The sequence below is a fragment of the Coregonus clupeaformis genome, unplaced genomic scaffold (genome assembly GCF_020615455.1).
Source record: "Coregonus clupeaformis isolate EN_2021a unplaced genomic scaffold, ASM2061545v1 scaf1125, whole genome shotgun sequence".
In the NCBI taxonomy this organism is placed as follows: Eukaryota; Metazoa; Chordata; class Actinopteri; order Salmoniformes; family Salmonidae; genus Coregonus; species Coregonus clupeaformis.
This window is the reverse complement of record NW_025534579.1, coordinates 2,582-146,760: the sequence shown is the minus strand read 5'-3', so window position 1 is coordinate 146,760 and position 144,179 is coordinate 2,582. Positions and strand designations below refer to the sequence as shown.

General features: G+C 44.9%; 1 protein-coding gene across 1 annotated transcript; it reads left to right on the top strand.

Moving 5' to 3' along the window:
• The first annotated feature begins 75,725 nt into the window (after positions 1–75,725).
• On the top strand, positions 75,726–127,096 carry LOC121561613 (plexin-B2-like). The gene is made up of 34 exons (XM_045217570.1): positions 75,726–75,898; positions 78,797–78,938; positions 79,256–79,407; positions 80,278–80,405; positions 80,533–80,607; positions 82,890–83,017; positions 83,561–83,621; positions 84,005–84,162; positions 84,902–85,012; positions 85,298–85,399; positions 88,343–88,430; positions 89,439–89,602; positions 91,458–91,606; positions 94,847–94,979; positions 99,181–99,317; positions 99,549–99,731; positions 100,631–100,742; positions 102,152–102,361; positions 102,650–102,829; positions 103,292–103,428; positions 107,256–107,356; positions 110,209–110,438; positions 110,684–110,865; positions 111,068–111,134; positions 112,286–112,432; positions 113,420–113,576; positions 113,726–113,826; positions 117,887–117,971; positions 118,252–118,403; positions 119,623–119,783; positions 125,395–125,607; positions 125,842–125,917; positions 126,038–126,112; positions 127,001–127,096. Exons 1-34 carry the CDS (start codon positions 75,726–75,728, stop codon positions 127,094–127,096), a joined length of 4,566 nt encoding a protein of 1,521 aa, XP_045073505.1.
• Positions 127,097–144,179: the final 17,083 nt, after the last annotated feature.

Below are 144,179 nucleotides of genomic sequence, written 5' to 3'. Positions count from 1 at the left end.
TCTTTTTTTCCCCCTGTTTAGGGAATTTTGCCATTGAATAAGTCACTCACTTCTTTACCATAATTAGTGTGACGGTACCAGTTTTGCCCACTATCCTGTTCCTTATGCCCCACCCCTTTTTCCATGTTGCTGGTCTCTTGTGTTTATTAAATGGATCTCACATTTTCTTTTGCAACTTTGGTAAAAAACTCTTTTGCTCATGATAAAAATACATTACATTGCCAAAGCTAGTAACTGATACTATATACTTGTTGTCGGGGGTGGGATTGGCGTGGGGTGTGGGGGTCTGTGGTTGGCTATTGATCATTTTATTGGATTCCTCATGTCTTACTCATTGTTAGAATAATTATGGTCACAATCAGATGTTAGTACTATGTTTATTGAAATAATACAAATCATATAAATTAAAATCCAATTTGGATGCAATCAATTAGCTTAATTTCTCAGAGATCAAATTATATTTCAACAAAATTATCTGTTTCTAACTACAGAAGCGATTTCAGAACAATCTGAGATGGTGGGTGACATGGATTGCTGAAATGACATGATCCCAGGGCTAGTGCTACAGATCTTCAGTAGCAGTATGTGGGTGCTTGCACATGTTACCCTACTTTGCAGCGAGTGCTTGCTAGCTGCACATCCTACCTTAACCAGATGTTCTGACATCAACAGACTACAATAATCCACCGTCACTGTCTGTTCATCCCCTCTGAGCAGGAATAATAACACATTTATCTGACACACACACACACACACACACACACACACACACCCCCTTTTCCTGTCGTACCCAATCGAGTGTCATTCTCTGTTTATTTGAGGAGAGTCTTTTCATCTGACTGAGTCATGTTGTCCATGTCCTCTTCCTCAACAAATACTGATTGTCCCTTGTGTGTGTGTGTGTGTGTGTGTGTGTGTGTGTGTGTGTGTGTGTGTGTGTGTGTGTGTGTGTGTACGTCTGTATGTGTCTGTCTGACTGACTGATCTCTCATCTTCCCCGAACCCACTCAAACCCCCATAAGTGAGGGGTGCGTCAGTTAGAAATATGATGGTTAACTTCTCTGTGTGGGCTAGGGCTTTTCTGTCTATGTAAACACATTTCTGTATGGCTGATCACAGTCTGTCTAAAATAAGCTTTTCCCCTGAGTACACAGTGCATCAACTGGAACAATGACTAATGTGTGATAAAATAGAAAATGTCCTTTTCAGTTGTGGTCCTCCACTCATTTCCTCATCATATGAATGTTCTTTCAAATAATGTTTGACAAATTAAGGTCATGTGTGTGTGTGTGCAGCTACAGCTGTGAGTTTTAATGTCCATTTGACCTGGATTAAACATGCCCCACCTGACACCCAGACACAGGGCATGATGCCAGGGATTTTGAGTCTATGGCCAGGAGCACAGCCAACCCATGCCAGCAGAGAGAGAACACACACACACACACACACACACACACACACACACACACACACACACACACACACACACACAGCATTTGTGCCCCTGTATAGGTGATGACTGGACCTGAAGCCTTGCCACTCTCATTAACTGGTATCAGGGATCAATTCCATGTCAATTCAGGAGACACAGGGCAGGATGCCGATAGCATTACAGGTCTATGGGCAGGGCCAATGCCAACCCCATGCCCTCTGGCTGGCTGGAGCCTGGCTACTGTCACTAACTAGAGGATCCAGGGTTCATTCCATGTCAGTGCAATTCATTTAGGAGATTATTTGGAAAGTGGGATTTAAATGAATTTGAATTAACTGAATTGATTGAACTGAAATAGAATTGAAACATGTAGACTCTAGAGTAGTGTTTCTCCATCTCAGGTCCGTGGACCGACGCCGGGCCATGGGATGTTGCTGGACCTGAGATGGTTAACTAATACATTTCATCAGGTTCAATTCCACGGTAACAGAGTGATGTTAAAACTCAGATTTGTCACTTTAAAATGTATGTCAAACAGAAACCAATGATTTGTAAAGTTAAACAAACCATTCAACTCTATGCACAAGGATTACTTTTTTTGGTACTTTTACCACTTTTTCGTGAATCCAATTGGTAGTTACAGTCTTGTCCCATCGCTTTGCAACTCCCCTACGGACTCGGGAGAGGCGAGGTCGAGAGCCATGCGTCCTCCGAAACACCACCCTGCCAAGCTGCACTGCTTCTTGACACTGCTCGCTTAACCCGGAAGCCAGGCGCACCAATGTGTCGGAGGAAACACCGTCCAGCTGGCGACCGTAGTCAGCTTGCAGGCGCCCAGCCTGCCACAAGGAGTCGCTAGAGCGCGATGGGACAAGGAAATCACGGCCGGCCAAACCCTCCCCTAACCCGGAAGACGCTGGGCCAATTGTGCGGCGCCTCATGGGTCTCCCGGTCACGGCCGGCTGTGACACAGCCTGGGATCAAAACCGGGTCTGTAGTGACGTCTCAAGCACTGCGATGCAGTGCCTTAGACCGCTGCGCCACTCGGGAGGCCCACAAAGACTACTTTTAACAATTTCCACAGACAATTTTACAAAAACACAGTACAGATGCAAAGTTTGGTAACAGAATGACCCCACCAATTGCACAAATCATCATGTTACAAAACTTTGCATCTGCACTGTTCTTCAAGGTAATGTGTTTTTGTATAATGTTCTGTGGAAATTGTTAAACGTAGTCCTTGTGCATAGGGTTTTCTGGATTGTTTGTAACTTTGCAATTATTGGTCTTTGTTTGGCATAGATTTTAACGTGAAAAATCTGAGTTTTAGCATCACTGTTACCATGGAACTGCCCTCAGTTCTACAGTGCTATACAGTTTCCCATTCCACAACAGGGAGACAGTGACAGCTCACCCAACTGAATGTTATGGTTCTACAGTAACCTCTTCAAGCTACATGACTAACTCTTCTACTCTCAGCAACTCATGACATTATACATGCTGGTGCTCTCTCCTTAATGATGTGTGTGAGGAAGGATTATGTTACACACTGCCACCCGGTTTACTGTGTGTGTGTGTGTGTCCAAGCATGTGACTTATTTTTTCATGCTCAGTGGTTTGTGTCCACCCGTGTGTGTTTTCTTTAGTGTGTGTGTGTGTGTGTGTGTGTGTGTGTGTAAGTATGCTGTCAGGCTCAGCTGAGGGCCTTTATAGGGGCCGGCCGGTCAGCTCTGGGGTCTGTGAGCACGAGGATGGAAACGAGGGAGTTCATCTAAACAAACCAGTGTCTGAACGAGGGAACGACAGAAAAGAGGAGGGAGAATAAAAAAGAGAAGGGAACAGTAGTTAGCTGTTAATCACCAGCGTGTGTGTGTGTGTGTTTTTCTCTGTCAGGTCCCAACAGAGCTGCTGTGTCCTAGTCCTGTTGGCCAGTCCTGTCTGTCTCTGAGCTCTGTACTGTAACAGGTTGTAACTCAGTAATTAGTTTTTAGCCAGCCAGCCAGCCAGCGAGTGAGCGAGCGGACCCGAGCAGGAATGTGAAGCTTTTAATAAGTTCACCAACAATGAGAGGGAGTGTCTCTGCCACCTGAACTTGATTATGGAAATGAGGTGTGTTTCTGACCCCCTCACACACAGCCACGGCTAAAGTCTAAGACTTGGCTATTGTGTCTAGGTCTGTGAGACGAGCTGACGGCTAACAGAGTGATTACAGTGTGTCTCTCCAGACTAGTGTAGTGTCTCTCCAGACTAGTGTAGTGTCTCTCCAGACTAGTGTAGTGTCTCTCCAGACTAGGGGAGTGTCTCTCCAGACTAGGGGAGTGTCTCTCCAGACTAGGGGAGTGTCTCTCCAGACTAGTGTAGTGTCCCTCCAGACTAGGGGAGTGTCCCTCCAGACTAGGGGAGTGTCTCTCCAGACTAGGGAGTGTCTCTCCAGACTAGGGAGTGTCTCTCCAGACTAGGGAGTGTCCCTCCAGACTAGGGAGTGTCTCTCCAGACTAGTGTAGTGTCTCTCCAGACTAGGGGAGTGTCTCTCCAGACTAGGGGAGTGTCTCTCCAGACTAGGGTAGTGTCTCTCCAGACTAGGGGAGTGTCTCTCCAGACTAGTGTAGTGTCTCTCCAGACTAGGGGAGTGTCTCTCCAGACTAGTGGAGTGTCTCTCCAGACTAGGGGAGTGTCTCTCCAGACTAGGGGAGTGTCTCTCCAGACTAGGGGAGTGTCTCTCCAGACTAGGGGAGTGTCTCTCCAGACTAGGGGAGTGTCTCTCCAGACTAGTGTAGTGTCTCTCCAGACTAGGGGAGTGTCTCTCCAGACTAGGGGAGTGTCTCTCCAGACTAGGGTAGTGTCTCTCCAGACTAGGGGAGTGTCTCTCCAGACTAGGGGAGTGTCCCTCCAGACTAGGGGAGTGTCTCTCCAGACTAGGGGAGTGTCTCTCCAGACTAGGGGAGTGTCTCTCCAGACTAGGGGAGTGTCCCTCCAGACTAGGGGAGTGTCCCTCCAGACTAGGGGAGTGTCCCTCCAGACTAGGGGAGTGTCCCTCCAGACTAGGGGAGTGTCTCTCCAGACTAGGGGAGTGTCTCTCCAGACTAGGGGAGTGTGTTGGGTGTGGGTGAGTGTGTCCAGACTGGTTGGGTGTTAGCTGTGTGTTGCCTCCTTCTCAAAACCCAATGGAGGAGAAGGTCAGAGGGAAGGGAGCTCTGGCTTTCTCATCCAATGGGTTTTGAGAAGGAAATAAGGAGAGGGGACTGGAGGAGTATGCAACTGACATCTTCCCTGTTTCACATAGTAGCTGTTACACTGTCTGACTGGACAGAGCCATCGTATCACTTTCAACATGGTGTCTTCTCACAATACAAGTCAGACTCTTCAGTCACTTAACCTTGGGACCTGGAGCAGATCTCAGTCACACAGCAGGAGCTGGGTTCACAACCCCTATCAATGTCTTACCTTGTCACCAGATAAAGCTTAGACCAGGTCAAACACTGTACTAACACAGACTCGCATACATGCACCAGTCTGAGCAGGTCATCGATGGGCTATCTAACAAGAGAGGGCTTATTGACTCCAGACACTGCACCTTCTGTTGTCAGTACTAAGACTCTGGTTATAACTAGGACCTTCTGTTGTCAGTACTAAGACTCTGGTTATAACTAGGACCTTCTGTTGTCAGTACTAAGACTCTGGTTATGACTAGGGGGCTTCTGTTGTCGTACTAAGACTGGTTATAACTAGGACCTTCTGTTGTCAGTACTAAGACTGGTTATGACTAGGACCTTCTGTTGTCAGTACTAAGACTGGTTATGACTAGGACCTTCTGTTGTCAGTACTAAGACTCTGGTTATAACTAGGACCTTCTGTTGTCAGTACTAAGACTGGTTATAACTAGGACCTTCTGTTGTCAGTACTAAGACTCTGGTTATAACTAGGACCTTCTGTTGTCAGTACTAAGACTCTGGTTATAACTAGGACCTTCTGTTGTCAGTACTAAGACTGGTTATGACTAGGGGCTTCTGTTGTCAGTACTAAGACTGGTTATAACTAGGACCTTCTGTTGTCAGTACTAAGACTGGTTATAACTAGGGGCTTCTGTTGTCAGTACTAAGACTCTGGTTATAACTAGGACCTTCTGTTGTCAGTACTAAGACTGGTTATAACTAGGACCTTCTGTTGTCAGTACTAAGACTCTGGTTATAACTAGGCCTTCTGTTGTCAGTACTAATGTACCTTCTGTTGTCAGTACTAAGACTGGTTATGACTAGGGGCTTCTGTTGTCAGTACTAAGACTGGTTATAACTAGGACCTTCTGTTGTCAGTACTAAGACTGGTTATAACTAGGGACTTCTGTTGTCAGTACTAAGACTCTGGTTATAACTAGGACCTTCTGTTGTCAGTACTAAGACTGGTTATAACTAGGACCTTCTGTTGTCAGTACTAAGATTCTGGTTATAACTAGGACCTTCTGTTGTCAGTACTAAGACTGTTATAACTAGGACCTTCTGTTGTCAGTACTAAGACTGGTTATAACTAGGACCTTCTGTTGTCAGTACTAAGACTGGTTATGACTAGGACCTTCTGTTGTCAGTACTAAGACTCTGGTTATAACTAGGACATTCTGTTGTCAGTACTAAGACTGGTTATGACTAGAACCTTCTGTTGTCAGTACTAAGACTCTGGTTATAACTAGGACCTTCTGTTGTCAGTACTAAGACTGGTTATGACTAGGGGCTTCTGTTGTCAGTACTAAGACTCTGGTTATGACTAGGGGCTTCTGTTGTCAGTACTAAGACTGGTTATAACTAGGACCTTCTGTTGTCAGTACTAAGACTCTGGTTATAACTAGGACATTCTGTTGTCAGTACTAAGACTGGTTATGACTAGGGGCTTCTGTTGTCAGTACTAAGACTGGTTATGACTAGGGGCTTCTGTTGTCAGTACTAAGACTCTGGTTATAACTAGGACCTTCTGTTGTCAGTACTAAGACTCTGGTTATAACTAGGACCTTCTGTTGTCAGTACTAAGACTCTGGTTATAACTAGGACCTTCTGTTGTCAGTACTAAGACTGGTTATAACTAGGACCTTCTGTTGTCAGTACTAAGACTCTGGTTATAACTAGGACCTTCTGTTGTCAGTACTAAGACTCTGGTTATAACTAGGACCTTCTGTTGTCAGTACTAAGACTCTGGTTATAACTAGGACCTTCTGTTGTCAGTACTAAGACTGGTTATAACTAGGACCTTCTGTTGTCAGTACTAAGACTGGTTATGACTAGGACCTTCTGTTGTCAGTACTAAGACTGGTTATGACTAATGTCTTCTGTTGTCAGTACTAAGACTCTGGTTATGACTAGGACCTTCTGTTGTCAGTACTAATACTCTGGTTATAACTAGGACCTTCTGTTGTCAGTACTAAGACTGGTTATGACTAGGACCTTCTGTTGTCAGTACTAAGACTCTGGTTATGACTAGGGGCTTCTGTTGTCAGTACTAAGACTGGTTATAACTAGGGGCTTCTGTTGTCAGTACTAAGACTGGTTATGACTAGGGGCTTCTGTTGTCAGTACTAAGACTGGTTATAACTAGGGGCTTCTGTTGTCAGTACTAAGACTGGTTATAACTAGGGGCTTCTGTTGTCAGTACTAAGACTGGTTATAACTAGGGGCTTCTGTTGTCAGTACTAAGACTCTGGTTATGACTAGGGGCTTCTGTTGTCAGTACTAAGACTGGTTATAACTAGGACCTTCTGTTGTCAGTACTAAGACTCTGGTTATAACTAGGGGCTTCTGTTGTCAGTACTAAGACTGGTTATAACTAGGACCTTCTGTTGTCAGTACTAAGACTCTGGTTATAACTAGGACCTTCTTTTGTCAGTACTAAGACTCTGGTTATAACTAGGACCTTCTGTTGTCAGTACTAAGACTCTGGTTATAACTAGGACCTTCTGTTGTCAGTACTAAGACTCTGGTTATGACTAGGGGCTTCTGTTGTCAGTACTAAGACTCTGGTTATAACTAGGGGCTTCTGTTGTCAGTACTAAGACTGGTTATGACTAGGGGCTTCTGTTGTCAGTACTAAGACTCTGGTTATAACTAGGACCTTCTGTTGTCAGTACTAAGACTGGTTATGACTAGGGGCTTCTGTTGTCAGTACTAAGACTGGTTATGACTAGGGCCTTCTGTTGTCAGTACTAAGACTGGTTATAACTAGGACCTTCTGTTGTCAGTACTAAGACTGGTTATGACTAGGGGCTTCTGTTGTCAGTACTAAGACTCTGGTTATAACTAGGACCTTCTGTTGTCAGTACTAAGACTCTGGTTATAACTAGGGCCTTCTGTTGTCAGTACTAAGACTCTGGTTATAACTAGGGCCTTCTGTTGTCAGTACTAAGACTGGTTATAACTAGGACCTTCTGTTGTCAGTACTAAGACTCTGGTTATAACTAGGACCTTCTGTTGTCAGTACTAAGACTCTGGTTATAACTAGGGGCTTCTGTTGTCAGTACTAAGACTGGTTATAACTAGGACCTTCTGTTGTCAGTACTAAGACTCGGTTATAACTAGGGACTTCTGTTGTCAGTACTAAGACTCTGGTTATAACTAGGACCTTCTGTTGTCAGTACTAAGACTCTGGTTATAACTAGGACCTTCTGTTGTCAGTACTAAGACTCTGGTTATAACTAGGACCTTCTGTTGTCAGTACTAAGACTCTGGTTATAACTAGGGGCTTCTGTTGTCAGTACTAAGACTGGTTATAACTAGGACCTTCTGTTGTCAGTACTAAGACTCTGGTTATAACTAGGACCTTCTGTTGTCAGTACTAAGACTCTGGTTATAACTAGGACCTTCTGTTGTCAGTACTAAGACTCTGGTTATAACTAGGACCTTCTGTTGTCAGTACTAAGACTCTGGTTATGACTAGGACCTTCTGTTGTCAGTACTAAGACTGGTTATAACTAGGACCTTCTGTTGTCAGTACTGAGACTCTGGTTGTGCCTGAATAGCTCATATACCCAACATGGTCTGTTGTCAAGGTCATCAGACTGTCCCTGAATAGCTCATATACCCAACATGATCTGTTGTCAAGGTCGTCAGACTGCCAATCCTCTGTGTATCCAGTGTATGACACAACCCTTCCCCCATACCCCTGTATGAGCATATAACCTTACCCCCACATCATCACATGATGCCAGCGGTGGCCAAGCACATCTCTTATCTGGGTTTCTCCATGATAGTGTTTGTCTATTGTCAACAGGCCTCCTCCCAGGAGTGTGTGTGTGTGTGTGTGTGTGTGTGTGTGTGTGTGTGTGTGTGTGTGTGTGTCAATGCAACTCCACAATGCCCCTAAAAGTAAAAGATTAGCTAACTTGTTCGTTAGTTTCACTTTTAGTCTAGTGTCCTTTTGGTATTTGTGTTTGGAATCTGAATCAGAACTTTGCCATGCAACAAGTGTTACAGCCCTCCACACATATTCATTCCTTGTGTCATTGTCTAGTGGAGGGCTGTGTCATTGTCTAGTGGAGGGCTGTATCATTGTCTAGTGGAGGGCTGTATCATTGTCTAGTGGGGCTTCGTTGTCTAGTGGAGGGCTGTATCATTGTCTAGTGGAGGGCTGTATCATTGTCTAGTGGAGGGCTGTATCATTGTCTAGTGGAGGGCTGTATCATTGTCTAGTGGAGGGCTGTATCGTTGTCTAGTGGAGGGCTGTATCGTTGTCTAGTGGAGGGCTGTATCATTGTCTAGTGGAGGGCTGTGTCATTGTCTAGTGGAGGGCTGTATCATTGTCTAGTGGAGGGCTGTATCATTGTCTAGTGGAGGGCTGTATCATTGTCTAGTGGAGGGCTGTATCATTGTCTAGTGGAGGGCTGTATCATTGTCTAGTGGAGGGCTGTATCATTGTCTAGTGGAGGGCTGTATCTTGTCTAGTGGAGGGCTGTATCTTGTCTAGTGGAGGGCTGTATCGTTGTCTAGTGGAGGGCTGTATCGTTGTCTAGTGGAGGGCTGTATCGTTGTCTAGTGGGGCTGTATCGTTTCTAGTGGAGGGCTGTATCATTGTCTAGTGGAGGGCTGTATCATTGTCTAGTGGAGGGCTGTATCATTGTCTAGTGGAGGGCTGTATCATTGTCTAGTGGAGGGCTGTATCATTGTCTAGTGGAGGGCTGTATCGTTGTCTAGTGGAGGGCTGTATCGTTGTCTAGTGGAGGGCTGTATCGTTGTCTAGTGGAGGGCTGTATCGTTGTCTAGTGGAGGGCTGTATCGTTGTCTAGTGGAGGGCTGTATCATTGTCTAGTGGAGGGCTGTATCATTGTCTAGTGGAGGGCTGTATCGTTGTCTAGTGGAGGGCTGTATCGTTGTCTAGTGGAGGGCTGTATCATTGTCTAGTGGAGGGCTGTATCATTGTCTAGTGGAGGGCTGTATCATTGTCTAGTGGAGGGCTGTATCATTGTCTAGTGGAGGGCTGTATCATTATGTAAAACCCGTTACATTCACTACAGTCTCTCATTAGCTCCAGAATCACTACACAGTAGCATAGAAAAGCCCAGTGTTTAGACCTGTACCTCCAGACTGTATTCATCACCAGTCAGTGGCTGTCTGATGTTGCTAATGGGAAGGGTTGGTGTGTATTAATGTCTGAGAGGCAGGCCCAGACTGTCTGTGTTATAGCTTCCTGCATGACTGAGTTAGCATAGCTTCTTAATGAACAGAGGAGAGGAAAGAGGAGAGGAGGAGTGGAAAGGGATGGGATACAGAGAGAGAGAGAGGAGAGGTAGAGGAGAGACAGGAGGAGGAGTGGAAAGGGATGGGATACAGAGAGAGAGAGAGGAGAGGTAGAGGAGAGACAGGGGGACGAGATGAGAGACAGAGGAGAGACAGGAGGAGGAGTGGAAAGGGATGGGATACAGAGAGAGAGAGAGGAGAGGTAGAGGAGAGACAGGGGATGAGAGTGAGAGACAGAGGAGAGACAGGAGGAGAGCCTCAGTTCTATTAGTGCCTCAGAGATGCTGTGGTGTAGACTATGACTCACCTCTGAGCCCAGGGGAAACGCCCACCTGACTCAGCAAGTACAGGGAACTCCAGGGATATATACTCTCTGTCTGTCTCTCTCTGTCTGTCTGTCTGTCTGTGTAATGACTCATGAGGGATTTAATGTCTACTTTCCAGTATCACTACCCAACACCACCCTCCTCTAATGATGCAGGGGTGGAACTAGAACTAATGTAGTCTTTCAGTCAGAGCAACTACGCTATGGACACAGGGCTTACAAAGGTGCCTTGTATGGTTCAATGTGGGCCGATCAGATGGCTTGGCTTAAATTGTTGCTAGGCTTAAAGACACACCGGCTTACATGTTATTTACAGTATGACCAAAGTCCTATACTTTCCAGGAAGTGGAGGGAAAGGGGAAAGCCCCAGTGGCTCTTGGGAATTCTGCTACGCATCCATTCCTGTTCCCTGGTATGACGGAGTTCCATTTCCATTTTAGTCATTTAGCAGACGCGTTTATCCAGAGCGACTTACATTGCATCATAGTTCCCTGGAGTGGCTCTAATACAGAATAGATTCATATCACTTCACCCTGCCTTTTTACTCATGACCTCCAATAGCCCTCTGCCTGCATATCGCTCTCTCTCTCGCTTTCTTTCTGCCTCTCTCTCTCTGTCCCCCCGCTCTCTGTCCCCCGCTCTCTGTCCCCCGCTCTCTGTCCCCCGCTCTCTGTCCCCCTCTCTCTGTCCCCCTCTCTCCCCCGTCTCTGTCCCCCGCTCTCTGTCCCCCGCTCTCTGTCCCCCGCTCTCTGTCCCCCTCTCTGTCCCTCGCTCTCTGTCTCCCTCTCTCTGTCCCCCCGCTCTCTGTCCCCCGCTCTCTGTCCCCCGCTCTCTGTCCCCCGCTCTCTGTCCCCCCCTCTCTGTCCTCTTTCTTTTGATCTCCCTCTCTCTCACTGGCAGATGGATCTCTCTCTCTCTCTGTCCCCCGCTCTCTGTCCCCCGCTCTCTGCCCCCCGCTCTCTGTCCCCCGCTCTCTGTCCCCCGCTCTCTGCTCCCCCTCTCTCTGTCCCCCGCTCTCTCCCCCTCTCTCTGCCCCCCGCTCTCTGTCCCCGCTCTCTGTCCCGCTCTCTGTCCCCCGCTCTCTGCCCCGCTCTCTGTCCCCGCTCTCTGTCCCTCTGCTCTCTGCCCCCGCTCTCTGTCCCCCTCGCTCTCTGTCTCCCTCTCTCTGTCCCCTCTCTCTGTCCCCGCTCTCTGCCCCCTCTCTCTGCCCCTCTCTCTCTGTCTCCCGTCTCTGTCTCTCTCTCTCTGTCCCCCGCTCTCTGTCCCCCGCTCTCTGTCCTCTTTCTTTTGCTCTCCCTCTCTCTCACTGGCAGATGGATCTCTCTCTCTCTCTCTCTCTCCATAGCTGATTATTCATACTGTACTGTACGGTGGGAGAAGTTTTATCCTTCACAAAAAGAGTCCAGTCAGATGGTTATCATTGTCAGGAATCTGCTGAATGTCTCAGTTCTGGTGTTGTTTCATCAGGACGCCTGAGTTGAGTTTCTGGGGTTGCCAGATTTGCCTCATTACTTGCAGGAAAGCTACCTTAGTTTCCCAGAATGCTCCATTCTCTTTCTCTCAGTCTCTCACTATACTACTTCCGCACTCTTAACCCCCCGATATCCATATTATATTCTATCCAATGTCTACCTCCTTCTGTCAAGATAATCTCTCTCTTCTCTCTCTCTGTTAGAGGCATCTCAGTGTCTCTCCGTCGAATGGGCTGTGTTTTAAACTCATTAGAGGTTTCCAACAGCATTGGAAATCAATGGCTCCAACCAGCGCAGTGCCATGGAGAACGCTGTTTTGGCTTAATTTAATTCTGCTTTATCTGGTTCCATGTCTCTCTGTCTTTAGACAGACTAAAGGGAGAGAGAGGAGAGAAGAGAAAGAGAGAGAGAGAGAGATTTTTTTCCTTCCTCTCATCACTTTCCTCCTGCTCAGCTAGTGGGTTAATCAATAGCCAAAATCTCTGACTCACGGTCTGTCTGACGAGCCAACAGGGAGTTTACTAGTCTGAGGAGAGGGAGACATGAGTTTACTAGTCTGAGGAGAGCGATATGGAAAGAGACAAAGAGGAAGAGATGGGGAGAGAGAGAGAGGGACCAAGAGAGTGGTAGTAGAATGTTCCAGTCTGTGTTGGCCAGTGTGTTGTGTCCCTGGGTTTTCTCTTAGTCTGTTTTGTGTCTGAGACCTTTCTAGTTGCCTGCTGAGGACTGGACTGGCCTGGTGATGGATGGATGGCCTCGGCCTGTTTGTCCCTGTGCTCAAAGAGTTGTGTGTGTGCGGTTCATTAAATCATCCTAACCCAGTGAACACATGCATCTATCACAGTGTCCTGATTACTGCCTAATGGTGTGGATGTGCCATGGTGGAAGACACACAGTCCGGAAAGACGGACACATACACACACACACACACACACACACACACACACACACACACAGTAGGAGGCAACCGAGGGGAAAGACAAATTGTTGGTCGAGGAACAGCAGTCGTTGACACGCGCACACACACACACACACACACACACACACGCATACAAGTGATGAAGAGAAGCTGTTTGTTCTTATAGGAACACCACTCACAGAAATAAACACACACACACACACGGAAGTACATACAGAGTACACACACAACCACCCGACCCACCCACGCATGCACAAACAGACCAGCTGGGTGAGTTCATTGTGTGCAACCCTGCTTCAGAAATCTTCAAAAGAAACTATAAAAACCCCTGAATTCTAATCAGATGTTTATTCTCTGTATAATGCATGAATCCATTTGGAGCTCTACTGTAATTAAGTCTCCCTAACTTCCGTGAGGACTGTGTGTGTGTGTGTGTGTGTGTGTGTGTGTGTGTGTGTGTGTGTGTGTGTGTGTGTGTGTGTGTGTGTGTGTGTGTGTGTGTGTGTGTGTGTGTGTGTGTGTGTGTGTGTGTGTGTGTGTGTGTGTGTGTGTGTGTGTGTGTGTGTGTGTGTGTGTGTGTGTGTGTGTGTGTGTGTGTGTGTGTGTGTAGGAAGTATGTGGTTGCAGTGGTGTTTTGATCTTCCCACACACTCCACACCTCACTGCCGTGGGGAAATCTCATGTCTGGGCGGCTTCCACACACATTATACAAACCTGTGTGTGTGTGTGTCCTATTCTCCTGAGGAAAAGCCCTTTAACAATGAATGACCTGCTCAGTATGGAGTTAGAGCTGCAGAGGAGGGAGGGGGGAGTCAGACGAGGCCTTCTTTGCTCAATTTAATTGGTTGACCAAGGGCCCTTCGGGTTTAACTGTGTGTGTCAGGTGAATGAGTGCAAGAGATCCACTGCTCCAGTCCTGTATCCAGTTAGAACACCTGTGACTGACTGGGGTCACCTTTTCCCCCTGGTCCTCTCTCTCCTTCAGCCCCTCCATCTCCCTCCATCCCAAGCCTGTGTATTATGAAGCTTGGTATAGCAGTGTTGGGCTCTTCATTGGTCACGCCTCAGACTGTGACTCTCACTGGGTGCGCCCCAAATGGCACCCTATTCCCTATGGGCCCTGGTTAAAACAAAGAGTGCACTAAATAGGGAATAGGGTTCTATTTGGGACGCTGTCAAGCCGCAGCTGGGTCTAGCTGTCTCTGCAGCTGTGTAGTGGACTCCACAGCTGGTTCCTCCACGTAGATAAATAGCATCGCTCTAGTCGGCATCCTCCACAGTGGAAACCGGAATAAACGCTGTAGAAACTGTGTAGTTGTGTGGGCGTGTTTGCTCCAATGGCTCTGAATAATGTCTATTAGGGTGGGGTTAGGGTTAGGTGACATGTTAATGTGTCTCTTGGGGTGTGGTTAGGGTAAGGTGACATGTTAATGGGTCTCTTGGGGTGGGGTTAGGGTAAGGTGACATGTTAATGGGTCTCTTGGGGTGGGGTTAGGGTAAGGTGACATGTTAATGTATCTCTTGGGGTGGGGTTAGGGTAAGGTGACATACCTGGAGAAGGGTGGAACTTGTCCTACAAGGCCTACTGTAGTTTACCTGGTCCTTTTCCTTAGCGTATCTTTGAATTGTGTTCATTTCTTGGAATGTTCAAGTCTCTGCTAACTACTGTACTTGCTGAATACATCACTGGGGCCAAGCTTCCTGCCATCCAGGACCTCTATACCAGGCGGTGTCAGAGGAAGGCCCTCAAAATGGTCAAAGACTCCAACCACCCTAGTCATAGACTGTTCTCTCTGCTACCGCATGGCAAGCGGTACCGGAGTGCCAAGTCTAGGTCCAAAAGACTTCTCAACAGCTTCTACCCCCAAGCCATAAGACTCCTGAACAGCTAATCATGGCTACCCGAACTAGTTGCACTGCCCCCCACCCCATCCTTTTACGCTGCTGCTACTCTGTTAATTATTTATGCATAGTCACTTTAACTCTACCCACATGTACATATTACCTCAACTACCTCAACTATTCGGTGCCCCCTATTGACTCTGCACTGGTACCCCCTGTATATATAGCCTCCCTACTGTTATTTTATTTTACTTCTGCTCTTTTTTCTCAACACTTTTTTGTTGTTGTTTTATTTTACTTTCTTTTATAAAAAAACAATTGCATTGTTGGTTAAGGGCTGTAAGTAAGCATTTCACTGTAATGTCTACACCTGTTGTATTCGGCGCATGTGACCAATAAAATTTGATTTGATTTGAGAGTTTATATTCTTCTCTTAACTCTTTTTTTAAAGGGTTTCCTTACATAAACAAATCATCTGTGCATGGGGCTAGCCGTATCTTGTTCTCAATTGATATACTGTTTATCATCTTACTAAACAAACGACTCATTCTTTAATGATGATGGAGGGGGGAAAAGTGTGTGTGTTGGAGTTGGCGAGCCTCCTTTCCTGTGAGAACAGGAACATTACATCTCCTCCCATCTCACTCTCTCAATTCAATTTAAAGGGCTTTATTGGCATGGGAAACATATGTTAACATTACCCCCCTTCCTCCTCCCCCTCCTCCAGGGTGTAGTGTATCAGCTCAGGACTCCTCAGCTAGTGGGTGTAGTGTTAACTAACTGTGTTTACCTCACTCATTCCTGAGCACAAACACTCTCACAACCATCGATAGAAGGGGGTGGGGGAATTCTAAGGATACAGCTGTTAACACACACAGCCTACATATAACATATTTCATCTCAGAAACTCTAAACATAAACATATATCAATGTGTCCTGGGTTTCATCCAACACACATACACACCAAGAACATATGTTAGTCTTTAAATCATTACTCAATTAACCTTCTACAACAGTCTGGGGCCTGGAAGAAACGACATGGCTAGATGGATGGAGGGAATGGATGGGGGGATTGAATGAGGAGGGGTGGTTTGCGAGCGTGTGTGTGTGTGTGTGTGTGTGTGTGATTGCTCCTGGCCTGTGGTCTTCACCGTGACATGAATATGGCAGCGTCTTGTTTTCACCTGAGGAGGAATACCAGTTTTAGTTTAACAAGACTACAGCTCACTTCACAGTGGAACACAGTTCTAGACAAGACTACAGCTCACTTCACAGTAGAACACAGTTCTAGACAAGACTACAGCTCACTTCACAGTAGAACACAGTTCTAGACAAGACTACAGCTCACTTCACAGTGGAACACAGTTCTAGACAAGACTACAGCTCACTTCACAGTGGAACACAGTTCTAGACAAGACTACAGCTCACTTCACAGTGGAACACCGTTCTAGACAAGACTACAGCTCACTTCACAGTGGAACACAGTTCTAGACAAGACTACAGCTCACTTCACAGTGGAACACCGTTCTAGACAAGACTACAGCTCACTTCACAGTCAAACACAGTTCTAGACAAGACTACAGCTCACTTCACAGTAGAACACAGTTCTAGACAAGACTACAGCTCACTTCACAGTAGAACACAGTTCTAGACAAGACTACAGCTCACTTCACAGTGGAACACAGTTCTAGACAAGACTACAGCTCACTTCACAGTGGAACACAGTTCTAGACAAGACTACAGCTCACTTCACAGTGGAACACAGTTCTGGACAAGACTACAGCTCACTTCACAGTGGAACATAGTTCTAGACAAGACTACAGCTCACTTCACAGTGGAACACAGTTCTAGACAAGACTACAGCTCACTTCACAGTAGAACACAGTTCTAGACAAGACTACAGCTCACTTCACAGTGGAACACAGTTCTAGACAAGACTACAGCTCACTTCACAGTGGAACACAGTTCTAGACAAGACTACAGCTCACTTCACAGTCGAACACAGTTCTAGAGCAAGACTACAGCTCACTTCACAGTGGAACACAGTTCTAGACAAGACTACAGCTCACTTCACAGTGGAACACAGTTCTAGACAAGACTACAGCTCACTTCACAGTAGAACACAGTTCTAGACAAGACTACAGCTCACTTCACAGTGGAACACAGTTCTAGACAAGACTACAGCTCACTTCACAGTGGAACACAGTTCTAGACAAGACTACAGCTCACTTCACAGTGGAACACAGTTCTAGACAAGACTACAGCTCACTTCACAGTAGAACACCGTTCTTCAGTCCTGACGTTAATGTTTACCAGTTGTTCTTCAGGGGTCAAGTCAACAACCAAAGCTGCGTGCCATGAGCGCTAGGGGCACTGTGTTATACTAAAAGGCAGCGTCTCAATCTTTTATATTTCAAGTACTATTTGCTAGATAACAAGGCTGAACAGTTGAATTGTTATGAACATATCCTTCTGTCTGTCTCCTACTGTTTGAAAAGCATGTTAGCCTGTCCACTTTGTTCAGATGTTGAAATCAACTGGCCTAACTTATTTCTCAGAATGAGAACGAGTTGCCAATTCCTTGTATAATTGTTTTTATGCTTATTGCACCTTTTATAAAACACAGACTAGACAGCTAGTATAACAGTCTTTTGCTAAAAATGCTGCTAGAGGTACCACAATGCCGCACGCGACAAACTGAGCATTCATTTTCCAGAATCTATGTTTGTTGATACTCTCGTTTTAGTAGTGTCTGCTCTGCACGCAATTGGAGTAGTTGAGACACAAAAAGGGTATCGTTAGAAAAGTAAACTTCTCCTCTATTACAGTAAAATAATGTCTCAATGTGTTTTGGTGTCCTTATGACCGATTCTGTTCGACCAAACCTCAAATGCAAATAGCGAGTTGAAACCGCTTGTCAGAGAGGAAGATGTGATCTCTCAACTTTGTTGGCGTGAGAGGCAGGGGGAGGGGCTTGGTGTGTGTAAACCATAGAGGAAGAGGCGAAGAGAGAGGTTTCACTCTTGCTAAAATCTGTCCAAAATAAGCCCAATGCGTTTCTATGGCCTAATTTTGGACCTAAGCTTGTCGCCTGCCTTCCCACCTTTTGGGACAACGGCTCCCATTGTTAGGGCGGAGACGTGCATCTCTTCATCATATACAGATCTCTGGTGTAAATGGGGAGGTGCACAGAATGACGAGCCATACAAACCTCTACAAACAAAATAATACCTTTTCTCGGCATTTGGAATATCGCACAAAAACATACATTCAAATGAATGTAATATATCGCCCACGTCCTGTTTCAGTGAACTGGAGCAGCTCTAGTTTTCTCAGTGTCCTTGGTTGAGTTGTCAGTTATGTAAATAAACACTGTTGTTTTGTGATTTTAAAATGCTTAACTGGAGAGTTGTTCTCTAAAAAGGGTTTTAGTCTGTTAAAGAATGTTGGAGAATGTTCTTACTGTTGGTTTACAGTCCAGTCACTCACTCATAGTACTGACTGTGGTTCAGAGGAGCTGGTTGGCCTCTCAGCGACTCAGTGTGAATTACATTTTACTATAACTACACTATAGACCTAGAGCTGGACCAGAACCCTAAGGTCATCACACGATGAAGAGGGAAATGTGTTCAGCGTCGTTTCTCTAAAGTGTTCTCTGTGCCGTTTCCTTAGGAACACGATGACGAAACGAAGTGATCGTCCTCCTCAAACAGCTGACACCAATCAGAGCCCAATCACTCTGCGTCTAGATGAAGTGGTGTGTGTGATGAAGTGGTATGACCTACTGAAGGTCGTTACCGTAGTAACCTCTTCAGACGTTTACCTGTGTTCCCTGTCCCCCTGTTCCCCCCTCTCCTGGAGTCCTGACAGATTCATCTGAGGGAGAGATTAGGGTTGAGGCTGTGGGTTGATTGGAGGGGTAATGGGGTGAGGGCGGTGGTTATGATTAGCCCAACGTAGCCAGTGAGTGATCACACGCACTCTTGAGCCCTGATTGCTCTGAGTCACAGTCTGATTGGTGCACTTTTCATTAATTTCATTACATCAATGTTCTCGCTCGCTCACTCTCTCCATCCCTCCCTCCCTCTCCACACCGATAAGTTTGGAAGTTAAGAGCTGAAAATTACCGGCCACTGTGATTAATCATGTAAGAATAACCAGCCTGGTGCTTGGTGGCTGCAAAGGGCCACTAATTGCCTGCCAGGTGTGGGGGAGGGTGATACGGCGGACCATAATGGGACGCACTGACATGTCTGTTCTCTCCTCTGTGTTTAACCATGGATCTCTTATCTCCCCTGCCTCCATCCCCGGGCCCTCAAGACACGGCCCCTCATCACCCCTCTGATCAGCAATCAACACACACTCCCACCCCGGCACCTCCTCCGTTTACAATAAAACAATATACACACCATCCCTGCTCCATTTAAGAGCTATTGTTGTCCTAAAATGATTTTCTAGGAGCGGAGAGAGACTGTGTTTGTGATGGACTCACAGGGCTAGCTCTGTTTAGTTCTGTTATTCCTGCAGGAGTCCTTGGAGTATGACTGTCAGCTCCAGACACCCATTCTAAACTTCTCCTCACTCCTCTCTCTCTTCTGCTCATGTCCTTCTCTCATTCCCTCCTTTCCCTCTCTTTTCCTCCCCTCTCTTCCACTCCTCTCATTCTTTCTTGGCAGGAGAGGGATGTGGTAAATATCTAGTGAGTGACTTAAAAAAAAAAAATTGAGCAGATGTATAGATTTTAGAGAGATCCTCTCTGGTTAATGGGTCTGGAGGAATGGGCTTGCATCCCAAATTACACCTTATCGCCTATATAGTGGACTACATTTGACTGGGGCCCTTAGGGCTCTGGCTAAAAGTAGTGCACTATATAGGCTATAGGGTGCCATTTGGGATGCAGCCATGGAGTCTCTGGCCCACTTGTGTGACTCCTAAACCCAGCTCATGACCGCTACGTGCTGCACGGCCATAAGGTATCCACAATCCTCCACTCACACTACCTGGTGGCCCGGCTTCGTTTAGTTTTGTGTGTTTCTGCCGTTCAAAAGAGGGAATTCCGTCATTACTGCTTGCTTACAAACGTTTCACTTTACTTACTCTGTTTGATTTCAAGGTCCCAGTTTACAGACAGTCATCAAAGCTCTTTTCATGCTCTGTCATCACAAAACTGAAGATCTAAGCTCTGACTTGACTGTGATTTGTTTGTGTGCGTGTGTACTGTGTGTGTGTGTGTGTGTGTGTTGACTGTGACACTTAGCAACAGCAGCGATGAGCAATGAGGGACGAGACCAGAAAGAGGAAGTGATTCCCAGGCTCCTGAAGGCTGCTAGAGGAAGTTGTTGAGCTGTAACAGGAAGTCAGCACCTGACCTCTGTTGATACGACCCAATAATTTCTGTCGTGGGCTGTTGGCCGTCCTCCAATGATAGGCCTTGTGAGGAGACCTCCGCTGTGGTGATGGGTTGGTCCGCTGTGAGTGGAGAGTCGAGACCGACGGCCTGCTCCAGAACTCAATCTGTGTGTCTCTGGGGATCTAAAACACCCAGCGAAGATGTTGTAACTCCCAACAGGAGTGAGATCATCCACTCCCTCCCTCAGGGAGCCCAGCTGCTACTGATGTCAGTATAAACCACTTCCCTTTTCTCTGTCCTCAGAAGACACAAATTAATATTTTAAACTCTAGCCTGTAATTGTTCTCTCTCTCTCTGGTTGGTGATTGCTCCTGCTACGTCTGTCTGATCTCCAGTCAGTCTGACGGTAGTCTCTTCAACAGCCTTGTGGTGTACAACAGAGCCCAGAACCCCTGTACACAAGACCAGTCTGATGGAAACTCATCGCCTTTGCATCGACTCTAATGACTAAATCTGTGCTGTTTACTGACGCATCTCTAAAGCTTGACGTTTGTCAACACATTAAGTGTTTATAAATGCGGAGGGGGCTGATGGCGTTACAATGATTGAAAGAGGTAGAATTATGGCGAGGTATCCTGTGTTTGTCTAACTACGGTTGGTTGGTACACAAGGCTGATTTTCCGCTCGGTGACTGTGGTAGTGGTGTTTATTAGTGTGTGATTGATTAGGATCCCCATTAGCCGACGCCAAAGGGTACAGCTAGTCTTACTGTGGACCGACATATAACGAAACAGACAAAATACTTTACAATATACGTACATTTAAAAACATTAACATGTAGTGTGTGTGTGTGTGTGTGTGTGTGTGTGTGTGTGTGTGTGTGTGTGTGTGTGCGCATCAGTTCCACATACATGTCAGTACATACACACAACAAGTAGGTCACATGGGGGAGAGGCGTTGTGCCATGAGGTGTTGCTTTATTTGTTTTTTGAAACCAGGTTTGCTGTTCACTTGGGCTTTATAAGATGGAAGGGAGTTCCATTCACTCATGGCTCTGTATAATACTGTACGTTTCCCTGTGTGTGTGTGGAGCTGCGGACACGGAGCAGAGCTGTTAACCGTGTGAACATGAACCTTAAATGTCCCCTTGGTCCATCTCTACAGACCAGGGCTAATTCCTCAGTTATTCCCCTGTGGAGGCCTTTACGGATCAGAGGGATTCTACCTCTTTCTCTTACCCCAGCCTTACTCATTCACCCTGTGCATCTCTCTCCTCTCACTCTATCCTCTCATTCTAGTATAAAAGTAATCCTTCTACCCCCCACCCCACACCCACAAAATATATAAAATAATAATAATAATAATGGTAAAGTGGTTGTCCCACTGGCTATCATAAGGTGAATGCACCAATTTGTAAGTGGCTCTGGATAAGAGCGTCTGCTAAATGACGTAAATATAAATATATAAATATTATCTCCTCTCTCCTCTCCTCTCTCCTCTCCCTCTCTCCTCTCACTCTCTCCTCTCCTCTCATTCTCTCTCTCTCTCCTCTCCCTCTCCCTCTCACTCTCCTCTCATTCTCTCCTCTCTCTCTGCTCTTCTGTCTTGAGAACATGGTGTAACCACAGGAAAGCGTTGGTCGGTCTGGTCTGTGGAGGGAAGGTGTGGGTCTGGATGTTGTCTTGTTCTGTTCCTCTGTGGAGGGAGGACTTCACATAGTTCAGCCAAACCTCACACACAGCTGCAGCACACACACACCACACCTCACACATTCACGCACACAGTGGGACACGATGGACCGTAGTGAGGCCGGAAACATATTCAACCAGTATCTTCCTGCTAGCTGAACAAGAAGAAACTCCTAGGATCTACAGTTGGTCCCTACAGAGTTAGCTAAGCTTGTAGCATTACTGGCCTTGGTGTTTGGATTCAGACATTTTAAAACATCACTGTTAAAGACACGGCTGGAACGATAATGGATTACATAGACAATCAGAATATGACTTCTTATGACTTCTGCCTGCGCCCCAAATGGCACCCTATTCCCTATATAGTGCACAGCATTTGACCAGGGCCCTTACGACTCCGGTCTAAAGTAGTGCACTATATAGGAAATAGGGTGCCATTTGGGACACTACCATTATGGCTTCTGGTGGCAGGTCTGCAGAAAATATATTAATTTAGAGAATAATGACAGGTCCATTCTAGTTTTATTGAATAGAACTAGCAGGTGCCTGCCTGTCAGACAACATGCTACTGTTATAATGACTGACTGACTCCTGGGCTGAGTCCCAAATGGCCCCTATTCCCTATATAGTGCACTACTTTTTGACCAGGGCCCATAGGGCTCCCATAGAGCTCTGGTCAAAAGTAGTGCACTATGTAGGGAATAGGGTGCCATTTGGGATGCAGACATAGTCTGACTCCATCTCTGACTCACACAAAGAACAGGTTTTATTGTGGTCCATTCCACTAGCTATTCCCTTAATTGATTTCGGGCGATATGGCCAGCTTGATAAAGATTCATCTACCACTTGTTTTTCTTCCTCCATTGTACTGGGTGATGGAATGGTGAGGAACTAGACATGAGATCAGATTTGTATTGTATTTCTTTTGCAGAATGTGATTCTTGGGATAAAAGGCAGGTTTTGATAATGGAATTCATTAACGTCTGATTTAGGACCGTCTGAATGGGCAGAATGGGAAAGCTGTGTGTGTGTGTGTGTGTGTCCTCTCCTTCAAACACCCACACGAGGAATCTCATACATTCTGACCAGCCTGGACCAGATGTGTAACCTCCACCCCTGCCCCCTCTCACCCAGCCTGGGTAAATCAGAGGAGCAGGAAGCCCTGGTCCAGGCTCATACCAGACAACTGGAGCTGAGATAAGATCCAGAGAGCAAAACAGAAAATGAGAACAATAAAAACCGGGAGAGAGGACTATGACATCACAACTCCTGCAGCTCTGTCACACTCTGGGTCCGTCACATAGTCAATGGTAGGCTTCGAGGAGACTCCTATGGTAGGTACACCTACAGCTCATCCCTTGGCAGTAGTACTGTAGACTACTTTATCACTGACCTCAACCCAGAGTCTCTCAGAGCATTCACAGTCAACCCACTGACACCCCTATCAGATCAAAGCAAAATCACAGTCTACTTAAACAGAGCAATACTCAATCATGAGGCATCAAAGCCAAAGGAACTGAATAATATTAAGATGTGCTATAGATGGAAGGAAAGTAGTGTGGAAACCTACCAAAAAACAATTAGGCAACAACAAATTCAATCCCTTTTAGACAACTTCCTGGACAAAACGTTTCACTGTAATAGTGAAGGTGTAAACTTGGCAGTAGAAAACCTAAACAGTATATTTGACCTCTCAGCTTCCCTATCAAATCTAAAAATGTCAAACTAAAAACCAAAGAAAATTAACAACAATGACAAATGGTTTGATGAAGAATGCAAAAACCTAAGAAAGAAATTCAGAAACCTATCCAATCAAAAACATAGAGACCCAGAAAACCTGAGCCTACGCCTTCAATATGGTGAATCACTAAAACAATACAGAAATACACTACGGAAAAACACTAAACAAACAACAAAGTGTGACCAACTCTCACTTTTTGCCCCATAACAAAAAACAAACAGCAAAAACATATACATGTCAAATAAGTTTAAACACTTTTTAAAGCTTACGAAATCACTATTATCCAATTTCATTGAATGAACCACAGGCAAAATACAAACCCTCCAACCCAATAGGCCTGTGGTGTTGATGGTATCCTCAATGAAATGATAAAATATACAGACCACAAATTCCAATTGGCTATACTTAAACTCTTTAACATCATCTTTAGCTCTGGCATCTTCCCCAATATTTGGAACCAAGGACTGATCACCCCCAATCCACAAAAGTGGAGACAAATTTGACCACAATAACTACCGTGGGATATGCGTCAACAGCAACCTTGGGAAAATCCTCTGCATTATCATTAACAGCAGACTCGTTACAATTCCTCAGTGAAAACAATGTATTGAGCAAATGTCAAATTGGCTTTTTACCAAATTGCCATACGACAGACCACGTATTCACCCTGCACACCCTAATTGACAAACAAACAAAACAAGGCAAAGTCTTCTCGTGCTTTGTTGATTTCCAAAAAGCTTTTGACTCAATTTGGCATGAGGGTCTGCTGTACAAAGTGATGGAAAGTGGTGTTGGGGGAAAAACATATGACATTATAAAATCCATGCACACAAACAAGTGTGCAGTTAAAATTGGCAAAAAACACAAATTTCTTTCCACAGGGCCGTGGGGTGAGACAGGGATGAAGTTCAAGCCCCACCCTCTTCAACATATATATCAACGAATTGGCGAGGGCACTAGAACAGACTGCAGCACTGGGCCTCACCCTACTAGAATCTGAAGTCAAATGTCTACTGTTTGCTGATGATCTGGTGCTTCTGTCCCCAACCAAGGAGGGCCTACAGCAGCACCTAGATCTTCTGCACAGATTCTGTCAGACCTGGGCCCTGACAGTAAATCTCAGTAAGACAAAAATAATGGTGTTCCAAAAAAGGTCCAGTTGCCAGGACCATAAATACAAATTCCATCTAGACACTGTTGACCTAGAGCACACAAAAAACGATACATACCTCGGCCTAAACATCGGTGCCACAGGTAACTTTCACAAAGCTATGAACGATCTGAGAGACAAGGCAAGAAGGCCTTCTATGCCATCAAAAGGAACATAAAATTCGACATACCAATTAGGATCTGGCTATAAATACTTGAATCAGTTATAGAACCCATTGCCCTTTATGGTTGTGAGGTCTGGGGTCCGCTCACCAACCAAGAATTCACAAAATGGAACAAACACCAAATTGAGACTCTGCATGCAGAATTCTGCAAATGTATCCTCAGTGTACAACGTAAAACACCAAATAATGCATGCAGAGCAGAATTAGGCCGATACCCGCTAATGATCAAAATCCAGAAAAGAGCTGTTAAATTCTACAACCACCTAAAAGGAAGCGATTCCCAAACCTTCCACAACAAAGCCATCACCTACAGAGAGATTAACCTGGAGATGAGTCCCCTAAGCAAGCTGGTCCTGGGTCTCTGTTCACAAACAAACAGAGCCCCAGGACAGCAACACAATTAGACCCAACCAAATCATGAGAAAACAAATATATAATTACTTGACACATTGGAAAGAATTAACAAAAAAACAGAGCAAACTAGAATGCTATTTTGCCCTAAACAGAGACTACACAGTGGCAGAATACCTGACCATTGTGACTGACCCAACCTTAAGGGAAAGCTTTGACTATGTACAGACTCAGTGAGCATAGCTTTGCTATTGAGAAAGGCCGCTGTAGGCAGACCTGGCTCTCAAGAGAAGACAGGCTATGTGCACACTGCCCACAAAATGAGGTGGAAACTGAGCTGCACTTCCTAACCTCCTGCCAAATGTATGACTATTTGAGACACATATTTCCCTCAGATTACACAGATCCACAAATAAATAAAAAACAACCCCAATTTTGATAAACTCCCTTATCTATTGGGTGAAATACCACAATGTGCAATCACAGCAGCAAGATGTGTGACATTTTACATTTTAGTTATTTAGCAGACGCTCTTATCCAGAGCGACTTACAGTTAGTGAGTGCATACATTTTCATACTGGCCCAAGAAAATGGCAACCAGTGAAGAACAAACACAATTGTAAATACAACCCATATTTCTGATTATTTGCACAACGTTACAACACTGTAGATAGACATAATGACATTTGAAATGTCTTTATTCTTTTGGAACTTTTTATTGTTTATTTCACTTTTGTTTATTATCCATTTCACTTGCTTTGGCGATGTAAACATATGTTTCCCATGCCAATAAAGCCCCTTGGAGGGAGAGCGGCGAGGAGCAGGAAGAGAGAGGGAGACAGAGCTCTCATATCAAGGCTGGTGGGAGGCTGTGTTTGTGTTATCTCAGCTCTGTCCTTCCTCTCATCTCTCTGTCCTCCCTTCCTCTGCAACTCCGCACGTGCCAGGCAGTTGGCTGACTCCAGGTCAGATCTTAGAACCACAGCACAAACACATTCCGTTACCACATAGGGCCTTACGACTGATCCGAGCACTGAGATTGGATCAGTAACATAAACACAATTCCTCACTTAGAAAGGATCTCACTGACCCAGGACTGCAGTGTTCAACCTAATTTATTCAACTTACTCTCTCCCCTTCATCAGCTCATTAAGTGTAGGTTGTTCCCCAGTCTTCCTGGCTGTGGCTAGCTGGAGACGTGACAAGCGCTTGGTTGCCTAACTGTTGCGTAAAGGTGGTCAGTGGCTCTGTTCCAAGTGTTTTGAGACTTGGTGTCCATGTTTCACCCTCTAGCTTCTTGGTCCAAAACAGCTAGTGATGTTCTATGGAAATTCATGACCAGGCTGCCCCAGAAAGGATTTTTTGAGAGAAAGCAGAAGTGGTGTGTTTGCGTTAGAGGGCGAAGGAGAGTGGGGGAGAGGGAGGGAGGGAGGGAGGGAGGCAGAGGGGGAAAGTGGAGGGAGTGGGGAGAATGTTGAGAGGCCTGGTTGGTGTGGGAGTATCTGGTAATCAGAACAGGAAGTTAGAGGTCTGTTGATTTGAGGTCCCAGTAGAGTTGTGCTATTCACTGTCAGCACAGAGACACAGACCACTGAGCCACTGTCACTGTCAGCACAGAGATCACTGACCTCCTAGAACCTTCCCGGAACCACACAGAACCACTCCAACCCATTACTGAACCATCTGGTCATTCAGGGAGAGGGAGAGAGAGAAGGGGGAGTGAGAGAGAAAGCAGCGAGAGCTGAGTGAGTAAAAGGGGGCGTTACATGGAAAAAGGAGAATGATTGATTGGGATAGAGGAGGGACAGAACAAGAGAGAAACTGTGATAGAAAATCCACTTCAATTCTCTGGTGGCTCTCCTCATGAAAAGGCAACAACCTGAGTGTCGTATCGGAGCGCTTCCTCACGTGCCATCTTTTGATTTGGAGAGTTAATCTAAAATATTCTCTCTCTCTCTCTCTGTCTGTCTCCTGGCGCTCTGCTTCTTTCATCTTCACCACATGAAAGCTGGAGCTGAAATTAATTGGGTTACAGTTTAAACTGCCGTGGCGACGACCATGGCGTCTCTCTCCCCTGTTAGACGTGCGCGCGTACACACATCTACAGTACAGTTGCATTCTGGGTAGTGGAGAAATGTCCTCGGAACCGCTGTGTGTGTGTGTGACAGTGTAGAGGGACTGTGGTTGCTCACTTTCACCGTTGCATCGTCACATAGCTTCCACAGCTCTACAGTATCTTGACAGGCTACTAACAAGAAGTGGGGGGTTGTTTTTCACAGTAATAAGATTTCTGTCCACATTCCTTCAGAGGACACGATATCCATTCCTGTCCACAAACGTATCATCAGCTGAAAGGAATGGTTTGGTGACTTTGGTAAAGTAGAGGCTGATGCCTCCTGTTCTGTCCTTGAATTGTGGTAGATCTTGGCCTGCTTCCCTTTCTGTGTCTGGGGGGGGGGGTGTGTGTGTGTGTGTGTGTGTGTGTGTGTGGGGGGGGTGTGTGTGTGTGTGTGTGTGATTTTTATGGTGGAGGTAGTGACACAAAGCAGGATTTGTGTCCGAGGCTCCCCTGGACAGAGCAGTGACGCCTCATTGGGTTTCCACACATTTGCCTTCGCCCTTTCTTCCCCCTATCATCCGTCCCTTCATCCCCCTATCATCCATCTCCCTATCATCCGTCCCTTCATCTCCGCTATCATCCGTCCCTTCATCCCCTATCATCCCCATCCCCCTATCATCTGTTCCTTCATCCCCCTATCATCCGTCCCTTCATCCCCCTATCATCCTATCCTCCCTATCATCCGTCCCTTCATCCCCTATCATCCGTCCCTTCATCCCCTATCATCCGTCCCTTCATCCCCCCATCATCCATCCCCTATCATCCATCCCTTCATCCCCCTATCATCCGTCCCTCCTATCATCCGTCCCTTCATCCCCCTATCATCCGTCCCTTCATCTCCCTATCATCCGTCCCTTCATCCCCCTCTCATCCATCTCCCCCTATCATCCGTCCCTTCATCCCCCTATCATCCGTCCCTTCATCCCCCTATCATCCATCCCCCATCATCCGTCCCTTCATCCCCCTATCATCCGTCCCTTCATCCCCCCTATCATCCGTCCCTTCATCCCCCTATCATTCATCTCCCTATCATCCGTCCCTTCATCCCCCTATCATCCGTCCCTTCATCCCCCTATCATCCATCCATCCCTATCATCCGTCCCTTCATCCCCCCTATCATCTCCCTTCATCTCCCTATCATCCGTCCCTTCATCCCCCTATCATCCATCTCCCTATCATCTGTCCCTTCATCCCCCTATCTTCCATCTCCCTATCATCCGTCCCTTCATCCCCCTATCATCGTCCCCCTATCATCCATCCTCTTCATCCCCTATCATCCATCCCCCTATCATCTTCGTCCCTATCATCCGTCCCTTCATCTCCCTATCATCCATCCCCCCTATCATCCACCCTTCATCCCCTATCATCCATCCCTTCATCCATCTAGACCAGACGAGCTCAGAACCAGGACCACCAGGCTGTGTCTTTCTCTCTGTCACGCTCGCTCGCTCTCTCTCTCTTTCCATCTCTTCCTCCACCCTCTATCCTTCTCTCTCTCTCCTCTGTGTTAGTAGGGGTTGTGGAGGATCTCTCTGCCAGATGTCTCAGGCCTCATGTGGCCTCCCGCCAGGTTCCTCTCCGCCTCCCCATCATTTATCCATCTCTGTTTGTTTACTCATTTTCTGCATGAGTCTGAATGCAGCCTTTTGTCTTTGAAGATCCCTGCATGTCTGACAGCCTCTCTGAGAGTTTACAAGAGCATTTACAAAAGTATTCTGGAGTCATCCAGAGTGTGTTTTTAACTGTGTGTTTGTGCTCTCTGTCGTCTCTGTGTCTGTTACCCTAGTTGTCTTTGTGTGGCTACTCCTAGCACCCCAGCATGTCTCTTGGCAGGCGTGCCGGTGTCCACAACACCCTGTGGTGGAGTGCCACAAAGGTCAGCCTGGTAGAGGATGCCCACGTCTGCAATCTGTGCCCGCAGTGCCCACTGCCTCGCTTCGGCTAGTCTGTTAACTACAGACAGTGTTGGGGAAGCTACTCTGAAAATATAGTTTACCAGCTACCAATTACTTCACACCAGATGAAGTTAAGCTACCCTAAAGAAAACTAGAGTTTACTGAACTAAAGTTACTTAGAAAAAGCAGTTCACTACATCCAGACTACTAAGGGATAAATGATCACATTTAAAATGTGAAATGTCATAGAACAGATCCCTCTGGAGTCAGATGTCAACAGAATGTGTGTAGTTTGGCCTATTAAATACAAAAACAATGTTTCAAGTGAGAATTAGGCGTCTGATGCTAAAAAGAAATTACATTCTTGACTTCTTGACCCATATTTTATTTTTTCTAAACAACTACTGTAGTTCCAGTAGTTAGCTACACCACTACATGGACAACAAGGAATTAACTACTAAAAACACTACCAAGATTTGAATTTAGTTAAACTACCACCAAGCGACTGAAACATTTTGAACTACATATAGTTCACTACTCCCAAACACGGACTACAGACCAGACTACATTTACATTTGACATTTTTAGTCATTTAGCAGACGCTCTTATCCAGAGCGACTTACATGAGCAATTAGGGTTAAGTGCCTTGCTTAAGGGCACATCGACAGATTTTTCACCTAGTTGGCTCTGGGATTAGAACCAGCGACCTTTCGGTTACTGGCACAACGCTCTTACCCACTAAGCTACCTGCCGACTACTGCCACTCCTCAGGGTGCCAACAACTGGCATCTACTGACTGCTCTGGGACGCACCACTGGCAGGGAGACAGATTGAAAGACACAAAAGATAGACGGACAGGAGGGAGATTGAGGGGAAGATGGAGAGTGAGAGACAGACTATGAGATGGACCTAGAGTGAGAGAGACTGGGGAAACTTGAATAAGAGGAAGGCTATCTAAAATGTCATTCTTGTCATCTGTGGCATTTCTTTCTATGGCATTTTATTTTTCTATCTAATCAGGGCTGAGATCTTACCGTGTTGCCACAGAAATGCGTTGCAGCTGAGAAATGGCCTCCCCTTGCTGGGTTTGTCACAGGATATGAAACATGGAGGCTTTAGAACACTTATCCAGCTGACCCCTGACCTCTCACACTGAGCTCATTCAGCCCAGGTCAGACAAGACCTCTTAGATTATTAGATCATAGAGTAGGTCCACACAGACGTCTTTATATGGCCACAGAGCACATGTAGTTGTTGCTTTTAAATACTGACCTAAGATCAGTTTTGTATTTCTCCACTAATGGTTAAGTTTAAGGTTGAGGGCAGGTAAGCTGATCCTAGATCCATTCCTATGGGAAACTTCTAAATGGATTCTATAGTCCCTGTGATGGAGCCTTACAGCTTGTGTGATGGTCTTGGAGAGAGGTGTCTCTGTGAAGTCCCCAGCCAGCCATAATCTAGCTGTACTCTCCCTGACCTCCCTGACCTCTCACAAACACTAAACACATGCCAGCCGTCGCCAAGTCTGAGGCTCCAATAAAGACATGAAATAGCATCCCTCTAGTGAACACACATGCTCTGCCGTTTGAACAGGCTGCACAGAGACACACGCTCCGCCGTTTGAACGGGCTGCACAGAGACACACGCTCCGCCGTTTGAACGGGCTGCACAGAGACACACGCTCTGCCGTTTGAACGGGCTGCACAGAGACACACGCTCTGCCGTTTGAACGGGCTGCACAGAGACACACGCTCTGCCGTTTGAACGGGCTGCACAGAGACACACGCTCTGCCGTTTGAACGGGCTGCACAGAGACACGCGCTCCGCCGTTTGAACGGGCTGCACAGAGACACACGCTCTGCCGTTTGAACGGGCTGCACAGAGACACACGCTCCGCGTTTGAACGGGCTGCACAGAGACACTCGCTCCGCCGTTTGAACGGGCTGCACAGAGAAGTCTGGTCAAACTAACTGAGATCAGATGGTGTACTGTGTTGCTCTATAGCTGAGCTGGAGGCTGCCAAAGGTTTGTCCTTCAGAGAGGCTGCTGATGGCCTTGGTTTGTACTAGTCATGGGTTCAGTGGTCTTCTGTTGGACTGACTCAGAGAGAACTATACTCTGTTATTGCTTGAAGTGGAACAAACGTCAGATCTCCCTTTCAGACAGCAGCAGACGGAGGGAGATTATGTCTTTCTTAGGGGGGATTTAATGGATGAGAGTTCTTGATGGACATATTGCACTTTGATAACTAGGCAGTGGACCAGTTGTCTGGGACCCATCTGGTGGACACTACAGTTGGAACCAAGTTTGACTGAATGAGGTGAGGTGGTGTATAGAGCTCTGTGGTCTTCTCTGGGGCTGACTGCAGACCACCTGCCTGCTGTAGCCCAACATATGGGCCTACACTGAAACACAGTGCTGCAGCACATATGGCTCATTGAGATAGAATGAGGAGACAATCTGGACTACTGTTGGGACACCAGCAGGGTAGAGACGGTGCCCGAGACGTGTTTCCGAACAAAGTTTACCTCACTCTGAGAACTAATTACAGCAGTGTACTGAGCAGAGGTTGAGGGTCAATTACATTTTAATGCCTCCAGGATATTAGTTGATGTTTTAATTTCTTAAATTGGAATTTTAATTCACTTCCTGAAATTCGTGAATCGACCAAATTGAAATGGAACGAACTTCAACCTCTGCTACTTCATAGCAACCAACAGACCAGCTGCAGGCTGCCACGCAACACAAAAGACCATCTCATCGCCAGGGTAACCTACAGGTCAAGAGGTCACTAGGGTCAAAGCTTCACTTCATTATCCTCTCTCTGGTCAGACCAAACACATAATCAGTTTGACTTTTACCGCCCTCTCTCCTCCCTCTCTCTTTTCTCAATCCCTCTTTCTCTCCACATGATTGAGGTTTGGGTAGTGCGCTCTATTCAGACTCAAGTCTGAATCTCGGGATTAAAATAGCTGTTTTTGATTGATTGCAGGAAATAAGAGCCATATTAAAACAAGGAGCATCTTTCTCACGGATGCCGTTAGTGTTTATTTATTTATCTTCTGGTTCTAGCTAGGCAGGCGGGATGAATGGAGGTTCTAGGGCTTAGCTGGAAGCTCCCAGCCCTTTTCTCCTCTCTCCTCTCTTTCTCTCTCTCCTATTTCGCCCTCCTCTCTCTTTCTCTCCCTCCTCTTTCGTTCTCTCTCTTTTTGTCTCTCCTCTGTCGTTCTCTTTCGTTAACTTCTCTCTCTCTCTCTCTCTCTCTCTCTCTCTCTCTCTCTCATTGTTTATTATTCCCTCTCTCAATGGAACAAACTCTGTACTAGCTTAACTAGGTTAACAGACAGTCAAAATACTCAAACCTGAAATCGCTGAAATGTGACACATGAAATGCTATTTTCCTTGATCCGACTGTTTATGCAAATAAACACATTTTTCATTCCTTTTATTCTTGGCTTATTTCTGGGGTGGCTTACTTTGGGCCAGCTTTAATCTTCCAATTGAAAATTCTGTGAGTCTGCACAGTTAAAAATGTGATCTTCAGATTGATGCCTAGAGAGCGTCTGAAAGGTAATCAGACAGTTCGCTGACTGACTACACCATACAGTTAATCAGGCCGCTGTGACAGCTTGTCTCTGTTGGCACAAGCCAGAGTTTCTTATACCCTCTCTCTCTCGCAGAGTCTCTCGCTCTGTCACTGTGAAATGGAAATGGCTGCTCATCGGTTAGCATTCTTCTTCCCTACCTCTGTCTCTCAGGCCTTAGTTTCTCTCTGCGCTCCTTTCCCTTTCACATACCTTAGCTGAAGCAACGTGTGTCTTTGCATTAAAGCGTGGTGCGGCACATCACGGCACGGCACTCAGAGAAGACGGTTAGGCCATGGGCTTGGGTTACCATGGGAGCACGGTTCATTTGGGTACAGAGCTGGGTTTGAGCTGCCAAAGCCTCTGCCCACGGGTTTCCGTGTGTGGTGTGTTTCTAAGGACCTAAGGGTAAGACAGCCATATTGGCAGTTTTAACTCTTGGCTTTTTATGGAGCTGCCCTCTTTCTCTCTCCCTCTTTCCCTCCCTCCCCCCTCCCCCTCCCTCTCTCCCTCCCTCCCTCCCCCCTCCCCCCTCCCTCCCTCCCTCCCTCCCTCATGGCATGTTTTGATTTGTGTTTGAAAAGTGCTCATTCCATATGTCACCCGTTTTCACATCCTTTCATGGGAGCTTGTTCTTGTCATTCTCTCGTTGGGCGAAAAGGAAAACATAATATTCATAAAGCCCAATGGCTTTACCTCCCAGCTCTGCTGGGTGTCTGGCTCTACAAACCACAGCTGATAAGGCCTGTTCTGTTTAGTTTTCCCCATTTTGCTGGACTTCTGCATTGTCAGGACTTTTTAATGGATTTCTCTCTGTTGTAGGACTATTGTAGGAGAATAATAATAATAATAATATGCCATTTGCAGACGCTTTTATCCAAAGCGACATACAGTCATGCGTGCATACATTATTTTTTTTTGTGTATGGGTGGTCCCGGGGATCGAACCCACTACCTTGGCGTTACAAGCGCTGTGCTCTACCAGCTGAGCTACAGAGAACACACACACACACACACACACACACACACCCAGTGAACCCACACACACGAATGCACACAGACCAACTCGTGTCCCACCTGGCCTCCTGAAGCGTACTTTGTCGTGTGTGTGGTGTGGTTTGGGTGTGTGTTTGTGTGTAATCAGTTTCAAGTTCAACCCACCTGTGACAACACACTCGTCCCCCTAGAGAGGGTGGATAGAATCCCAAATTATTCTGAACCGCCGACTGAGCTCCAAAGGCCCCGCTCGCCGCACAGGAAGCCCAGCAGCTGACTCCGGCAGGGGGCCGGAAGCTCGACGAGACCAGGGCTCCACTAGGGCCTCCAGGGGCCTCAAGGCTCTGTTTGTTTAAAGACAACATGTCTTTACTGTGACTAAGAGTTACATGACAGCTCTACAGACAGGTCTGCTGGGGGCCTGTGAACACGGTGTGTGTGTCGGAGGCCGCTGGGCCCCGGTGAACATGGTGTGTGTTATGGGGCCGCTGGGGGCGGTGAAGCCTTAATTAGTGCAATGTGGCCAGGGCCGCTGGGGCCAGTGAACATTTGTGTGGCGGGGCCGCTGGGAGCAGTGAACCCGGTGTGTGTGCCAGACGCAGCGTACCCCACAATTGTGGGCGTACATGTGTGTGTGCCTGGGGGCAGTGACTCTGATGTGTGTGCGGGGCCGCTAGGCCGGAGTGAACATGGTGTGTGGGCCTAGCTGGGGGCGTGAACACGGTAGGCTTTATGACCCTGTTACTGGAGTCAGCTGGGAGGTGTGTCGCTCTCTCTTATTAATCTGTGTCTCTTTTCATGTGGGAGGTACACACACACACACACACACACACACACACACACACACACACACACACACACACACACACACACACACACACACACACACACACTAATGGGGAAGTATGGGACTTTTTCATGCTACCCAGATGGGACTGTGTGTAGAATGTGTACATTAGTCAGATATTTGGAATGCACTCTATTGAATGCATGTTTTTAAAGGGACAGTAACAGACGCATTCCTGCTGGGACTGTGTGAAGGGTTGTATGTGTTAGTCATGAGTTAGTTTTCACCAGTAGCGCTCTCTCTCTCTGTCTCTCTCTCTCTCTCTCTGTCTCTCTCTCTCTCTGTCTCTCTCTCTCTCTGTCTCTCTCTCTGTCTCTCTCTCTCTCTCTGTCTCTCTCTCTGTCTCTCTCTGTCTCTCTCTCTGTCTCTCTCTCTCTGTCTCTCTGTCTCTCTCTCTGTCTCTCTCTCTCTCTCTCTCTCTTTCTCTGCTCTCTCTCTCTCTGTCTCTCTCTCTGTCTCTCTCTCCTGTCTCTCTCTCTCTGTCTCTCTCTCTCCTCTGTCTCTCTGTCTCTCTCTCTCTGTCTCTCTCTCTCTCTTCTCTCTGTCTCCCTCTCTGCTCTCTACTCTCTCTGTCTCTCTGTCTCTCTCTCTGTCTCTCTCTCTTGTCTCCCTCTCCTTCTCTCCCCTATCTCTCTCTGTCTCTCTGTCTCTCTCTCTGTCTCTCTCTCTCTCTCCCCTCTCTTTTTTTTCTCTCTGTCTCTCTCTCTGTCTCTCTCTCTCTGTCTCTCTGTCTCTCTCTCTCTGTCTCTCTGTCTCTCTCTCTGTCTCTCTTATTTTCATTTTGTATTTATTTTACTCTCCTTTCTTTCTCTCACTCACTCCCTCTCTCTCACACACACACACATCTGGACTGCTGCTGGATGTACGCACGGTAATGATTTGACTTAGCTGTGTGTGTAGGGTCTTCTCCCCAGCCAGCTCCACAGGAGAGAGGCTGAGCTCTTTGGGCTGTGTCCCAGGGATGTGTCACCCTCTGAGGCCTAGCTCTGTGGTTCTGACTGCTTCCATTCTACTCCCCCATCCTTCAACCTTCAACACCAGCCAAGACTCTGTGTGTGTCCACAATCCATCCATATGTGCTGTGTGTCCACGAGTGTGTATGACCGTTTCATCCATTCTTCTATCAGGTATGGAGAGAATGAATAGGCAGCTTGACCTCTACAAGTCTTTTATTTACAGCCTGTTGGCAGTGGTGAATGGTTAATATGAGGGAGACTGTAGTTGTCAGTGTGGATAGTTAATATGAGGGAGACTGTAGTTGTCAGTGTGGATAGTTAATATGAGGGGAGACTGTAGTTGTCAGTATGGATAGTTAATGAGGGAGACTGTAGTTGTCAGTGTGGATAGTTAATATGAGGGGAGACTGTAGTTGTCAGTGTGGATAGTTAATATGATGGAGACTGTAGTTGTCAGTGTGGATAGTTAATATGAGGGAGACTGTAGTTGTCAGTGTGGATAGTTAATATGATGGAGACTGTAGTTGTCAGTGTGGATAGTTAATATGGGAGACTGTAGTTGTCAGTGTGGATAGTTAATATGATGGAGACTGTAGTTGTCAGTGTGGATAGTTAATATGATGGAGACTGTAGTTGTCAGTGTGGATAGTTAATATGATGGAGACTGTAGTTGTCAGTGTGGATAGTTAATATGATGGAGACTGTAGTTGTCAGTGTGGATAGTTAATATGATGGAGACTGTAGTTGTCAGTGTGGATAGTTAATATGATGGAGACGGTAGTTGTCAGTGTGGATAGTTAATATGAGGAGACTGTAGTTGTCAGTGTGGATAGTTAATATGAGGGAGACTGTAGTTGTCAGTGTGGATAGTTAATATGAGTGGAGACTGTAGTTGTCAGTGTGGATAGTTAATATGATGGAGACTGTAGTTGTCAGTGTGGATAGTTAATATGATGGAGACTGTAGTTGTCAGTGTGGATAGTTAATATGATGGAGACTGTAGTTGTCAGTGTGGATAGTTAATATGATGGAGACTGTAGTTGTCAGTGTGGATAGTTAATATGATGGAGACTGTAGTTGTCAGTGTGGATAGTTAATATGATGGAGACTGTAGTTGTCAGTGTGGATAGTTAATATGATGGAGACTGTAGTTGTCAGTGTGGATAGTTAATATGATGGAGACTGTAGTTGTCAGTGTGGATAGTTAATATGATGGAGACTGTAGTTGTCAGTGTGGATAGTTAATATGATGGAGACTGTAGTTGTCAGTGTGGATAGTTAATATGATGGAGACTGTAGTTGTCAGTGTGGATAGTTAATATGAGGGAGACTGTAGTTGTCAGTGTGGATAGTTAATATGATGGAGACTGTAGTTGTCAGTGTGGATAGTTAATATGAGGGAGACTGTAGTTGTCAGTATGGATAGTTAATATGAGGGAGACTGTAGTTGTCAGTGTGGATAGTTAATATGATGGAGACTGTAGTTGTCCGTGTGGATAGTTAATATGAGGGAGACTGTAGTTGTCAGTGTGGATAGTTAATATGAGGGAGACTGTAGTTGTCAGTGTGGATAGTTAATATGATGGAGACTGTAGTTGTCAGTGTGGATAGTTAATATGATGGAGACTGTAGTTGTCAGTGTGGATAGTTAATATGATGGAGACTGTAGTTGTCAGTGTGGATAGTTAATATGAGGGAGACTGTAGTTGTCAGTGTGGATAGTTAATATGGAGGGAGACTGTAGTTGTCAGTGTGGATAGTTAATATGATGGAGACTGTAGTTGTCAGTGTGGATAGTTAATATGATGGAGACTGTAGTTGTCAGTGTGGATAGTTAATTGATGGAGACTGTAGTTGTCAGTGTGGATAGTTAATATGATGGAGACTGTAGTTGTCAGTGTGGATAGTTAATATGATGGAGACTGTAGTTGTCAGTGTGGATAGTTAATATGATGGAGACTGTAGTTGTCAGTGTGGATAGTTAATATGATGGAGACTGTAGTTGTCAGTGTGGATAGTTAATATGATGGAGACTGTAGTTGTCAGTGTGGATAAGTTAATATGATGGAGACTGTAGTTGTCAGTGTGGATAGTTAATATGATGGAGACTGTAGTTGTCAGTGTGGATAGTTAATATGATGGAGACTGTAGTTGTCAGTGTGGATAGTTAATATGATGGAGACTGTGGTTGTCAGTGTGGATAGTTAATATGATGGAGACTGTAGTTGTCAGTGTGGATAGTTAATATGATGGAGACTGTAGTTGTCAGTGTGGATAGTTAATATGAGGGAGACTGTAGTTGTCAGTGTGGATAGTTAATATGATGGAGACTGTAGTTGTCAGTGTGGATAGTTAATATGAGGGAGACTGTAGTTGTCTGTGTGGATAGTTAATATGAGGGAGACTGTAGTTGTCAGTGTGGATAGTTAATATGAGGGAGACTGTAGTTGTCGGTGTGGATAGTTAATATGAGGGAGACTGTAGTTGTCAGTGTGGATAGTTAATATGAGGGAGACTGTAGTTGTCAGTGTGGATAGTTAATATGAGGGAGACTGTAGTTGTCAGTGTGGATAGTTAATATGATGGAGACTGTAGTTGTCAGTGTGGATAGTTAATATGATGGAGACTGTAGTTGTCAGTGTGGATAGTTAATATGATGGAGACTGTAGTTGTCAGTGTGGATAGTTAATATGAGGGAGACTGTAGTTGTCAGTGTGGATAGTTAATATGAGGGAGACTGTAGTTGTCAGTGTGGATAGTTAATATGAGGGAGACTGTAGGTTGTCGGTGTGGATCAGTTAATATGAGGGAGACTGTAGTTGAGGTCAGTGTGGATAGTTAATATGATGGAGACTGTAGTTGTCAGTGTGATAGTTTATGATGGAGACTGTAGTTGTCAGTGTGGATAGTTAATATGAGGGAGACTGTAGTTGTCAGTGTGGATAGTTAATATGAGGGAGACTGTAGTTGTCAGTGTGGATAGTTAATATGATGGAGACTGTAGTTGTCAGTGTGGATAGTTAATATGATGGAGACTGTAGTTGTCAGTGTGGATAGTTAATATGATGGAGACTGTAGTTGTCAGTGTGGATAGTTAATATGAGGGAGACTGTAGTTGTCAGTGTGGATAGTTAATATGATGGAGACTGTAGTTGTCAGTGTGGATAGTTAATATGATGGAGACTGTAGTTGTCAGTGTGGATAGTTAATATGATGGAGACTGTAGTTGTCAGTGTGGATAGTTAATATGATGGAGACTGTAGTTGTCAGTGTGGATAGTTAATATGATGGAGACTGTAGTTGTCAGTGTGGATAGTTAATATGATGGAGACTGTAGTTGTCAGTGTGGATAGTTAATATGATGGAGACTGTAGTTGTCAGTGTGGATAGTTAATATGATTGGAGACTGTAGTTGTCAGTGTGGATAGTTAATATGATGGAGACTGTAGTTGTCAGTATGGATAGTTAATATGAGGAGACTGTAGTTGTCAGTGTGGATAGTTAATATGAGGGAGACTGTAGTTGTCAGTGTGGATAGTTAATATGATGGAGACTGTGGTTGTCAGTGTGGATAGTTAATATGAGGGAGACTGTAGTTGTCAAAGTGTGGAGTAGTTAATATGAGGGAGACTGTAGTTGTCAGTGTGGATAGTTAATATGATGGGAGACTGTAGTTGTCAGTGTGGGATAGTTAATATGAGGGAGACTGTAGTTGTCAGGCTGTGGATAGTTAATATGAGGGAGACTGTAAGGTTGTCAGTGTGGATGAGTTAATATGATGGAGACTTGTAGTTGTCAGTGTGGATAGTTAATATGAGGGAGACTGTAGTTGTCAGTGTGGATAGTTAATATGATGGAGACTGTAGTTGTCAGTGTGGATAGTTAATATGATGGAGACTGTAGTTGTCAGTGTGGATAGTTAATATGATGGAGACTGAAGTTGTCAGTGTGGATAGTTAATATGATGGAGACTGTAGTTGTGTCAGTGTGGATAGTTAATATGATGGAGACTGTAGTTGTCAGTGTGGATAGTTAATATGATGGAGACTGTAGTTGTCAGTGTGGATAGTTAATATGAGGGAGACTGCTAGTTGTCAGTGTGGATAGTTAATATGATGGAGACTGTAGTTGTCCGTGTGGATAGTTAATATGAGGGAGACTGTAGTTGTCAGTAGGATAGTTAATATGAGGGAGACTGTAGTTGTCAGTGTGGATAGTTAATATGAGGGAGACTGTAGTTGTCAGTGTGGATAGTTAATATGAGGGAGACTGTAGTTGTCAGTGTGGATAGTTAATATGATGGAGACTGTAGTTGTCAGTGTGGATAGTTAATATGATGGGAGACTGTAGTTGTCAGTGTGGATAGTTAATATGATGGAGACTGTAGTTGTCAGTGTGGATAGTTAATATGATGGAGACTGTAGTTGTCAGTGTGGATAGTTAATATGATGGAGACTGTAGTTGTCAGTGTGTGGATAGTTAATATGAGGGAGACTGTAGTTGTCCAGTGTGGATAGTTAATATGAGGGAGACTGTAGTTGTCAGTGTGGATAGTTAATATGATGGAGACTGTAGTTGTCAGTGTGGATAGTTAATATGAGGGAGACTGTAGTTGTCAGTGTGGATAGTTTATGAGGGAGACTGTAGTTGTCGCAGTGTGGATAGTTAATGATGATGGAGACTGTAGTTGTCAGTGTGGATAGTTAATATGATGGAGACTGTAGTTGTCAGTGTGGATAGTTAATATGATGGAGACTGTAGTTGTCAGTGTGGATAGTTAATATGATGGAGACTGTAGTTGTCAGTGTGGATAGTTAATATGATGGAGACTGTAGTTGTCAGTGTGGATAGTTAATATGAGGGAGACTGTAGTTGTCAGTATGGATAGTTAATATGATGGAGACTGTAGTTGTCATGTGGATAGTTAATATGAGGAGACTGTAGTTGTCAGTGTGGATAGTTAATATGATGGAGACTGTAGTTGTCAGTGTGTGATAGTTAATATGTAGGGGAGACTGTAGTTGTCAGTGTGGATAGTTATTTGGGAGACTGTAGTTGTCAGTGTGGATATTTAATATGAGAATGTAGTTGTCAGTGTGGATAGTTAATATGAGGGAGACTGTAATTTGTCAGTGTATGTTAATATATGAACTGTAGTTGTCAGTGTGGATAGTTAATATGAGACTGTAGTTGTCCAGTGTGATGTTAATTGAGACTGTAGTTGTCAGTGTGAATGATTAATATGAGGAGACTGTATTGTCCAGTGTGATATTAATTGGCTGTAATTGTCAGTGTGGATAATTAATATAGAACTGTTTGTCAGTGTATAGTTAATATAACTGTAGTTGTCAGTATGAATTTAATATGATGACTGTAGTTGTCCCAGTGTGGATAGTTAGCATATGAGAGACTGTAGTTGTCAGTGTGGATAGTTAATATGAGGAGACTGTAGTTGTCCAGTGTGGATATTAATTTACTGTAGTTGTCAGTGTATATTATTAATTAGTTGTCAGTGTGAATAAATTAATATGAGAAGCTGTAGTTGTCAGTGTGGATAGTTAATATGAGGGAACTGTAGTTGTCAGTGTGATAGTTAATTCTTAGTTGTCAGTGTGATGTTAATATGAGCTGTAGTTGTCCAGTGTGGATAGTTAATATGAGAACTGTAGTTGTCAATTATTGGATGATTAATATGAGGAGACATGTAGTTGTCCAGTGTGGATAGTTAATATGAGGGAGACTGTAGTTGTCAGTATGGATAGTTAATATGAGGGAGACTGTAGTTGTCAGTGTGGATAGTTAATAGAGGAGACTGTAGTTGTCAGTGTGGATAGTTGGTATGATGGAGACTGTAGTTGTCAGTGTGAATGTAGTTAATGATGATGGAGACTGTAGTTGTCAGTGTGGATAGTTAATATGATGGAGACTGTAGTTGTCGGTGTGGATAGTTAATATGAGGGAAACTGTAGGTTGTCAGTGTGATATTTTACTGTAGTTGTCAGTGTTGATAGTTTAATATGAGGGGTTAGTTGTCAGTGTATTTATTTGGAGACTGTAATTTGTCAGTGTGGATAGTTAATATATTAGTTGTCAGTGTATTTATTGTGTGAATTTGTCAGTGTGAATAATTAATATAGAGACTGTAGTTGTCCAGTGAGGATAGTTAATATGATAGAATGTAGTTGTCAGTGTGAATATTAATTGATAGACTGTAATTGTATCAGTGTAAATATTAATTTGAGACTTAATTGTCAGTGTAGATATTAATATAGAACTTAGTTGTCAGTGTGGATAGTTAATATGAGGGAGACTGTAGTTGTCAGTGTGATAGTTAATATGAGGAGACTGTAGTTGTCAGTATTTGATAGTTAATATGAGGGGACTGTAGTTGTCAGTGTGATAGTTAATATGAGAACTGTAGTTGTCCAGTGTATGATAGTTAATATTATAGACTGTGGTTGTCAGTGTGGATGTTAATATATGAACTGTAGTTGTCAGTGTGGATAGTTAATATAAGGAAGACTGTAGTTTGTCAGTGTGGATAATTAATATGATAGAACTGTAGTTGTCAGTGTGGATAGTTAATATGAGGAGACTGTAGTTGTCAGTGTAGATGAATTATATTAGAACACATGAATTTGTCGTTATTTATAGAGACTTGTAGTTGTCCAGTGTATGATTTAAATTGACTGTAGTTGTCAGTGTTTGATAGTTAATATGATGAACTGTAGTTGTCAGTGTGGATAACAGTTAATATGAGGGAGACTGTAGTTGTCAGTGTGGATAGTTAATATGAGGAAGACTGTAGTTGTCAGTGTGGATATTAATATGAGGACTGTAGTTGTCAGTTATTTAATATGAGAACTGTAGTTGTCAGTGTGATAGTTAACATATGAATTGTTGTCAGTGTGGATAGTTAATATGTACTGTAGTTGTCAGTGTATTTTGGGCTGTAGTTGTCCAGTGTGGATAGTTAATATGAGGGAACTGTAGTTGTCAGTGTGGATAGTTAATATGATGGAGACTGTAGTTGTCAGTGTGGATAATTAATATGAGGGAGACTGTAGTTGTCAGTTGGATATTAATAAGAGGGAGACTTAGTTGTCCAGTGTAGATATTAATATGAGAACTGTAGTTGTCAGTGTGAATATTAATATGAGGAGACTGTAGTTGTCAGTATGAATATTAATATGAGGGTCTGTAGTTGTCAGTGTGGATGTTTGAGGGAGACTGTAGTTGTCGGAGTGTGGATGTTAATTGAGACTGCAGTTGTCCAGTGTTAATAGTTAATATGAGAACTGTAGTTGTCAGTGTGGATTTTTTACACTTGAATTTGTCAGTGTGGATAGTTAATATATGATGTAATTTGTCAGTGTAATATTATATGAGTGACTGTAGTTGTCAGTGTGGATGAATTAATATGAGGAACTGTAGTTGTCAGTGTGAATATTAATATGATGGACTGTAGTTTGGCACCAGTGTGGATAGTTAATATGATGGAGACTGTAGTTGTCAGTGTGGATAGTTAATAGAGGAGACTGTAGTTGTCAGTGTGGATAGTTAATATGATGGAGACTGTAGTTGTCAGTGTGGATAGTTAATATGAGGGAGACTGTAGTTGTCAGTGTGGATAGTTAATATGAGGAGACTGTAGTTGTCAGTGTGGATAGTTAATATGAGGGAGACTGTAGTTGTCGTGTGGATAGTTAATATGATGGGAGACTGTAGTTGTCAGTGTGGATAGTTAATATGAGGGAGACTGTAGTTGTCAGTGTGGATAGTTAATATGAGGGAGACTGTAGTTGTCAGTGTGGATAGTTAATATGGAGGGAGACTGTAGTTGTCAGTGTGGATAGTTAATATGATGGAGACTGTAAGTTGTCAGTGTGGATAGTTAATATGATGGAGACTGTAGTTGTCAGTGTGGATAGTTCATATAGGGAATGACTGTTAGTTGTCAGTGTGGATAGTTAATATGATGGAGACTGTAGTTGTCAGTGTGGATAGTTAATATGATGGAGACTGTAGTTGTCAGTGTGGATAGTTAATATGAGGGAGACTGTAGTTGTCAGTGTGGATAGTTAATATGATGGAGACTGTAGTTGTCAGTGTGGATAGTTAATATGATGGAGACTGTAGTTGTCAGTGTGGATAGTTAATATGAGGAGACTGTAGTTGTGAAGTCTCTGCCAGTTCCCTGGGGGTTCTTCCTCTCTGGAATGTATTGGGATTCTTTATTTAGGAGCTGCAAGATCACTGCTGCTCCAACTAGAAAGAGAGGAGAAAAGTGAGTGAGAGAAGAGGAGGAGAGGAAACGAATAAAACAGTCCAGATATATATATCATTTATGAACAGTTTCAGTCCCTCCATGCTTCCTGATGTTTCTAACAGAAGAGAGGAGAAAATAAAGAATATATCTGTAAGCTCTCGACTCAGAAGGTTTCCTTTATGTCAAGGTTCAGTCTCTCTCTGGCGGGTTCTTTTCACTCCACACATGTCCAATAGTTAGCACAGTGTGTGTGTGTGTGTTATGCATCCGTATGCTGTGTATGGGTGGGAAACATCGGTATATCGTCCTTCTACTGATGTTGTTTGTATTGTCAAAGTGTGGCGTATTGGCAGTGTGATGTGAGACATCAACATCTGGTTCTCATCGCTGGGAGAATACGTGCTGGGGCCTGGTTCTGGGGAGCTGGCTACACACACTGTGCTAGTCTGGGAGCGTCCCGCTGGCCCAGCCCTGTGGCCCTCCTGACACTAGTGACTGTGTAATGATCACTCTGCTCAGTAAAGCTCTGGGCTGGGTGTCTCTACCATGTGTCAAACACAATACTCCTCTGTCCCAGGGTCACAGAGCAGGTACACACACACACACACGCACACAGGCACACAGGCACACAGGCACACACAGGCACATGTACCCAAAGGGAGTAGGATGACTGGTATTGAATAACAGCCTGAATACATGACTGACTCAGACAGAGAGATGATGAGTACCTGAATACCACAGAAATAATATTCCACAGGTACCAGAGGCTTATCCTTAGTGTAGGGAGTGTGTGTGTGTGTATAGTTGTGTGTGTGTATAGTTGTGTGTGGTGTGTGTGTGAGCATGCATTTGTATGTCCCATGCATATGAGTGTGTGGCACACATGAGAACCTCTCTCTCTGTCCCTGAGTGATGTGTTGGCTAATGAAATTTGACTCTGGCGTTTAAACACATCTGAGATCCAGTGTCATGAGTAGACCTCTTAGTATTCCTCCAGGTTAGAACCTCCAACGAGGCTGTGTGTGTGTGTGTGTTGTGTGTGTGTGTGTGTGGTGTGTGTGTGTGTGAGAAGTCTGTCTTTGTATTCCCTTAGGTAAGAACCCGTTACAAAGGGGCTCCAGGCTGAATAAGCAATCATTTCACACCACTAATTATTATCAGCATTCCTTTATTACTGTCTGAAGCCAGGCTCTTTTATCTGGAACTCTCCAAGCAGGCAGGGTAGAGATGGTTTCTGTCTCTCTCTTTCTGTCTCTCTTTTTTTCTGTTTCTCTCACTTTCTTTCTCTCTTTCGATTTCTTTCTCCTCCCCACAAATCAACATTCGCATTTTAAGCTGTGTTAAATGTGGCTGAGATAGCAGTGGAGCACAGAGACAGAGCAGCCTCTCTCTCTAGTGGGGCCCACTGCATTATGCGATTCTCCCCGATGATTATGGAAAGATTTGTGAAGAGAATATGCTCATCCCTAAGAGATTAGCAGACGCACCAGTTTGGCTTTTGTGATAGAGAAAATAGTTACTTCCTCTATCCCCACACACACACACAAGAGAGGAGGTTTTCTGACACCAGCTGAGAGATTGGGCAAGAGAGTGAGGGATCAGGCTTCAGAACATGTCAGAACACGTCTGCCTACTTGCTACTGGCCCAATGGTTGAATCATAATCCAATCTTCTCACCATTTTACTGCAGTCAATGGTAAGAAGAATTGTTGAAGTGCTCATGAAAAGTTACTGAAGTGATGGTGAGGTAATGTAGTGATCGTAATCATCAGTGTTTCCAAGGTAATTGCTTGGTGCCCACTTGACTGGGTTGAGTCTACAATGACTGCCTTCGTGCAAAAAGCTTTAGTGGGTCACGGTATTAAAATAGGCTGAAGTTTGAGAACCGCTGGTCTAGTTAGTGCCTGATAAAATGGTCTGTTTCTCTGCCCTGTCCTCAACTGACCTGTTGTTCTTTCGGCAAGCCTTTTACTGTCTCTATATGAACCTCCTCTCCAACTCTCTTCCCCTCTCTCTTTCCCTTCTCTCCCCTTCCCTCCCCCTGCTTTCCCCTTCTCTCTCTCCTCTGTCCCTCCCTCTCTCTGCTCTGTTCAAGCTGAGCCCAGCCTGGACCAACAGGATTACAGGGTTTTGTGTTGCAGCAGAAAGAGAGTGAGAGGAGAAGAGGGAGAAGAGATGGAGAGAAAAGGTGCTGAATATGAAATGAAGAGAGATTGTGTTCAGCCAGGGGAATGAGGAGTGGAAGGAAAGGAGAAGTAGTAGTGGTTGGTTGGGTGGGTGTGGTTGGTTGGTTGGTTGGTTTGGGTGGGGTTATTGGTTGGTTGGTTGGGGGGGGTTGTTGGTTGGTTGGGTGGGGTTGTGGTTGGGTGGGTGGGTGGGTGGGGTTGTGGTTGGGTGGGTGTTGTGGTTGGTGGGTTGTGGTTGGTTGGGGTATGAAAAAATAAAAAATAAAAATAAAACAATCATAATAATGTAAGCACTCACTAATTGTAAGTCTCTGGATAAGAGCGTCTGCTAAATGACTAAAATGTAAAATGTAAATGTTGGGTTGGTGGGGTTGTGGTTGTGGTTGAGTGGTTGGTTGGTTGGTTGGTGGGGTTGTGTGGTTAGTGGTTGGTTGGTTGGTTGGTTTCTCCAGGGGAAGCCTAGTCTTCGTTCTCTCTCCTTTCTGTAAGTCTGCTTTGCTTTCTCAGTCCAGGGATGGTCCCAAATGGCACCTTATTCGGCGTCAGACTGCTTTGACCAAAGCCCTGAGCCCTGGTCAAAAGAAGTACGCTATATAGGGGATCGGGTGCCATTTGGGACCCAGTCTGTCTCTCTTTCCGACCCCTCCCTCCCTTGTCATTAGTGTGATCGAAGTTGGCGTATTGGGCTCTTAGTCGTCTATTCAGCCTGAAGAATGTTTCTCAGACAAGGACCACAATGAAATACGAGACGACACACCTCCCGCTGAAACAACACACACATTCTTTCTCGCATGCACGCTCAGTCGCTCACATACAAGAGCTTGCAGGCATGCACTCACGGCACGTAGACACACACACACACACCCCGATACGCGCATTCTGACACACACACACACACACACACATCTCAATACTTTCCCCACATCACATTGCATCATCCCTCCCCCCACTGTGAAATTGCATTTATATTGGCATCAGTTAATGCCTATTGCTGGCTGGATCACTTTTCATAAACTAATAAACCTGATCCTTTAAATGAAATGATGATTGAAGGACAGATTAAAAATAGACTCCTTTAGAATGATGGAGAGGGGATGGAAGGAGCGGGTTGAGGGAGAGGGGGGTTGAGGAGAGGGAGAGGGGTTGAGAGAAATGGGGTGAGGAGAGGAGAGGGGTGAGGAAGGAGAGGAGAGGGGGTGGAGTAGAGGAGAGGGGGGGAGGGGGCGGGGGAGGAGGGTTGAGGAGGGGATGGGAGTAGAGGAGAGGGGGGGGAGGGAGGGATGGGAGAGAGAGAGGGGGATGAAAGAAGAGGAGGAGAGAAGGGAGACAGAGAGGAGAGGGGGATAGAGAGACAAGGGGAGAGGGATAGAAGAGAGGGGATGAGAAAGGAGAGGGGATGGAAGGAGCGAGGAGTGTTTATGCTCAGCTCCTGTTTCAGTGGGAGGCAGGCCTAGCAGTGGTGGAGGCAGGCCTAGCAGAGTGGTGGAGGCAGGCCTAGCAGGGTGGTGGAGGCAGGCCTAGCAAAGTGGTGGAGGCAGGCCTAGCATAGTGGTGGAGGCAGGCCTAGCATAGTGGTGGAGGCAGACCTAGCAGAGTGGTGGAGGCAGACCTAGCAGAGTGGTGGAGGCAGGCCTAGCAGAGTGGTGGAGGCAGGCCTAGCAGAGTGGTGGAGGCAGGCCTAGCAGAGTGGTGGAGGCAGACCTAGCAAAGTGGTGGAGGCAGGCCTAGCATAGTGGTGGAGGCAGGCCTAGCAGAGTGGTGGAGCAGACCTAGCAAGTGGGTGGTGGAGGCAGGCCTAGCATAGTGGTGTAGGCAGGCCTAGCAGGGGTGGTGTAGGCAGGCCTAGCAGAGTGGTGGAGGCAGGCCTAGCAGGGGTGGTGGAAGCAGGCCTAGAGGGTCGGTGGAGGCAGGCCTAGCAGGGTGGTGGAGGCAGGCCTGGCAGAGTGGTGGGAGGCAGGCCTAGCAGGGGTGGTGGAGGCAGGCCTAGCAGGGTGGTGAGGCAGGCCTAGCAGGGTGGTGGAGGCAGGCCTAGCAGAGTGGTGGAGGCAGGCCTAGCAGAGTGGTGGAGGCAGGCCTAGCAGGGTGGTGGAGGCAGGCCTAGCAGGGTGGTGGAGGCAGGCCTAGCAGGGTGGTGGAGGCAGGCCTAGCAGGGTGGTGGAGGCAGGCCCTAGCAGGGGTGGTGGAGGCAGGCCTAGCAGGGTGTTAGGCAGGCCTAGCACGGGTGGTGGAGGCAGGCCTAGCAGGGTGGTGGAGGCAGTCCTAGCAGAGTGGTGTTGGAGGCAGGCTGTCTCTTTCACAAACTATTTGTTTTCTCTTCTTAAAACAGCCGGCTGAGAAATACTTCTCTTTAAAATATTATCCATTCTTCAAACTTTCCCTATTTCCCAGCAGACCGGTGATGGATTCAGGTCCACTGCTTCAGGCTCTGGGATTGATTAATAGTCCTTGTCAATCATGTAAGCAGGTGTGATTTAGTAGCCTGGATTACGGTCATAAATCTATAGAGAGGAGTGTTAAATGATAAAGAATGTGTGTAAATGCAGTAACGTGGGTCTGCCAGGTATTGAAGACTGAGTAAATGGCATTTCCCCAGCTGAGCTGCTGGTCCTGTTTACACACTAATAACACAGAGACTTAACAAAGAGCAGGAGAGAGAGAGAAACGACTACGTATTGTGGGTTTATTAAATGTTCCACAACACACACTGTGTGTAGTCTCAGTGGCTAGGGGACAGATCTTTATTGAGACACACAGGCTCTTTCTAGGTCTCTCTCACTCACTCACACACATCTGATGTATAGAACCCTACTGTAAGCCATTTTTAACAGCCCAGTAGGGCTCTGAGGGGCTTCTCTGTCTGTGGCTGAGAGTTGTCTCACTGTGATGTGGTTTTGGTTTGCAGGGAGGCCAGGATAGAAAGACTCTCTACAATATGGTGGGGAATTCTCTCTCCATGCGCTGTGGAACCCGTAGTCATGTTTTAGAAGCGGGTTGGACATGATGACTTCCATTGTTGTGTATTTAAAGTCATTATCACATTTAAACAGCTACGCTAGCATGTCCCTGGCTGTCCCCTAGTCCCAGCACAGAGAGAGAGAGAGGGAGGATGGAAAGAAAGTGACACTTTTCTTTCCACCATTTTTCTCCCTCCATCTGTCTCCTGGTTGGGTTGAGGGGGACCTAAATTATGGTCACGTACACTACATGACCAAAAGTATGTGGACACCTGCTCGTCGAACATCTCATTCCAGAATCATGGTTAATATGGAGTTGGTCCCCCTTTTGCTGCTATAACAGCCTCCACTTTTCTGGGAAGGCTTTCCATTAGATGTTGGAACATTGCTCCGGGGATTTTCTTCCATTCAGCCACAAGCATTTAGTGAGGTCGGGCACTGATGTTGGACGATTGGCCTGTCTAGTAGTCGGCCAATTCATCCCAAAGGTGTTCGAGTAGGGTTGAGGGTAAGGGCTCTTGTGCACTTTCTTCCCCACCCAAAATCTGATCAAACCATTTCTGTGGGACCTCGCTTTGTGCACAGGGGCATTGTCATGCTGAAACAGGAAAGGGCCTTCCCCAAACTGTTGCCACAAAGTTAGACGACAATTTGTCTAGAATGTCATTGTATGCCCTTAGCATTAAGATTCCCTTCACTGGAACTAAGGGGGCTAGCCCCAACCACATGAAAACAGCTTAGACCATTTTCCTCCTCCCACCAAACTTTACAGTTGGCACTATGGATTGGGGCAGGTAGCATTCTCCTTGCATCCGCCAAACCCAGATTCATCCGTCGACTGCCGGATCAAGAGGGGGGTGAAATGTGATTCATCACTCCAGAGAAAGCGCTTTCCACTGCTCCAGAATCCAATGGCGAGCTTTACACCACTCAGCTGACGCTTGGCATTGCTCATAGTGATCTTAGGCTTGTGTGCGGCAGCTCGGCCGCGGAAACCCATGGAAACTCAGTAGTGAGTGTTGCAACCGAGGACAGACATTTTGGCCATACGCGCTTCAGCACTCGGCGGTCCCCTTCTGTGAGCTTGTGTGGCCTACCACTTCGTGGCTAGTCGTTGTTGCTCCTAGACGTTCCCCACTTCACAATAACAGCACTCACAGTTGACCGGGCAGCTCTAGCAGGGCAGAAATTTGACGAACTGAATTGTTGGGAAAGGTGGCATCCCTATGACGGTGCCACGTTAAGTCACTGAGCTCTTCTTGGTAAGGCCATTATAATGCCAATGTTTGTCTATGGAGATTGCATGGCGGTGTGCTCGATTATATACACCTGTCAGAAACGTGTGTGGCTTCGAAATAGCCAAATCCACTAATTTGAAGGGGTGTCCACATACTTTTGTTTATATATAGTGTATCTGTCTGGCCTGTCAGTGGACGGACCAAACACACACACCCAGTCCGTCACAGCGCTGTGGAGGAGGGACTGTTGTGTGTGTGGACAGTGAACTGCCACTGTGTCAGATCTCTCTGGGACATGGTGTCCTCTCTGTGTCAGATCTCTACCAGGACATGGTGTCTCTCTCGTGTCACCTGTCACACACACCCTCGCTGGCCTTCCTGTAGAGCCAGAAGAAACCACTGCACGTCAACATGTTTATCTGTCTGTGTGTGTGTGTGCGTGCATCTCTTTTTGTGTGTGTGTGTGTGCCCAAAGCAGAGCACCCAAAGTTATCGTCGTCGTGGTCCACTTTTGATTCATAATCCCCTGCAGAGGACAAAGCTGGGGGATATATCAGAGCTTAGGCTGCTTAGTGTAACTATAAACACTACAAGTAATAAATAACCCTATCTGAGAATATTGACCCTCTGCCGGGGAGAATAATGGGTCATTTCTCCAGGCACCATATCTGATCGTCCCACAAAGTTAGAGGGGGAGAGGGGGAGACTGAGGTGGTCAGAATTCAATTACAGAAAAGGTTACTATTGTTGGGGGAGATGCACTATACTCTCTTTCTCTCCACCCTCTCTGTCTCGCTCTCCCGCTCCACCCCCATCCCATCCATCTCTCCTGCTGGTCTAGGAATTAGTTACCTTTCCTCCTGGGAGAGCTGTTGTCATGATGGATGTGGTCTGACTCACTCACCTATAATGATGGCAGTCCAGTCCACACTAAGTCAGCTGTAATGGTACTGAATGGCAGCAGCAGTCCACTGCTCCATCTGTTATCCAGCTGAGAGGAAATGGTGCTTGTTGCCGTGGCAGTAGGTAGCGTGTAGGGTCGATGGTTGAGGGTGTTTTGGTAGCAGGAGTTGCTATGACAGCAGTAGGTAGTAGAGGGTTAGGGGTGTGTGTTGTTTTGGAGGAGGACTGTATCATTCCATCCAGGACTGATATCCCATCAGGGAATACCATCAGGAGAGAGGTGGAGAGTAATCTGATCAGTAGAGAGAAGAGATGGAGAGTGGAAGAGAGCTTATAAAAGGGGGGATGGAGAGAGAGAGAGAGAAGAGGGGGATGGAGAGAGAGAGAGAAGAGGGGGATGGAGAGAGAGAATAAGAGGGGTTGGAGAGAGAGAGATAAGAGAGGGGGATAGGAGAGAGAATAAGAGGGGGATGGAGAGAGAGATAAGAGGGGGATGGGGAGAGAGATATAAGAGGGGGATGGGGGAGAGAGATATAAGAGGGGGATGGGGAGAGAGATAGATAAGAGGGGGGATGGGAGAGAGAGAGTAAGAGGGGGATAGGGGAGAGAGAGATAAGAGGGGGATGGGGAGAGAGAGCCTAAGGAGGGGGATGGAGAGAGAGCTATAAGAGGGGGGGAGAGAGAGAGATAAGAGGGGGATGGAGAGGAGAGCCCTAAGAGGGGGTGGGAGAGAGTCAAGAGACGGAGAGAGCTATAAGAGGGGGACGGGAGAGAGACTATAAGAGGGGGATGGGGAGAGAGATAAGAGGGGGATGGGGAGAGAGCTATAAGAGGGGGATGGGGAGAGAGATATAAGAGGGGGATGGGGAGAGAGAGATAAGAGGGGGGATGGGGAGAGAGCAATAAGAGGGGGATGGGAGAGAGACAAGAGGGGGACGGAGAGAGAGAGATAAGGGGAGGGATGGAGAGAGAGATAGAGGAGGGGGGATGGAGAGAGAGATAGAGGAGGGGAGGGATGGAGAGAGAGATAGAGGAGGGGGATGGGAGAGAGAATAGGAGGGGGACGGGGAGAGAGTATAAGAGGGGGACGGGGAGAGCGTATTACAAGAGGGGGACGGGGAGAGAGCTATAAGAGGGGGACGGGGAGAGATATATAAGGGGAGGGAGAGAATAAGGGGATGGTATACAGGGGGATGTGAGAGAGAGATTAGATGAGGAGGAGCAGTGTATATATGAGGCGGAGGATGGACTACTTTACTCATATCCATATATCCCCATATATATATATATATATATATATAAGTGTAGGTGCAAGATAGGCAGATAAGGTGTCTTAGTAAGGCTGTTATCATAGGGGAGAAGGGAAAATATTGAGTTGCACCTCTCCCCATTTGCCCCCGAGAACAGCCTCAATTCTTCAGGGCATAGACTCTACAAGCCGAAAGCGTTCCACTGGGTTGCTGGCCCATGTTGACTCCAATGCTTGGCTGGTTCTCCTTTGGGTGGTGGACCATTCTTGATGCACAAGGAAACTGTTGAGCGTGAAAAACCTAGCAACATTGCAGTTCTTCACACAACCGGTACTTTGCGCCTACTACCATATCCCGTTCAAAGGCACTTAAATATTTTGTCTTGCCCATTCACCCTCTGAATGGCACACACATACACAATCCATGTCTCAATTGTTTCAAGGCTTAAAATCCTTCCTTAACTGTCTCCACCCCTTCATCTACACTGATTTTGAGTGGATTTAACAAGTAACATCAATAAGGGATCATAGATTTCACCTGGATTCACCTGGTCAGTCTATGTCAGTGGAAAGAGTAGGGGTGTTCCAATGGTTTGTCCACTCAGTGTATATTTAGGTTACTTTATGGTGATGTTGCTTGGCATTGGTTATATCAGGTCTCCCATCCATTGTAGTCCTGTTGGTTTTAGAGGGTTGTCTGAAATGACTGACTGATTGAGTTGTCTGATGTAACTTAATATTACCTCTGAGTACTCCTGGCCCGTGAGTACACTCATCCTACTGGTTATCCATCATCCCTGTACCGAGAGCTGTGATTGGTGCGCCAGGGGTAAACACTCTGTCCTCTTCCTGACACTCAGCAGTGAGATGGAGAGGCTGCAAGGTCATGGGGTCGTGAGAGAGGGATTCTAGGGTTGGGGACCTGAGGAGGGAAAAGAAATGTGCTTGACCATGGCTGTAGGGAAGTCTAGGAAGGAAACGCTTAAGAGGCTCTCAAACCTCTTTGTCAGTAAATGTCTTCTCCTCCTTCTCTGTTTATCCTTGTATGACACCACAACTAGTAAACCTAGCAAAACTCACAAAACTACCCCAGTAACCAATGGACCTACACCTCACACTAGCTTTATTGACCAGTCTGTCCTCATATAACACAGGAACTGCTAGACCTACACCTCACTAGCTACACCTCACACTAGCACTACACCTCACACTAGCTAACACCTCACACTACCACACCTCACACACTACACCTCACACAGCTAACACCCTCACACTAGCTACACCTCACACTAGCTTCACACCTCACACTAGCTCACACCTCACACTAGCTACACCTCATACTAGCTACACCCTCACACTAGCTACACCTCACACTAGCTACACCTCACCTAGCTCACACCTCACACTAACACCTCACACTAGCTACACCTCACACCTAGCTACACCTCACACTAGCTCACACCTTGTTTTCAATCACTAGCTATACCTCACACTAGCTAACTATCTTCATACTAGCTCTATACACTCATCATAGGCTACACCTCACATTAGCTCTTTTAACAGCACGCCATTCAGCTCTGTTTTGTCAACAACATTCACAGGCTCGTATTCATCGAATCCTCTTTTCATAGGGTTTATTGTCAATTCCTCTGTTGTGTTTAGTCCATGCTCTGTTGTATTCGTCAGACTACATTCAGGCTCTGTTGTGTTCAGTCCAGACAACATTCAGGCTCTGTTGTGTTCAGTCCAGACAACATTCAGGCTCTGTTGTGTTCAGTCCAGACAACATTCAGGCTCTGTTGTGTTCAGTCCAGACAACATTCTTTTTTAGGCTCTGTTGTGTTCTGTCCAGTTGTGACAGACAACATTCAGGCTCTGTTGTACTCAGTCAGTTCTCTCAGTGTGACAGACAACATTCAGGCTCTGTTGTGTTCAGTCTTCATTTTTTATTCGTCAGTGTGACAGACAACATTCAGGCTCTGTTGTCCTATTGTCCAGTGGTGCAGACAACAGGCTCTTCTATGCTGTCACACTAAGATGCTGAGGTCAATGGAACAGTCAGTTTGTTGTCTTGTGTCATTGGCTTTGTCAGTTGGAATCAAATGTCAAAACTGTGACAGTATTAATCCCTCACCTTATCTCTGGACTCTTGACCCTGTAAATGCAAGATGGAATGTTTTCCTCTGTATGTCAGCTGTTATTGCTGGCCTAAGGAAGATGCTGTGTCAATGTTAACTGTGGTGGAAAAGGAATTGTAAAGCTTGGGTGTTCTTTTTTCCCAACTTCACAAGAAAGTGCCTCACTGTTTACTGCCCCAGTCATCATTTAATCGGTGCTGACAGATTAGGGATGTTGAGTGACTTTCTCTCTCTCTGTGTGTGTGTGTGTGTGTGTGTGTGTGTGCGCGGCGGACAATCTTTGTGTTATCTCTCTGAAACCCCGGGTCCATAGGTTCTTTCTGAGTGTCTGAGAGACAGATGGAGAGAAGAGAGGGTTCAGAGAGAGAACACACTTGAAGAAGAGTGGAGGGGCTAGACCAGTGAAGCAGAAAGTAGCCACTCTTTATCAGAATGTTCCAGAACAGATAACAGGATGGAGCGTTTTGGACTGGGTAAGAATGGGGTGAGGGGGAGAGAGAGAGGCTCATATAGAGGGATACAGTAGATAGACTGGGATGGAGTGATGTAGAAGGAAGCAGTTGGAGGGATGGTAATAAGTCTAGATCTCTCAGGAGAGATGAACATAGAAGGCCCAGTCAGCAGGAGATGAACATCTAGCTGCTGTCTCTGACTAAAAGTTAAACTACTGGGCCTCTATATGGAGAAAGAACTACTCCTCCAGTGGTGTAAAGTACATATGTGAACATACTTTAAAGTACTACTTAACGTAGTATCTTTACTTTTACTCAAGTATGACAATTGGGTACTTTTTTCCACCACTGTACTCCTCCAAACATCCTCCTCCGAGAGACTGGCTCAAAGTGCTGATCTCTCTGAAGTGTCAGATTGAGGTCGCTATAGGAGTGTCAGTGGGCTGGCCAGGGGAATCTCCTCCTGCCTGCCTGCCATCAGTTGACTGGATGGATCTTTCTCAGTCATTCCTTGAATCTTAAAAGCGAGACTCTAAAGACGTGATTTGGCATCAGTTTTACTTTCCACTCTAAGCTTGATTTATTCATCTCCATTTATAGAATGATGTGTGGCTATGGACATTTTGTTCTGAACAATCCGAACATACTTTGTAGGATGATGAATGGAGTAGTAGGAGACGAAAGTAACATTTATGGGGTCAGATAGCTTGTATGTTTTACATGAATTAGATGGATTGGATTGGACTGTGGTTGAGCTGAATACTAATGGATGTTGTAGAACACCATTACAGTCATCATAATTGATTCAAGTAAATCTGCTAATAGTCTGCTGAATGAACCCAGCTGGTTATGGTTATTGGAATGAAGGATAAGGATGATTGCTGATTGAAATTAAAAGGGCAGTTTTCATTACTCTGCCATTTGCGGTGTAGAAAGAGAGGGGCTTACGAGAGAGCGAGCAGAGAGCTGTACAGAGGAAGCTGTAGAGAGAGAGAGAGAGAGAGGTAAAGAGCTGTACAGAGGGAAGGTAGAGTAGAGAGAGAGAGAGGTAAAGAGCTGTACAGAGGAAGGTGTAGAGAGAGAGAGGTAAAGAACTGTACAGAGGAAGGTGTAGAGAGAGAGAGTAAAGAGCTGTAGCAGAGGAAGGTGTAGAGAGAGAGGTAAAGAGAGCTGTACAGAGGAAGGTGTAGAGAGAGAGGTAAAGAACTGTACAGAGGAAGGTGTAGAGAGAGAGTACAGAGCTGTACAGAGGAAGGTGAGAGAGAGGTACAGAACTGTACAGAGGAAGGTGTAGAGAGAGAGGTAAAGAGGTATAGAGAAGGTAGAGTAAGAGTGTAAAACAAAGTGAGGAAGGTAGAGAGAGAGGTAAAGAGCTGTACAGAGGAAGGTGTAGAGAGTACTTTAGAGAGGTAAAGAAGCTGTACAGAGGAAGGTGTAGAGAGAGAGCCAGGTAAAGAACTGCAGAGGAAGGTGTAGGAGAGAGAGAGTGTGAAAGAGCTGTACAGAGGAAGGTGTAGAGAGAGAGAGGTACAGAGGAAGCTGTAGCGAGAGAGCAAAGAACTGTACAGAGGAAGGTGTAGAGAGAGAGAGGTAAAAAAGGCATGCAGAGGAAGGTGGGAGAGAGAGGTAAAAGAACTGTACAGAGGAGGGTGTAGGAGAGAGGGAGAGAGGTAAAGAGCTGTACAGAGGAAGGTGTAGAGAGAGAGAGGGGGGGAGGTAAGGGAACTGTACAGAGGGAAGGTGTAGAGAGAGAGAGGTAAAGAATAAACTGTACAGAAGGAAGGTGTGAGAGAGAGAGGTAAAGAGCTGTAGCAGAGGAAGGTGTAGGAGAGATAGAGGTAAAGAGAGCTGTACAGTAGGAAGGTGTAGAGAGAGAGGTAAAGAACTGTACAGAGGAAGCTGTAGAGAGAGAAGAGGTAGAGAGCTGCACAGAGGAAGGTTAGAGAGAGAGAGGTAAAGAACTTGTACAGAGGAAGGTGCAGAGAGAGAGGTAAAGAAGCTGCAGGAGGAAGGTGTAGAGAGGAGGTAAAGAGCTGTACAGAGGAAGCTGTAGAGAGAGAGGTAAAAAGAGCTGAACAGAGGAAGGTGTAGAGAGAGAGAGGGCTGTACAGAGGAAGGTGAGAGAGAGAAGAGGTAAAGAAACTGTACAGAGAAGTGAGGTGTAGGAGAGAGAGAGGTAAAGAGCTGTACAGAGGAAGGTGTAGAGAGACAGAGAGAGAAAGAACTGTACAGAGGAAGGTGCAGAGAGAGAGAGGTAAAGAACTGTACAGAGGAAGGTGTAGAGAGAGAGAGAGCAAAGAGCTGACAGAGGAGTGTAGAGAGAGAGAGGTAAAGAGCTGTACAGAGGGAAAGGTGTAGAGAGAGAGAGAGTAAAGAGCTGTACAGAGGAAGGTGTAGAGAGAGAGGTAAAGAACTGTACAGAGGAAGGTGTAGAGAGAGAGAGGTAAAGAGCTGTACAGAGGAAGCTGTAGCGAGAGAGAGGTAAAGAGCTGTACAAGAGGAAGGTGTAGAGAGAGAGAGAGACAGCGAGAGAGTCATTGAGGTAGATAGAGGGGAAGGAGAGTGAAAGAGAGACTGATATTTGTTTCTGTTTTGGCACGGAGCAGCCATTCCTGTGTTGTAATATGAGCCCCCACTACAGGACCGTTCCCCTCAGCAGAGAATGGCCTTTCATTCCAGTTCCTGTGAACTGAAATGGACTGTAAACCTCCCCATTGAGTTATCAATGCATCACACACACACACAGTGCTATGTTATCAGTGCATGAGACCCAGATGGTTGCTGGCTGCCCATCAGTTCAGCAGCAGTATTATGGCTGTGTTTGGGAACGCCATGAAAGGGATTTGGATTGTGGAGAAAATTTAAACTATGGAGATACTGAGCCCGGATCATTTCCTGTGTTTTCTCTTGATCTCTGAGAGAATGGAAGGTAGAGTAAGTCCTCTCTGGAGTCTGGACCCGTAGAAGCTTTATCAGTCTGATAACCTTCTCAATGATAACTTCGTCTGATAAACTTCTCTATGATACTGATAACCTTCTCTATGCCTCTCATGATGACCTTCTCTATGATAACCCATGTCTGATAACCCTTATCTATGATAACCTGTCTGATAACCTTCTCTAAGATGACCTTCTCTATGATGAACTTCTCTATCGATGACCTTCTCTATGATAACCTGTCTAGATAACCTTCTCTGTGATAACCTGTCTGAAAACCTTCTATGATAACCTGTCTGATAACCCGATCTATGACAACCTGTCTGATAACATTCTCTATGATAACCTGTCTGATAACCTTCTCTATCCTATCCTTCTCTATGATAACCTGTCTGATAACCCTCACTCCATGTTGTCTGATAACATTCTCTATGATAACCTGTCTGATAACCTTCTCTATGATAACCTTCTAGATAACCTTCTCTATGATACCTGTCTGGACTCCTTCCTGTTTTGTTCTGCCTCCATCCCTCATACACACACTCCCCCCCACAGACAGAACACCCCACCAGGACAGAACACCCCACAGGACAGAACACGCCCACAGGACAGATCAATTGGATGTGTACACACACATACATACACACATCCCTCTGAAGATTACACACACACATACACATCCAAGCAAAAGACTACAATCAAATACACACACACACACACACACACACACAAAAAGAATAGACCAGCATACCTATAATCTCTTTCTCCCTCACACACACTGTAAATTCAGCACTCCTCCTCCTCTTACAGTGGAGGGATTTGATCAGTTTATATTGTGATGGAGATTAACTCTGAGAACCAAACCTAAAACCAGCAGAGAGAACATCACAATGTGGAGTCACATGAGCTCTATCCCGTATTACCCTCAGTAGTCCTATAGCCATGCAAAGGCCTCAGCTGAATTGTCTGTGGAGACATAGTGATTGGCCCCATTTAGACAACCTTTTCAATGTCTACACAGACTTATCATCATAGTCTATACATTACCACTCACAATGACTGGAATTCAATGTGTCCGTTTCTTGACCGGCTGCACTGGTTGGGAGACCTTTGTGATTGTGTGACATGTCGGGGGGTGTGTGGGTTGGCTGGTGTGTGTGGGGGAATGAATATTCAGAATGAATGAATGAACCACAGTGGGCTAGGACACACTGGGGGTTTGTCTCAGGTTGAAGTCCTCCAAATGGCCCTATTCCCTTAGCACATAGTTGCACAACTTTTGACCAGGCTTATAGGGCTCTTTCAAAAGTAGTGCACTATGTAGAAAGGTAAGTGGCTCATTTGGGACGTAGTCATGGTGTTGACTTACTGTCTAACCAGCAGCAGGTGAGAGGAGATTTTAAAGCTGATTCCTCCATTACTACAGAGCCTCCACATTGGTTAAGGAGAGCAGAAAGAGGAGAAGAACTGGCCCTAGCTGGTTTCTAGTCTAGGTTCTATTTCATGTAAAGACATGTCTCAGTCATTTGGCTGGCGACCAAGACACATCAATGGTTATGTTGCGGTGCCTCCGTGGGGTAAAGGTGTGGAGAGAGAGCTGAGGGGGAAGTGATGATGAAACGTGAGAGTCATCCTCCTCTCCCAGCCCCACCCCACCCAGCCCGTCTACAGAGAGCCCTATCTCACCCTGCCATGGCACACAGGCAGGATGGGAGAGTGACTGAAACCCTTTGGATGCTGGCAGCGCAGTGGAACTCAGAGATGAAACTCACTGTTTGTCTCTCTCTCTCTCTCTCTCTCTCTCCCTCTCTCTCTCTCTCTCTCTCTCTCTCTCCTCTCTCTCTCTCTTCTCCTCTCTCTTCTCTCTCCCCGTCGCTCCCGACTCTCTCTCTCCCATCTCTCTCTCTCTCTCTCTCTCTCTCTCTTTCTTCTCTCTCTCTCTCTCTCTCTCTCTCTCTCTCTCTCCCCTCTCCTCTACACACACACTACACAACTCTCTCTCTCTACACTCTCTCTCTCTCTAACTCTCTCAACTCTTACCTTTACCCCTGGAGGAGAGCTGTCCATGTTTCTGATGTCATCCATTGACACTCTTAACACCCTCTCTACTCTCCTTCAGACACTGTCTGTTTGGTTCAGGCTCATTTCTCGCTGAAATTTGTTCTTTTCTCGATTTTCAGTCAATACATGAACATAATGGGTTGTTTGTGATTTGTTGGCCATGGTGGCTGGAGCACATGATTATTACCAATTCCGCAGCTTGTCAGTGAGCCAGCATTGACTTTAAAATTGTGTGTTGCCTGCATGTGTGTGTGTGTGTGTTTACCACATCCCAGATCTGGAAATAAAGCACACAGAGACAAGTGGCATATTAGTGGGATTTTGATTATGTTGTTGTGTAATTCATAATCCCTCATCAAAATGATGCTAACAGTCAATAGGAGACGGGTGGTGTGTGTGGCTGGTGGAGGTATGGAACTAACATCCCCCAGTATAACCAGTTTCCTCTTGTTAGGACGAGGGCCACAAACCTGGGGAATGTGGGGTCTGTGCGGCTCACCAGCCACTGGCCACCCTCACCACACTATGGTCACTGTGTGTGTGTGTGTGGTCATTAGGCCCAAGCTTCACATGGCTTTTTAGTGCACCATTGATCTCAATTGTGAAACCCACACGAACTCAGGAATAGTCCAATTTTTGTCAAGCATTGCCTGCCTTCTGTAGACTAGGGCTGTGATGATCAGCATTGCCTGCCTGAGACTGGGCTGTATGTAATCATGTGCCTTCCGAGCCTAGGGCTGTAGATGAGCATCGCGTGCCTTCTGTAGACTAGGGCTGTCATGATAAAAGCATTGCCTGCTGTAGACCCAGGGTTGTGATGATAAGCATTGCCTGCTGTAGACTAGGGCTGTGGGATGATAAGCATTGCCTGCTGTAGACTAGGGCTGTGATGATCAGCATTGCCTGCCACTGCAGACTAGGGCTGTGATGTTAAGCATTGCCTGCTGTAGACTAGGGCTGTGATGATAAGCATTGCCTGCTGTAGACTAGGGCTGTGATGATAAGCATTGCCTGTAGACTAGGGCTGTGATGATACAGCATTGCCTGCTGTAGACTAGGGCTGGGATGATAAGCATTGCCTGCTGTAGACTAGGGCTGTGATGATAAGCATTGCCTTCTGTAGACTAGGGCTGTGATGATAAGCATTGCCTGCTGTAGACTGAGGCTGTGATGATAAGCATTACCTGCTGTAACTTGGGCTGTGATGATAAGCATTACCTGCTGTAGCCTAGGGCCATGATAATCGCGTGCCTGCCTTGGAGCTGGGAGCTGTGATGATAAGCATTGCCTGCTGTAGACTAGGGCTGTATAATGCATGCCTGCTGTAGACTAGGGCTGTGATGATAAGCATTGCCTGCTGTAGACTAGGGCTGTGATGATAAGCATTGCCTGCTGTAGACTAGGGCTGTGATGATAAGCATTGCCTGCTGTAGACTAGGAGTTGTGATGATAAGCATTGCCTTCTGTAGACTAGGGCTGTGATGATAAGCATTGCCTGCTGTGAACTAGGGCTGTGATGATAAGCATTGCCTGCTGTAGCCTAGGGCTGTGATGATAAGCATTGCCTTCTGTAGACTAGGGCTGTGATGATAAGCATTGCCTGCTGTAGACTAGGGCTGTGATGATAAGCATTGCCTGCTGTAGCCTAATTTTGATAAGCATTGCCTGCTGTAGACTAGGAGCTGTATAAGCATTCCTTGTGAGCTAGGGCTGTGATGATAAGCATTGCCTGCTGTAGCCTAGGGCTGTGATGATAAGCATTGCCTTCTGTAGACTAGGAGCTGTGATGATAAACGCATTGCCTCAGGCTAGGGCTGTGATAATCGCGCTGCCTGCACTGTAGCCTAGCTGTGATGATAAGCATTGCCTGCTGTCTTCAGGCCTGTGATGATAAGCATTGCCTGCTGTAGACTAGGGCTGGTGTGGCGGCCCCGCCTGCTGTAGACTAGGGCTGTGATGATAAGCATTGCCTGCTGTAGACTAGGGCTGTGATGATAAGCATTGCCTGCATGAACTAGGAGCTGTGATGATAAGCATTGCCTGCTGTAGACTAGGGCTGTGATGATAAGCATTGCCTGCTGTAGACTATAGCTGTGACGATAAGCATTGCCTGCTGTAGACTAGAGGCTGTGATGATAAGCATTGCCTGCTGTGGAGCTAGGGCTGTGATGATCCGCATTGCCTGCTGTAGACTAGGGCTGTGATGATAAGCATTGCCTGCTGTAGACTAGGCTGATCATGTTGCCTGCTGTAGACTAGGGCTGTGATGATAAGCATTGCCTGCTGTGAACTAGGGCTGTGATGATAAGCATTGCCTGCTGTAGACTAGGGTTGTGATGATAAGCATTGCCTGCTGTAGGCTAGGGCTGTGATATTAAGCATTGCCTGCTGTAGACTAGGGCTGTGATGATAAGCATTGCCTGCTGTAGACTAGGGCTGTGATATATGCATTGCCTGCTGTTGATCAAGGCTGTGATAATCACATTGCCTGCTGTAGACTAGGGCTGTGATGATATGCATTGCCTGCTGTAACTAGGGCTGTGATGATACCATATCGCAATATTTTTTCCATGGCAAAAATAAAACACGAAGCAACAACTCTTTGGTCCTTTAAAACCTGCTGTATGTAACATATTGTGTGCTACAGCTTGGAAAATAAATAAATGTGACTCTGGATGACAACATAATGATGTTTGTTTCCAACATTAGGAGCTGTTTTCCTGAAGTTAAATCCCGCTTGGTGTTTTGTTTCATTGCTACGTACTGGGAGTATGGTGATGCTGGTATGTTCCCAGCCCTACTATAGACTGGAGGCCTTTTGCACTCTATCAACACTGGCCAGTGGTTAGTGTCTGATAGGCTATACCTAGTTAGCGCAGTGTCTATTAAACTAACACCTGGTTAATGCAGTGTCAGTAGGCTAGCACCTGGTTGGAAACAGTGTCTGATAGGCTAGCACCTGGTTAATGCAGTGTCTGATAGGCTAGCACCTGGTTAGAGCAGTGTCTGATAGGCTAGCACCTGGTTGATGCAGTGTCTGATAGAGGCTAGCACCTGGTTAGCGCAGTGTCTGATAGGCTAACACCTGAGATTTAGTGCAGTGTCTGATGCCTTTCTGGTTAGCGCAGTGTCTGATGCTTTCTTACCTGGTTAGTGCAGTGTCTGATAGGCTAGCACCTGGTTAGTGCAGTATCTGATAGGCTAGCACCTGGTTAGCGCAGTGTCTGATAGGCTAGCACCTGGTTAGCGCAGTGTCTGATAGGCTAGCACCTGGTTAGAGCAGTGTCTGATAGGCTAGCACCTGGTCAGGCGCAGTGTCTGATAGGCTAGCACCTGGTGGAGTGTACAGTGTCTGATACAGCACCTGGTGTGCCCAGTGTCTGATGAGCTAGCACCTGAATTTAGCGCCCAGTGTCTGATGAAGCTAGCACCTGGTTATTGCAGTGTCTGATAGGCTAGCACCTGGTGGCGCAGTGCAGGGATCATCAGCTAGATTCCAGCCGTGGGCGTTTTTCTTCTTGAGGCGGACCGAGTCGACCAGACATAATTACAAATAATTAGTAGACTGCAAAATTGACCGAAAGAAGCCCAAGCAGATATAATATTTGACTAAAACATAATCATTTACATTTACGTCATTGTGAGCCTTATCCAGAAGCGACATACAGAACAATTAGGGTTAAGTCTTGGGCACATCGACAGATTTTTTCACCCTAGTCGGCTCAGGATTAAACCGCACACCTTTTCGGTTACTAATCCGCTCTTAACCACTAAACCTTTTCAAACCTTTCCTTACATTTGTATACGATCACGTGTCTGTTATGTGTGTGTGGGATTACCTGGGAACAGATTTCCAAAAGTAAAATATAATTAAAATAACTTCTCCCTGTTTTTTACATATTTTATCTCCAACCATAACATTTCTGTTGTTTTGCTCAAAACTAACACTACAACACTACACCTGCGTTGGTTGAGAACCATGGTGTAGTGTCTGATAGCTAGCAGTAGGGAGGTTGGATTTTGAGTACAGGGATGGGCAACTTTGATGGGGAGTGAGGAGCCACAGAATATCTGAACTCATCATGAGGGGCCGCTTTGCAGTTTACGCTAATTTGTTAGAGATAGAAGTAACTCAGTGGACTTTGGTTAAAAAGTGGTAAACTAGGTGAACTTCCTATTGATTCGTAGTCAACTGGGTGGGACATCCTATTGGTTGAGGTTAGTCAACTGGATGGACTTCCTATTGGTTAGGAAGTAGTCAACTGGATGGACTTCCTGTGGGGATAGTCAACTGATGACTTCCTATTGTTTGATAGTCAACTGGATGGGACTTCCTGTTGGTTTGATAGTCAACTGGATGGACTTCTGTTAGTTGGGGAGAAGTAGTCAAGAGTAGTCAACTGGGTGGGATTTCCCTATTGGTTAGGGGTTACATGCAATGCTCCTCTGAAGGATCAGCCAGCTAGGATTATACCCAGAAACATTCCCTAACCCAACCTTGGTACCTGTTCAAACAACACACTCCAGGTGGCAGTATGCACCCTTTCAGTTTGTTTACCAACTGATAGAAATAGTAGTAGAAAAAAATGGACTACTTCAAAATGGAGATGGCCTCAGTGGCGCTACCCGTGCTCTCACAGACGTCATAAGGGGACAGATACAATGATGCCATGTCTATCGTCTATGCTCACCTCCAACTCTCCCATTTTCTGTCTCTCTCCCTACGTTTGTGCGCGCACACACACACACACTCTCCCTCTCTCTCGGCCTGCTTTGAGTTGTGCTTAATCACGGTGTGTATTAGCCCTCTGGTAAAAGGATACGATAATTACAGCCAATTGCTAATGAGATTTAAATCATGGTGTCTGGGATGATTCACGGATCAGTGGAATCAATTAGAGAAAGTATCAGGCGTGTTATCTGGGTCTGGATCTAACTGAGCCTGAAGGCAGAACTGCTATTTGTCTTAGCTCTCAGCCGGTGTCTCAGGGTAGCAGACAAATGTTCAGTAGGGACACACTTTTCTTTCATTCATCCTGTCTCCTCTTTCTCTTTCCCCTTCTCTCCCCTCTCCTCCTCCTCTTCTCTCTCCTCCTCTCTTCCTTCCTCTTCCCCTCTCTTCTCTCTCCCCTCCTCCCCCCTCTCTTCTCTTTCCTCTCTTCTCTCCTCCCCTCTCTTGTCTTTCCCTTCTCCTCTTCTCTTTCCTCCTCTCTTGTCTTTCCTCCCTCTCTTCTCTCTCCTCCTCTCTTGTCTTTCTCTCTTCTCTCTCCTCCTCTTCTCTCTTTCCTCTTTCTTCTCCTCTCTTGTTTCTTTCTTCACCCTCTTGACTCCTTCAATGTTGTTTTTCCTATTGTTCTCCAGTCTATTTCCAGCCCTCCCAGTTCTAGACTGTCTATCTACAGTACAGCTGTGTTTGCCAGAGGTATGGTATCGCTGCATTGCTCTCTGTCTGTTAAAACAGATAGCTGAATTATCTCTATTGAATCCCCTATAAGTATAGTTGATAAATCATTTAATCTCTGAGGAATAGTTTTATATTTCTCCCTGTGCTGGGCAACCTGGGGGAGCAGAGGAATGAGTTATATTTATCCCTGTGCTGGGCAACCTGGGGAAGCAGAGGAATGATTTATATTTCTCCCTGTGCTGGGCTACATGGGGAAGCAGAGGAATGAGTTATATTTGCCTCCCTGTGCTGGGCTGCCAGGGAGCAGAGGAATGAGAGTTATATTTCTCCCTGTGCTGGGCTACTTGGGGAAGCAGAGGAATGAGGTTATATTTCCTCCTGTGCTGGGCTACATGGGGAAGCAGAGGAATAGAGAGTTATATTTCTCCTGTGTGCTGGGCAACCTGGGGGAGCAGAGGAATGAAAGTTATATTTCTCCTGGCATGCTGAGCTACATGGGAAAGCAGAGGAATTAGAGTTATATTTCTCCCCTGTGCTGGGCTACTTGCGGGGGAGCAGAGGAATGAGGATTATATTTCTCCTGCACCCAGAGCTACATGGGGAGCAGAGGACCAATCACTCAAATGGCGAAACATAACAGCCTTGTGCGTAGTGCTGTGCAAAACTCTCTCTCTTGTGTATCCTCTCTCTCGCTCTCTTTCTCTCTGTCTACCCTCTCTCTCTCTTTTCTCTCTGTGTACCCTCTCTCTCTTTTCTCTGTGTACTCTCTCTTTATCTCTCTGTACCTCTCTCTCCCTTTCTCTCTCTATCTCTCTCTCCAATTCAATTTCAATTTAATTCAATTTCAATTTAAGGGCTTTATTGGCATGGGAAAGCGTGCTTGTTAACATTGCCAAAGCAAAGTGAAGTAGATAGTAAACAAAAAAATAAATAAACATAATATTAACAGTAAACATTACACTCAGAAGTTTCAAAAAAAATAAAACTTTTCAAATATCAAATTATTATATATACAGTGTTGTAACAATGTGCAAATAAGTTAAAATACAAATGGGAAAATTAAATAAACATAAATATGGGTTTATTAACAATGGTGTTTGTTCTTCACTGGTTGCCCTTTTCTTATGTAACAGTCACAAATCTTACGCTGTGAATATATTACACCTGTAGTTTTCACCCAGTAGATGGTTTATCAAAATTGGGTTTGTTTTTCCAATTCTTTGTGGATCGCTGTGCTCTCTCTCTCTCTCTCTCTCTCTCTCTCTCTCTCTCTCTCTCTCTCTCTCTCTCTCTCTCTCTCTCTCTCTCTCTCTCTCTCTGTGCTTACCCTCTCTTTTCTCTCTCTCTCTCTCTCTCTCTCTCTCTCTCTCTCTCTGTGTACCCTCTCTTTCTCTCCTGTGTCACCCTCTCTCTCTCTCTCTCTCTTTCTCTCTGTGCCACCTCTCTCTCTCTCTCTTTCTCTCTGTGTACCCTCTCTCTCTCTCTCTTTTCTCTCTGTGTACCCTCTCTCTCTCTCTCTTTCTCTCTGTGTACCCTCTCTCTCTCTCTCTTTCTCTCTGTGTACCCTCTCTCTCTCTCTTTCTCTCTGTGTGCCCTCTCTCTCTCTCTTTCTCTCTGTACCCTCTCTCTCTCTTTTCTCTCTGTGTACCCTCTCTTTCTCGCTCTCTCTTTTTCTCTCTCGTTCTCTCCTCATTCTCCTCCTTTCTCTCCTCTCGCCTACTCTCTCGCATTAGGACTATCCAAACACAGACACACACACTCTCTGTCTGGTTCTCTGGCTTAAATACAAATATTAGTTTATGAATCAACATATTCATATCCATGATCACATGCCTTTCTCAGGGAGAAACCATTCTCTCTATTACTTTTGGTCACACTCTTGTCACTAAGTGTGTATGTATGTGTTTAGGCACATTTGTAGTTCTCATGGCCTGTTATTACTATGAGATTAGTTCAGTGTGTGCGCCCACCTCCAGCCTCTGCCCTCTCTCCTCTACCTCTCTCTCTTTCCCTCTCCTCTCTCTTTCCCTCTCCTCCCCTCTCTCTACCTCTCTCTTTCCCTCTCTCTACCTCTCTCTTTCCCACTCTCTCTCGGTCTCCTCTCTCTCTGTCTTGTTCCTTTCTCTCTTCTTGTCTTGTGCAAGACAGAATTATGAACTCTGCACAATGAATAGATTAAAGTTTAATCTACCACGTTTGGCTGGCTGTAGCAGAAATGTCCATCCCACCTCTGAGTGGAGAGGCGGGTAACACACACACACACACACACACACACACACACCGGTCCTATCTGGGCTGGGTTAATAGAAAGTTGTTGCTCCCAAAGTCTGCAGTTATTAAGCATCTATAGGACGACAGAAAAGCAATACAAAAATTACATTTGCATAACACAGCCTTTTAATCAGTGTGTTTTGTGTTTGCGTGTGTGTGTTATAGATGTAGCAGTTCACAAACCCACGGTTTTTTTGGTACAAATTGCGGTTTTGGAGTCACTGTTTAGTTTTGGTACAGTGTAAAATTTAATGCCAACAGTTACTGTAGTTATTTTTGTTTTAGAAAATCCAAAGTTAGTATTCCTGATTCCATATATGATCATACTCATATAATACCTGGTAACAGCACCATCAGAATAACAACACTTTAGTTTCTCTTAAATCAAAACACCACGATTACTCATCAACAAAAACCACTTAAATAAAGTGCAATATGTGTGTGTGAAATCAATATGTAAACATGCATAGACATTGTTTAGACTATGGTATAATGTTGTAACATGCTTAGACATTGTTTAGACTATGTATATTTGTAAACATAATATAATAATAATAATATGCCATTTATATACGCTTTTATCCAAAGCGACTTACAGTCATGCGTGCATACATTTTTTGTGTGTATAGGTGGTCGGGGGATCAACCCACTACCTTGGCGTTACAAGCGCCGTGCTCTACCAGCTGAGCTACATGGCTTAGACATTGCTTATAGGTCTCTGCTATAAATGTTTTCTTACAAAGAAGAAAATATACTTACTTGTGTACTAATAAAGGGCGTGTCTGTAGGAAGTACTTCTCATCTCCCACTTGTAAGTAATGTGATGGTCTGTGCTGTTAAGTAGCTCTCTGTGGCCCTGGAGGTCATCATCTGCTATTTAAGCGCAGCACAGTGTGCATTGGCCAATTCATTGGCTTAACTTCTTTTATCTTGCTTATATAGAAGCGGGTAATACCTATTGGCTGAAATGGGTCTGAGAAGGCCGAGCCGAAGCGTGGCTCGAGTTATTTCACGAGTGCTAAACCCTTATTTTCTCAACCCGAGGGCCAAGTAGCATATCCACAACTATAAATCCATCTATCATTTACATTTTACATTTAGTCATTGTGACGCTTTTATCCAAAACTTACAGTTAGTGAGTCATACATTTCATACTGGTGAAAGCGAACCCACAACCCTGGTACCCGCGCCCATACTCTACACTAGGCTACAACTTTGTCATTTCTTTGTTTCGGTCAGAATCAGCTGCAAAGGAGCTGCTTGAATGCAGAGGAGACAAAGCTGTTGGTCTTTTTGCATTTCCTTCTTGCTCCGCTGGTAGGAATACTGGGGTGTGTTTTCGGAGTAAATGTGTCTGCCTGTTTGAGGTGTTGGCAGCTGCATAGGCTATTCTCATTGAGCAGTGGTGACATACTCTCTGTCCCATTTCAGTTGTAATCCGCTGAAAGCCAATTTGTTCCCCAAGCGGAAGATTTAAGCGATGACGGAGCATCCTCCTGGTGTATACACCACACTGCTCTCCATCATCAGACTAGTTTGGCTGCGCCTCACAAACGGACAGTTTGAAATGTGCCAATTAAGATTATAATTTTAATTACAACGTGCTCTAGTTGTTTTATGATAGCCTGAAATTTTTCAGTCATTTATTCAGGGCTGGCATAGGCGTTGGCATAGTGTTTAAATTTTTTTTTTTTTTTTTTATGTATTAGAGTTCACAGTGCAGACTAACCAAGGTCCCCATAGCGAACAGTTCCAGTACTCATATGTTACTGCTAGTGTAACATGTACAAATACTTGCGTAGATATGTTTGTCTTGTATCAGACCAAGAGGTTTGGAGAGATAATGAGTGATCTGTCTCTGCTTCATCGGGGTTAGTTCCAGCTTTAAATAGCTACATCCATTGTCTGAGCTACCGTATGAATGATGCTATTCAGAGAAACTGCAGTCACAAAAATGTTCATTATCAAACCTTGTTTTACAATCCTACATGGGGCACTTGGTGTCGTCAGTACCCAGGATAAAGGCAGCGATGCTAGGTATCGACACACAGACATGGTCGCCTGTCTTAATCCAAACCTCCATCCCTCAGTGAGCTCTCTCTATAGAATGTGATTATCTGGTGTAGGCTCCATATGGATTGAGATCAAAAGGGATACTAAACAACCCTAAACATTCCTGCTTAGGCTAACCCATCTCCTACACAACCCTGACTGGGAATCTTGATCTGGCTCCATTAGAATGGATCTAGAATTGTTTGTGATTATCAGCAGAGGTCTGGCAGTGATGAAAGGAATTGGTACCAGGACAGACAGACAGACAGGTCATTCCATGTCATTTCAGCAAGCCATGACACCAACATCTCAAATTGTTCTGTTCGTTTCTGTTAGAAGCGGATAAGATTAACTTTCCTGCAACATTATTTTGTTGAAATATAATGTAGGATGGGACATACGCCTAAAAGCTTCAATGACTAATTTTATTTCTCTGAACAGGGAAAAAAATTATCATCAAATTCACTGAAAATACATTACATAGGATAGGATGAAAAAACAATACTCAAATCCCAGCTCATTTTGTCAGACAGAAGAACTGATACTGTATAGTGGTTGTTGGGGTGGGATTGGATTTGATTGATTGGAGTGTTGGTCTGTGGTGGCTTTCACCATTCAATGTTTCCCTTATGTCTAACTCATTGTTAGAAAAAAAGTTTATTAAAATCGGATGTTAGTACTATATTTATTGAAGATTACCACAGTGAGAGAGAAAAAGTATTTATCCCCTCTATTTTTTATGCGTTTGCTTACTGACAAAGAAATGATCAGTCTATAATTTTAATGGTAGTTTATTTGAACAGTGAAACAAATAACAACAAAATCCATCATTATTTTAAAACATTTATAAATTGATTTGCATTTTAATGAGGGAAATAAATATTTAACCCCCTCTCAGTAGAAAGATTTCTGCTCCCGGTGTCTTTCATACAGGCAACGAGATGAGATTATGAGCACACTCTTAAAGGGAGTGCTCCTAATCTCAATTTGATACCTGTATAAAAGACACCTGTCCCACAGAAAGCAATCAATCAATCAGATTCCAAACTCTCCACCATGGCCAAGACTAAAGAGCTCTCCAAGGATGTAAGGGACAAGTTGTAGACCTACACAAGGCTGGAATGGGCTGCAAACCATCGCCAAGCAGCAGTGAGAAAGTGACAACAGTTGAAATTCGGTGTCAAATGAAAAACACAAAATAACTGTCAATCTCCCTCGGCCTGGGGCTCCATGCAAGATCTCACACTCGTGAGTGCAATGATCATGAGAACAGTGAGAATCGGCCCAAACTACACGGGAGGATCTTGTCAATGATCTCAAGGCAGCTGGGACCATAGTCACCAAAAGCAATTGTAACACACTCGCCGTGGATTGAAATCCTGCAGCGCCCCGCAAGGTCCCCCGCTCCAGAAAGCACATATACATGCCCGTCTGAAGTTCCCAATGAACATCTGAATGATTCAGAGGAGAACTGGGTGAAATTGTTGTGGTCAGATGAGACCAATTGAGCTCTTTAGTATCAACTCAGCTTTCGCAGTGTTTGGAGGAGGAGAGATACTGCCTATGACCCACACCATCTGTCAAACATGGAGGTGAAGCATTATGCTTTGGGGTTTCTGCTAGGGGACAACAACTTCACTGCATCAAAGGGGCGATGGGCGGGTTATTCGTCAAATCTTAAGTGAACCTCCTTCCCTCAGCCAGGGCATTGAAAATGGGTTGTGGATGGGTATTCCAGCATACGATACCCAAAACACCCGCAGTGAAGGCAACAAAGAGTGGCTCAAGACGAAGCACATTAAGGTCCTGGTAACCCACCCACCATCTCCAACCTTAATCCCTCAGTTTATCTGTAGAGAGCTGAAGGTTCAAGTTGCCAAACGTCAGCTCAACTAAGTCTTGGAGAAGATCTACAAAGAGAAATAGGACAAAATCCCTCCTGAGATGTGTGTGCAAACCTGGTGGCCAGCTACAAGAAGCGTCGTGGCCTTTCTGTATGCCAACAAAGGTTTGCCACAATGCTAAGTCATGTTTAGCAGAGAGAATCAATCCTCTTTATTCCTTATTTCTTCTGGATTATTTTATTGTTATTCTGTTCATATTTAAATAAACCTACCATTAAAATTATAGACTGATGATGTCTTTGTCAGTGAAACACGTACAAAATCAGCAGAAGTTCAATCCTTTCCTCACTGTATAAGATCCTATAAATGAAAATGACAATTTGGCGTTAAAATTATATTTCAACCATTGCAAATACTAATCTTATCTGTCAACACCGAGATTTCAAACAATCTGAATTTTTTTGATATCCTCTTTGCTGAGCGGAAACGACCCCACCAGTAGTGTCCAAGCGGACCCGGCAGTTTCTTTACAGGAAAGCTATCTTTTTTTTTTTGGTGATTGAAGCAGCTGTCTCTCCCGACATTAAAGAGGCTAACGGCATTGCTAATAACCTCAGCCCAGATATATAAAATGCTTTACACATATAAAATCATAGATAACACTGACACAGAGAGCACATGACACACACACACACACTTGTTCACACAATGTATGTTGAAGACACACACGCTGTACGTATTCATGCGCACACATACACACACACATTGTGACACCCCCCAACCAAACATCCGAATCTCTTAAACCCCACAACACCAATCTCCCACCAGGCATCAGATATCATGTTGCAATGAAACCACATCACTGGTTTCTATTTATATTATACTAAAATATTTCTGTGTGTGTTCTTTTTGAGGGGAGTTGAAAGAGGAATCAAATGGTCAGCCTTATTGCTGATGAAGAAGCCACACACTGATGAGTAACAGTCGTCGCGACAGCAAAGCACTGCACAACTACTCTCGTGATACTGACAATAACTAATGCAACCCCATCATGTACTTTTCCCGCCAATGCCTGTCCAGGCATCTTAACATCTCCCCATATTGCCTGTGCAGTGAGGGATGGTGTGTGTGGCACAGGAGTTCTTCTTAAAGTGATTCTACCCACTCGTGAACTACTCCAACAATCATAAGTCCCGAAGTGAGGCTCCCACTGTAGTGTCTAAAGCTCTACTATTTCCATCATAACAAAGTCCCCAGTAGCTGCCACTGTGGTGTCTGGCAGCTCTACTATTTCATCATAGCAAAAGTCCCATTGAGAGCTACGCTGTAGTGTCTAGCTCTACTATTTCATCTATCAAAGTCCCAGTGAGAGCTGCCACTGTGGTATCCAGCTCTACTATTTCATCATAACAATGTCTCAGTGAAGCTACCACTGTAGTGTCTAGCTCTACTATTTCATCATAACAAGTAGTGAACTTCTGCCGCTGTGGTGTCTAGCTCTACTATTTCATCATAACAAAGTCCCATAGAGAGCTCCACTGTGAGTGTCTAGCTCTACTATTTCATCATAAAATCCCAGTACTGCCGCTGTGGTGTCTAGCTCTACTAATTTCCATCATAACAAAGTCCCAGTGAGGCTCCTGTGGTGTCTCTCTACTATTTCATCATAACAATATTTTATTCTTTCTCCTATTATAAAAAGTCCCAGTGAGGCTGCCACTGTGTTCTACTCTACTCTTCTCTAATTTATTATATTATTTCTCTTAAACAAGTCCCAGTGACTGCAGTGTCTCTCTCTAACTACCACAGTATAACAAGTCCCAGTGAGCTCCACTGTGGTGTCTATTCTACTCTTTCATCATAACAAAGTCCCAGTGGAGCTGCCACTGTGGTGTCTCCTATTTCATCATAACAGGTCCCAGTGAGAGCTGCCGCTGTGGTGTCTAGCTCTACTATTCCATCTACTAAGTCCCAGTGAGGTCCATCTGTGGTGCTCTAGCTCTCATATCTTCATCCATAACAAATCCCAGTGAGAGCTGCCACTGTAGTGTCCTAGCTCTACTATTTCATCATAACAAAGATCCCAGTGCAGAGCTGCCCTGTGGTGTCTCGCTCTACTATTTCATCATAACAAAGTCCCAGTAAGAGCTGCCACTGTGGTGTCTAGCTCTACTATTTCATCATAACAAAGTCCCAGTAGAGCTCCACTGCTAGTGTCAAGCTCCTTTTTCATCATAACAAAGTCCCAGTGAGAGCTGCCACTGTAGTGTCTAGCTCTACTATTTTCATCATAACAAAGTCCCGAGTGAGAGCTGCCACTGTGGTGTCTAGCTCTACTATTTCATCATAACAAAGTCCCAGTGAGGAAACTCCACTGCGTGGTGTCTCTCTACTATTTCATCATAACAAAGTCCCAGTGAGACTGCCACTGTGAGGTGTCTAGCTCTACTATTTCACATCATAACAATGTCCCGAAGAGTGGAGAGCTGCCACTGTGGTGTCTAGCTCTACTATTTCATCATAACAAAGTCCCAGTGAGACCCTGTGGTGTCTAGCTCTACTATTTCATCACCAACAAAGAGTCCCATAAGCTCCACTGTAGTGTCTCAAAGCTCTACTATTTTCATCATAACAAAGTCCCAGTAGAGAGCTGCCACTGTGGTGTCTAACTCTACTATTTCATCATAACAAAGTCCCAGTGAGAGCTTGCCACTGTGGTGTCTAGCTCTACTATTTCCCCTCATAATGGTTTCTCATTCTTTCTTGGGCGTTTTAGAACGAGGAGCAGAGCCTGAAGTCACAGTTTCTGTTAGAATGATTCTCACTCTGCCCCTCTTTCCTGTCCTCATTAAATATTTTGTTATCACACTGAGATTCAACTGTAGATCATCAACGTCATCTGAGCTCTCGCACCATGTATAGCGCTTTTAAAGGATGTTTTCTTCCAGACTGAGTCAAAGCTGATACGGTGTGTGTTTCCCTAACAGGCTAGACAGAGGTTAATGAAGTTATCAAAAAAAAAGGAGACCTCTTCATTAATATAATTAAAATCTTTTATAATTATATGAGTGCTTCTATTCCTCACTTTCTATTTGATACTAATTCATTACTACCAAAGCACCTTCTGTCTACCAACATTTATTTGTTACCTTAAGTACCACCCTTCCTCCTCTTTCTCTAGAGGTTAGCCAAGAAACTAATCAGTGGGAGATTCTAGCTGTCAATCAAACACACACACACACACACACACACACACACACACACACACACACAGCGGTTAGCTGTCACTCCAGTTCAGATAGCTCTACGTAAAGGTTGCCCTTAGGCACCGGTCTAAGATCAGCTTACTTACATACTCTGGTCCCAGATCTGTCTTAGCCTGGTCCCAGTTACTCTCTGTTTTCATCCCCTTCTAACAGAAGAGATGAGAGGTTTATTAAATGTAAAATCTAATAAGCTACAGAGATCATGTACTGTTGTGGTCTAATTTACATTTACATTTTAGTCATTTAGCAGACAGCTCTTATCCAGAAGCGACTTACATGAGCAATTAGGGGTTAAGTGCCTTGCTAAAGGGCAATCGACAGATTTTTCACCCTGTTCGACTCGAGATTAAACCAACAACCTTTCGATTTACTGGCTGGCAAGCTCTTAACCAACTAACTACCTCGCTTCATTTAACATGTTTGTCTACTGAGAATGTTGGTTTGGCCAGTTCACTGGGTCAGGACCCTATTGGCCCAGTTCACTGGGTCAGGATCTTATTGGCCATTTCACTGGGTCAGGACCTTATTGGCCATTTCCTGGGTCAGACCTTATTGGCCATTTCACTGGAGTCAGACCCTATTGCCCAGTTCACTGGGTCAACCTTATTGGCCGGTTCACTGGGTCAGGACCTTATTGGCCAGTTCACTGGGTCAGACTTATTGGCCAGTTCGCTGGGTCAGACCCTATTGGCCAGTTCACTGGGTCAACCTTATTGGCCAGTTCACTGGGTCAACCCTATTGGCCAGTTCACTGGGTCAGGACCTTATTAAGCCCAGTTCCTGGGTCAGACCTTATTGGCCAGTTCACTGAGTCAGGACCTTATTGCCAGTTCCTGGGTCAGCCTTTGGCCAGTTCACTGGGTCAGACCCTATTGGCCAGTTCACTGGAATTCCAAGACCTTATTGGCCGATTTCACTGGTCCAGGACCTTATTGGCCAGTTCATGGGTCAGGACCTTATTGGCCAATTCACTGAGTCCCAGGACCCTATTGGCCAGTTCACTGGGTCAGACTTTGGCCAGTTCACTGGGTCAGACCCTATTGGCCAGTTCACTGGGTCAGGGACCCTATTGGCCAGTTCACTGGAGTCAGACCTTATTGGCTTCCAGTTCACTGGGTCAGGACCTTATTGGCCAGTTCACTGGGTCCAGACCCTATTGCCAGTTTGGGTCAGGACCTTATTGGCCAGTTCGCTGGTCAGACCTTGCCAGTTCACTGAATCAGGACTTGTTCGGGAAAAGAGGTTCCTTTTGGGTCACATCCAAACGTGTTTGGTTAGGTCTCACATCAACCCAGCCAAGGTTTGGGGAAAAGTTTGTAATCCTGTGTGAGGGTTTTTACCAGTTTCTCTGCTCCCATTCCGAGAGGCGTACCCATAATACAACAGACACCTTTGTTACCTTGGCACACACCACCTCTCCTCCTCTCTCCTCTCAACCTCTCTCGAATCCTTTTAAGCCTATTTGACTTCCAGCCATCAACTACCCAAAAACTGTAGGCAGGGATGAAGGATGAGGGGAGGGGAGGAGGAGGAAAGGGTGCCAGTGAATGCTGCATACGCTTCTTTCTTTTGAACAAAAAAACGTGTTCTTTTATCGTCTGTGTCAAATTCAGTATCCATCTCAACATCTGAGGAGTTGGGGAGCGCCCAGTGAATTGATTTTCCCTCCCTTTATATTTAGTGGGAAAGTTAGAGATGAATAATAATGAAGAATGAAGGTAGGAGCATTTATAAACTAATAACTTTGTGCTAAAAAAACATAGAAGGAGATGTTATTGAGCGTTGCATAAATCTTAATGTCTTCATGTTTATTTCATGTCTTTTTTATCAGCTGTTTAAACGTCCCCTCAGGCCTTCTGTGAATACAAAGAGACAGAGACTAATAGAGATAGAATATTAAGATTAGGAACTAAGTTATATTTTCTCCTTCTCTGTATTTTTCCTCCCTCTCTCTCTCTCCTACCCTCCTCCCCTCCTCCCTCATCTCTCTCTCTCCCCACTTTCTCCTCCCATCTCCTTCAGTCTCTCTCTCTCCCACTTGCCTCCTCCTCCCTCTCCTTCTCCCTCCTCTCTCTCTCTCTCCTTTCTCTCTCTACCAAGCTACAAAAGAGACATAAAGAGTAACATAATAATAGTTTTCTCTCCCCATCCCTCCCTCCCTCTCCTCCAGGGATGGTGTCGGCAGTGGATCCTGGCTGCCATCTTGGCCGGCGCAGTCTCTCTCCCTCCTCTGCTCCGCCCACCAGAGGTTCACCTCCGTCACCCTCATCAACACGTAGTCCAACCCACCACCTCGTGTCGTGGGCACTCAACGCCATCTACCAACTGAACCAATCCCTGAACACCGAGGCCCACACCAAAACAGACCCAATTGACACTCCCATGTGCCCCGCCCAGTGACGGGACTCCCTGCGAGAAGCGGTGGAGACCAAACAACCATAACAACTGCTCCTCATCCATCCATCCAAAGACACCTTGATAGTGTGTGGGAGTCTGTACGGGGAATCTGTTCTCTGAGAGCCTGTCTATTAACACTAGCTGTATTCCGATACTAAAGGGGGGCGTGCTTGCCAGTGCTGAGGAGAGTGTGTCTGTAGTAGGGGTCATGTCTTACTACGTCAGCAAACCAAAACAGTAAAACTTCACCGTCTTCCTTAAGTGACTCCACATTATGTCACAGTAATAATAATATGTCATTTACAACCTTTTATACAAAGCACTTGTATAAATGTTCTACTATGTTCCCAGAATTCACTATCCTGGCTTGCAATTGCCATGCTCTACCAACTGAGCTACGAACCACAGGGTTGTTCTGGTTTTTAATCTGCTATTGTGACTAGAGATCTATAGATGGTCTCTCACCAACTGAGTTACAGAGGACCACAGGGTTCTTCTAATCAGCAATGGGGACATAGATGGTATCATATTTATCACTATTCACTGGGACTCAAATGGAACTCCCACTCCACTGAATGTCCTGCAACCTTGTTGTGATGTTTTTGATGATATATGGGGATTTTAAATGTAAATATAGGTAAGTCAATTTCACATGTTCTATTCCCTCTGTCTTGTCCTAGGTGTGTAAAGGTTATAGCACATACTGCACCAAGCTGAAAGCATGTTGCATTTACTTCCTGGTCACCATGGTATCTGTATTTGCCCCCTCTCTGTTCTCTTCAGGTGGCTAAGGGGTACGGCAGCCTGACACACCACTATCTTCCCTTTCCAGACCATGGTGACTGGGTGTTGTTCACTATCCCCCTCCCTCCATTCCCACCCCTTCACCCTTACCTCCCATTCCTCTTCAAAGTCAAAATCCTTTTGCACACACACAGTGTGAGCGTCCCCCTTGGGCTGGTCTGTATTACAGCGTTACCAAGAGACTGAAAGGGGAATAGAATGATTCATCTCACTCTTTTCCGCTCCTTTTTTTTCACTTTCTCTCTCTCTCTTTTTATGTCTTTCTTCTTCCAGGATGAAGGCTTTGTCTACTTCCTGTTCTCCAGAACCCTGGGCGCCCAGGATTCAGGAACCAGAACTTCACCTTTATCTCCAGGATGTGTAGAACGACCACAACTACTACTCGTACACAGAGCTCCGGCTGAACTGCAGCGCGGGGAACAAGTACTGGCTGCAGGGTCCAGGCAGCCTACGTGTCCCTTCCAGGAGAGAAGCCCTGGCCAAAAATATGAGCTCCTCTGGCCAGTACGGACCGGTTGGAGCCCTGGATAAGGTATGTATTTCAAACTTAATCCGCTATCCAGTTCAATTCTAGCCCAATTAAATTGAATAACCCCTAATAGAATTGTTCGAAGGGGACAAGTAGAGTTGTTTGAATTAGATTGAATCCCACAAAAATGTGTTTGGACAGATGAAGCAGGTATTTTCTTTAGAAAATGACTTTTTGTGGTTTTCCATTTCACCATTATTTAACCAGGCAAGTCCGAACCATCAGAACAGTCTGTTAAGAACAGTGACTTCTGTATTGCTGTCGGTTCTGTTTGTGGTGTTCAGCTCGGACGATGACAGCTCCAGCTCGGCAGTGTATATGTACCCACTGAGGGCCATCAACAAGAGACTGGTGGAGATCATAGGAGCCTGCTACAGCAACAAGGGACACATTAGGACGTCTGCCGTCTACTCAGTACTCCTCCAAGTCAGATGAGCTGTGTAAAACTGAAAAGGAGGTTTGTAGCCTTACCAGCACGTCCAGTCAAGGGCAGTTGTACTGTATGTCCTCTGGTAAGAGGATGGAGAGTGTATCTGGTGTTAGCTAGCAGGTCAGTTTTGAAGCAATTGATGGTTTTCTAGTTTACATTGAAGTTATGGTTGTTACTCTTCTACAATTAACTATACAAGAGGATGTAGATATGATCTAATAACTGTTACATTATCACATCTACCTACTAATTAAATAATGTATCTCGACGTTGATTCCTCCCCTCTACAGAATGACTTGGTGATCTCCCAAAGTGTGGTGCTGAGTTCCTGCCCTCCCCACTTGCCAGTAGGGCAGAGTTCGCCCCGGCAGCCAAACCCATCTTCACCAAGAAGGGCCTGATGACCGCTGTGGCCGTCGCTGTGGAAACGAACACACCGTTGCCTTCCTGGGGACTGCTGGAGAGGTACTAGCTAATAGTGATGGGCATTCCCAGTCTTTTCGGTGCCAGATCTTTTGGCTCCCAATGGATCTTTGTTCAGTAGTCCTTACAAATGGATGAAAAACCATGACAAATATAAAAAGGTCTCATGTAAAGGCTGAAGGGTTGCCTACCATTATGTCAGATTGTGACGCGAGTTCAATTAATTGTTGTACCTGGCCAAATTAAATCCCTTGAAATGTATGTGATTTTTGTGTAGATCACAATGAGGTTTTTCTTCTGAGAATGTTTTTCTAAAACTGAACTCCAGTTAATGGTTTAGGAGTGCAATCTTCAGAGAATGTTTTTCTAACTGAACTCCAGATGATGGTTGAGGAGGTGCCATCTTCAGAGAATTTTTTATCTAACTGAACTCCAGATGATGGTTAGGTCTGGCTCAACTGACAGATCAGAATTAAGCGGGAGTCCAAAATGTTTTAACAGCTCAGAGATTTTCACATGAATAGAGTTTCAGGAATTCTCTCATGAACAAGGACGTTCACCAAAAGGCCGTTGGTTGAGCGGACGACCCGTCACTACTAGTTAACACCTTACTATTGCAATACGGTCATTCTTACACTAACACTCGCACTTGTCTTTCTTACTAGCACTCTAGAACTGATTTGAGCTTATAGCTGCTTTTGAGGAAAGTTTACTTGAGGAAAGCAATGACTGTGATATGTGGTTGGTCTTACCTATAAGAGCGTCTGCTAAACAGAAACGCGTCCTGCTGAAATGTTATTCAATAGGCTGCTCTGACTTATATAGGTTGTCCTTAGTAGTTGACTAATGTCTTCTGCGTCGACCTGGCCACCTTTTCTGTCTTCTTTCTGCTAATGAAACGTAGGTCTGAAGCTGCACCTGTCGGCCAGTCCAGAGGTGTAGCGAAGCCGCGCCCCGGGGAGAATACCGTGACAAGGTCAACAAGAACCTGCTGTTTGACACCAGCCTCAGCACACCTCTACATCACCACAGAGAAGAAGGTGAGCCGTGAACATATCTAGAACTTTATTCGATAAGCGTCGATTTTTTATCGGTGTGAGGCACTCCATGCATTTTGGTTAGTGCGATATCAATGTTTGAATCACCCAGTGATTGTTTTTCTCATAGATCACCAGGTGCCAGTGCAGGCGTGCCACCTGAAGTCAGACTGCCAGTCCTGCGTGTCACAGAAAGACCCCTACTGTGGGTGGTGTGTGCTGAAGGGCAAGTGAGTACAGTACCAGTTATGCTATAGCCAATGTTCCCCTCTAAGCTGCCGCGGGAAGAAATATCAGCCCGCGCAGAGAAGCCACGAGATTGAATTTCATTCAATTTTCTAGAGTTTTCCCCTTAGTTAACCACTATCAGTTTTCACTTTACTGTGGGAATTGTGATTGAATCAACGCTTTCAATGCAACATACAGAAACAAAATGAACTATGCAAGAGATTTTGTTGTAGGCAGAACACATCGGAGTAGGATTCTATTGCGTTGACAGGCACTACTCAGCCCCTACTCTACACAGACCAGTGCGCCATAACCAATCAGAGCTGCATGTAGCCACTTGTGCACATTTGTTCATATTCTTTGCTAGTTAGTGAGTTATTAGCCCAGTTATAGATCATTTGTAGTCAACAATATGGAGTGATTGCTTCCTACAAGAGTACAAACGTATACATTTCTAGACATCTTTGAAAAGCAAGTCAGGTAAAGATAGTTTTTTTGGTCTTAAAGGGGCAGTGTTGTATTTTGTGACAGGCTTGAATAAGTTAAGTTGACAATAGGCAGAGGTAGCATAATTTGTCTGATTCTCTGTAATAATGGTATTGGAATATTGCATTATATTTTGTAAAGTGGTTTCTTGCATCAAACAACACAACAACGTTTTCAGTCACCTCCTTGTCTGAAGGAAAAGTGGATAAACAGGTTCATGTTCAAAAGTCTCATGGAATGTAGGCTTACATTGAACACCACACATTGGCTGCTACTGTAGGCTGAATGATATAACAGCTATTTGCTAAGTGCCAAAAACATTTGAAGGAACATTGGTTATAGCAGCAAGGTATTTCCTGCTGTTCATTGATCTTTCAATGAATAATAAAATATAACTTATAAATGTCTTATGAGCTTAGTACTGCCTTCTCCTATTATAGATGGTCCAGGACTTATTTTCTCTCTTTAGCTCCTATCATTTATGAACCGGGCATGGATACAGGTAGCAGACTCCTGGTTAGCTGTAGTCTAGGGTTAGGGTTAGCTGTAGTCTAGAGGGTTAGGGTTAGCTGTAGTCTAGGGTTAGGGTTAGCTGTAGTCTAGGGTTAGGGGTTAGCTGTAGTCTAGGGTTAGGGTTAGCTGTAATCTCAAGGTTAGGGTTAGCTGTAGTCTAGGTTTAGGGTTAGCTGTAGTCCAGGGTTAGGGTTAGCTGTAGTCTAGGGTTAGGGTTAGCTGTAGTCTTAGGGTTAGCTGTAGTCTAGGGTTAGGGTTAGCTGTAGTCGTAGGGTTAGCTGTAGTCCAGGGTTAGGGTTAGCTGTAGTCCAGGGTAAGGGTTAGCTGTAGTCCAGGGTTAGCTGTAGTCTAGGGTTAGCTGTAGTCCAGGGTTAGGGTTAGCTGTAGTCCAGGGTTAGGTGTAGTCCAGGGTAAGGGTTAGCTGTAGTCTAGGGTTAGGGTTAGCTGTAGTCTAGGGTTAGTGTAGTCCAGGGTAGGGGTTAGCTGTAGTCAGGGTAGGGTTAGCTGTAGTTCGGGTTAGCTGTAGTCTAGGGTTAGCTGGTCCAGGTTAGGGTTAGCTGTAGTCCAGGGTTAGGTACGGTAGTCCGGGTAAGGGTTAGCTGTAGTCTAGGGTTAGGGTTAGCTGTAGTCTAGGGTTAGCTGTAGTCCAGGGTTAGGGTTAGCTGTAGTCTAGGGTTAGCTGTAGTCCAGGGGTTAGCTGTAGTCTAGGGTTAGCTGTAGTCTAGGGTTAGGGTTAGCTGTAGTCCAGGGTTGCTGTGTCTGGGTTAGCTGTAGTCCAGGGTTGGGGTTAGCTGTAGTCCAGGGTTAGTGTAGTCGGTTGGGTTGCTGTAGTCTAGGGTTGGTGGCTGTGGTCTTAGCTGTAGTCTAGGGTTAGCTGTAGTCTAGGGTTAGCTGTAGTCTAGTTTTGTTGGGTTAGCTGTAGTCTAGTGTTAGGGGTTAGCTGTAGTCTCGTGTTAGGGTTAGCTGTAGTCTAGTGTTAGCTGTAGTCCAGTGTTAGGTTTAGCTGTAGTCTAGGGTTAGCTGTAGTCTAGTGTTAGGGTTAGCTGTAGTCTAGGGTTAGCTGTAGTTCAGGGTTAGGGTTAGCTGTAGTTCAGGGTTAGGGTTAGCTGTAGTCTAGGGTTAGCTGTAGTCTAGGGTTAGGGTTAGCTGTAGTCCAGGGTTAGCTGTAGTCCAGGGTTAGGGGTTAGCTGTAGTCCAGGGTTAGCTGTAGTCTCAGGTTGGGGCTGTAGTCCAGGGTGTGACTGGTCTGTTCTCCTCCAGGTGTACCAGGAAGGGAGACTGTCCCGGGAGTTGATGACAACAGGTGGCTGTGGAGCCCCAACCAGCAGTGTGTTCAGATCCAGGCCTTTTGCCCACCCAACCTCAGCTGTATGAAGACCCAGGGCAGGGTACTGAGTCTGAGTGGTTGAGTTTCCCTGTCTTGGCAGCTGTCCTCTCCAGTGTGAAAGTACCCTCATCTGTTGTGCTGGGTTTAGCTTCATTCTGAATTCATTCGTTCTGAGTTTAACTCTAGTCAATTCCACTAAGCTCTGCTCCCTTCCAGTGCATTTCACACACACACACACACACACACACACACACACACACACACACACACACACACACACACACACACACACACACACACACACACACACACTCTCTAAAATTAGCTTTCTTGGGCAGTTCTGGATTAATGAACTGTGTACATTTAAACTACACCTGAATATCAGTCACTTCCCTTTGGTTTCACATTTCATCTGTTCTCTCCAGCAACTTGAGTTTTTGTCACATAACCACTCCTGTGAATCAAAAAAATAATGGCATTGAGATGATTTCCTCAATGGACCTCTTTGTATTCAGAGGGAGTTTATCTTGTTTCTCTGTCACTCTCTCTCTCCCTCCCTCCCTCTCTTCCACTCTCAAAACCTCTCTGTTTATCTCCTGTCCAGGTTGAAATCGACATCCCCACCCTCCCCAGGATCAGCCGTTCTGACGTTATAGAGAGTGCAGGTTTGGTTTGTTCAGTAGTGTAGCTGTGTGATTGATCAGAAGGTCACCTGTACTCTCCCTGACCCTGTGGACATCCCCCCTACACCTGACAAGCAGGGTGAGTCCTCCTGAATACTAGTCCTCCTGAATACTAGTCCTCCTGAATACTAGTCCTAACCCCAGTCCTTAGGTCCTTGGGTAGTAGATGGGTACTGTATACTGTTTTTCAAGCCTGGATATCAGTCTGTTTCTTTTTAACCAACTTGTCTTTATCTTGCCAAAACAAGGCAACAATGTAGTGTTTTTATTCAATACAGAATCAGTCAGGTGACCAGGCTAACATTTCCTCTCAGGGTAATGGACTGTTTTGTGGGAACTGTGATATTCTGTGATATTCTGTTCAGACTTTGTGACGGTGCCAGTGGAGATCCTGGTCAACGATAGCATCGAGGTGACGTCCAGTGAATACAAGTTCTACAACTGTGCAGCCACATCAGGAAGTCAGAGAACACACCGTAAGTGGCGCCAGTTAAACCCTTTATGGTCATCAACCTTTTCTGAGGCAAGATCACTTTTGGAGTCAAAAAGCAAGCTGAGATCTACCACTCAGATTTATTTTTAAACATGGCCTGTCAATATTGTTCTTCTCAGACCATATTATGTTTCAAAACTGGAGCTTTGATAACAAAATAAGATCAGTTGTATCATTTGCGAGGCACAGCTGAGGCAAATTGAAATTATACTATTTAAATTATATTATTTAATTTACTGGAGTTGATGGTACCTACATATGATGGTCGGTCTCAGCGGAGGGAGAGCGCAGCAGAGGGTCCTCCTCTCATGGTCCCTGCTCTCTCCTTTTCTCCGGTGAGACTGACCAGAGAGAGGGGACACCATCTTCCACCTGATGGCGAAACCCGAGTCGCACCACATTATTTCTGCCTCATTCACAAATTCAGCTATCCGATTGACCCGCAGTAGCACACTACAGTTTGTCCCACTTCAGACAAATTAAATGGTTCAAAATGGGAACACTTTGCCTACCCGCCACAGCATGCGTCTGAATCAAGTGCAAGACTAATAAAATAAGTGGAGTGCAAGGCTTTGTCATTGGCTTTTCAGAAATGTTTGATGATCGACCAGGGTGACCACTGCTTTATGAAACAAACCGTTAATCTGACAGTTATTCTCAGTGCTCTGTTCAGTCATTTTACACTGAACACTTTTGTGGATCTCTGTGCTCATTGGCTATATACACTCTGACTCCCTAACTCTTCCTCCTATTGGCTGATTGTCCCCAGGTGTATGCGTGTGTGACCAGTGAGTGGCAGTGCCAGTGGAATGGCCGTACCACACCTGCAGTGACAGCGATGACGCTTGTAGAGGGAGCTCACGTCATCAAAGCCCAACAAGTAGGAGGAAGCGCTGTCTCAGTGATCTTGAAATCTTGGCCCAATCTCCTTTAGTCTTTCCACAGTTCCTCGCGTCCTCTCTCCCGCTTTCTCCTTCTCAAGAAGAAGGTCCAATACTTTGATAAGAGCGGATTGAGGGAAGATTAATTGATAAAGAGCTGTTGTCTCTGAGCCATCTTGTATCTTTTACAGACTTTCTGCCTTATGGTGGCAACTAGCAAGCTCTTCCTGTCTGTCTGCCTGTCTGATTAAACCAGCTATAACCACCTTCTGTTCTCCCTCCAGGCTGATAGCTGTCCTCAGTTTGAGAACCCAGATCCTCAGCTCATCCCTGTAGGCCACCGCATCCCCATCAGCTTCCAAGGGAAGAACCTGGACATTTACAAGGTGAGATAGACACAGCTCTTAGGCTTCGTCCCAAGTGACACCCTATTACCTATACAGTGCACTATGTAGGGAATAGGGTGCCATTTGAGTGCACTATGTAGGGAATAGGGTGCCATTTGAGTGCACTATGTAGGGAATAGGGTGCCATTTGAGTGCACTATGTAGGGAATAGGGTGACATTTCAGACACACCTCTATTTACTCAATGTCAATCATTGATGATAACATTGTCTCTCTCTTGTCCTGTGTGTCTGTCTCTCTCTTGTCCTGTGTGTCTGTCTCTCTCTTGTCCTGTGTGTCTGTCTCTCTCTTGTCCTGTGTGTCTGTCTCTCTCTTGTCCTGTGTGTCTGTCTCTCTCTCTGTCCTGTGTGTCTCTCTCTCTTTTCCTGTGTGTCTGTCTCTCTCTTGTCCTGTGTGTCTGTCTCTCTCTTGTCCTGTGTGTCTGTCTCTCTCTTGTCCTGTGTGTCTGTCTCTCTCTTGTCCTGTGTGTCTGTCTCTCTCTTGTCCTGTGTGTCTGTCTCTCTCTCTGTCCTGTGTGTCTGTCTCTCTCTTGTCCCTTCTGTGTGTCTGTCTCTCTCTTGTCCTGTCTGTCTTAGGATCGACGTTTAAGATAGGCACGGAGCTCATGAAACACACAGAGGAAGAGAGTTCACCTTTGATGAGGGGTCAAAGTTCAACTTCAAGGGTTATGAGGTCAGTAATATCCACCTCTCTAGTTGAGAAAACACAGGTTTTAGATCACAGCGCGCCACATGAGCAGTAGAAGTTCTGTCTTTTCCTCAGTCCCAGAGCTGGTGTTGTGAAATGCAGGATATTCACCTCAAGCCTCCAGCCAGTATTCCAACTCTCTCTCTCTCTCCTCTCTCTCTCTCTCTCTCTCTCTCTCTCTCTCTCTCTCTCTCTCTCTCTCTCTTCCACTGATCTGTGTTTGAGAGGCTGCCAATATGGAGTTCAAGTATATTGAGCTGCGAACCACAGCACTGCTACCCACTGTGGGGGGAAGTCATTGGGTTTAATAAAAAACACAAATCAAATCAAATTTTATTGGTCACATGCGCCGAATACAACAGGTGCAGACATTACAGTGAAATGCTTACTTACAGCCCTTAACCAACAGTGCATTTATTTTAAACAAAAAAAGTAAGAATAAAACAACAACAAAAAAAGTGTTGAGAAAAAAAGAGCAGAAGTAAAATAAAGTGACAGTAGGGAGGCTATATATACAGGGGTACCGTTGCAGAGTCAATGTGCGGGGGGCACCGGCTAGTTGAGGTAGTTGAGGTAATATGTACATGTGGGTAGAGTTAAAGTGACTATGCATAAATACTTAACAGAGTAGCAGCAGCGTAAAAAGGATGGGGTGGGGGGGCAGTGCAAATAGTCCGGGTAGCCATGATTAGCTGTTCAGGAGTCTTATGGCTTGGGGGTAGAAGCTGTTGAGAAGTCTTTTGGACCTAGACTTGGCACTCCGGTACCGCCTGCCGTGCGGTAGCAGAGAGAACAGTCTATGACTAGGGTGGCTGGAGTCTTTGACAATTTTGAGGACCTTCCTCTGACACCGCCTGGTATAGAGGTCCTGGATGGCAGGGAGCTTTGCCCCAGTGATGTACTGGGCCGTACGCACTACCCTCTGTAGTGCCTTGCGGTCAGAGGCCAAGCAGTTGCCATACCAGGCGGTGATGCAACCAATCAGGATGCTCTCGATGGTGCAGCTGTAGAATTTTTTGAGGATCTGAGGACCCATGCCAAATCTTTTTAGTCTCCTGAGGGGGAATAGGCTTTGTCGTGCCCTCTTCACGACTGTCTTGGTGTGTTTGGACCATGATAGTTCGTTGGTGATGTGGACACCAAGGAACTTGAAGCTCTCAACCTGTTCCACTACAGCCCTGTCGATGAGAATGGGGGCGTGCTCAGTCCTCTTTTTTTTCCTGTAGTCCACAATCATCTCCTTTGTCTTGGTCACGTTGAGGGAGAGGTTGTTGTCCTGGCACCACACGGCCAGATCTCTGACCTCCTCCCTATAGGCTGTCTCATCGTTGTCGGTGATCAGGCCTACCACTGTTGTGTCGTCGGCAAACTTAATGATGGTGTTGGAGTCGTGATGGGGAGTCTATTTTGGGAGAGAAAAAACCCAAAGTTCCCCAGAAAAATTCCCTAGCTTGTTGTGTGTGTTGGATTGTGTGTGCATGCGTGCATGTCAGCGTTTCCGTTAGGAAAATGTGGTGTAGGACATTTGACAGGAAGCATTAGAATTTAAGCCTTTTGAGAAATTTACCGGACCCATATGCGTAACCTGATTAGGGTGCTTAGAATGACAGAAATCACATTTTGATTATGGTAATTCATCTTAACAGAATATGCAACTCAAGGATGCAACGATGTGCAGTTTGAAGATGTTAGAATAACTGTCCACATTTACTTTTCTTCAGCCAACAAGACGAGTAACGAACAGCAAAATCACTAGCCTATGTCAATCTAATATCCCCCATAGTAGAAAAGTTGTCCTTGTGGTTCTGTGCAAGAAAGAAATAGCCTATTCCAAACAGACTCTGGGACAGTTGAGGGACGATGGATCCCAAATTCATACAACCACTAGGCTACGTCATTATTATTTATTTATTTATTTATAAGAAATGAGTCTGATGCAACAGATCAGAGCGTTTAGCTTCCCGTTAGAAGCACAGCAATGCTCACATGGCAGTAGGCTACGTGCGGTTATTAGTTCAATAATGCAATTAGCAGTAAAACACTGTTCTTCTCCCAGACAATTGTCCGGCACCAGTTTTATTTATCGCTTTTCCTTTATTTATTTAATTTTTAAGCCAGCGATAACCAGCTAACAGAAACCCTGGTGTGTGTGTGTGAGTGCGAGAAAGAGAGGGTTTTGCCATGTCTCTGGCCCTCAGATGTCAGTTTTCTCTGTTGTGTATATCCTGTGTGTTAGTTTGCCTACGACAAGGAGCAGGAGGTCAATGTGTCCTTCCACATCAAAGACAGAGACACAGAGAAGAAGATTGACAGCACTCTGACTGGTGAGTCAGGTCCTCTAACACACACTGGAGTTGATTCAGCACTGCTGTTCAATGCTGTGTTCAAACAACTATGTCAGTGTCTGAATACAACCAGGATTATTCCGCTGGAACTGTTAATCCATTTGAACTCTTTCACCTTAATGGACCTGCTTTGGATAACCGGAGTATCAGACATATTTATTATTCATTCATTATTATTATTTATACATTTTTTTGGACAAAGGTCAAGCTTATTTGTATAGGATGTGAACCCTGTACAGACTGGTGGGTTATTGGTATTCAGTTGATGTTTGTTCTCTTTCCCCTCCTCAACCTCCTCCCCCCTCTGCTTCTCTCACCTCCCCTCTCCCCCTCCTCAACCCCTCCCCCCTGCTTCTCTCACCTCCCCTCTCCCCCTCCTCAACCCCCTCCCCCCTCTGCTTCTCTCACCTCCCCTCTCCCCCTCAACCCCCTCCCCCCTCTGCTTCTCTCACCTCCCCTCTCCCCCTCCTCAACCTCCCCCCTCTGCTTCTCTCACCTCCCCTCTCCCCTCCTCAACCTCCTCCCTCTGCTTCTCTCACCTCCCCCCCCCCTCCTCAACCTCTTCCCCCCTCTGCTTCTCTCACCTCCCCTCTCCCCTCCTCCTCTCCTCAACCTCTTCCCCCCTCTGCTTCTCTCACCTCCCCCTCCTCCCCTCCTCAACCTCCTCCCCTCTGCTTCTCTCCACCTCCCCCCCCTCCCCCTGCTTCTCTCACCTCCCCCTCCCTTCTCTTCTAACCTCCTCCCCCCTCTGCTTCTCTCACCTCCCCCCTCCTCCTCTCCCCAACCTCCTCCCCCCCCTCTGCTTCTCTCCACCTCCCCTCCACTTCTCCTCAACCTCCCCCCTCTGCTTCTCTCACCTCCCCCTCCTCCTCTCCTCAACCTCCTCCCCCCTCTGCTTCTCTCACCTCCTCTCTCCCATTCTACCTCCTCCTCCTCTCCTCTCTCCACCTCCTCCTCCTCCTCCTCCCCCTCCTCTCCATCTCTTAGTGGTGCTGTATAACTGTTCTCTGGGTCGTGAGGACTGCAGCCTGTGTAAGAACGCCGACCCCAAATACAACTGTGTGTGGTGTGCCAATATGAAGTCCTGTGTCTACAGGGAATTGTGCCAGTCCCAGGAACCAGCGCCGTGCCCCAACCCCAAGATCACTGACGTGAGAACAGTCTCTCTCTATGATCTGGTGCACTCTTCCTTCCTGTCTTCTTCTTTCCTCTAACTGTCACTGTCTTCTCTCACACTGCTGTCCTCCTCAACTTGCTCTCTCTTTCTCGCTCTCCCTCCCGCTCTCTTTCCTCTTTCCCCCATCTCTCTCACTCTCCTCTCTCGCTTCCCCCTCTCCGTATCTCTTTCTCCTCTCTCCCCCTCTTTCGTCCCCTCTTTCTCTTTCTCTGCCCTCGCTCCCTCCCTCTCTTTCTCTCCCCCAACTCCATTTTCTCCCTCTCCTCTCCTCTCCCACTCTCTCTTTCTCCCTACTATATACACACTGAACTACTACTATAATGACTGTTAGCTACTATATACACACTGAACTACTACTGTAATGACTGTTCACTACTATATACACACTGAACTACTACTGTAATGACTGTTCACTACTATATACACACTGAACTACTACTGTAATGACTGTTAGCTACTATATACACACTGAACTACTACTGTAATGACTGTTAGCTACTATATACACACTGAACTACTACTGTAATGACTGTTAGCTACTATACACACTGAACTACTACTGTAATGACTGTTAGCTACTATATACACACTGAACTACTACTGTAATGACTGTTAGCTACTATATACACACTGAACTACTACTGTAATGACTGTTAGCTACTATATACACACTGAACTACTACTGTTATGACTGTTAGCTACTATATACACACTGAACTACTACTGTAATGACTGTTAGCTACTATATACACACTGAACTACTACTGTAATGACTGTTAGCTACTATATACACACTGAACTACTACTGTAATGACTGTTAGCTACTATATACACACTGAACTACTACTGTAATGACTGTTAGCTACTATATACACACTGAACTACTACTGTTATGACTGTTCACTACTATATACACACTGAACTACTACTGTAATGACTGTTAGCTACTATATACACACTGAACTACTACTGTAATGACTGTTAGCTACTATATACACACTGAACTACTACTGTTATGACTGTTCGCTACTATATACACACTGAACTACTACTGTAATGACTGTTAGCTACTATATACACACTGAACTACTACTGTAATGACTGTTAGCTACTATATACACACTGAACTACTACTGTAATGACTGTTAGCTACTATATACACACTGAACTACTACTGTAATGACTGTTCACTACTATATACACACTGAACTACTACTGTTATGACTGTTAGCTACTATATACACACTGAACTACTACTGTAATGACTGTTAGCTACTATATACACACTGAACTACTACTGTAATGACTGTTAGCTACTATATACACACTGAACTACTACTGTAATGACTGTTAGCTACTATATACACACTGAACTACTACTGTAATGACTGTTAGCTACTATATACACACTGAACTACTACTGTAATGACTGTTAGCTACTATATACACACTGAACTACTACTGTAATGACTGTTCACTACTATATACACACTGAACTACTACTGTAATGACTGTTAGCTACTATATACACACTGAACTACTACTGTAATGACTGTTAGCTACTATATACACACTGAACTACTACTGTAATGACTGTTAGCTACTATATACACACTGAACTACTACTGTAATGACTGTTAGCTACTATATACACACTGAACTACTACTGTAATGACTGTTAGCTACTATATACACCTGAACTACTACTGTAATGACTGTTAGCTACTATATACACACTGATAGCAGTGACCATTTATATTCTAGTCTAATCTACCACACTCATCTAAATCATCCCTTCTCTCTCTCTCTCTCCTCCGTCTAATCCCCAGATCATCCCTCGTTTCGGGCCTCTGAACGGTGGGATAGCGGTGACCATTAAAGGGTCTAACCTGGGCATAAAGAAGGAGGACATTAAGAAGGTGACGGTGGCTGGAGTGGACTGTGTTCACCAGGGGGACAGATACTCTGTATCCACCAGGTATAGTACAGTGATTGTTGGGGGGCAGGGTCACATCCATGTAATCACGGCCGGCCTGCTCATTAGGCAGGATTAAGCGTCCACCTATGGCGGCAGATTGACAAGGGCAGCATTTTTCTGAGCAAACTGACCAAGACACACCAACAACAACACACAAAACCTCACTAATTCTTCCCAAAATCAGTGACAATTTCTCTCAACCAGTGGTATATGGGCTTTTAGGTGAGCGCTGATGCCACCTTGTAATAAACAGTGTCCACGTTGTCAAAGGCAGGGTCACAAAATATTTTGCTTGTCCTTTCCCAGCACGCCTCTCCAGGGCGCTGTTGGAGAGACGCATCGCTGCAGCGCTCCACCAACGTTCAGTCAAAAAATGAATCTAACATAAATAATGTAGCTGATATAGGATATGGTAGAAAGAGTATGTGGCCTTTTCTGTAGCCTACAGGCTGGAGATAAAATGTATGACAATGTAATGAAACGGACACTTTTTACATCATGCAGGTTTCTCTGATCAAATAGTGATCAAATAGCCGAACCTAAATGGAAACCAATCAAATACAAAATGAGCTGTCATGGTAACAAACAACATATCCTAAAAACAGGACAGGTCAAAGTCAAATGGACAATATGGAGTGGACAATCACAACTGTTGTCCAGGAGTTTCATCTCATTGTCATGATCAGTGGTTTCAAGTTTGTATCTGTCAATTTGATCATAGTGTAAAATAAAATACTTCTGCATTTCCCGCTGTGTAAACACCTTGCAAATAGGATCCTGATAACTCCTGATAAAGTTGGGTAGCTGATATTCAGGGCTTAAATAGCCAAATTGATTAGTCACAGTAATCAGAACTAAAAAAGACAATGTAACGGCCTGTTTTACACACGGTGGGCCTACCATGTGGATGGGCATTCATAACATTCCATTGTGGCAGACATGATGGGCTACACCCCAGTAAGCACGAGCCGACATCTTTTAGATGTCTTTTTTGGTCCTGTTTGGATGTCGTTTTTTTTGGTGTTTTACAAACGGTAGGCTTACCACATACAGTGGGGAGAACAAGTATTTGATACACTGCCGATTTCGCAGGTTTTCCTACTTACAAAGCATGTAGAGGTCTGTAATTTCAAAAATCCAGAAAATCACATTGTATGATTTTTAAGTAATTAATTTGCATTTTATTGCATGACATAAGTATTTGATCACCTACCAACCAGTAAGAATTCCGTCTCTCACAGACCTGTTAGTTTTTCTTTAAGAAGCCCTCCTGTTCTCCACTCATTACCTGTATTAACTGCACCTGTTTGAACTCGTTACCTGTATAAAAGACACCTGTCCACACACTCAATCAAACAGACTCCAACCTCTCCACAATGGCCAAGACCAGAGAGCTGTGTAAGGACATCAGGGATAAAATTGTAGACCTGCACAAGGCTGGGATGGGTTACAGGACAATAGGCAAGCAGCTTGGTGAGAAGGCAACAACTGTTGGCGCAATTATCAGAAAATGGAAGAAGTTTAAGATGATGGTCAATCACCCTCGGTCTGGGGCTCCATGCAAGATCTCACCTCGTGGGGCATCAATGATCATGAGGAAGGTGAGGGATCAGCCCAGAACTACACGGCAGGACCTTGTCAATAACTTGAAGAGAGCTGGGACCACAGTCCCAAAGAAAACCATTAGTAACACACTACGCCGTCATGGATTAAAATCCTGCAGCGCACGCAAGGTCCCCCTGCTCAAGCCAGCGCATGTCCAGGCCCGTCTGAAGTTTGCCAATGACCAACAGGATGATCCAGAGGAGGAATGGGAGAAGGTCATGTGGTCTGATGAGACAAAAATATAGCTTTTTGGTCTAAACTCCACTCGCCGTGTTTGGAGGAAGAAGGATGAGTACAACCCCAAGAACACCATACCAACCATGAAGCATGGAGGTGGAAACATAATTCTTTGGGGATGCTTTTCTGCAAAGGGGACAGGACAACTGCACCGTATTGAGGGGAGGATGGATGGGGCCATGTATCGCGAGATCTTGGCCAACAACCTCCTTCCCTCAGTAAGAGCATTGAAGATGGGTCGTGGTTGGGTCTTCCAGCATGACAACGACCCGAAACACACAGCCAGGGCAACTAAGGAGTGGCTCCGTAAGAAGCATCTCAAGGTCCTGGAGTGGCCTAGCCAGTCTCCAGACCTGAACCCAATAGAAAATCTTTGGAGGGAGCTGAAAGTCCGTATTGCCCAGCGACAGCCCCGAAACCTGAAGGATCTGGAGAAGGTCTGTATGGAGGAGTGGCCAAAATCCCTGCTGCAGTGTGTGCAAACCTGGTCAAGACCTACAGGAAACGTATGATCTCTGTAATTGCAAACAAAGGTTTCTGTACCAAATATTAAATTCTGCTTTTCTGATGTATCAAATACTTAAGTCATGCAATAAAATGCAAATTAATTACTTAAAAATCATACAATGTGATCTTCTGGATTTTTGTTTTAGATTCCGTCTCTCACAGTTGAAGTGTACCTATGATAAAAAGTACAGACCTCTACATGCTTTGTAAGTAGGAAAACCTGCAAAATCGGCAGTTTATCAAATACTTGTTCTCCCCACTGTAGATGGGCATTCATAAAATTAAATTTCAGGCAACACTGTAGGCATCTCAGTAAGCACGGACAGACACCATATGGACGTCTTTTTTTGGTGCAGTCCGGACCGGCCTTGATTTCCACATCCACGGACATTAATTTTTGGTCCTGTCTGGACCAAATCTAAAACAATCATAGACATCTATGTTTGGTTCAGATTTTGTCCAGTCTGGACCAGCCTTGATTTGGCCCAAACATAGATGTCTATAAATTACGTATTTTCAACTTTAATTCAGAACCGAAAATGAACCTGATTTCAATGTCCGGAAAATACATATTTTCAATGTCTTGGAAAATATGTATTTTAAACGTCCAGAAAGTACATATTTTCACCTTTCATTCAGAACCTAATTTAAACCTAACTTCAATGTCTGGAAAATACTTATTTTAGACGTCTTTTCAACATTATTTAGCTTACTGGGACTATTCTAGGTTTGTGAAGGCCCTGCCTGTAATGTACTTTTCTGTCCAGCGAATGAAGAAGAAAATAACAGATTTAATTAAACACAACATTTCAATGCACGGTATGTCTGCTTGTGTGTGTGGTGGAGAAACGGGACCTTTGTCTTACCCCAGCTGCTCTTTGTCTTCTCCAGTATTGTGTGTGAGATCGGTCCGGCCCGGCATCCTGCTCCAGTGGACCTCCCAGTTCCCATCAACCAGGGGGAAGTGGAGGTAGAGGTGGAGGGGGGCAGGAGAGGACGTTCAGAGGTCCTCTTCACCTATAGGGTAGGTTTCATACAGTTACAGTGGCATTCTTAACCCTAAACCTAACATTAATCCTAACTGTTGCAAGAGTAGGCCCCACACTGTGCAGGAGTGATTTGACATTTCATATTGTACATTGCTCAGTACTCATTCGGCCACTATGTTAGTCTTACTCTGCTGCTTTTACATCTCCACATTCATGAATGTACTTAGTTCTTAGAAGATGCTCTTAGAATTCAGAATAGCATCTGTTGAAAGGATACATAGAATTTAATGGGGGAAAAGAGTATATGGACTTAATAAAAAAATCTATTCCGGGAGCCTATTTTACTTTAGGGTAAATATTTGCACTCATTTATTTTGGGGTTCATATTTTCTTGTTTGTTTGTTTCTGCCAAAATAACAATGTCCCCATGAGAATGTACTAAGCTTGAAAAGCTATTTTGATTTAATATAGATTTGATCAAAGCTTCAGATTTTCTAGGGTACATAACATTCTTTTGTCAATATTGTCCTTCGTGTCAGCCGGGACACCGCTGCCTCTCTCACGCTCTCTCTCTCTCTCTCTCTCGCTTTCTCTCTCTCTCACTCGCTCTCTTTCTCTCGCTCTCACTCTCACTCGCTCTCGCACTCTCACTTGCTCTTTCTCGCTCTCTCTCTGGCTGGCTGTCTGCTCCCAGTATTTTCTCATCAAACAGTACTGTTGTTCAGTAGCTGTGTTGTGATGATAAAGTACTAAGTGGTGTTCAGTAGCTGTGTTGTGATGATAAAGTACTAAGTGTTCAGTAGCTGTGTTGTGGTGATAAAGTACTAAGTGTTCAGTAGCTGTGTTGTGATGATAAAGTACTAAGTGGTGTTCAGTAGCTGTGTTGTGATGATAAAGTACTAAGTGGTGTTCAGTAGCTGTGTTGGGATGATAAAGTACTAAGTGGTGTTCAGTAGCTGTGTTGTGATGATAAAGTACTAAGTGGTGTTCAGTAGCTGTGTTGTGGTGATAAAGTACTAAGTGTTCAGTAGCTGTGTTGTGATGGTAAAGTACTAAGTGATGCTGTGTTATGGTGATAAAGTACTAAGTGTTCAGTAGCTGTGTTGGGATGATAAAGTACTAAGTGTTTATTAGCTGTGTTGTGATGATAAAGTAATAATAATAAATAATAATATGCCATTTAGCAGACGCTTTTATCCAAAGCGACTTACAGTCATGCGTGCATACATTTTTGTGTATGGGTGGTCCCGGGGATCGAACCCACTACCTTGGCGTTACAAGCGCCGTGCTCTACCAGCTGAGCTACAGAGGACCACACTAAGTGTTCAGTAGCAGTGTTGTGATGATAAAGTACTAAGTGGTGTTCAGTAGCAGTGTTGTGATGATAAAGTACTAAGTGGTGTTCAGTAGCTGTGTTGGGATGATAAAGTACTAAGTGGTGTTCAGTAGCTGTGTTGGGATGATAAAGTACTAAATGGTGTTCAGTAGCTGTGTTGGGATGATAAAGTACTATGTGGTGTTCAGTAGCTGTGTTGTGGTGATAAAGTACTAAGTGTTCAGTAGCTGTGTTGTGATGGTAAAGTACTAAGTGTTGTTCAGTAGCTGTGTTGGGATGATAGAGTACTAAGTGATGCTGTGTTATGGTGATAAAGTACTAAGTGTTCAGTAGCTGTGTTGTGATGATCAAGTACTAAGTGTTCAGTCGCTGTGTTTTGATGATAAAGTACTAAGTGTTCAGTCGCTGTGTTTTGATGATAAAGTACTAAGTGTTCAGTAGCAGTGTTGTGGTGATAAAGTACTAAGTGTTCAGTAGCAGTGTTGTGGTGATACAGTACTAAGTGTTCAGTAGCAGTGTTGTGGTGATACAGTACTAAGTGTTCAGTAGCAGTGTTGTGGTGATACAGTACTAAGTGTTCAGTAGCAGTGTTGTGATGATCAAGTACTAAGTGTTCAGTAGCTGTGTTGTGGTGATAAAGTACTAAGTGGTGTTCAGTAGCTGTGTTGTGATGATAAAGTACTAAGTGTTCAGTAGCAGTGTTGTGATGATAAAGTACTAAGTGTTCAGTAGCAGTGTTGTGGTGATAAAGTACTACGTGTTCAGTAGCAGTGTTGTGGTGATAACGTACTAAGTGTTCAGTAGCGGTGTTGTGATGATAAAGTACTAACTGTTCAGTAGCAGTGTTGTGGTGATAAAGTACTAAGTGTTCAGTAGCAGTGTTGTGATGATAAAGTACTAAGTGTTCAGTAGCTGTGTTGTGATGATAAAGTACTAAGTGTTCAGTATCTGGGCTGCTGCTGTTGTGATGATAAAGCAGTGAAGGGTAATGGGGCGTGACATGAGGTGTAACTGGTGGTCCCAATGGGCTCAGTGGGTTGTTAGAGCATGGTGTTTGTGACACCAGAGTTTGTCAAGGGACACATTCAGTATATTGTGCAGTATATGTACAGTGGGGGAAAAAAGTATTTAGTCAGCCACCAATTGTGCATGTTCTCCCACTTAAAAAGATGAGAGAGGCCTGTAATTTTCATCATAGGTACACATCAACTATGACAGACAAATTTAGAAAAAAAAATCCAGAAAATCACATTGTATGATTTTTTATGAATTTAGTTGCAAATTATTGTGGAAAATAAGTATTTGGTCACCTACAAACAAGCAAGATTTCTGGCTCTCACAGACCTGTAACTTCTTCTTTAAGAGGCTCCTCTGTCCTCCACTCGTTACCTGTATTAATGGCACCTGTTTGAACTTGTTATCAGTATAAAAGACACCTGTCCACAACCTCAAACAGTCACACTCCAAACTCCACTATGGCCAAGACCAAAGAGCTGTCAAAGGACACCAGAAACAAAATTGTAGACCTGCACCAGGCTGGGAAGACTGAATCTGCAATAGGTAAGCAGCTTGGTTTGAAGAAATCAACTGTGGGAGCAATTATTAGGAAATGGAAGACATACAAGACCACTGATAATCTCCCTCGATCTGGGGCTCCATGCAAGATCTCACCCCTCGTGGGGTCAAAATGATCACAAGAACGGTGAGCAAAAATCCCAGAACCACACGGGGGGGACCTAGTGAATGACCTGCAGAGAGCTGGGACCAAAGTAACAAAGCCTACCATCAGTAACACACTACGCCGCTCAGGGACTCAAATCCTGCAGTGCGAGATGAGTCCCCCTGCTTAAGCCAGTACATGTCCAGGCCCGTCTGAAGTTTGCTAGAGTGCATTTGGATGATCCAGAAGAGGATTGGGAGAATGTCATATGGTCAGATGAAACCAAAATAGAACTTTTTTGGTAAAAACTCAACTCGTCGTGTTTGGAGGACAAAGAATGCTGAGTTGCATCCAAAGAACACCATACCTACTGTGAATCATGGGGGTGGAAACATCATGCTTTGGGGCTGTTTTTTCTGCAAAGGGACCAGGACGACTGATCCGTGTAAAGGAAAGAATGAATGGGGCCATGTATCGTGAGATTTTTGAGTGAAAACCTCCTTCCATCAGCAAGGGCATTGAAGATGAAACGTGGCTGGGTCTTTCAGCATGACAATGATCCCAAACACACCGCCCGGGCAACGAAGGAGTGGCTTCGTAAGAAGCATTTCAAGGTCCTGGAGTGGCCTAGCCAGTCTCCAGATCTCAACCCCATAGAAAATCTTTGGAGGGAGTTGAAAGTCCGTGTTGCCCAGCGACAGCCCCAAAACATCACTGCTCTAGAGGAGATCTGCATGGAGGAATGGGCCAAAATACCAGCAACAGTGTGTGAAAACCTTGTGAAGACTTACAGAAAACGTTTGACCTGTGTCATTGCCAACAAAGGGTATATAACAAAGTATTGAGAAACTTTTGTTATTGACCAAATACTTATTTTCCACCATAATTTGCAAATAAATTCATAAAAAATCTTACAATGTGATTTTCTGGAGAAAGAAAATCTCATTTTGTCTGTCATAGTTGACGTGTACCTATGATGAAAATTACAGGCCTCTCTCATCTTTTTAAGTGGGAGAACTTGCACAATTGGTGGCTGACTAAATACTTTTTTCCCCCCACTGTATACATACAATGTGTTAACTGTAAAACATTTTGGATGAAAGCATCTGCTAAATAACCATACAGTATGTTATAAGGTCAGGACAGGCAGTTTTTCCTTGTCAGGTCATGCAGTCAGGAAAAACCCCAGGACCTAAGTATGTTACCTTATCACTGATGTCCCATCTCTTACCCCTTCCAGGACCCCATCCCTGAGACCGTTTCCCCCCTGAAGGGCCCTAAGGCTGGGGGAACAGTCATCACTATCTCTGGGAAACACCTGAATACGGCAAACAAGGATGATGTTATTGTCACCGTGGGGGGAACGCCCTGTAAAGTGTAAGGATGCTTACACTTCAGTCTTCCAACCCCTACAGTTTGCTGTCTGTACAGGTTGCCTAAGTCATGTCGTATTCAGTTGTTCTCTCAAGGCCAACCTCTGAAATATATTAGCCATACGGTATATTGAGTTTGACTTGTTGTTCCTTTGGAACGACCTTCTCTCCCCTCAACACTACGACCCCTGTTTGACCTTTCCCATAATGCTCTCTGTCCCTGTTTCTCCCTTAGGTTGTCGTTTGGCAGTGAGATCACCTGTGAGACAGGTGCATACAAGGGCCAGAAGGTTCCATCGGAGCCCCTGATAGTCTCAGTGAGGTATGGGAAGACCACCTCCAAGGATGTCCCTGTCCCCTTCCAGTACTCTGAGAACGCCAAACTCACTGACTACAACCCCAAGACCAGCTTCGTATGGTGAGGAAAGTCCAGCCACAATGTTCCAGAGAGGGTTGAAATCAAAGCACCTCTTTTTCGTTAAACGAAGCTTGGGTTGAATGCAAAACAGTTTGAAGCGCATAATGAAATTACTGTTTCTTATTGGACAAATTCAGGTAGTCTCCCTCTTTCAAAACATTTCAAAAGTTTTCTCCTGTTTTGTGCTTACTAACATGACCCTGATATATGGTGTCGTCTGGTGTTTCAGTGGAGGCAGGAGGATTACATTTTAGTCATTTAGCAGATGCTCTTATCCAGAGCCACATAGTTAGTGCAGCCATCTTAAGATAGCTAGGTGGGACAACCACATATCACAGTCATAGTAAGTACATTTTTCCTCAAAGTCTCTATCTGCAAAGTCAGTGCTAGTAATAGAGAAAAGAGTAAAGTGTGAGTGTTAGTTCACAAAATATGTTTTCAGAAGATTGGTAGGGATTCGGCTGTCTTAGCTTCAGGGGGAAGCTGGTTCCACCATTGGGGTGCCAGGACAGAAGAGCTTGGACTGGGCAGGAGCTGCCCTCCCGTTGGGGTGGGAGGGCCATGAGACCAGAGGTGGCAGAATGGAGGACTCTGGTTAGGGTGTAGGGTTTGAGCATAGCCTGAAGGTAGGGAGGGGCAGTTCCTCTTGCTGTTCCGTAGGTAAGCGCCGTGGTCTTGTAGTGGATGTGAGCTTTGACTGGAAGTCAGTGGAGTGTGCGGAGGAGCGGGGTGAAATGGGAAAAGTTAGGAAGTTTGAACATCAGGCGGGCTGCTGCGTTCTGCTAAGTTGCAGAGGGTTTGATGGCACAAGTGGGGAGCCCAGCCAACAGCGAGTTGCAGTAGGATTGTGTGTGTTGTGTTGTATTGAGAGCTGACGTGTGTGTTGTCTGGTGTTTCAGTGGAGGCAGGAGGATCGTGTGTGTGGGCAGTGGTTTTGACCTCATCCAGAGAGCCACCATGAAGGTGCTGCCCTCTGCTGACGACTTCTCTCAGGAGGCCCCTCCCATTGAGGTTAGTACACACTACTTCTATTATACAGTACACTACGTGGAATCCATTCTAGAGTCCACTCCTATTATACAATACACTACATGGTAACCATTCTATAGTCCACTCCTATTATACAATACACTACATGGTATCCATTCTAGAGTCCACTCCTATTATACAATACACTACATGGTATCCATTCTAGAGTCCAATCCTATTATACAATACACTACATGGTATCCATTCTAGAGTCCACTCCTATTATACAATACACTACATGGTATCCATTCTATAGTCCACTCCTATTATACAATACACTACATGGTATCCATTCTAGAGTCCACTCTTATTATACAGTACACTATATGGTATCCATTCTATAGTCCACTCCTATTATACAATACACTACATGGTATCCATTCTAGAGTCCACTCCTATTATACAATACACTACATGGTATCCATTCTATAGTCCACTCCTATTATACAATACACTACATGGTATCCATTCTAGAGTCCACTCTTATTATACAGTACACTATATGGTATCCATTCTATAGTCCACTCCTATTATACAATACACTACATGGTATCCATTCTAGAGTCCACTCTTATTATACAGTACACTATATGGTATCCATTTTATAGTCCACTCCTATTATACAATACACTACATGGTATCCATTCTAGAGTCCACTCCTATTATACAATACACTACATGGTATCCATTCTATAGTCCACTCCTATTATACAATACACTACATGGTATCCATTCTAGAGTCCACTCTTATTATACAGTACACTATATGGTATCCATTTTATAGTCCACTCCTATTATACAATACACTACATGGTATCCATTCTATAGTCCACTCCTATTATACAATACACTACATGGTATCCATTCTAGAGTCCACTCTTATTATACAGTACACTATATGGTATCCATTTTATAGTCCACTCCTATTATACAATACACTACATGGTATCCATTCTAGAGTCCACTCCTATTATACAATACACTATATGTTATCCATTCTAGAGTCCATTCCCATTGAGGTTAGTATACCATTCAACAAGTTCTCTGTTTTCTGCCAGTAGTGTATTCTAATCCCTCTAGTGTACAGTACTCTTGCTGTGGTATTATCCATGGCAGGTAGCTAGCATGTCAACAGTGACTCAGTGACCTTAATGTTCTTTGTCTGTGACTACAGACTTCTCTGTGAGACTAAACACAAACAGTGTCCTGCCAGGAATGAAATTGACTTGGATTTCAAACTATCTTTGAATCTCTCTCTTTCTGTGTCTCTGTCTTTTCTCTCTCTCTCTTTTCTCTCTCTCTTTTCCACTCTCTCTACCACTCTCCCTCCCCCTCTCCCCCTCCCTCCTCTCTCTATGCCCCCCTCTCCATCCCACTCTCCCCATCTCCAGTTCATCCAGTATGCCCTACATAAGAACGACACAGTGTTGCTGTTTGACAGTCCAGCGGTGAACAGGTCCTATGAGACCCAGTCCTTTAAGACCTTGCTCCAGCTAGACAACGAAGTAGAGGAACTGAAGACCTTTGACTACCACCCCGACCCGTTGTTCAATGAACTGACCAAGAACATCATCACTGAAACCTCCATCATCATCGTCACGGTAAATAACAGTAACACTACTCTTATGGGATTGTGTTGTCATGGTGACTGTTTAGTTGTTATTTGGTTATTTCTGGTAATACTCGCTTATCGTTTTCTGTGGACCAATGTGGCTTAAATGTTATTCTGCTTTGTGACGATGTCCCCCCGCAGAGAAAATACAATTATAGTGCATTGATATTGATATAATTCATATCAATATTGATGTAATCATATCTGGTATTACAAATGATTGCATGTCCCTGCTGTCCAGAGGTTAACAGCCAGCCACCTCTCTCTCCCTCCCCAGGGTCGTGGTTTCAGCAAGGGCATGACAGCTGAAGAAGCCCAGGCGTTCGTAGGAGATGCCTCCTGCAAGGTGACCATCCTGCAGGATGACAAGCTGTTCCTGGAAGCTCCGTCCACCCAGCCCAGAGCCCGCTCCAAACGCCAGCGCAGAGACACCAGCTCCGACCCTTTGGACCTAACGGTGACAACACTGGCCTTCTGTCTAAAACCAAGGCATAGAGAGATATGCTTCAGGCATTCGCACTGGACAATCTGATGTCTCTCTGGCTCTCATGTATTTCAGATATAAATGTACTGAGACACTGGAACCCTGGAACCTATCTAAATCAGGGGTGTCCAGTCTTAATGGAATGTCCTGTGTTGTAGTCATTCACTTCAGTCAAAGCACACCTGATTCAACCATACAATAATCATAGTCTTCTGACTGGGACCACTCAGTTCTGACAGAGAAATATCAGCATCAACACCTTGATGTATATCTGTCTCTCCACAATTATACACGTCTTGTAGTTTATTCACTTTATTCTGTTTGGCTTAACTGACTCTCTCTCTCTCTCTCTCTCTCTCTCTCTCTCTCTCTCTCTCTCTCTCTCTCTCTCTCTCTCTCTCTCTCTCTCTCTCTCTCTCTCTCTCTCACACACAGATAAAGTTTGGTAATGGTGAGTGGGTGGTGGGCTCAGTGAACTATGAGAGGAAGTATGAGATTCCTTTGGCTATCATCATCCCAGCTGTCATCGTCCCTATGCTACTGTTCATAGCTGTGTCCGTCTACTGCTACAGGTACACAACTACACTTCCCATCAAGCACCACTCATGTAGTTCTGATGGGTGAATTGTTTTTACTTAACCCAGTGAAATGGGTGTCTGGAGTTTACACTTTAGGACCAATGGAATAATCTCAAATGTGCAAACTACAGATTCACATAGTGGAACAGTTCTGTAGTGTAATGGACTGTTCCTATGTGTTAATGTCTATAATCTAATGGATGGTTCCTATGTGTTAATGTCTATAATCTAATGGACTGTTCCTATGTGTTAATGTCTATAATCTAATGGCCTGTTCCTATGTGTTAATGTCTATAATCTAATGGATGGTTCCTATGTGTTAATGTCTGTAATCTAATGGCCTGTTCCTATGTGTTAATGTCTGTAATCTAATGGACTGTTCCTATGTGTTAATGTCTGTAATCTAATGGACTGTTCCTATGTGTTAATGTCTGTAGTGTAATGGACTGTTCCTATGTGTTAATGTCTGTAGTGTAATGGACTGTTCCTATGTGTTAATGTCTATAATCTAATGGACTGTTCCTATGTGTTAATGTCTGTAATCTAATGGCCTGTTCCTATGTGTTAATGTCTGTAATCTAATGGACTGTTCCTATGTGTTAATGTCTGTAATCTAATGGACTGTTCCTATGTGTTAATGTCTGTAGTGTAATGGACTGTTCCTATGTGTTAATGTCTGTAATCTAATGGACTGTTCCTATGTGTTAATGTCTGTAATCTAATGGACTGTTCCTATGTGTTAATGTCTGTAATCTAATGGACTGTTCCTATGTGTTAATGTCTGTAATCTAATGGACTGTTCCTATGTGTTAATGTCTGTAGTGTAATGGACTGTTCCTATGTGTTAATGTCTGTAGTGTAATGGACTGTTCCTATGTGTTAATGTCTGTAATCTAATGGACTGTTCCTATGTGTTAATGTCTGTAATCTAATGGACTGTTCCTATGTGTTAATGTCTGTAATCTAATGGACTGTTCCTATGTGTTAATGTCTATAATCTAATGGATGGTTCCTATGTGTTAATGTCTGTAATCTAATGGCCTGTTCCTATGTGTTAATGTCTGTAATCTAATGGACTGTTCCTATGTGTTAATGTCTGTAATCTAATGGACTGTTCCTATGTGTTAATGTCTGTAGTGTAATGGACTGTTCCTATGTGTTAATGTCTGTAGTGTAATGGACTGTTCCTATGTGTTAATGTCTATAATCTAATGGACTGTTCCTATGTGTTAATGTCTGTAGTGTAATGGACTGTTCCTATGTGTTAATGTCTGTAGTGTAATGGACTGTTCCTATGTGTTAATGTCTATAATCTAATGGACTGTTCCTATGTGTTAATGTCTGTAATCTAATGGACTGTTCCTATGTGTTAATGTCTATAATCTAATGGATGGTTCCTATGTGTTAATGTCTGTAATCTAATGGCCTGTTCCTATGTGTTAATGTCTGTAATCTAATGGACTGTTCCTATGTGTTAATGTCTGTAATCTAATGGACTGTTCCTATGTGTTAATGTCTGTAGTGTAATGGACTGTTCCTATGTGTTAATGTCTGTAGTGTAATGGACTGTTCCTATGTGTTAATGTCTATAATCTAATGGACTGTTCCTATGTGTTAATGTCTGTAATCTAATGGCCTGTTCCTATGTGTTAATGTCTGTAATCTAATGGACTGTTCCTATGTGTTAATGTATGTAATCTAATGGACTGTTCCTATGTGTTAATGTCTGTAGTGTAATGGACTGTTCCTATGTGTTAATGTCTGTAATCTAATGGACTGTTCCTATGTGTTAATGTCTGTAATCTAATGGACTGTTCCTATGTGTTAATGTCTGTAATCTAATGGACTGTTTTTTATGTGTTAATGTCTGTAGTGTAATGGACTGTTCCTATGTGTTAATGTCTGTAGTGTAATGGACTGTTCCTATGTGTTAATGTCTGTAATCTAATGGACTGTTCCTATGTGTTAATGTCTGTAATCTAATGGACTGTTCCTATGTGTTAATGTCTGTAATCTAATGGACTGTTCCTATGTGTTAATGTCTGTAATCTAATGGACTGTTCCTATGTGTTAATGTCTGTAATCTAATGGACTGTTCCTATGTGTTAATGTCTGTAGTGTAATGGACTGTTCCTATGTGTTAATGTCTGTAGTGTAATGGACTGTTCCTATGTGTTAATGTCTGTAATCTAATGGACTGTTCCTGTGTGTTAATGTCTGTAGTGTAATGTACTGTTCCTATGTGTTAATGACATGCCTGAGTGGCGCAGTGGTCTAAGGCACTGCATCACAGTGCTAACTGTGCCACTAGAGATCCTGGTTCGAATCCAGGCTCTGTCGCCGCCGGCCGCGACCGGGAGACTCCTGGGCGGCGCACAATTGGCCCAGCGTCGTCCAGGGTAGGGGAGGGAATGGCCGGCAGGGATGTAGCTCAGTTGATAGAGCATGGCGTTTGCAACGCCAGGGTTGTGGGTTCGATTCCCACGGGGGGGCAGTATAAAAACAAATATATATATGTATTCACTAACTGTAAGTCGCTCTGGATAAGAGCGTCTGCTAAATGACTAAAATGTAAATGTAAATGTAATGCCTGTAATCTAATGGACTGTTCCTGTGTTAATAGTCTAATGGACTGTTCCTATGTGTTAATAGTCTAATGGGCTGTTCCTGTGTGTTAATAGTCTAATGGATTGTTCCTATGTGTTAATAGTCTAATGGACTGTTCCTATGTGTTAATAGTTGAATGGGGTTGTTCCTATGTGTTGTCTGTAGTCTAATGGACTGTTCCTATGTGTTAATAGTCTAATGGACTGTTCCTATGTGTTAATAGTCTAATGGACTGTTCCTATGTGTTAATAGTCTAATGGACTGTTCCTATGTGTTAATAGTCTAATGGGCTGTTCCTGTGTGTTAATAGTCTAATGGATTGTTCCTATGTGTTAATAGTCTAATGGACTGTTCCTATGTGTTAATAGTTGAATGGGGTTGTTCCTATGTGTTGTCTGTAGTCTAATGGACTGTTCCTATGTGTTAATAGTCTAATGGACTGTTCCTATGTGTTAATAGTCTAATGGACTGTTCCTATGTGTTAATAGTTGAATGGAGTTGTTCCTATGTGTTGTCTGTAGTCTAATGGACTGTTCCTATGTGTTAATAGTCTAATGGACTGTTCCTATGTGTTAATAGTCTAATGGACTGTTCCTATGTGTTAATAGTCTAATGGACTGTTCCTATGTGTTAATAGTCTAATGGACTGTTCCTATGTGTTAATAGTTGAATGGAGTTGTTCCTGTGTGTTGTCTAATGGGCTGTTCCTATGTGTTGATGTCTAATGGACTGTTCCTATGTGTTAATAGTCTAATGGGCTGTTCCTGTGTGTTGATGTATAATGGACTGTTCCTATGTGTTAATAGTCTAATGGGCTGTTCCTGTGTGTTGATGTCTAATGGACTGTTCCTATGTGTTAATAGTCTAATGGGCTGTTCCTGTGTGTTGATGTATAATGGACTGTTCCTATGTGTTAATAGTCTAATGGACTGTTCCTATGTGTTAATAGTCTAATGGACTGTTCCTATGTGTTAATAGTTGAATGGAGTTGTTCCTGTGTGTTGTCTGTAGTCTAATGGGCTGTTCCTATGTGTTGATGTCTAATGGACTGTTCCTATGTGTTAATAGTCTAATGGGCTGTTCCTGTGTGTTGATGTCTAATGGACTGTTCCTATGTGTTAATAGTCTAATGGGCTGTTCCTATGTGTTAATAGTCTAATGGGCTGTTCCTGTGTGTTGATGTCTAATGGACTGTTCCTATGTGTGTATGACAGGAGGAAGAGCCAGCAGGCAGAGAGAGAGTATGAGAAAGTAAAACACCAGTTGGAGAATCTGGAGGAGAGCGTGAGAGACCGCTGCAAGAAGGAATTCACAGGTATGTGCACACTATCACACACACTATCACACACCACATACACTGCTATAACATCACACACACTATCACACACCACATACACTGCTATAACATCACACACTATCACACACCACATACACTGCTATAACATCACACACTATCACACACCACATACACTGCTATAACATCACACACATATCACACACCACATACACTGCTATAACATCACACACTATCACACACCACATACACTGCTATAACATCACACACACTATCACACACCACATACACTGCTATAACATCACACACCACATATACTGCTATAACATCACACACACTATCACACACCACATACACTGCTATAACATCACACACACTATCACACACCACATACACTGCTATAACATCACACACACTATCACACACCACATACACTGCTATAACATCACACACTATCACACACCACATACACTGCTATAACATCACACACACTATCACACACCACATACACTGCTATAACATCACACACTATCACACACCACATACACTGCTATAACATCACACACTATCACACACCACATACACTGCTAAAACATTACACACTATCACACACCACATACACTGCTATAACATCACACACTATCACACACCACATACACTGCTATAACATCACACACTATCACACACCACATACACTGCTATAACATCACACACTATCACACACACCACATACACTGCTATAACATCACACACTATCACACACCACATACACTGCTATAACATCACACACACTATCACACACCACATACACTGCTATAACATCACACACACTATCACACACCACATACACTGCTATAACATCACACACACTATCACACACCACATACACTGCTATAACATCACACACACTATCACACACCACATACACTGCTATAACATCACACACTATCACACACCACATACACTGCTATAACATCACACACTATCACACACCACATACACTGCTATAACATCACACACTATCACACACCACATACACTGCTATAACATCACACACTATCACACACCACATACACTGCTATAACATCACACACACTATCACACACCACATACACTGCTATAACATCACACACACTATCACACACCACATACACTGCTATAACATCACACACACTATCACACACCACATACACTGCTAAAACATCACACACACTATCACACACCACATACACTGCTATAACATCACACACACTATCACACACCACATACACTGCTATAACATCACACACTATCACACACCACATACACTGCTATAACATCACACACTATCACACACCACATACACTGCTATAACATCACACACACTATCACACACCACATACACTGCTATAACATCACACACACTATCACACACCACATACACTGCTATAACATCACACACTATCACACACCACATACACTGCTATAACATCACACACTATCACACACCACATACACTGCTATAACATCACACACACTATCACACACCACATACACTGCTAAAACATTACACACTATCACACACCACATACACTGCTATAACATCACACACACTATCACACACCACATACACTGCTATAACATCACACACTATCACACACCACATACACTGCTATAACATCACACACACTATCACACACCACATACACTGCTATAACATCACACACACTATCACACACCACATACACTGCTATAACATCACACACACTATCACACACCACATACACTGCTATAACATCACACACTATCACACACCACATACACTGCTATAACATCACACACACTATCACACACCACATACACTGCTATAACATCACACACTATCACACACCACATACACTGCTATAACATCACACACACTATCACACACCACATACACTGCTATAACATCACACACTATCACACACCACATACACTGCTATAACATCACACACACTATCACACACCACATACACTGCTATAACATCACACACACTATCACACACCACATACACTGCTATAACATCACACACTATCACACACCACATACACTGCTATAACATCACACACACTATCACACACCACATACACTGCTATAACATCACACACACTATCACACACCACATACACTGCTATAACATCACACACACTATCACACACCACATACACTGCTATAACATCACACACTATCACACACCACATACACTGCTATAACATCACACACTATCACACACCACATACACTGCTATAACATCACACACACTATCACACACCACATACACTGCTATAACATCACACACTATCACACACCACATACACTGCTAAAACATTACACACACACACACTATCTTGTTGTGTTCTGGTTCTCCTAGGAGCTAGTCTTGTTGTGTTCTGGTTCACCTAGGAGCTAGTCTTGTTGTGTTGTGGTTCTCCTAGGAGCTAGTCTTGTTGTGTTCTGGTTCTCCAAGGAGCTAGTCTTGTTGTGTTGTGGTTCTCCTAGGAGCTAGTCTTGTTGTGTTCTGGTTCTCCAAGGAGCTAGTCTTGTTGTGTTCTGGTTCACCTAGGAGCTAGTCTTGTTGTGTTCTTGTTCTCCTAGGAGCTAGTCTTGTTGTGTTCTGGTTCTCCAAGGAGCTAGTCTTGTTGTGTTCTGGTTCTCCTAGGAGCTAGTCTTGTTGTGTTCTGGTTCTCCAAGGAGCTAGTCTTGTTGTGTTCTGGTTCTCCTAGGAGCTAGTCTTTTTGTGTTCTGGTTCTCCTAGGAGCTAGTCTTTTTGTGTTCTGGTTCTCCTAGGAGCTAGTCTTGTTGTGTTCTGGTTCTCCTAGGAGCTAGTCTTGTTATGTTCTGTATCTTCCTCCAGACCTGATGATCGAGATGGAGGACCAGACCAATGACCTGAGTGAGGCCAGGATCCCCTTCCTGGACTATAAGACCTACACAGACCGGGTCTTCTTCCTACCCTCTAAAGACGGGGACAATGATGTCATGATCACTGGCAAGCTGGACATCCCCGAGGGACGGAAGGTCATCGTAGCTCAGGCCCTCAACCAGTTCTCCAACCTGCTCAACTCCAAGACCTTCCTCATCAATGTAGGTTTTACTCAGCTTGCTGAGATGGCTGGATGGCTGACTGTTTCTCTCCCTGTCGGTCTGACTCTGTCTGTATGTCTGTCTATTAGGTTGACTGCCTGGCTGCCTGTCTACAGTACCTGTGCCAGATACAGTTTCAGAGTATTGACATAGAGTCGATACTCGTTCTATACCTACAGATGTTCTATTGATTTAAACAGGAGTTGCTAACCCCATCTCTCTGTTGGGTCTCTGTGTGTTCTTAGTTCATCAAGACCTTGGAGGGCCGTCCAGACTTTAACGCCAGGTCCAGGGTCTACTTTGCGTCGTTACTAACTGTGGCTCTGCACGGGAAACTAGAGTACTACACAGACATCATGAGAAGCCTACTGCTGGAACTGATGGAGGAATATGTGCACAGCAAGAACCCCAAACTCATGCTGCGCAGGTGAGACACACACAGCCTTCCAATCAGGCCTGTCTTAATGAAAACCAGCATTTCTTATTGGGCAAGTTTAGATGGTACCCCTCTGTGTTTTCTTATGTTTCGTGCCTAGTAAACACAACACAGGTGGATCACAAGATAACAGTAGATCACAAGAAAGCAGTTAATTAATTGAATTGTTTAATTGATGAATTTGTGTGTGCAGGTCAGAGACGGTGGTGGAGAGGATGCTGTGTAACTGGATGTCCATCTGTCTCTATCAGTTCCTCAGGGTAAGACTCACACGTTGTTTATTCAAACCTGCTCTTTCTTTTAAACCCTCTTTTTCTCTCCATCAATCTCTCACAATCTCTCTCTCTCCTTCTCTCACTGTCTGTCTTTCTCTTTCATTCTCTCTCTCTGTCTCTTTCTGTCTGTCTCTTTCTGTCTCTGTCTCTCTCTGTCTCTTTCTGTCTGTCTCTTTCTGTCTCTGTCTTTCTGTCTCTCTGTCTCTCTCTGTCTGTCTCCTTCTGTCTCTGTCTTTCTGTCTCTGTCTCTCTGTCTCTCTCTGTCTGTCTCTTTCTGTCTGTCTCTCTGTCTCTCATTCTGTCTCTCTCTGTCTCTCTCTCTGTCTGTCTCTGTCTGTCTCTTTCTGTCTCTCTCTGTCTCTCTCTGTCTGTCTCTTTCTGTCTGTCTCTCTATCTCTCTCTGTCTCTTTCTGTCTGTCTCTTTCTGTCTCTGTCTTTCTGTCTCTGTCTTTCTCTGTCTCTCTGTCTCTCTCTGTCTCTTTCTGTCTGTCTCTTTCTGTCTGTGTCTTTCTGTCTCTGTCTTTCTGTCTCTGTCTCTCTGTCTCTCTCTCTCTGTCTCTCTCTCTCTGTCTGTCTCTTTCTGTCTGTCTCTCTGTCTCTCATTCTGTCTCTCTCTCTCTCTTTCTGTCTGTCTCTTTCTGTCTCTGTCTTTCTGTCTCTGTCTTTCTGTCTCTGTCTCTCTGTCTCTCTCTGTCTCTCTCTCTCTGTCTCTCTTTCTGTCGCTCTCTGTCTCTCTCTCTCTTTCTGTCTGTCTCTTTTTCAGTCTGTCTCTTTTTCAGTCTCTCTCTCTTATTTTATGTATTGATTCTGAAGTCTTCACATTCTGATTCACATTCTTTCCATCTCTCCACCACTCTTTCTGTCTCTCCAGTTTCCCTCTCCTTTGCTCCCCAATGTCTCACTTTTGTCTTCTAATGTTTCAGATGAAGTGTTTGGTTTGAGACGTTCCAATGAGACCACCCTGGGGAAAACTTATTTATTTGGTCTTATAGATTTGTGGATTAAAGCACTCTTTAAATAATCAATTGTGTGACAGTGAACATGTGGCTGTGTCTTCAGTAATTACACTGAAAGAGAAGAGAGAATGGTCTCATTAGTACTGATGAGCTCACTCCCCTCTGTGTGTGTGTGTGTAGGACTCTGCGGGCGAGCCCCTATACAAACTGTTCAAGGCCATCAAGCACCAGGTAGAGAAGGGTCCAGTGGACGCTAAGATGAAGAAGGCCAAGTACACTCTGAACGACACGGGGCTCCTAGGGGACGATGTGGAGTACTGCGTCCTGGTGAGTACACTCTATACTGCACCGCTCAAAGAATTACAATTAATAGAAGATATATTCCTATTCAAAGCAGCACTCTATGGTGGGTGAACCAGCAGCCATTTTGAGTGAACTGGATTTTCCAGCTATATCCACTCTACTACCGATTTTGTAATTCTACGACACAAGCCCTCAATACAAGAACACTAGCTGTCTTATCAAGTCTAACCATCTCCTCTGGCTCCTGTGATCTAGTCCGAATGCCCTCTACTCACACTGGTACCTGCTTCTCTATGGACTATCTCACTCTCTCAGTGTATTATTGTGATGCGTACGTGACCCAGGGCACAGGTGGTGGTAGCGAATGGGCCTCTAGTCACTGTAGATGTCCACTAACATCACATGTAATGGAATAACGACTTTGAGCAGAGGGTCTCAGATCTCAGTGAGGAGAGCGAGAGAGCATTGAGAGAGAGAGAGCATAGAGAGATAATTGAGAGAGAGGGAGTGGTGAGAGAGAGAGAGAGAGGGAAAGCTCAATAAGGGCAGAGAGACGGGCTAGAGGTTAATGTTTCCATCAGACTCAATCACTGATAAGGTTGGTTTAACGGACCCTGTAATACGATTGGCTCTCGTAATGGACCTTCTAATACGATTGGCTTTCGTAACGGACCCTTTAATATGATTGGCTCTTGTAACTAACTTTTGTGAAAACAGCGTGTTATCATCTGGAAGAGAAATCAGCTCAGTGATTTATGGGAAAACTGATAGAGAGAGACATCATGTTTCAAGTCTTCTCTCCCCATGCTGTTTTTCATTCATTTAGGCAATAAATTGTATTTTTGGTCAAATAATCAATACACACAAGGCAAATTAATCTACAGAATGCTGTTTTAGACAGCTGTACCCAACATGTTGCTATCATTTACCAAAACAAATAGGTGTGGCCTAATCATGAGGTCAGAGATCAGTGTGACTCTGGACGATTGACATCTGTGTGTGTCCAATCAGACCCTGCAGGTGCTGGTGCACGGGGAGGGGCCAGACGTGACGCCGGTGAAGGTGCTGAACTGTGACACCATCTCTCAGGTGAAGGAGAAGATAATTGAACAGGTGTACCGCAACCTGCCCTACACACAGAGACCGAAGGTGGACAGTGTTGCTCTGGGTGAGAATGCACACATGCGCGCACACACGGTTCTACCATTGTTATCCAATGCTAAGAGTTGGGGAACAACCGGAAGTTTCATGTACGTTAGTCTACATACCTTTAAGTAATATTATAATGCTAAGGTGCACTTCCCACCCCGTCCACAGAGTGGCGCCCCGGCTCTACAGGGCAGATCCTGTCAGACATGGACTTGACGTCACAGAAGGAGGGCAGGTGGAAGAGACTCAACACACTGGCACATTACAACGTGAGTGGCTGTCCGAGGACTTCAGCCTTATAGTAGTGATCTCTCTGAATAGCTTCTCAACATACGTATAGTTCATGTGAATATCTATCAGGGCTGGCTGTCTTTATTCATTAATGTTGAATTGTTCTTGGACTTCAGATGTTCCATTGAAATGTTGGGTTTTGCAATCCACAGTTTAGTGAAACTCCAACTATATATGGTTCTTTTGTTCTTTTGGTACGTTTGCCCACTGACAAAGACATGATCAGTCTATAATTTTAATTGTAGGTTTATTTGAACAGTGAGAGACAGAATAACAACAAAAAAATCCAGAAAAACGCATGTCAAAAATGTTATATATTGATTTGCATTTTAATGAGGGAAATAAGTATTTGACCCCTCTGCAAAACATGACTTAGTACTTGGTGGCAAAACCCTTGTTGGCAATCACAGAGGTCAGACGTTTCTTGTAGTTGGCCACCAGGTTTGCACACATCTCAGGAGGGATTTTGTTCCACTCCACTTTGCAGATCTTCTCCAAGTCATTAAGGTTTTGAGGCTGACGTTTGGCAACTCGAGCCTTCAGCTCCCTCCACAGATTTTCTATGGGATTAAGGTCTGGAGACTGGCTAGGCCACACCAGGACCTTAATGTGCTTCTTCTTGAGCCACTCCTTTGTTGCCTTGGCTGTGTGTTTTGGGTCATTGTCATGCTGGAATACTCATCCACGACCCATTTTCAATGCCTGACTGAGAGAAGGAGGTTCTCACCCAAGATTTGACGGTACATGGCCCCGTCCATTGTCCCTTTGATGCGGTGAAGTTGTTCTGTCCCCTTAGCAGAAAAACACTCCCAAAGCATAATGTTTCCACCTCCATGTTTGACGGTGGGGATGGTGTTCTTGGGGTCATAGGCAGCATTCCTCCTCCTCCAAACACGGCGAGTTGAGTTGATGCCAAAGAGCTCGATTTTGGTCTCATCTGACCACAGCACTTTCACCCAGTTCTCCTCTGAATCATTCAGATGTTCATTGGCAAACTTCAGACGGCCCTGTATATGTGCTTTCTTGAGCAGGGGGACCTTGCGGGCGCTGCAGGATTTCAGTCCTTCACAGCGTAGTGTGTTACCAATTGTTTTCTTGGTGACAGCTGCCTTGAGATCATTGACAAGATCCTCCCGTGCAGTTCTGGGCTGATTCCTCACCGTTCTCATGATCATTGCAACTCCACGAGGTGAGATCTTGCAAGGAGCCCCAGGCCGAGGGAGATTGACAGTTCTTTTGTGTTTCTTCCATTTGCAAATAATCGCACCAACTGTTGTCACCTTCTCACCAAGCTGCTTGGCGATGGTCTTGTAGCCCATTCTAGCCTTGTGTAGGTCTACAATCTTGTCCCTAACATCCTTGGAGATCTCTTTGGTCTTGGCCATGGTGGAGAGTTTGGAATCTGATTGATTGATTGCTTCTGTGGACAGGTGTCTTTTATACAGGTAACAAGCTGAGATTAGGAGCACTCCCTTTAAGAGGGTGCTCCTAATCTCAGCTCGTTACCTGTATAAAAGACACCTGGGAGCCAGAAATCTTTCTGATTGAGAGGGGGTCAAATACTTATTTCCCTCATCAATTTATAACATTTTTGAAATGCATTTTTTTGTTGTTATTCTGTCTCTCACTGTTCAAATAAACCTACCATTAAAATTATAGACTGATCATTTCTTTGTCAGTGGGCAAACATACAAAATCAGCAGGGGAACAAATACTTTTTTTCCCTCACTGTATATATGGTACTGGACTGTGTTAACTATATATGGTATTGGACTGTGTTAACTATATATGGTACTGGACTGTGTTAACTATATATGGTACTGGACTGTGTTAACTATATATGGTATTGGACTGTGTTAACTATATATGGTACTGGACTGTGTTAACTATATATGGTATTGGACTGTGTTAACTATATATGGTATAGTACTGTTTACTATATATGGTAATGGACTGTGTTAACTATATATGGTATAGTACTGTTTACTATATATGGTACTGGACTGTGTTAACTATATATGGTATAGTACTGTTTACTATATATGGTAATGGACTGTGTTTACTATACAGTGGGGAGAACAAGTATTTGATACACTGCCGATTTTGCAGGTTTTCCTACTTACAAAGCATGTAGAGGTCTGTAATTTTTATCATAGGTACACTTCAACTGTGAAATCCAGAAAATCACATTGTATGATTTTTAAGTAATTAATTTGCATTTTATTGCATGACATAAGTATTTGATACATCAGAAAAGCAGAACTTAATATTTGGTACAGAAACCTTTGTTTGCAATTACAGAGATCATACGTTTCCTGTAGGTCTTGACCAGATTTGCACACACGGCAGCAGGGATTTTGGCCCACTCCTCCATACAGACCTTCTCCAGATCCTTCAGGTTTCGGGGCTGTCGCTGGGCAATACGGACTTTCAGCTCCCTCCAAATATTTTATATTGGGTTCAGGTCTGGAGACTGGCTAGGCCACTCCAGGACCTTGAGATGCTTCTTACGGAGCCACTCCTTAGTTGCCCTGGCTGTGTGTTTCGGGTCGTTGTCATGCTGGAAGACCCAGCCACGACCCATCTTCAATGCTCTTACTGAGGGAAGGAGGTTGTTGGACAAGATCTCGCGATACATGGCCCCATCCATCCTCCCCTCAATACGGTGCAGTCGTCCTGTCCCCTTAGCAGAAAAGCATCCCCAAAGAATGATGTTTCCACCTCCATGCTTCACGGTTGGGATGGTGTTCTTGGGGTTGTACTCATCCTTCTTCTTCCTCCAAACACGGCGAGTGGAGTTTAGACCAAAAAGCTCAATTTTTGTCTCATCAGACCACATGACCTTCTCCCATTCATCCTCTGGATCATCCAGATGGTCATTGGCAAACTTTAGACGGGCCTGGACATGCGCTGGCTTGAGCAGGGGGACCTTGCCTGCGCTGCAGGATTTTAATCCATGACGGCGTAGTGTGTTACTAATGGTTTTCATTGAGACTGTGGTCCCAGCTCTCTTCAGGTCATTGACCAGGTCCTGTCGTGTAGTTCTGGGCTGATCCCTCACCTTCCTCATGATCATTGATGCCCCACGAGGTGAGATCTTGCATGGAGCCCCAGACCGAGGGTGATTGACCGTCATCTTGAACTTCTTCCATTTTCTAATAATTGCACCAACAGTTGTTGCCTTCTCACCAAGCTGCTTGCCTATTGTCCTGTAGCACATCCCAGCCTTGTTCAGGTCTACAATTTAATCCCTGATGTCCTTACACAGCTCTCTGGTCTTGGCCATTGTGGAGAGGTTGGAGTCTGTTTGAGTGTGTGGACAGCTGTTTTTTTATACAGGTAACGAGTTCAAACAGGTGCAGTTAATACAGGTAATGAGTGGAGAACAGGAGGGCTTCTTAAAGAAAAACTAACAGGTCTGTGAGAGCTGGAATTCTTACTGGTTGGTAGGTGATCAAATACTTATGTCATGCAATAAAATGCGAATTAATTACTTAAAAATCATACAATGTGATTTTCTGGATTTTTGTTTTAGATTCCGTCTCTCACAGTTGAAGTGTACCTATGATCAAAATTACAGACCTCTACATGCTTTGTAAGTAGGAAAACCTGCAAAATTGGCAGTGTATCAAATACTTGTTCTCCCCACTGTATGGTACTGTACTGTGTTAACCATATAAGGTACTGTACTGTGTTAACTATATATGGTACTGTACTGTGTTAACTAGATAAGGTACTGGACTGTGTTAACCATATAAGGTACTGGACTGTGTTAACTAGATAAGGTACTGGACTGTGTTAACCATATAAGGTACTGGACTGTGTTAACCATATAAGGTACTGGACTGTGTTAACCATATAAGGTACTGGACTGTGTTAACCATATAAGGTACTGGACTGTGTTAACTAGATAAGGTACTGGACTGTGTTAACTAGATAAGGTACTGGACTGTTAACCATATAAGGTACTGGACTGTGTTAACTATATATGGTACTGGACTGTGTTAACTAGATAAGGTACTGGACTGTGTGTTTCAGGTGAGAGACAATGCCACGCTGGTGCTGTCCAGAGTGCTTCACACCCATCGCCAGTTCCACCAGAACCAGGACAGCCATGAAGAAAGTGAGTTATCCCGAAGCACAGATCTAGGATCGGCCTACCTGTCCCCCAATCCTATCCTTAATTTATCAGGGTGGGGAATGCACTACTGACCTGAGATCAGCATCTAGGAAAAACGTCTCAACTTTTGGTCATGTTCATTATGGCCAAACATTTTGCAAGGGGAAACGAAAAAGAATTTAGGGAGTCCCACCCTGTTTGAGTCTGTTATCTTCTATCTGATGCCTACTGAACATGTCCCTGGTGTCTCACCCTGTGTTGTGTGGTCTGGCGTCCCCTGTAGAAAACGCCCTGTTGGAAGATGACAAGGTGTTCCACCTGGTGCGGCCAGCAGACGAGCTGGATGAGGTCAAATCTAAGAGAGGAAGTTTGAAGGCTAAGGCTACGACTAAAGCCATCGCTGAGATCTACCTGACACGACTGCTCTCTGTCAAGGTTAGTCAGTCTGATAACTACACTACATACAGCTGTTATAGCACTCTGTATAGAAGTTATAGCGCTATGTCTAGCAATTATAGCACTAGTAGGAACAGTTACAGCACTACATATAGCAGTTATAGCACTACATATAGCAGTTATAGCACTACTAAGAACAGTTACAGCACTACATATAGAAGTTATAGCACTACTAAGAACAGTTACAGCACTACATATAGCAGTTATAGCACTACTAAGAACAGTTACAGCACTACATATAGCAGTTATAGCACTACTAAGAACAGTTACAGCACTACATATAGAAATTATAGCACTACTAAGAACAGTTATGGTACTAGTAGGAACAGTTATAGCACCACATATAGCAGTTATAGCACTACTAAGAACAGTTACAGCACTACATATAGCAGTTATAGCACTCCGTATAGCAGTTATAGCGCTACTAAGAACAGTTATAGCACTACATATAGCAGTTATAGCACTACTAAGAACAGTTATAGCACTACATATAGCAGTTATAGCGCTACGTATAGCAGTTATAGCACTACGTATAGCAGTGATAGCACTACATATAGCAGTTATAGCACTACCAATAGCAGTTATAGCACTACGTATTGCAGTTATAGCACTACGTATAGCAGTTATAGCACGACGTATTGCAGTTATAGCACTACGTATAGCAGTTATAGCACTACATATAGCAGTTATAGCACTACCAATAGCAGTTATAGCACTACGTATTGCAGTTATAGCACTACGTATTGCAGTTATAGCATTATGTTTAGCAGTTATAGTACTAGTTATAATAGGCTTGTAACACCTTTAGCACAAGTGCAGAATTACTCATTCATTACTCATTTGACCCGGAAAATATAAAATGTAGAATATGTAGCGCTGATTGTGTGGGTGGAGAGGAGATGGACTCATTGTGTGGGTGGACAGGAGATGCACTCATTGTGTGGGTGGACAGGAGATGCACTCATTGTGTGGGTGGACAGGAGATACACTGGAAGTTGTGTGGGTGTAAGTGTGTGTTGTGGTACTTAATGTGAGCTGATGTTTTATGCGTCTGTCAGATACTATCTACTGACTACCTAATATGATATGTGGTTGTCCCACCTAGCTATCTTAAGATGAATGCAATAACTGGAAGTCTCTCTGGATATGTCCTAGTGTGAGTGTCCTAATATGTGTGTGTGTCCTGTGTGTGTTGCAGGGTACTCTGCAGCAGTTTGTGGATGATTTCTTCCGCAGTGTGTTGTGTTCTGGAGCGGTGGTTCCTCCTGCTGTTAAATACTTCTTTGACTTCCTGGATGAGCAGGCTCTGAAACACGACAACGTTGAGGAGGAGACTGTCCATATCTGGAAGACCAACAGGTACACACACATAGACACAAACACACACACACACACAGATATGCACACTGTATACACACACATATAAACACAATAGTTCAGTACCTCCAACCTTCTTCTACACTTGACTGTTCTTACCATGTTGAAGTCCTAGGGTCTGACTGCTTTTTACCATGTTGTAGTCCTAGGGTCTGACTCCTTTTTACCATGTTGAAGTCCTAGGGTCTGACTCCTTTTTACCATGTTGTAGTCCTAGGGTCTGACTGCTTCTTACCATGTTGTAGTCCTAGGGTCTGACTGCTTCTTACCATGTTGTAGTCCTAGGGTCTGACTGCTTCTTACCATGTTGTAGTCCTAGGGTCTGACTGCTTCTTACCATGTTGTAGTCCTAGGGTCTGACTGCTTTTTACCATGTTGTAGTCCTAGGGTCTGACTGCTTCTTACCATGTTGTAGTCCTAGGGTCTGACTGCTTCTTACCATGTTGTAGTCCTAGGGTCTGACTGCTTCTTACCATGTTATAGTCCTAGGGTCTGACTGCTTCTTACCATGTTGTAGTCCTAGGGTCTGACTGCTTCTTACCATGTTGTAGTCCTAGCGTCTGACTCCTTTTTACCATGTTGTAGTCCTAGCGTCTGACTGCTTCTTACCATGTTGTAGTCCTAGGGTCTGACTGCTTTTTACCATGTTGTAGTCCTAGCGTCTGACTCCTCTTTACCATGTTGTAGTCCTAGCGTCTGACTGCTTCTTACCATGTTGTAGTCCTAGGGTCTGACTGCTTCTTACCATGTTGAAGTCCTAGGGTCTGACTGCTTCTTACCATGTTGTAGTCCTAGGGTCTGACTGCTTCTTACCATGTTGTAGTCCTAGGGTCTGACTGCTTCTTACCATGTTGTAGTCCTAGCGTCTGACTCCTCTTTACCATGTTGTAGTCCTAGGGTCTGACTGCTTCTTACCATGTTATAGTCCTAGGGTCTGACTGCTTCTTACCATGTTGTAGTCCTAGCGTCTGACTCCTCTTTACCATGTTGTAGTCCTAGGGTCTGACTGCTTCTTACCATGTTGTATATCTAGCGTCTGACTCCTCTTTACCATGTTGTAGTCCTAGGGTCTGACTGCTTCTTACCATGTTGTAGTCCTAGGGTCTGACTGCTTCTTACCATGTTGTAGTCCTAGGGTCTGACTCCTTTTTACCATGTTGTAGTCCTAGGGTCTGACTGTCCTACCTTCCCTGGAAGTTATCAGAGTGAATTATTTAACTCCTGTTGATGGGAACTATTAAATATAGATACTGCTTGTGATGTATATTTGATTGACAGGTTGGAATGAGTGTCAGAGTAAGAGCTGTAGTCAGGATGAGGAGCTGAAAGACTGAATTCATTAGACTCTAGAGACATCTCTCTCACTATCTATCTTCTCCTCTTTCACTCACTCCCTCTCTTTCTTCCCCTGTTTCTCTTCTCTCCATTCTCAGTCCCTTCCTCTTTATCTAACTCTCTCTCTCTCTCTCTCTCTCTCTCTCTCTCTCTCTCTCTCTCTCTCTCTCTCTCTCTCTCTCTCTCTCTCTCTCTCTCTCTGTCTCTCTCGCTATCCCTCCCTCTCTCTTTCTCTCCCTCCCTCTGTCTCTCTCTCCCTCCCTCCCTCTCTCTCTCCCTCCCTCCCTCCCTCTCTGTTTCTCTCCCTCCCTCTCTCTTTCTCTCCCTCCCTCTCTTTCTCTCCCTCCCTCTCTCCCTCCCTCCCTCCCTCTATCTATCTCTCCCTCTCTCCCTCCCTCCCTCCCTCTATCTCGCTCTCCCTCTCTCTCTCCCTCCCTCTCTCTCCCTCCCTCCCTCTATCTCGCTCTCCCTCTCTCTATCTCTCCCTCTCTCCCTCCCTCCCTCCCTCTATCTCGCTCTCCCTCTCTCTATCTCTCCCTCTCTCCCTCCCTCCCTCCCTCATCTCACTCTCCCTCTCTCTCTCCCTCCCTCCCTCCCTCTATCTATCTCTCCCTCTCTCCCTCCCTCCCTCCCTCTATCTATCTCTCCCTCTCTCTATCTCTCCCTCTCTCCCTCCCTCCCTCCCTCTATCTCGCTCTCCCTCCCTCCCTCCCTCTATCTCGCTCTCCCTCTCTCTATCTCTCCCTCTCTCCCTCCCTCCCTCCTATCTCGCTCTCCCTCTCTCTATCTCTCCCTCTCTCCCCTCCCTCCCTCCCTCTATCTCGCTCTCCCTCTCTCTATCTCTCCCTCTCTCCCTCCCTCCCTCCCTCTATCTATCTCTCCCTCTCTCTATCTCTCCCTCTCTCCCTCCTTCCCTCTCTCATCTCTCTCTCCCTCCCTCCCTCCCTCTATCTCGCTCTCCTCTCTCTATCTCTCCCTCCCTCCCTCCCTCACTCCCTCTATCTCGCTCTCCTCTCTCTATCTCTCCCTCTCTCCCTCCCTCCCTCCCTCCCTCTATCTCGCTCTACCTCTCTCTTTCTCTCCCTCCCTCTCTCTTTCTCTCACTCCCTCTATCTCGCTCTCCCTCTCTCTATCTCTCCCTCCCTCCCTCCCTCCTCTATCTCGCTCTCCCTCTCTCTATCTCTCCCTCTCTCCTCCCTCCCTCTATCTCGCTCTCCCTCTCTATCTCTCCCTCTCTCCCTCCCTCCCTCCCTCTATCTCGCTCTCCCTCTCTCTATCTCTCCCTCTCTCCCTCCCTCCCTCCCTCTATCTCGCTCTCCCTCTCTCTATCTCTCCCTCTCTCTATCTCTCCCTCTCTCCCTCCCTCCCTCTATCTCGCCTCTCCTCTCTCTATCTCTCCCTCTCTCCCTCCCTCCCTCCCTCTATCTCGCTCTCCCTCTCTCTATCTCTCCCTCTCTCCCTCCCTCCCTCCCTCTATCTCGCTCTACCTCTCTCTTTCTCTCCCTCCCTCTCTCTTTCTCTCCCACTCCCTCTATCTCGCTCTCCCTCTCTCTATCTCTCCCTCCCTCCCTCCCTCCCTCTATCTCGCTCTCCCTCTCTCTATCTCTCCCTCTCTCCTCCCTCCCTCCCTCTATCTCACTCTCCCTCTCTCCCTCTCTCCCTCCCTCCCTCCCTCTATCTCACTCTCTCCCTCTCTCCCTCCCTCCCTCCCTCCCTCTATCTCGCTCTCCCTCTCTCTATCTCTCCCTCTCTCTATCTCTCCCTCTCTCCCTCCCTCCCTCTATCTCGCTCTCCCTCTCTCTATCTCTCCCTCTCTCCCTCCCTCCCTCCCTCTATCTCGCTCTCCCTCTCTCTATCTCTCCCTCTCTCCCTCCCTCCCTCCCTCTATCTCTCTCTCCCTCTCTCCCTCCCTCCCTCCCTCCCTCTATCTCGCTCTCCCTCTCTCTATCTCTCCCTCCCTCCCTCTCTCCCTCCCTCCCTCTATCTCGCTCTCCCTCTCTCTATCTCTCCCTCTCTCCCTCCCTCCCTCCCTCTATCTCGCTCTCCCTCTCTCTATCTCTCCCTCTCTCCCTCCCTCCCTCCCTCCCTCTATCTATCTCTCCCTCTCTCCCTCCCTCCTCCCTCTATCTATCTCTCCCTCTCTCCCTCCCTCCCCCCTCTATCTCACTCTCCCTCTCTCCCTCCCTCCCTCCCTCCCTCTATCTTTCTCTCCCTCTCTCCCTCCCTCTATCTCGCTCTCCCTCTCTCTATCTCTCCCTCCCTCCCTCCCTCCCTCTATCTCGCTCTACCTCTCTCTTTCTCTCCCTCCCTCTCTTTCTCTCCCTCCCTCTCTCTTTCTCTCACTCCCTCTATCTCGCTCTCCCTCTCTCTATCTCTCCCCTCCTCCCTCCCTCTATCTCGCTCTCCCTCTCTCTATCTCTCCCTCTCTCCCTCCCTCCCTCCTCTATCTCGCTCTCCCTCTCTCTATCTCTCCCTCTCTCCCTCCCTCCCTCCCTCTATCTCACTCTCCCTCTCTCTATCTCTCCCTCCCTCTATCTCGCTCTCCCTCTCTCATCTCTCCCTCTCTCCCTCCCTCTATCTCGCTCTCCCTCTATCTCACTCTCCCTCTCTCCCTCCCTCCCTCCCTCCCTCTATCTATCTCTCCCTCTCTCCCTCCCTCCCTCCCTCTATCTCACTCTCCCTCTCTCCCTCCCTCCCTCCCTCCCTCTATCTATCTCTCCCTCACTCCCTCCCTCACTCCCTCTATCTCGCTCTCCCTCTCTCTATCTCTCCCTCTCTCCCTCCCTCCCTCCCTCTATCTCACTCTCCCTCTCTCCCTCCCTCCCTCCCTCCCTCTATCTATCTCTCCCTCTCTCCCTCCCTCCCTCCCTCTATCTCGCCCCTCCTATCTCTCTCCTCTCTCCCTCCCTCCCTCCCTCTATCTCACTCTCCCTCTCTCCCTCCCTCCCTCCCTCCCTCTATCTATCTCTCCCTCTCTCCCTCCCTCCCTCCCTCTATCTATCTCTCCCTCTCTCCCTCCCTCCCTCCCTCTATCTCACTCTCCCTCTCTCCCTCCCCCCTCCCTCCCTCTATCTTTCTCTCCCTCTCTCCCTCCCTCCCTCCCTCCCTCTATCTCGCTCTCCTCTCTCATCTCTCCCTCCCTCCCTCCCTCCCTCTATCTCGCCTCCCTCTCTCTATCTCTCCCTCCCTCCCTCCCTCCCTCCTCTATCTCGCTCTCCCTCTCTCTATCTCTCCCTCCCTCCCTCCCTCCCTCCCTCTATCTCGCTCTCCCTCTCTCTATCTCTCCCTCCCTCCCTCCCTCCCTCCCTCTATCTCGCTCTCCCTCTCTCTATCTCTCCCTCCCTCTCTCTATCTCTCCCTCTATCTCTCCCTCTCTCCCTCCCTCCCTCCCTCCCTCTATCTCGCTCTACCTCTCTCTATCTCTCCCACCCCTCTCCTACATATCAGCAAGAGGAGATATCAGCAAGCCAATTAAATGAGGGCTTCCAGTGAATGTGTTATGTGATGCAGCTAACAAAGCTTGATAATTATACCCCGCTATCCTTGGATAATGTTCCCCAGGCCTTATATCCAGTAAAGAATAGGTTTTTAGGGGTTAGAGCTGTTGTGAAGCTGAGCTGGCTAGAGGGGAGAGAGGGAGAGAAAGGAAAGAGAGAGTGAGCGAGCATCCAGCGAACAAATATAAATTCTTAAAGAGGCTCTAGCTCGGTGTATGCCGAGGTGACCTGGAGGAGAAGACACGCGCACACACACACACACACACACACACACACACACGCACACGCACAGAGACAGACCGCAGACTCATTAGGAATTCACTCGACCAAGGCTGATTCAGAGGTAGACGGAGATCTGATGACCCCTGTAGGCTCCTCCAGTCAGCATTCTAATAACACAGAACTCAAGTCCTTCTCAAAGGAGTAGAATCTCACCACTTGAATAGGATTTCTATATGGGCTGAGGCTGGAGGACTCTGGCAGGTGGTGGGATTATTAGGCTTTATTCAGCCTTACTCACACTTGTTTAGTTGTGGTTTCCTGTGTTGAGTTAAGATGTCTGGGTTTGAGTGACTCAGCTGGTCTGTGAGGGAGAACGAAAAGGGATCTGTTATCTTGTTAAATTAGATGGGAAGGAGTTGGGCTTTAGTTTGGACAGCCTGCAACTGTTTCACCTTGCTCTTATGCTGGGTTAAGCTGTGCTGCTCTGTGTGTGTGTGTGTGTGTGTGTATATACTAATGTGTGTGTTCTCCTTCCCCAGCCTGCCCTTGCGTTTCTGGGTGAACATCCTGAAGAACCCTCACTTCATCTTTGACGTGCACGTGACGGAGGTGGTGGACGCGTCGCTGTCCGTCATCGCTCAGACCTTCATGGACGCCTGCACCAAGACGGAACACAAACTGAGCCGGGAATCTCCCAGCAACAAGCTGCTCTATGCAAAGGAGATCTCCACCTATAAGAAGATGGTGGACGAGTGAGTTCTCTCATATTCATCCCAGAACATATGATAATGAGGATTGGATTGACTGCCAATCTAATGAGCCGATACTGCAGTACTCTTGACCAATATAGAGAATAGGTTGCAGTCCGAACACACCAGATGTAGTATTATCTCTTCTAGTGCATCATAAACAACACAGGGGATAGGTTGGTAGGACCTGTCAGCCAATCAGACATCTCATCTCGCTCTCCTTCTGTCTCTCCTCAGTTACTACAAGGGAATCAAGCAGATGGTCCCAGTCAGTGACCAGGACATGAACACACACCTGGCTGAGGTGTCCAGGGTACGTACCTGTGTGTTCACGTGTGACCTCACATCTGTTTGTGGTTGTGTGTGGGCAGTCTTCTATTGCATCATCAGAATACACCAATAAGATTCATCCTTCCTTCTTTGTCCTCTCCAGGAACACACAGACAAGCTGAATACCCAGGCGGCCTTGCACCAGCTCTACCAGTATGCCAGCAAATACTATGACGGGGTAAAAACCTTACTACTCACTTCCTTGTTTGGTGGTTTGAAGGCCCTATCCACTTGGTTAAGAACCTTAGGACTCACTTCCTTGTTTGGTGGTTTGAAGGCCCTATCCACTTGGTTAAGAACCTTAGGACTCACTTCCTTGTTTGGTGGTTTGAAGGCCCTATCCACTTGGTTAAGAACCTTAGGACTCACTTCCTTGTTTGGTGGTTTGAAGGCCCTATCCACTTGGTTAAGAACCTTAGGACTCACTTCCTTGTTTGGTGGTTTGAAGGCCCTATCCACTTGGTTAAGAACCTTAGGACTCACTTCCTTGTTTGGTGGTTTGAAGGCCCAATCCACTTGGTTAAGAACCTTAGGACTCACTTCCTTGTTTGGTGGTTTGAAGGCCCTATCCACTTGGTTAAGAACCTTAGGACTCACTTCCTTGTTTGGTGGTTTGAAGGCCCTATCCACTTGGTTAAGAACCTTAGGACTCACTTCCTTGTTTGGTGGTTTGAAGGCCCTATCCACTTGGTTAAGAACCTTAGGACTCACTTCCTTGTTTGGTGGTTTGAAGGCCCTATCCACTTGGTTAAGAACCTTAGGACTCACTTCCTTGTTTGGTGGTTTGAAGGCCCAATCCACTTGGTTAAGAACCTTAGGACTCACTTCCTTGTTTGGTGGTTTGAAGGCCCTATCCACTTGGTTAAGAACCTTAGGACTCACTTCCTTGTTTGGTGGTTTGAAGGCCCTATCCACGTGGTTAACTACCTCTGCATTGTCCCTACATCCTGTAGGAAATTAGACAAATGAATGGCACTTGCTGTCGCAGAAAATCTGTTTACTACTCTGTCTCTTCTGTGTCCTCTCTCGTTTCCCCTCCCTCCCTCCCTCCCCCCCGATCATCCAGTCTTTAGATGAAGACCCAGCCGCCCAGAGTAAACAGCTGACCCTGCGGCTGCAGCAGATAGCCGCCGCCCTCGAGAACAAGGTCACTGACCTTTAACCTCTGACCCCCAGAGAGGTGGGGACAGATATAGGGGGAGGAGCTATGGGACCACTGTAGACCAAGATGAGGGGGACCGGAGACTGAGGCAGAACTCGTTAACTTCAGACTATTACAGTACCAACCACGAAGAGTTACACATGTCAATCTTCCGCCTAGAGACAGGATGTGGGAAACTATGGCGTTTGGGGAAAATACTTGTGAAGGAGCAGAACTACAGGGCCAAACTTGGACAGGATGATCCCTAATCACTCCATCTCCTCTCTCTCTCTCTGACTCTATGGATCCTATAGACTCTGAATGAGCAAGGGCCTACAGTATAGTCCCTGAGTGAGCTAGCAGACTGTAAACCCCGACAGAGGATATACGGTACACCGCCATTGACCAACCATAGCAACTATACCTGTCAGCCTCATGACATAAAACCTGGTGTTGATGACTTACAGCTTGTACAGATAATCAGATGTTTAATGTGCTCCAGAGTTAAGAGTAGTATTGTATGTACATATATTTTTATGGCGCAGGCTTTATGCAAAAGACGCTTTACATACCCAGATGAAATTATTTTTTAAACGGATGGATGGGCACAACTAAGTTTGTTAATTTGTGTTTTTAAAACGTTTCTAGAAGCGAAGAAACAGGGTGTTCCATGATGTCATGTATCCTGTGTTTAATCGATTGGTTGCTTACTGTGTAATCTGCGTTGCCATTGGCTAGTTATGACTGGTTAATGATGTTGTTATTCTAAAAATGGCCGAACTTTGTTTTTGCCGTGATTTTTATTTGTCATTGATATATTTTTTCATTCAGTTCTCCTGTGTAGTGCAGTATGTAGGGGAATAGGGTGCAACAGCCTGAACCACTTCATATGAATGACTGTGTCACTATTCAGGGTCAGCTCTCCCCTAAACAGTAGTAAAACACACCAACAAGACCAGTACTAAAAGATGAAGCACATTCATACTGTACCATTGATATCAACGTCTCACTGAAACTAACTGACGGACCAAGTTAGAGCTCTCTCACACACTAGCCTTTGGTTTGACTAAGTGCCAATCGACAGTAGAGCTGAAGTGAACATCTTCTCATTTTTATTCAAGCAACACATCATTTGCCTTAATTTTTCCATCTTGGGTCCAGAAACGGTGCATATGTGGATAGATGAATCAGTGCTTGTTAATCTGAAATGTAACCACTTTAGCTCGATGCTAATAATACAAAATGTTTGCTGTTATGTGCTATGCCATAATTGTTTTTTTGTATAATTTTTTTAACTGTTTATTTCAAAATGGCTCTTATTGTTTGTGTGTGGAAACAAGAGACTAGATATTGAAGAGAGAAATGCTAAAATGATCATTACATATGTATATAATTGAATGGTACTTTTATAAATCATTGAACTGTGAACCACCATGACTCGTGGAGGTTGTCAACTCGGTACAGGTACTGCCTTTTTCTATTGAGCAATTCTTCTGAAACCATTTGAATGGATTTCAAACGTCATCCTTAAATAATTTGCCAAATAGTTTTCCCCATTTGCTTTATTTGCTATGCAAACTGCCGAATCATTTTCAATCACTCCTCAAATATATTTGAATACTAAACCCATGTGTTGTCATCCTGAAGCTATACGGGGGTAGATGAATAGAATTAGTCTATGGCGCATGATGTGATGCTGCATATTCCCTCAATCTCCCATACAGTGTGCATATCCTCACGCATTGACCTGGTGATCTATTTAAGGGTGCGTGCCAAATGGGGCCCCAAAAAAGTGCACTATCAAGGCAATAGTGCCATTTGGGACGCAACCTAAGTGTGTCGGAGTTCATCTGAGCATTGTTAGGTTGTTCCTTACTGCGTTCACCACATAGAGTTTCACAAGTGTCCCCATTTGACCCTATCATAAATATTAATTCATCTTTTAAATTGAAATTCGAGCTCTTTCCTCAAGTACAGGATTCGTCTCAGTTCATCTGAGGATGCTGGTTTCTCCATGCTTGCCACCTATATGGGCGAATGAGGACCAATCCTAATATGGGATATGACTAAGCACCTAATGCAGACACCTAACTCTGTCATTAATATTAATACGACTTGAGAGGAAAATGAGACTCTTTCCTCAAGTTGTGATTCGTCTCAACCCCTCTGTTACCATAGCAGGTGGCTAAGGCCTGATTGAGGATGTGTCCCAAATGGCACCCAATTCCCTATAGGGCCCTGGTAAAAAGTAGTGCACTATATAGTGAATAGGGTGCCATTTGGGACTGAACCTCAGTGATCCTGCCCAGAGGGGTAGATGGCATCAGCAGACTGTCTAGTGTTGGTGTGGCGTGGCTGCCTGTCACATACCCAGTCTCTGCCCACTCTAGACGACCCACACCAGCCAGACAGACGGACACAGCAGGGGAACTCCTTTGATCTCTAATTATAACCAGACTGCACAAATCATCACTGACTTGACTAATTTATGCATTTTTCATTTTCTCTTTGTCACTTTCTCTCTCTTGTTCTCTGGTTCTTTCTCACTACTCTCTCTCTGTCTCTGTCTCTCTGTGGCTCTGTGTCTCTCTGTCTTTCTCTGCTTATTTTTGCCTTTTCTATTTATCCAGGAAGTGCCTTAATGATTAGAGAAGTGATAATAATAATAAAGGTAGTGATGATGGGAGGAGAAAAGAGGGAAAGCCTAATTCTCTTTATTATCAGAGAATTAGGCTTTCCCCCAAATGGTACCCTATTCCCTATGTTCCCTACATTGGTCAATGGTAGGGCACAATGTAGGGAACAGGGTGTGGGCCCTGGTCAAGGGTAGGGCACAATGTAGGGAACAGGGTGCCATTTGGAACACAGCCTAATTGTAAAAACCATGATACTGTCAGCACTGTAATGGGTAAGTGATCTGTTTGCCAGTGAGTGTTGACTGACTGAATACAGCGGACCAGTGTTTTTTCCCCCTACATCCTATCGATGTGTTTTGGACTACAGATGAAAGCTTTGTTGGGCTGCAGACAGGGCTGTAGCAACGACTGATTAATCAATTCCAGTGAGGAAAAACGCAATACTCTCCACTTCTTCGATGGTTCAGAAAGGAAAGGTTGGTGGAGGGCTTTATGACGCCACCCACACCCAACTGAGTGTTTTGTAGTCAGAGAATGTTTATCAAGACTCATTTTATTCAAGAGATCAGCTAGTGTGTGTGTGTGTGTGTGTGTGTGTGCCTGTCCTTCCATGTGTAGTTCCGAGCAATGTTTGTCGCCATGCAGCTGAGCAGTTGTGTGTGAACTCTTCTGACTGAGACAGATCTGTGTGATTCCCCCTCTGTCTGTTAAGCCTGTTGGTGTTCCTGACTGTGGCCTGGACTGGGTTGGCATGAAGGGTGGCGAGAAGATGTCCGCCTGCACACGTTAGTGAATCTGCTGCCTGGCTGTGTGGAGAAGAAGTCAATCTGCTGCCTGCCTGGCTGGCTGGCTGGCTGGCTGGCTGGCTGGCTGGCTGGCTGTGTGGAGAAGTCGTCAATCTGCTGCCTGCCTGGCTGGCTGGCTGGCTGTGTGGAGGAGAAGTTAATCTGCTGCCTGGCTGGCTGGCTGTGTGGAGGAGAAGTTAATCTGCTGCCTGGCTGGCTGGCTGGCTGGCTGGCTGGCTGGCTGTGTGGAGAAGTCGTCAATCTGCTGCCTGCCTGGCTGGCTGGCTGGCTGTGTGGAGGAGAAGTTAATCTGCTGCCTGCCTGGCTGGCTGTGTGGAGGAGAAGTTAATCTGCTGCCTGGCTGGCTGGCTGGCTGGCTGGCTGGCTGGCTGTGTGGAGAAGTCGTCAATCTGCTGCCTGCCTGGCTGGCTGGCTGGCTGTGTGGAGGAGAAGTTAATCTGCTGCCTGCCTGGCTGGCTGTGTGGAGGAGAAGTTAATCTGCTGCCTGCCTGGCTGGCTGGCTGTGTGGAGGAGAAGTTAATCTGCTGCCTGCCTAGCAGAGGAGAAGTGGGAAACACATCTGGAGACTGTCAGCCACATACTCCCCCTTCTCAGCCCCGTCCAGGTCTGGTCTGGGGCTCCTCTCCTCTGCAATCTCAGCCATGACTAACTGAACTCTGGCCAACACTGGTCCAACAGCCAGGCCAGGCGTTCCATCCCTCTAAATCTTTTAAACCCCCAACACCACATACAGAACCCTTTGTTTTGTATGCCAGTCTGTTCAGAAGACATTGTAGTGAATGTATGCCAGTCTGTTCTGCAGATGTCCGTCTGTGTATATTTGAGTGTAAACAGTGATATTCTATTGAGAGAACCTCCAAGCAGTTCGCACAAGAGCTCTGTAAAGACATTCTCATTAGCCCAAAGCACTAACGGCTCTGCTAAAATAAAATAAAAAATGATGAAAGCGTTTGGGTTCTTGTCTCGCTCCTTAACAAGCCTCTCGTAGCAGAGGAGGGCGTATCAAAGTGCATGCCAAATCACTCACACACACACTGCATCAATGCTACTGTACAGTATATATGAGTGCACTATAGCAGGGTTTCCCAAACTCGGTCCTGCCAGAGAGAGGGGTGGACACTGATCTGATGGGAGATAGCCAGAGAGGGGTGGACACTGATGGGAGATAGCAAGGGAAGAGGATGACTATTGGAGGATGTCATGCGACCTCAACATCTCGTCACAACAGCTCTCCATCTTTCATAATCGCACCCTATTCCCTATGTAGTGCACTACTTTTGTGCACTATATAGGGAATAGGGTGCCTTTTGGAACGGAACCACTGTCATTCTCCTGCTAACTGATTTATTTCACTGCCAAACCACACTAGTATACCACTTAGAATGAAGCAATGTATTGGCCATGCATTCTACGTGCAATGCTAGTGTGGATATTGGAACATAGTACTTGTCTCCTAAATGGGAGCCGTATGGGAGTCCTACTATGTGACCCTGAGCCTGAGTAATCACAGTTGGTAGGGTATATCTGAATTTCAAATGCCAACGACTTCCCCTCGTCAGCCCACTGATTACGCAAGAGAGGGAGGGCAGCATCTCTGAAGTAGTTAAGTAATCAGACCAACCCACATGAGAAATGTATTTTCAGTGTCTTCAGATGTGGCTTGGCTTCATTAAGTGTGTGTGGGACACCTGGAGACAGGTGGACAGGACAAGCCATAAGACTGCTAAGTAGCTAATCGAACGGCTACCCACTGCTGCTACTGTCTTATCAATCCTGTTGCCTAGTCGCTTTACTCCCTACTATATGTACATACTGTAGCCACCTCAATTACCTGGTACCCCTGCACATGGACTCGGTACTGGTACTTCCTGTATATAGCCATGTTATTACCTGGTACCCCTGCACATGGACTTGGTACTGGTACTTCCTGTATATAGCCATGTTATTACCTGGTACCCCTGCACATGGACTCGGTACTGGTACTTCCTGTATATAGCCATGTCATTATTACTCGTTGTTGTTATTCCTCATGTCGCTATTTCTATTATAACGTTGTTCTATTAAACTGCATTGTTGAAAAAGGACCCGTAAATAAGTATCTCACTGTTAGGGCACCTGTTGTTTTATGAAACGTGACAAATAAAATTTGATTTGATTTTCGATGAGGTGTTTACGTCATGTGGTCAAGAGGACATTGAGGTGGTTGTATGTGGGTCTCCCTCTCTCTCAGTAGGGCTGGTGTGGGTGTAACTGTAGTTGCTTGACAAAGCTGCCCTCAGATGGTCAAAAGTAGAATAACAACTCCACCAACAATCACTGCTTCCATGGACAGACAGACTCCACGTCCATTTTCCATTATCAAGTTGAAGTGTTTTCTTCCCAGGTGTAATGCAAGGCATTATCTCTGGGATATGAGGTAACAACGGGGCCTGGCCTATTTAAATGTGTTTAAAATAGTACAAGGTGTTTGTTAGGTGTTAAGCCTGTGTTAAAAGATCATTCAAATGATTAAAAGACAAAAAAAGTGATTGTCATTGTGTTGAATTGTCTTTGGGAAATAAAGATAGACATGGTTTTGAAAAGGTAGTGGTAATATTTCATTAAGTACAGAAATGTGTAGGTGGTTTAACTTACCCTGTCCTCTGGCTCAACTTACCCAATACAAGCTATGTTTCAAAACTAATGTTTACATGGATTCTGATTATTTCCAGGGATACGCAACATTGCGCTTTAAGATTGGTAGGTAAGACAACCACATATCAAAGTCGTATTAAGTGTGACTGCGGGGCGGCGTAGGGTTTATTTAAGATATTCTTTGAGGAGGTAGGGTTTCGGAAGATGGGCAGGGACTCCGCTGACGTTAGGGGAACCTTGTTCCACCATTTGGGTGCCAGGACAGAGAAGAGCTTGGACTGGACTGTGCGGGAGCTGACCCCTGTAGGGGTGGGAGGGCAAAGAAACCAGAGATGGCAGAACGGAGTGCTCGGATTGGGGTGTAGGGTTTGAGCATAGCCTGAAGGTAGGGAGGGGCAGTTTCCCAGGGTCTTAAAGTGGATGCGAGCTTCGACTGGAAGCAGTCCCAACCAGGGGCGTCAAGCACCCCAAAAATCTGAATGGGCACAAAGTACGTGAGGATAGCTGGGGGGTGGTCCATAGGAGGGATAGGCCCCCCGTTGTAAATTAGAGAATTTAGCATTTTTCAAACACCTGAAATTCCTGCAATCTAGAGCCATAACCATTATGCTTAATTCTATGTAGAAATAATACATATCTAAGCATTCCTCTTGAGCAGTCTGTATCCTCCTGACTGGTGGTTATTCTTTTAAAGAAACTAAATATGCTTCTTTGCGTCTGCTAAAATCTGGGTAAAAGGTTGAAAGGAATGTGAGTCTTATTCAGTACATTTAGTTGTTGCTTGCTTTTCTAAAGTCTACCAACCTTGCCAGCAGGCATGCCAGCTAAGATGGTTAGACAAGCTAGCTAGTCTAACCTAATTGATAGCCTGAAATGGCTTCTTGGTAGTTATGAGGTTGGGAGATTGGTTCCCTATCTGGGCTAGCTAAAGACAACGTCATAAAATTGCTAAGTGGCTAATATTATTACAGAGGGGGGACGGTGCCCCTGTGCACCGTATGGGCATGACGCTTTGGTCCCAACTCCAACTCAACCCCTAGCCTCTACCAGGGATCTTCAAATCTTCCCCTATGAGCTCCGGACTACTGCTGGTTTTCTATTCTACCTGATCATTACACCCACCTGGTTTCCCAGGTTTAAATCAGTCCCTGATTAGAGGGGAATAATGGAAAAAAAGCAGTGGAACTGGCTTCGAGGTCCAGATTTGAATTTGAGCTGATTGAAAATTGGGTGCATGTCTCTGTTGCTGTCCATGCTTGGAGTATTCTACACAATTTTACTGCAAAGAATGACTCATTCCTCCAAGTCGTCCAGGAATTAGCCTTATTTGGGAGGGAAACTATAGAGTTCCGGTCGGTTATGTTCTACTGCTAGTCTTGGTCTTTGTAGAAAATGTGGAAAACAACAGTGTTATTGTCTGAAAGTATGGAGTTCCGGTCCGTTAAATATATATGCCATTATAAGAACTGAGGCAAATAGCTCCAAATGGTGCCATCATGGTTGTTCCTGTGCCAGTGGGATGTCTTCATACTGGTCAGATTAAGTACTAAAGCCTAGATGACAGGGTACTGTGAAAGCGCACACACACAGGATGTCTCTGAGTCATAGCCATTTACTGGTTAGAATGGATAACATGAACAACAAAACAGCCGTGACTGCATGACTACCATGTGCACCTGAAATAGACTCACTAATGATAGACAACCGGACTGAATGTACAGCACACCTCACGGCTGACCGGAAAGGTTTAAACACTAATCAATGGTATGGACTGAAGAGAAGTTTGGGGAAAGAGAATCTAGCTAGTAGTCAAACATACAAAGCAAGTTATACAGAATCTATAGCACGGTTCAGTAAGATTATATTGATGATGTAGCACGGTTCAGTAGGATTATATTGATGATATAGAATGGTTCAGTAAGATTATATTGATGATATAGAACGGTTCAGTAAGATTATATAGAACGGTTCAGTAAGATTATATTGATGATATAGAACGGTTCAGTAAGATTATATTGATTATATAGAACGGTTCAGTAAGATTATATTGATGATATAGAACGGTTCAGTAAGATTATATTGAAGATATAGAACGGTTCAGTAAGATTACAGATGTGGATGTAGTCCCTTGAAGAGAGTTATTCCGTGCAATGGAGCTTTTGGTGTGTTGAGCTTTTGATTAGGTTGAAATAGATTGATTAAGTTGCTTCAACGGGCTGGTTGTCTCAAGATGGAAGTGGAGAACATGCAAACACACACACACACACACACACACACACACACACACACAGAGAGACTCAGAGAAATGCCGCTGCACCCATCTTCATCTCCCTGGTACAAACACAGCCCTCTCATTGGCTGAGCCCCCCACCCTGAAGTGCCCACTCCTTGTTACCTGGGCAACTCCAGTAGGGGGGAGGAATATACCCACTCTCTCTCCTCTTCTCCATCGCCATCTCTCTCTCTCCTCTTCTCCATCCCATCTCTCTCTCTCTCTCTCTCTCTCTCTCTCTCTCTCTCTCTCTCTCTCTTCTCTCTCTCTCTCTCTCAAACACACACACAGTGTTACAACAGTGGCCCTCTCTTCCTTCCTCTCTCGCTCTCTTCTCCTCCCCTCTCTTTAAGTTTCCTCCCCCAATTCTTGACTTAACATGCTGCTTCAGTCTCACAGGGGAGACACTCAGAGAGCACCACCGAGAGAGACGGCAGCAGCAAGCCATAGACAACACTGCTACTGTACCCCTCTCCACCTCTTCTCTCTCCTCTACTACTGTACCCCTCTCCACCTCTTCTCTCTCCTCTGCTACTGTACCCCTCTCCACCTCTTCTCTCTCCTCTACTACTGTACCCCTCTCCACCTCTTCTCTCTCCTCTACTACTGTACCCCTCTCCACCTCTTCTCTCTCCTCTACTACTGTACCCCTCTCCACCTCTTCTCTCCTCTACTACTGTACCCCTCTCCACCTCTTCTCTCTCCTCTACTACTGTACCCCTCTCCACCTCTTCTCTCTCCTCTACTACTGTACCCCTCTCCACCTCTTCTCTCTCCTCTGCTACTGTACCCCTCTCCACCTCTTCTCTCTCCTCTACTACTGTACCCCTCTCCACCTCTTCTCCACGTCTTCTCTCTCTCTCTCTCTGTGAGATGGGTTGTGGAAATTCCTCAACGACCAGCGCGGCTGGAGGAGGTGAGTGTGCCATCGACCTAGCGCTGCTAAAGTGTGGGTCAATGTGTGTGTACAGTGTGTGTTCTAGTGTGTTTGTGTGTGTTCTAGTGTGTGTGTGTGTGTGTGTGTGTGAAGTAAGTGTGCATATGTATTTGTGTATGTGTGTATACTTTACATGTGAGTTATTTATGTTGATATATTTCTCCTTTGAGGGCATAAGGAATAATATTTAGTTTTTCTGCCAAACTCTCATTCTAGCATCTCATACTGAGCTAACTGTCACTGCAACAATGAAGGAGTGGGCTTTACAATAGAGTTGTGGAACAGGGCTTTTTTATGAATAGAGATTTAGGCTACAGAAGTACCTTCTCTGTACAGTATGTGGGCAATGATTTCTGTGTGTGTGTGTGTGTGTGTGTGTGTGTGTGTGTGTGTGTGTGTGCACGCTCGCTCATTGAAATGCAACCGTGTGTGTGTGTGTGTGTGTGTGTGTGTGTGTGTGTGTGTGTGTGTGTGTGTGTGTGTGTGTGCACGCTCGCTCATTGAAATGCAACCGTGTGTGTGTGTGTGTGCACGCTCGCTCATTGAAATGCAACCGTGTGTGCATGCTTGCCTGGCGAGTGTGTGTGTGTTGATCTGAAGCTAAACTAGTTGACTCAGACACTGTCAGTTTGAATCAAAGCAGCAGCAGTCTTGATGTCATTGATACATCAACACTCACAGAGAGAGAGATAATATGTGAGTGTTTCAGAAATCAAAGCCAATAGACATTACCCTTGAAATGCTTTCCCCTGACATGACCATTATGAAAAGAGAAACCCTGAGAGGATATTTTTTGATCAAAGGAGATGTTCTGTGTTAGTCAGTTATATTCAATATGTTGGGCTGGTGTGCCTTGGGTTTGATGTTCAATAGAAGGTATTTTCAGCATGTAATTCAACATGTAGTGTTTTGTATGGAAAATGGATACAAGTGAAAGTCAACCGGTATTATGTGTACCATAGACAGACTACCATGTCCTACTGATGTACTAGTTAACATCTATTACACTTAACATATTATGAACTGTCACATGAACAACACCATCATACGGCTTGTTCACCTTGACTAACAGTAGACCAGTGGTATAGCTGAGGTTGAGGATATGGCTTGTTCAGCTTGACTAACAGTAGACCACTAGTATAGCTGAGGTTGAGGATATGGCTTGTTTACCTTGACTAACAGTAGACCAGTGGTAAGCTGAGGTTGAGGATATGGCTTGTTTACCTTGACTAACAGTAGACCACTAGTATAGCTGAGGTTGAGGATATGGCTTGTTTACCTGACTAACAGTAGACCACTAGTATAGCTGAGGTTGAGGATATGGCTTGTTTACCTTGACTAACAGTAGACCACTAGTATAGCTGAGGTTGAGGATATGGCTTGTTTACCTTGACTAACAGTAGACCACTAGTATAGCTGAGGTTGAGGATATGGCTTGTTTACCTTGACTAACAGTAGACCACTAGTATAGCTGAGGTTGAGGATATGACTGGCAGTAAACTGATGTCTTGATCCAAAGCTTTCCTGCTGCTCAGCTTTTTCCTCCTGTGTGTGTGTGTGTGTGTGTGCATGCGTGCGTGATCTGATTTCATCTCTCTCAGCATTTGTTAACCAATTAAGAGTTAGTCACCAGCTATATCTGTTATGGCTGGGGAGAGTGGTGCTCTGATAACTGTCTGACCAGATATATCTGTTATGGCTGGGGAGAGTGGTGCTCTGATAACTGTCTGACCAGATATATCTGTTATGGCTGGGGAGAGTGGTGCTCTGATAACTGTCTGACCAGATATATCTGTTATGGCTGGGGAGAGTGGTGCTCTGATAACTGTCTGACCAGATATATCTGTTATGGCTGGGGAGAGTGGTGCTCTGATAACTGTCTGACCAGATATATCTGTTTTGGCTGGGGAGAGTGCTGCTCTGATGACTGCCTGACCAGATATATACAGTTGAAGTCGGAAGTTTACATATACTTAGGTTGGAGTCATTAAAACACGTTTTTCAACCACTCCACAAATGTATTGTTAACAAACTATAGTTTTGGCAAGTCGGTTAGGACATTTACTTTGTGCATGATACAAGTCATTTTTCCAACAATTGTTTACAGACAGATTATTTCACTTATAATTCACTGTATCACAATTCCAGTGGGTCAGAAGTTTACATACACTAAGTTGACTGTGCCTTTAAACAGCTTGGAAAATTCCAGAAAATGATGTCATGGCTTTAGAAGCTTCTGATAGGCTAATTGACATCATTTGAGTCAATTGGAGGTGTACCTGTGGATGTATTTCAAGGCCCACCTTCAAACTCAGTGCCTCTTTGCTTGACATCATGAGAAAATCAAAAGAAATCAGCCAAGACCTCAGAAATTTTTTTGTAGACCTCCACAAGTCTGGTTCATCCTTGGGAGCAATTTCCAAACACCTGAAGGTACCACGTTCATCTGTACAAACAATAGTATGCAAGTATAAACACCATGGGACCACGCAGCCGTCATACCGCTTCAGGAAGGAGACACATTCTGTCTCCTAGAGATGAAACGACTTTTGGTGCAAAAAAGTGCAAATCAATCCCAGAACAACAGCAAAGGACCTTGTGAAGATGCTGGAGGAAGCAGGTATCTATATCCACAGTAAAACGAGTCCTATATCGACATAACCTGAAAGGCTGCTCAGCAAGGAAGAAGCCACTGCTCCAAAACCGCCATAAAAAGCCAGACTACGGTTTGAAACTGCACATGGGGACAAAGATCGTACTTTTTGGAGAAATGTCCTCTGGTCTGATGAAACAAAAATAGAACTGTTTGGCCATAATGACCATCGTTATGTTTGGAGGGAAAAGGGGGTTGCTTGGAAGCCGAAGAACACCATCCCAACCGTGAAGCACGGGGGTGGCAGCATCATGCTATGGGGGTGCTTTGCTGCAGGAGGGACTGGTGCACTTCACAAAATAGATGGCATCATGAGGAAGGAAAATTATGTGGATATATTGAAGCAACATCTCAAGACATCAGTCAGGAAGTTAAAGCTTGGTCAAGTTGTGGCAAAATGGCTTAAGGACAACAAAGTCAAGGTATTGAGTGGCCATCACAAAGCCCTGACCTCAATCCTATAGAAAATGTGTGGACAGAACTGAAAAAGCGTGTGCGAGCAAGGAGGCCTACAAACCTGACTCAGTTACACCAGCTCTGTCAGAAAGAATTGGCCAAAATTCACCCAACTTATTGTGGGAATCTTGTGTAAGGCTACCCAAACGTTTGACCCAAGTTAAACAATTTAAAGGCAATGCTACCAAATACTAATTGAGTGTATATAAACTTCTGACCCACTGGGAATGTGATGAAAGAAATAAAAGCTTAAATAAAATAATTCTCTCTCACTATTATTCTAACATTTCACATTCTTAAAATAAAGTGGGATCCTAAATTACCTAAGACAGGGAATCTTGACTAGGATTAAATGTCAAGAATTGTGAAAAACTGAGTTTAAATGTATTTGGCTAAGGTGCATATAAACTTCCGATTTCAACTGTATGTTATGGCTGGGGAGAGTGGTGCTCAGATGCCTGCCTGAACAGATATATCTGTTATGGCTGGGGAGAGTGGTGCTCAGATGCCTGCCTGAGTACAGAATAGATAGGTGACTCGGGGGTGACAAGATGTTTTCAACAGCACTCACAATGGGACAATAGCCAAGCTCATGAACACTGAAAGCAGTCAAGGCTTCTCTGTTTCTAAAAAGACATGGCAGTGGATGGGAGAGATTTCAGACCCACGCATGCATGCTCAAACACACACACACACAGGTTGCGAGGGGAGTCATAATGTGTTTAAGTCTCTTAAGAGCTTTGCACACCTGGATTGTGTAACATTTGCCCATTATTATTTTCATAATTCTTCAAGCTCTGTCAAATTGGGTGTTGATCATTGCTAGACAACCATTTTCAGGTCACCATAGATTTTTAAGTAGATTTAAGTCAAAACTCTGCCACTCAGGAACATTCACTGTCTTCTTGGTAAGCAACTCCAGTGTAGATTTGGCCTTGTGTTTTAGGCTGTTGTCCTGCTGAAAGGTGAATTCATTCGCAGTGTCTGGTGGAAAGCAGACTGAACCAGGTTTTCCTCTAGGATTCTGCTCCTGTTTCTTTTTTATCCTGAAAAACTCCCCAGTCCTTAATGATTACAAGCATACCCATAACATGATGCAGCCACCACTATGCTTGAAAAATATGGAGAGTGGTACTCAGCAATGTGTTATATTGGATTGTCCCTAAACATAACACTTTGTATTCGGGACAAAAAGTGAATTGCTTTGACAATTTTTTTTGCAGTATTACTATAGTGCCTTGTTGCAAAAAGGGATGCATGTTTGTTTAATGACTTGTTGCAAACAGGATGCATATATACAGTGCATTCGGAAAGTATTCAGACCCCTTCACTTTTTCGACATTCAAAAATGGATTAAATAAATATTTTTTCCTCATCAATCTACACACAATACCCCATAATGACAAAGCAAAAACAGGTTTTTAGATTTAAAAAATAAAAAATAAATAAAAAAAATAACATAAGTATTCAGACCTCTTTGCTATGAGAGACTCGATATTTAGCTAACGTGCATCCTGTTTCATTGATCATCTTTGAGATGTTTCTACAACTTGATTGGAGTCCACCTGTGGTAAATTCAATTGATTGGACATGATTTGGAAAGGCACACACCTGTCTACATAAGGTTCCACAGCTGGGACAGTGCATGTCAGAGCAAAAACCAAGCCATGAGGTCAAAGGAATTGTCCGTAGAGCTCTGAGACAGGATTGGCTCGAGGCACAGATCTGGAGAAGGGTTCAAGAACATTTCTGCAGCATTGAAGGTCCCCAAGAACACAGTGGCTCCATCATTCTTAAATGGAAGAAGTTTGGAACCACCAAAACTCTTCCTAGAGCTGGCCGCCCGGCCAAACTGAGCAATCGGGGGAGAATTGCCTTGGTCAGGGAGGTGACCAAGAACCCGATGGTTCTTGTGGAGATGGGAGAACCTTCCAGAAGGACAACCATCTCTGCAGCACTCCACCAATCAGGCCTTTATGGTAGAATGGCCAACGGAAGCCACTCCTCAGTAAAAGGCACATGACCGCCTGCTTGGAGTTTGCCAAAAGGCACCTAAAGGACTCCCAGAGCATGAGAAACAAGCTTCTCTGGTCTGATGAAACCAAGATTGAACTTTTTTGGTCTGAACGCCAAGCGCCACGCTGGAGGAAAACCTGGCACCATCCCCACGGTGAAGCATGGTGGTGGCAGCATCATGCTGTGGGGATGTTTTTCACTGGCAGGGACTGGGAGACTAGCCAGGATCGAGGGAAAGATGAACAGAGCAAAGCACAGAGAGATCCTTGACGAAAACCTGCTCCAGAGCGCCCAGACCTCAGACTTGGGCGCGAAGGTTCACCTTTCAACAGGACAATGACCCAAGCACACAGCCAAGACAACGCAGGAGGGCTTCGGGACAAGCCCCTGAATGTCCTTGAGTGGCCCAGCCAGAGCCCGGACTTGAACCCGATCAAACATCTCTGGAGAGACTTGAAAAGAGCTGTGCAGCGATGCTCCCCATCCAACCTGACAAAGCTTGAGAGGATCTGCAGAGAAGAATGGGAGAAACTCCCCACAATACAGGTGTAGCTTGTAGCATCATACCCAAGAAGACTTGAGGCTGTAATCGCTGCCAAAGATGCTTCAACAAAGTACTGAGTACATGGTCTGAATACTTATGTAAATGTGATATATCCGTTTTTTTATTTTTAATACATTTGCAAACATTTCAAAAACCTGTTTTTGCTTTGTCATTATGGGTTATTGTTTGTAGATTGATGAGGAGAAAAAAACCATTTAATCTATTTTTGAATAAGGCTGTAACATAACAAAAATCAAGGGGTCTGAATACTTTCCTGAATGCACTGTATTCTGTACAGGCTTCCTTCTTTTCATTCTGTCAATTAGCTTAGTGTTGTGGAGTAATTGGCCCCATGGTGAAATTATTGAGTTGTTTCTCCCACTTTGGCAACTGAGTTAGGAAGGACGCCTTATCTTTGTAGTGAGGGGTGTATTGATACACCATCCAAAGTGTAATTAATAACTTGCTCGACATGCTCAAAGAGATATTCAATGTCTGCTTAATTTTTTTAAACCCATTTATCAATAGGTGCTTCTTTGCGAGGCTTTGGAAAACCTCCCTGGTTTTGTGGTTGAATCTGTGTTTGAAATTCACTGTTCGACTGAGGGACCTTACAGATAATTGTATGTGTGGGGTACAGAGATGAGGTAGTCATTCAAAAATCATGTTAAACACTATTATTGCACACAGAGTGAGTCCATGCAACTTATTATGGACGTTAACAAATGTTTACTCCTGAACTCATTCAGGCTTGTCATAACAAAGGGGTTGAATACTTATTGACTCAAGACATTTCAGCTTAAAATTTTTAATTAATTTGTAAAAATGTCCCCACTTTGGCATTATGGGGTGTGTGTGTAGGCCAGTGACAAAAAAATCTCAATTTAATCCATTTTACATTCAGGCTGTAACACAACAAAATTTGGAAAGAGTCAAGGGGTGTGAACACATTCTGAAGCCACTTTAGGTGTAGGTAGGTAGGTAGGTAGAGGTAGGAAAGTAGGGGTGTTGAGGGTGCTACAGCACCCGCTAAAAAATCAGAATAATAATTTTTTGAAAAAAAAAAAATATTCACAAAAGTGGGACTTTACTAGTATAAGCAGACCGATATACAGTGAGGGAAAAAAGTATTTGATCCCCTGCTGATTTTGTACGTTTGCCCACTGACAAAGAAATGATCAGTCTATAATTTTAATGGTAGGTTTATTTGAACAGTGAGAGACAGAATAACAACAAACAAATCCAGAAAAAACGCATGTCAAAAATGTTATAAATTGATTTGCATTTTAATGAGGGAAATAAGTATTTGACCCTCTGCAAAACATGACTTAGTACTTGGTGGCAAAACCCTTGTTGGCAATCACAGAGGTCAGACGTTTCTTGTAGTTGGCCACCAGGTTTGCACACATCTCAGAGGGATTTTGTCCCACTCCTCTTTGCAGATCTTCTCCAAGTCATTAAGGTTTTGAGGCTGACGTTTTGGCAACCCCGAACCTTCAGCTCCCTCCACAGATTTTCTATGGGATTAAGGTCTGGAGACTGGCTAGGCCACTCCAGGACCTTAATGTGCTTCTTCTTGAGCCACTGCTTTGTTGCCTTGGCCGTGTGTTTTGGGTCATTGTCATGCTGGAATACCCATCCACGACCCCTTTTCAATGCCCTGGCTGAGGGAAGGAGGTTCTCACTCAAGATTTGACGCTACATGGCCCCCGTCCGTCGTCCCTTTGATGCGCTGAAGTTGTCCTGTCCCCTCAGCAGAAAAAGCACCCCCAAAATAATGTTTCCACCTCCATGTTTGACGGTGGGGATGGTGTTCTTGGGGTCATAGGCAGCATTTCTCCTCCTCCAAACACGGTGAGCTGAGCTGATGCCAAAGAGCTCCATTTTGGATTCATCTGACCACAACACTTTCACCCAGTTCTCCTCTGAATCATTCAGATGTTCATTGGCAAACTTCAGACGGGCATGTATATATGCTTTCTTGAGCAGGGGGACCTTGCGGGCGCTGCAGGATTTCAGTCCTTCACGCGTAGTGTGTTACCAATTGTTTTCTTGGTGACTATGGTCCCTGCTGCCTTGAGATCATTGACAAGATCCTCCCCTGTAGTTTGGGATGATTCCTCACCATTCTCATGATCATTGCAACCACA

What these genes read in the sequence shown, in the direction of transcription:
- LOC121561613 (XM_045217570.1), top strand. Translation starts at nt 75,726, where the DNA reads ATGGGTCAGGACCTTATTGGCCAATTCACTGAGTCCCAGGACCCTATT. An exon ending in CCAGGACAGCCATGAAGAAA is followed by an intron (nt 117,972 to 118,251) that starts GTGAGTTATCCC and finishes CGTCCCCTGTAG; the next exon opens with AAAACGCCCTGTTGGAAGAT. An exon ending in TATAAGAAGATGGTGGACGA is followed by an intron (nt 125,608 to 125,841) that starts GTGAGTTCTCTC and finishes GTCTCTCCTCAG; the next exon opens with TTACTACAAGGGAATCAAGC.